General features: G+C 39.6%; 2 protein-coding genes across 22 annotated transcripts in view; both read left to right on the forward strand.

Moving 5' to 3' along the window:
- Nucleotides 1-42557, forward strand: part of Mbs (Myosin binding subunit) — a 414505-nt gene extending 371948 nt beyond the window's left edge. For 14 of the 18 annotated variants that reach the window (XM_071665288.1, XM_071665284.1, XM_071665281.1 and 11 more), the window contains 5 exons: nt 30220-30345; nt 30965-31072; nt 36303-36392; nt 38242-38370; nt 39182-42557. In XM_071665288.1, coding sequence (XP_071521389.1) covers nt 30220-30345; nt 30965-31072; nt 36303-36392; nt 38242-38370 — 453 coding nt within the window. In that variant the 3' untranslated portion in view covers nt 39182-42557. The remainder of the gene's footprint in view (nt 1-30219; nt 30346-30964; nt 31073-36302; nt 36393-38241; nt 38371-39181) is intronic. The other 4 variants (XM_071665283.1, XM_071665305.1, XM_071665339.1 and 1 more) reach the window with 1 other exon arrangement.
- Nucleotides 42558-54751: 12194 nt separating this feature from the next.
- On the forward strand, nt 54752-118959 carry LOC139750682 (transcriptional adapter 2B-like). Of its 4 annotated transcripts, none has more exons than XM_071665370.1 (6): nt 54752-54947; nt 60915-61012; nt 74678-74737; nt 88670-88811; nt 98387-98604; nt 112545-118959. In XM_071665370.1, exons 1-6 carry the CDS (start codon nt 54923-54925, stop codon nt 112695-112697), a joined length of 696 nt encoding a protein of 231 aa, XP_071521471.1. In that variant the 5' UTR covers nt 54752-54922; the 3' UTR covers nt 112698-118959. The 4 variants fall into 4 exon arrangements, with proteins under 4 accessions (XP_071521471.1, XP_071521465.1, XP_071521482.1 ...); XM_071665364.1 differs by having other exon boundaries at nt 54759-54947; nt 88655-88811; XM_071665381.1 differs by lacking the exon at nt 54752-54947 and adding an exon at nt 60703-60809.
- Nucleotides 118960-135757: the final 16798 nt, after the last annotated feature.

Consider the following 135757-nt stretch of genomic DNA (forward strand, 5'->3'; position numbering starts at 1 on the left):
AAAATTAAGCGCTTAATTACATACTTAATATTAATTATAATTATATTAATATGCTAATTACTTGACTAATTACACGAATTTTAAGGTTTTAACCACAGATTCCTATTCAGCAGACTTAAAAGCATCTATGCTGAAAATTTCAGGAAAATCTATTTTTTCCAAAAAAAAAAATCAAAATCCTAGGTTATATCCTTGGAAAATATTTTGCTCAGATTTTAAACTTCAGATTTTAATGAAAATCTGGGAATATGTGGTATTCTATATGGTGATTAAAGATATCGAATCAAAAGACTGCATTTCGTAAAATTAAGCGCTTAATTACATACTTAATTTTAATTGTAATTACATTAATATGCTAATTACTTGAGTAATTACACGAATTTTAAGGTTTTAACCACAGATTCTTATTCAGCAGACGTAAAAGCATCTATGCTGAAAATTTCAGGAAAATCTATTTTTTCCAAAAAAAAATCAAGAAAAATCCAAGGCTCAGATTTTCCTCAGATTTTCAACTTCTTCAGATTTTAATGAAAATCTGGGAATATGTGGTATTCTATATGGTGATTAAGGATATCGAATCAAAAGACTGCATTTCGTAAAATTAAGAGCTTAATTACATACTTAATTTTAATTGTAATTACATTAATATGCTAATTACTTGAGTAATTACACGAATTTTAAGGTTTTCACCACAGATTCTTATTCAGCAGACGTAAAAGCATCTATGCTGAAATTTTCAGTAAGATCCATGTTTTCAAAAAAATCAAGAAAAATCCAAGGCTATATCCTGGGATAAGATTTTTTCCAAAAAAATCAAGAAATATCCAAGGCTATAGCCTTGCAAAATATTTTGCTCAGATTTTCAACCTCAAATTTTGATGAAAATCTGGGTATAAGTCGTAGTCTATGAGGTGATTAAGTATATCGAGTGAAAACACTGCATTTCGAAAAATTAAGCGTTTAATTACATACTTAATATTAATTATAATTCTATTAATACTCTTATTACTCGAGTAATTACACAAATTATTAGGTTTTGACCACAGATTCTTATTCAGCAGACGTAAAAGCATCTATGCTTAAATTTTCAGAAAAATCTATGTTTTCAAAACAATCAAGAAAATCTAAAGCTATAGCCTTGGATGATATTTTCCTCAGATTTTCAACTTCAGATTTTAACGAAAATCTTGGAATATGTGATATTCTATAGGGTGATTAAGGATATCGACTGAAAAGACTATTTCAGAAAATTAAGCGCTTAATTACCTACTTAATATTAATTATAATTATATTAATATGCTAAGTACTTGACTAATTACACGAATTTTAAGGTTTTGACCACAGATTCTTATTCAGCAGACGTAAAAGCATCTATGCTGAAAATTTCAGGAAAATCTATTTTTTCAAAAAAAATCAAGAAAAATCCAAGGCTATAGCTGAATATTTTCTCAGATTTGCAACTTCTTCAGATTTTAATGAAAATCTGGGAATATGTGGTATTCTATATGGTGATTAAGGATATCGACTGAAAAGACTGCATTTCGTAAAATTAAGCGCTTAATTACATACATAATATTAATTGTAATTACATTGATATGCTAATTACTTGACTAATTACACGAATTTTAAGGTTTTAACCACAGATTCTTATTCAGCAGACGTGAAAGCATCTATGCTTAAAATTTCAGGAAAATCTATTTTTTCAAAAAAATCAAGAAAAATCCAAGGCTATAGCCTTGGATAATATTTTGCTCAGATTTTCAACTTCTTCAGATTTTAATGAAAATCTGGGAATATGTGGTATTCTATATGGTGATTAAGGATATCGAATCAAAAGACTGCATTTCGTAAAATTAAGCGCTTAATTACATACTTAATATTAATTGTAATTACATTAATATGCTAATTACTTGAGTAATTACACGAATTTTAAGGTTTTAACCACAGATTCTTATTCAGCAGACGTAAAAGCATCTATGCTGAAAATTTCAGGAAAATCTATTTTTTCAAAAAAATCAAGAAAAATCCAAGGCTATAGCCTTGGAAAATATTTTGCTCAGATTTTCAACTTCTTCAGATTTTAATGAAAATCTGGGAATATATGGTATTCTGTATGGTGATTAAGGATATCGAATCAAAAGACTGCATTTCGTAAAATTAAGAGCTTAATTACATACTTAATTTAATTGTAATTACATTAATATGCTAATTAATTACACGAATTTTACGGTTTTCACCACAGATTCTTATTCAGGAGACGTAAGAGCATCTATGCTGAAATTTTCAGTAAGATCCATGTTTTCAAAAAATCAAGAAAAATCCAAGGCTATATCCTTGGAAAATATTTTCCTCAGATTTTCAACTTCAGATTTTAATGAAAATCTGGGAATATGTGGTATTCTATATGGTGATTTAGGATATCGACTGAAAAGACTGCATTTCGTAAAATTAAGCGCTTAATTACATACTTAATATTAATTGTAATTACATTGATATGCTAATTACTTGACTAATTACACGAATTTTAAGGTTTTAACCACAGATTCTTATTCAGCAGACGTGAAAGCATCTATGCTTAAAATTTCAGGAAAATCTATTTTTTCAAAAAAATCAAGAAAAATCCAAGGCTATAGCCTTGGATAATATTTTGCTCAGATTTTCAACTTCTTCAGATTTTAATGAAAATCTTGGAATATGTGGTATTCTATATGGTGATTAAGGATATTGACTGAAAAGACTGTATTTCAGAAAATTAAGCGCTGAATTACATACTTAATATTAATTATAATTATATTAATATGCTAATTACTTGACTAATTACACGAATTTTAAGGTCTTAACCACAGATTCCTATTCAGCAGACTTAAAAGCATCTATGCTGAAAATTTAAGGAAAATCTATTTTTTCCAAAAAAAAGAAATCAAGAAAAATCCTAGGCTATATCCTTGGAAAATGTTTTGCTCAGATTTTAAACTTCAGATTTTAATGAGAATCTGGGAATACGTGGTATTCTATATGGTGATTAAGGATATCGCATCAAAAGACTGCATTTCGTAAAATTAAGCGCTTAATTACATACTTAATTTTAATTGTAATTACATTAATATGCTAATTACTTGAGTAATTACACGAATTTTAAGGTTTTAACCACAGATTCTTATTCAGCAAACGTAAAAGCATCTATGCTGAAAATTTCAGGAAAATCTTTTTCCAAAAAAAATCAAGAAAAATCCAAGGCTATATCCTTGGAAAATATTTTCCTCAGATTTTCAACTTCAGATTTTCATGAAAATCTGGGAATATGTGGTATTCTATATGGTGATTGAGGATATCGAATCAAAAGACTGCATTTCGTAAAATTAAGCGCTTAATTACATACTTAATTTTAATTGTAATTACTTTAATATGCTAATTACTTGAGTAATTACACGAATTTTAAGGTTTTAACCACAGATTCTTATTCAGCAGACGTAAAAGCATCTATGCTTATAATTTTAGGAAAATCTATTTTTTCCAAAAAATCATGAAAAATCCAAGGCTTTGGAAAATATTTTTTACTCAGATTTTCAACTTCTTCAGATTTTAATGAAAATCTGGGAATGTATGGTATTCTGTATGGTGATTAAGGGTATCGAATCAAAAGACTGCATTTCGTAAAATTAAGAGCTTAATTACATACTTAATTTTAATTGTAATTACATTAATATGCTAATTACTTGAGTAATTACACGAATTTTACGGTTTTCACCACAGATTCTTATTCAGCAGACGTAAAAGCATCTATGCTGAAATTTTCAGTAAGATCCATGTTTTCAAAAAATCAAGAAAAATCCAAGGCTATATCCTTGGAAAATATTTTCCTCAGATTTTCAACTTCTTCAGATTTTAATGAAAATCTGGGAATATGTGGTATTCTATATGGTGATTAAGGATATCGAGTCAAAAGACTGCATTTCGTAAAATTAAGCGCTTAATTACATACTTAATTTTAATTGTAATTATATTAATATGCTAATTACTTGAGTAATTACACGAATTTTAAGGTTTTAACCACAGATTCTTATTCAGCAGACGTAAAAGCATCTATGCTGATAATTTCAGGAAAATCTATTTTTTCAAAAAAATCATGAAAAATCCAAGGCTATAGCCTGGGAAAATATTTTGCTCAGATTTTCAACTTCTTCAGATTTTAATGAAAATCTGGGAATATATGGTATTCTGTATGGTGATTAAGGATATCGAATCAAAAGACTGCATTTCGTAAAATTAAGAGCTTAATTACATACTTAATTTTAATTGTAATTACATTAATATGCTAATTACTTGAGTAATTACACGAATTTTATGGTTTTCACCACAGATTCTTATTCAGCAGACGTAAAAGCATCTATGCTGAAAATTTCAGTAAGATCCATGTTTTCAAAAAAATCAAGAAAAATCCAAGGCTATACCCTGGGATAATATTTTTTCAAAAAAAAAAAATCAAGAAATATCCAAGGCTTTAGCCTTGGAAAATATTTTGCTCAGGTTTTGAACTTCTTCAGATTTTAATGAAAATATTGGAATATGTGGTATTCTATATGGTGATTAAGGATATCGAGTCAAAAGACTGCATTCCGTAAAATTAACCGCTTAATTACATAATTATTATTAATTGTAATTACATTAATATGCTAATTACTTGGCTAATTACACGAATTTTAAGGTTTTCACCACAGATTCTTATTCAGCCGACGTAAAAGCATCTATGCTGAAATTTTCAGTAAGATCCATGTTTTCAAAAAAATCAAGAAAAGTCCAAGGCTATATCCTGGGATGATATTTTTTCCAAAAAAATCAAGAAATATCCAAGGCTATAGCCTTGAAAAATATTTTGTTCAGATTTTCAACCTCAAATTTTGATGAAAATCTAGGTATAAGTGGTATTCTATAAGGTGATTAAGTATATCGAGTCAAAGCACTGCATTTCGAAAAATTAAGCGTTTAATTACATACTTAATATTAATTATAATTCTATTAATACTCTTATTACTCGAGTAATTACACAAATTATTAGGTTTTGACCACAGATTCTTATTCAGCAGACGTAAAAGCATCTATGCTTAAATTTTCAGGAAAATCTATGTTTTCAAAACAATCAAGAAAATCTAAAGCTATAGCCTTGGATGATATTTTCCTCAGATTTTCAACTTCAGATTTTAACGAAAATCTTGGAATATGTGATATTCTATAGGGTGATTAAGGATATCGACTGAAAAGACTATTTCAGAAAATTAAGCGCTTAATTACCTACTTAATATTAATTATAATTATATTAATATGCTAAGTACTTGACTAATTACACGAATTTTAATGTTTTGACCACAGATTCTTATTCAGCAGAGGTAAAAGGATCTATGCTGAAAATTTCAGGAAAATCTATTTTTTCAAAAAAAAATCAAGAAAAATCCAAGGCAAAATATTTTCTCATATTTGCAACTTCTTCAGATTTTAATGAAAATCTGGGAATATGTGGTATTCTATATGGTGATTAAGGATATCGACTGAAAAGACTGCATTTCGTAAAATTAAGCGCTTAATTACATACTTAATATTAATTGTAATTACATTGATATGCTAATTACTTGACTAATTACACGAATTTTAAGGTTTTAACCACAGATTCTTATTCAGCAGACGTGAAAGCATCTATGCTTAAAATTTCAGGAAAATCTATTTTTTCAAAAAAAAATCCAAGGCTATATATATATATATATATATATATATATATATATATATAAGCCTTGGATAATATTTTGCTCAGATTTTCAACTTCTTCAGATTTTAATGAAAATCTGGGAATATGTGGTATTCTATATGGTGATTAAGGATATCGAGTCAAAAGACTGCATTTCGTAAAATTAAGCGCTTAATTACATAATTATTATTAATTGTAATTACATTAATATGCTAATTACTTGGCTAATTACACGAATTTTAAGATTTTCACCACATATTCTTATTCAGCAGACGTAAAAGCATCTATGCTGAAATTTTCAGTAAGATCCATGTTTTCAAAAAAAATCAAGAAAAATCCAAGGCTATATCCTGGGATAAGATTTTTTCCAAAAAATCAAGAAATATCCAAGGCTATAGCCTTGCAAAATATTTTGCTCAGATTTTCAACCTCAAATTTAGATGAAAATCTAGGTATAAGTGGTATTCTATGAGGTGATTAAGTATATCGAGTGAAAACACTGCATTTCGAAAAATTAAGCGTTTAATTACATACTTAATATTAATTATAATTCCATTGATACGCTTATTACTTGAGTAATTACACGAATTATAAGGTTTTGACCATAGATTCTTATTCAGCAGACGTAAAAGCATCTATGCTTAAACTTTCAGGGAAATCTATGTTTTCAAAACAATCAAGAAAATCTAAGGCTATAGGCTTGGATAATATTTTGATCAGATTTTAACGAAAATCTTGAAATATGTGGTATTCTATATGGTGATTAAGGATATTGACTGAAAAGACTGTATTTCAGAAAATTAAGCGCTTAATTACATACTTAATATTAATTATAATTATATTAATATGCTAATTACTTGACTAATTACACGAATTTTAAGGTTTAACCACAGATTCCTATTCAGCAGACTTAAAAGCATATATGCTGACAATTTCAGGAAAATCTATTTTTTCCAAAAAGAATAAAATCAAGAAAAATCCAAGGCTATATCCTTGGAAAATGTTTTGCTCAGATTTTAAACTTCAGATTTTAATGAGAATCTGGGAATACGTGGTATTCTATATGGTGATTAAGGATATCGCATCAAAAGACTGCATTTCGTAAAATTAAGCGCTTAATTACATACTTAATTTTAATTGTAATTACATTAATATGCTAATTACTTGAGTAATTACACGAATTTTAAGGTTTTAACCGCAGATTCTTATTCAGCAGACGTAAAAGCGTTTATGCTGAAAATTTCAGGAAAATCTTTTTTCCAAAAAAAATCAAGAAAAATCCAAGGCTATAGCCTTGGAAAATATTTTGCTCAGATTTTCAACTTCTTCAGATTTTAATGAAAATCGGGGAATATGTGGTATTCTATATGGTGATTGAGGATATCGAATCAAAAGACTGCATTTCGTAAAATTAAGCGCTTAATTACATACTTAATTTTAATTAATTACTTTAATATGCTAATTACTTGAGTAATTACACGAATTTTAAGGTTTTAACCACAGATTCTTATTCAGCAGACGTAAAAGCATCTATGCTGATAATTTTAGGAAAATCTATTTTTTCCAAAAAATCATGAAAAATATTTTACTCAGATTTTCAACTTCTTCAGATTTTAATGAAAATCTGGGAATGTATGGTATTCTGTATGGTGATTAAGGATATCGAATCAAAAGACTGCATTTCGTAAAATTAAGAGCTTAATTACATACTTAATTTTAATTGTAATTACATTAATATGCTAATTACTTGAGTAATTACACGAATTTTACGGTTTTCACCACAGATTCTTATTCAGCAGACGTAAAAGCATCTATGCTGAAATTTTCAGTAAGATCCATGTTTTCAAAAAATCAAGAAAAATCCAAGGCTATATCCTTGGAAAATATTTTCCTCAGGTTTTGAACTTCTTCAGATTTTAATGGAAATATTGGAATATGTGGTATTCTATATGGTGATTAAGGATATCGAGTCAAAAGACTGCATTCCGTAAAATTAAGCGCTTAATTACATAATTATTATTAATTGTAATTACATTATTATGCTAATTACTTGGCTAATCACACGAATTTTAAAGTTTTCACTACAGATTCTTATTCAGCCGACGTAAAAGCATCTATGCTGAAATTTTCAGTAAGATCCATGTTCTCAAAAAAATCAAGAAAAGTCCAAGGCTATATCCTGGGATAATATTTTTTCCAAAAAAATCAAGAAATATCCAGGGCTATAGCCTTGCAAAACATTTTGTTCAGATTTTCAACCTCAAATTTTGATGAAAATCTAGGTATAAGTGGTATTCTATAAGGTGATTAAGTATATCGAGTCAAAGCACTGCATTTCGAAAAATTAAGCGTTTAATTACATACTTAATGTTAATTATAATTCTATTAATACGCTTATTACTCGAGTAATTACACAAATTATTAGGTTTTGACCACAGATTCTTATTCAGCAGACGTAAAAGCATCTATGCTTAAATTTTCAGGAAAATCTATGTTTTCAAAACAATCAAGAAAATCTAAAGCTATAGCCTTGGATAATATTTTCCTCAGATTTTCATCTTTAGATTTTAACGAAAATGTTGGAATATGTGATATTCTATATGGTGATTAAGGATATCGACTGAAAAGACTATTTCAGAAAATTAAGCGCTTAATTACATACTTAATATTAATTATAATTATATTAATATGCTAAGTACTGGACTAATTACACGAATTTTAATGTTTTGACCACAGATTCTTATTCAGCAGAGGAAAAGGATCTATGCTGAAAATTTCAGGAAAATCTATTTTTTCAAAAAAAAAATCAAGAAAAATCCAAGGCAAAATATTTTCTCTTATTTGCAACTTCTTCAGATTTTAATGAAAATCTGGGAATATGTGGTATTCTATATGGTGATTAAGGATATTGAGTCAAAAGACTGCATTTCGTAAAATTAAGCGCTTAATTACATACTTAATATTAATTGTAATTACATTGATATGCTAATTACTCGACTAATTACACGAGTTTGAAGGTTTTCACCACAGATTTTTATTCAATAGACGTAAAACCATCTATGCTTAAATTTTCAGGAAAATCTTTTTCAAAACAATCAAGAAAATATAAGGCCATAGCCTTGGATAATATTTTGCTCAGATTTGCAACTTCTTCAGATTTTAATGAAAATCTGGGAATATGTGGTATTCTATATGGTGATTAAGGATATCGAGTCAAAAGACTGCATTTCGTAAAATTAAGCGCTTAATTACATACTTGATATTAATTGTAATTACATTAATATGCTAATTACTTGACTAATTACACGAATTTGAATATTTTCACCACAGATACTTATTCAGCAGACATAAAGGCATCTATGCTAAAATTTTCAGGAAAATCTGTGTTTTCAAAACAATCATATAGCCTTGGATAATATTTTCCTCAGATTTTCAACTTCTTCAGATTTTAACGAAAAAAATTGGAATATGTGGTATTCTATATGGTGATTAAGGATGTCGACTGAAAAGACTGCATTTCGGAAAATTAAGCGCTTAATTACCTACTTAATATTAATTAGAATTATATTAATATGCTAATTACTTGACTAATTACACGAATTTTAATGTTTTGACCACAAATTGTTATTCAGCAGAGGTAAAAGGATCTGTGCTGAAAATTTCAGAAAAATTTATTTTTTCAAAAAAATCAAGAAAAATCCTTGCAAAATATTTTGCTCAGATTGGCAACTTCTTCAGATTTTAATGAAAATCTGGGAATATGTGGTATTCTATATGGTGATTAAGGATATCGAGTCAAAAGACTGCATTTCGTAAAATTAAGCGCTTAATTACATACTTAATATTAATTGTAATTACATTAATATGCTAATTACTTGACTAATTACACGAATTTCAAGATTTTCACCACAGATTCTTATTCAGCAGACATAAAAGCATCTATGCTTAAATTTTCAGGAAAATCTATGTTTTCAAAACAATCATATAGCCTTGGATAATATTTTCCTCAGATTTTCAACTTCTTCAGATTTTAACAAAAATCTTGGAATATGTGGTATTCTATATGGTGATTAAGGATATCGAGTCAAAAGACTGCATTTCGTAAAATTAAGCGCTTAATTACATAATTATCATTAATTGTAATTACATTGATATGCTAATTACTTGGCTAATTACACGAATTTTAAGATTTTCCTTGGAAAATATTTTCTCAGATTTTCAACTTCTTCAGATTTTAATGAAAATCTGGGAATATATGGTATTCTGTATGGTGATTAAGGATATCGAATCAAAAGACTGCATTTCGTAAAATTAAGAGCTTAATTACATACTTAATTTTAATTGTAATTACATTAATATGCTAATTACTTGAGTAATTACACGAATTTTATGGTTTTCACCACAGATTCTTATTCAGCAGACGTAAAAGCATCTATGCTGAAAATTTCAGTAAGATCCATGTTTTCAAAAAAATCAAGAAAAATCCAAGGCTATACCCTGGGATAATATTTTTTCAAAAAAAAAAATCAAGAAATATCCAAGGCTTTAGCCTTGCAAAATATTTTGCTCAGGTTTTCAACTTCTTCAGATTTTAATGAAAATCTTGAAATATGTGGCATTCTATATAGTGATTAAGGACATCGACTCAAAAGACTGCATTCCGTAAAATTAAGCGCTTAATTACATAATTATTATTAATTGTAATTACATTATTATGCTAATTACTTGGCTAATCACACGAATTTTAAAGTTTTCACTACAGATTCTTATTCAGCCGACGTTAAAGCATCTATGCTGAAATTTTCAGTGAGATCCATGTTTTCAAAAAAATCAAGAAAAGTCTAAGGTTATATCCTGGGATAATATTTTTTCCAAAAAAATCAAGAAATATCCAAGGCTATAGCCTTGAAAAATATTTTGTTCACATTTTCAACCTCAAATTTTGATGAAAATCTAGGTATAAGTGGTATTCTATAAGGTGATTAAGTATATCGAGTCAAAGCACTGCATTTCGAAAAATTAAGCGTTTAATTACATACTTAATATTAATTATAATTCTATTAATACGCTTATTACTCGAGTAATTACACAAATTATTAGCTTTTGACCACAGATTCTTATTCAGCAGACGTAAAAGCATCTATGCTTAAATTTTCAGGAAAATCTATGTTTTCAAAACAATCAAGAAAATCTAAAGCTATAGCCTTGGATAATATTTTGCTCAGATTTGCAACTTCTTCAGATTTTAATGAAAATCTTGGAATATGTGGTATTCTATATGGTGATTAAGGATATCGAGTCAAAAGATTGCATTTCGTAAAATTAAGCGTTTAATTACATACTTAATATTAATTATAATTCTATTAATACGCTTATTACTCGAGTAATTACACAAATTATTAGGTTTTGACCACAGATTCTTATTCAGCAGACGTAAAAGCATCTATGCTTAAATTTTCAGGAAAATCTATGTTTTCAAAACAATCAAGAAAATCTAAAGCTATAGCCTTGGATAATATTTTCCTCAGATTTTCAACTTCAGATTTTAACGAAAATCTTGGAATATGTGATATTCTATAGGGTGATTAAGGATATCGAGTGAAAAGACTATTTCAGAAAATTAAGCGCTTAATTACATACTTAATATTAATTATAATTATATTAATATGCTAAGTACTTGACTAATTACACGAATTTTAATGTTTTGACAACAGATTCTTATTCAGCAGAGGTAAAAGGATCTATGCTGAAAAATTCAGGAAAATCTATTTTTTCAAAAAAAATCAAGAAAAATCCAAGGCTATAGCATTGCAAAATATTTTCTCATATTTGCAACTTCTTCAGATTTTAATGAAAATCTGGGAATATGTGGTATTCTATATGGTGATTAAGGATATTGAGTCAAAAGACTGCATTTCTTAAAATTAAGCGCTTAATTACATACTTAATATTAATTGTAATTATATTGATATGCTAATTACTCGACTAATTACACTAATTTGAAGGTTTTCACCACAGATTCTTATTCAATAGACGTAAAAGCATCTATGCTTAAATTTTCAGGAAAATCTATGTTTTCAAAACAATCAAGAAAATCTAAGGCTATAGCCTAGGATAATATTTTGCTCAGATTTTCAACTTCTTCAGATTTTAATGAAAATCTTTGAATATGTGGTATTCTATATGGTGATTAAGGATATCGACTGAAAAGACTTCATTTCGCAAAATGAAGCCCTTAATTACATACTTAATATTAATTAGAATTATATTAATATGCTAATTACTTGACTAATTACACGAATTTTAATGTTTTGACCACAAATTCTTATTCAGCAGAGGTAAAAGGATCTATGCTGAAAATTTCAGGAAAATCTATTTTTTCAAAAAAATCAAGAAAAATCCAAGGCTATTAATAATGCATTGGATAATATTTTGCTCATATTTGCAACTTCTTCAGATTTTAATGAAAATCTGGGAATATGTGGTATTCTATATGGTGATAAAGGATATCGAGTCAAAAGACTGCATTTCGTAAAATTAAGCGCTTAATTACATAATATTAATTGTAATTACATTAATATGCTAATTACTTGACTAATTACACGAATTTGAAGATTTTCACCGCATATTCTTATTCAGCAGACATAAAAGCATCTATGCTTAAATTTTCAGGAAAATCTATGTTTTCAAAACAATCATATAGCCTTGGATAATGTTTTCCTCAGATTTTCAACTTCTTCAGATTTTTACGAAAATCTTGGAATATGTGGTTTTCTATATGGTGGTTAAGGATATCGACTGAAAAGACTGCATTTCGTAAAATTAAGCGCTTAATTACATACTTGATATTAATTATAATTACATTAATATGCTAATTACTTGACTAATTACACGAATTTTAAGGTTTTAATCACAGATTCTTATTCAGCAGACGTGAAAGCATCAATGCTTAAAATTTCAGGAAAATCTATGTTTTCAAAAAAATCAAGAAAAATCCTAGGCTATAGCCTGGGATAATATTTTGCTCAGATTTTCAACTTCAGATTTTAATAAAAATCTGGGAATATGTGGTATTCTATATGGTGATTAAGGATATCGAATCAAAAGACTGCATTTCGTAAAATTAAGCGCTTAATTACATACATAATATTAATTGTAATTACATAAATCATCTAATTACTTGGCTAATTACACGAATTTTAAGATTTTCACCACATATTCTTATTCAGCAGACGTAAAAGCATCTATGCTGAAATTTTCAGTAAGATCCATGTTTTCAAAAAAAATCAATAAAAATCCAAGGCTATATCCTGGGATAATATTTTTTTCCAAAAAATCAAGAAATATCCAAGGCTATAGCCTTGCAAAATATTTTGCTCAGATTTTCAACCTCAAATTTTGATGAAAATCTGGGTATAAGTGGTATTCTATAAGGTGATTAAGTATATCCAGTCAAAACACTGCATTTCGAAAAATTAAGCGTTTAATTACATACTTAATATTAATCATAATTCTATTGATACGCTTATTACTCGAGTAATTACACGAATTATAACGTTTTGACCACAGATTCTTATTCAGCAGACGTAAAAGCATCTGTGCTTAGAATTTCAGGGAAATCTATGTTTTCAAAACAATCAAGAAAATCTAAGGCTATAGCCTTGGATAATATTTTGATCAGATTTTCAATTTCTTCAGATTTTAACGAAAATCTTGGAATATATGGTATTCTATATGGTGATTAAGGATATCGACTGAAAAGACTGCATTTCGTAAAATTAAGCGCTTAATTACATACTTAATATTAATTTTAATTACATTGATATGCTAATTAATCGACTAATTACACGAATTTGAAGGTTTTCACTACAGATTCTTATTCAATAGACGTAAAAGCATCTATGCTTAAATTTTCAGGAAAATCTATGTTTTCAAAACAATCAAGAAAATCTAAGGCTATAGTCTTGGATAATATTTTGCTCAGATTTTCAACTTCTTCAGATTTTAACGACAATCTTGGAATATGTTGTAGTCTATATGGTGATTAAGGATATCGACTGAAAAAAACTGCATTTCGGAAAATGAAGCGCTTAATTACATACTTAATATTAATTAGAATTATATTAATATGCTAATTACTTGACTAATTACACGAATTTTAATGTTTTGACCACAGATTCTTATTCAGCAGACGTAAAAGCATCTGTGCTTAAAATTTGAGGTAAAAGGATCTATGCTCAAAATTTCAGGAAAATCTATTTTTTCAAAAAAATCAAGAAAAATCCAAGGCTATAGCCTTTCAAAATATTTTGTTCACATTTGCAACTGCTTCAGATTTTAATGAAAATCTGGGAATATATGCTATTCTATATGGTGATTAAGGATATCGACTGAAAAGACTGCATTTCGTAAAATTAAGCGCTTAATTACATAGTTGATATTAATTATAATTATATTAATTTTCAGGAAAATCTATTTTTTCAAAATTTTCAGGAAAATCTGTTTTCAAAAAATCAATATTATGCTCAGATTTTCAACTTCAGATTTTAATGAAAATCTTGGAATATGTGGTGTTCTATATGGTGATTAAGGATATCGAGTCACAAGACTGCATTTCGTAAAATTAAGCGCGCAATTACATAATTATAATATTAATATGCTAATTACTCGACTAATTACACGAATTTTGACCACAGATAAGATCTTATTCAGCAGACGTAAAAGCATCTATGGTTTTTTTTATGGAAATTCGAGGTCAACACCTTTTAGTAGTATGTTAACAGCAAATGCTTTGTGGCTGGCAGAGTTGTAAGGAGATGAAAGCATGGAGACATATTTTTGTAAGCAATGATGCCTCATGGAATAGTGAACCAGAGGTATAGATCAAGCTAGTTAGATGTGTATTTCCTAGTGCTTCGTAAAGTTGTGTGAAAGACAGTAAAGGAATGACAGTGGTTAGTACTTTTTTTTTTTTTTCTTCAGCGCTACCATCATTGTTGGGGTGACGTCATGTATGTGCTTCGTACCAAACCATAGGGATGAGGAGGGACGTGACCAATGGTTGTCTTGGAGTTTTCTTGCTCAACATGGATACTGTGTGTGTGTGTGTGTGTGTGTGTGTGTGGTGGTCTTACGTAAGTAGGAAAGGTCGATGAAAAGAATATGGCTAATGATGGATGACCAGAGTCTCGTCATCCATGACATCAAACACGTCCCCAGCGTAGACTTTCATGGCTTTAATTTCGCTCCCGAATTTGCCTGATATTTTTTTCATAGCCGTTCCTTTAGATATGATGTATTTGTGACTTTGAATATATTTATTAGCATAGTGATATTGCTGTGGCTGGATAGTGAATTATGAAACTGATATTTTTGTTTTGTGATCAGTTAGTCTCGGTGCATTAAAGTGCTTCTTTCGCACAAGTACTTCACAGTGTTTTCAGCATCGGTGTTGTCATATACTAATCGTATATAGCACAGTAACGTAGGGCAGGACTGCACGGGGGATGGGTGTGTCCTCTCCAGCAGAAGTTGTCGTCGTAATCAGTTAGTTGTGCCCGCCGCTCCACTACACTTCTTGTTGAGAAGCGTCGTGGTTTGGTAAGCTAACCAGCGAGAACGAACGGTAAGGCCCCATGTTACATAAGCTGGGAGTGAAGACTGGAGGTTGGAAATGTTAGATAAGGCTTGTGACGCCAGATTGGCACTGTCAGGGAGTGTGTGTGTGTGTGTGTGTGTGTATGTGTGACCTTGACCAACCTTGAGGGAGCCTGCTGCTACTGGTGATGGTGGCGTTGACGGCGATGGCGCTGGTGATGGTGGCGTTGACGGCGGTGGTGATGATGGGCTGTGTGGATCGTCCGAGCAACAGCCGCTAGACCCAGCAACTCCACGTTTTAACTGGTGCAGGCCGGCCTCACGCGGCTCCTGGGGTGGTAAGGGATTTCACCCGAGTGACCACACTTTGGTGTGTCACCCAGGATGACTGTTCAGCCCGGTCTTAAAAGTTGATCACGGGAGTCATTATTATATCATCGTGCCGTACATTGATCACCATGGCCTGAGGGAAACTGCCTTTATTCGTTGACTGAACCGGGCACATTTTTACCGACTTGAGCGTCGTGCATTTCCAGAGTGTTACTTTCGTGGAGATAATCCTGTTGCCAGGTAATGCAGTGTGTGTCATCAGGGACGCGTGGATAGCGTCATGATGATCAAGGATGTCATTACCAATGGAGCAGACAAAATGCGGACGGTGAGGCTGTCAGTTTGACGCAGGAGGAGCTGGTGTGCGGAGGGAGGTTCGGGCCCCTGGCCCGGCAGGGGATTGTCGCAAGACCTCATTATTTTAATCATGACTGCTTCCTCCTGAACTCCCCAGGGCTCTGATCCTCCTCGCCGTGAACACTTTAGCTCTTGTACTCTTGTTTACATGGTTGTTACTATTCCTCTGACCTCTCCTGTGTTGTTACCTGCTCACCTTCCTTGCTCGTTTTCCTTTCATCTTTTTTTTTTTCGTTTCGCCCGCCTGCCACATTGTGTCGGCAGCCGTGATGATATACAGCTTCCCCTGGCAGAGTGTGGTGGAGGTGAGTGTCAGGACGTCCATCATGTGTGTGGGAGGGGCTGGCGTCAGGCACATGTGGCCGGTGGTAGGGTGGTGTGTGGTGGGGTACCACCATATAGGGGTGAGGCATGTCTACGGAGCCTGGCCCTCGGGGGGTAGCAGGAGGCTTCATGCCTCCCTCCCTCACTCCTATATAACCCTTCCCCTTCCCCCACCACCATCGCTTCTACCGACCGTCAAGCTCTTCCCTCACAACACACTGCCAGTAAATCCATCCCTACGTCTCCCACTGTAGACACTCCTTGTAAGTCTCTTTCTTTGCACATCATTTGCAGACTCCTACAGTGACGTAACTCCACATTTAAGTACAGTGTGCCCGCCTTAAGTTAGATTATAACCCTGTCTGGGTTCTGGTCCTAGTAGTGGGAGTTAGTCTGTGGACGAGAGCGTCTCTTGGTATATGAGTCAGTGTAAGAGCAGAACCTTCTCGTATATCACTCATTGTAGATGTTGTGTTGTTCATCAGTGTTTGTAGGTGTTTCTTGGGATGACTGAGGACCATGGCGACTGTGGCGTGCGTAGTAGAATAGTTAGAATAGTCATGACGCTGGCGTACTTTAGCATCGTCGATGAATATTACGATGGTAGTGTGTGTGTGTGTGTGTGTGTGTGTGTGTGTGTGTGTGTGTGTGTGTAGTGAGCTGCAAGAAGCAGGTGATGATGTGTAAGGCGTTGTGTATTATGGAGGAGGCCCTACCAATAGAGAGCTGTTAACGGCCATTGTTTCGTGTGACCTTTGTGGTGGTGGTGGTGGTGGTGGTGCAGGGTAGAAATGATGACGGGAGGGACGGTGGAGTGGAGCGGGACAGGTGTGTTTAGAGAAGAGGAGACCTTACCTGGCCTCAGATACAGTGAAAGTTCTATACTGCGGTAGGGTTGGCCGGGCACATAGGCTCACGCAGGTGGCCCACTGACTCCACTGCACGGGGATGGTGGCAGTGACGCCCTAGTGCTGACGGGTTGTAAGATACGTCACGTCAGGACAAGTGGCGACTGGAGGTGTGGGTGGAGTGGCAGGTGTTCTTGGGGGAGCCAGAACAGTAACGGCAGCATGTGCATGTGCTGGACGGGCCAACCTGCTGCTGCTGCTGCTGACACGGAGTGTGGAATGAGACGGTGATGATAAGAGATGGTTATGGGACATGTTGGACGCGTGGTAGGCTGCTGGTGGTGATGGTGGTGTACTACGGAGGGAGGGAGGGAGGCTGATCAGCAGCTGCTGCAAGCACAACCACCCCTCACCACACTCACACTCCCCCTCCCCGACCTCTCACACACCACGTTTGCACATTGAACAGTGTGCAGACATTCCTCACTTCCTACTTCCGTTTCTCTCTCCACACATCGCCACTTGTCGGTTGCTGTAGCAAGGAGTTTTGTAAGTGAAATGACTCAACCATCTGATCATTATCATTGTAAGACAGGAGCTCGCTGCCTCTTACATGGAACAGTATTGGTTGTAGAAGTTGTGGTCTTGGCTGTTGTCGTACAAGTTATGGTAGTGGCTCAGGGTAGAGGAAGGAACTATGGTGGCGGCTGTTGTTGTAGAGGTCATGGTCGTAGCTCATGTTGGAGGAACTCTGGTGGTGGCACATGTTGGAGAAACTCTGGTGGTGGATGTTGTTGTAGAAATCATGGTCGTGGCTCATGTTGGAGGAACTCTGGTGGTGGCTGTTGTATAAGTCATGGTCGTGGCACATGTTGGAGAAACTGTGGTGGTGGATGTTGTTGTAGAGGTCATGGTCATGGCTCGTGTTGAAGTAACTCTGGTGGTAGATGTTGTTGTAGTAATCATGGTCGTGGCTCATATTGGAGAAACTCAGGTGGTGGCTGTTGTATAAGTCTTGGTGGTGGCACATGTTGGGAAAACTATGATGGTGGATGTTGTTGGAGAACTCATGATCGTAGCTCATGTAGGAGGAACTCTGGTGGTGGCTGTTGTTGGGGAGGTCATGGTCACTGCTGGTGTAGGAGGTTTGTATGAGAGATGAAGGAGGTTCCTTGTGGGGTGGTAATTACAGGCCGCTCGTGTTGTGACTGTGTGTGTGTGTGTGTGTTGGGACGTGATGGAACAGACGGCTGCTGGTGATGGTGTTATTCACTCTACCCCTCCAGCATGACTTAACAGGAACACCACCTGGCCTGATCCACTGTTCCTAAGCCCCAGTACAGTTACCCAGCCTGCTTGTCGTTATTAACCTCTGGGGGTATAACGGTAACGCCCTTAAGCACCGCGCTTTGCTTGTGAGGTCTTGATCTTTGAATTCTCACAAGGGGGTAACCCCTTGTCGTAGACGGGTGTCGGCAGTACGGCAGTTTGGATTAGATTTTGTGATCTGTCAGTTTACTGCCGGGGAGGAGAGTGACGGGCGGGCTGGGTCAGGATCTAGCGGCATGGGCCGGCCGTAATGCTCGTCAGCCACTCCAGTTGTACTGGGGTGAGGGAGGGTGGTGGTCCGGCAGGCCCGGCAGTAGCAGGCCCAGGGACAACAATAAGGGGACAGCTGGGCCAGGGACTGAAGGCTCGGGTGGAATGGGAGGGCCAGGGACTGTAGCGGGACCCACCGCTGGGGTGGGAGACTTGGGGAGAGAGGGAGGGGGGGGGCACCGTGGGCTTGGGGGAGGGTGGGAGAGGGACGGTGGGGGGGGGGGGGGATCGTAGGACTCGTCGACCCGCGGCTCGCCAGTGTCAGTAGAGGACGGCGGTGCGCTGCGCTGCGCTCTGGTACTTACCGTTCCATCACACTTACCGTTACTCTCCAGCACCTACTTGCCAGTATCTCATTCCACCAACATACAGCCCAGGCCAGATGTACTGTGACAACAAGTGCTCGTAATTGCTCAACACGTGTCTGCCATTCAGACGACCCCTTATTGCCTGTGTTCCCGCTGACATAAGCCTTTTGACATCGCCTGAAAGTACCTTGTGTTTTGCTGTGCACGTTTCCTCTTGGTGTGATATATCTCTCGAGGCTGTAGAACACACACACACACCACCTATATTGTGTCACGATATCGTGGATCATATGGAAGTGGTGTTCAGTGGTGGCGGTGGTGAGCACGACGCCTAGCAGCAGCACTTGGTGGTGAGGCCGAGTGTGGTTGTTAGCAGCAAGTGTGAGCAGGAGAAAGCTCGGGTGGTGGTGGTGGTGGTGGTGAGCGGTGGCGCCAACCAAGGACCAAAGCTGTGGGTCCCAGGCCCCTGACTGCAGCTACTGCTACAGTCTGCCACAACACCTGTAATACACACCTGTTGCGTACGCAGCTGCTACACTCGACTGTTGACGACACCTGTTGTAGTCAACCTTCCCGGCTGCTGGTATGCCCTCTGTGTCGCTAGTTGACCAAGCCGCTGCGTGTGTGTAGTGACACATTGGCGAGTGTAGTTGTGTATGGGGAGTGACGCTGACACAGGTGGGCACCCAGGTTTGATGATTACACCGACCCAGGGTCGCTGGTGAGCACGGTGGAGCCACACACGTATCGACACCCCCTAAGCCACCATGACACGACGGGACCTCAAAAAGGTAAAGTGCCACATGGTGACAGGATCGAACGAGTTGCTGTTGTCATAAGCAGTAAGTAACCTTACCTGGGTGGAGGCATGCGTGTGACTGTGGTTTGAATGGAAGGGATACATAGGCCTGGCAACCTCCTCAACACGACTTTGGGTGGCTTGGCCTTTGACCTGACCCCGTAATGGTCAGGTCGGGGGTCAAGGCCACCTTACCAAAGGGTCGAACCGTCGTGCCCGAGGGGCTAATACCACCTCTCTTTTTTTTTTTTTTTTATGTTGGAGGCTCCAGTCACGGACAAAATTCCACATCAAGGCTGGGTCTTGATTGAATTAGAGAGAGAATTATGAAACGGAAAAAGGGAAAAGCAGTGGAAAGTATTTACGAATTTTTGAGGACGTGAAAGACCTGTCTTGAAGTGTGCCAGGTCAAGAGGTATTGAGGAAGACATGAGAAGGTAGAGAGGTAAAGCATCGACGTGTAGAAGTGACTTCTTTGGAGAGGCTTCATATTTACTACCTGTCTGTCGTAATTTCTGAATCATACTAGTGATTGGTTAACGTGTCTTGGGCTGTGGTACTTAAAGTGTTTGTGACTGTGATAAAAAGTTTGGGCTGTGGTACTTGGCCTGTGGTACTACGAGTGTTGTGACGGTGATAAAAAGTTTGACCTGTGGTGGACGTTGGCTGCTGTGCTTGTGGTTGGTGTTGAACCCGTTACCCCCACCGGTGTGACGAGACGCCCGTCACACTGGCTCTTTATCCTGACGTGTTGTTGTTGTTGCACCTCCACATTTCGTCGTCAGAATGTACTTGATCTCGGCCCTCGCTATCATAATCAGTTCACCTCTTGTGGTTTGGCACTGATGGTGCTCAGAGCTTGATGTGTGCTGGTGTAACGTGTGTATTGAAGTGGCAGCGAGAGGGTGTTTGACGGGGTTGGCGGTGGTGATGACTGGGGGCCAACGTTGGTGTGGTGTCCACACACACACACTGCCACTGGTCGCCTCCTCAGTGGGAGCTCGGTGGCCGGGCAGGGGGGGCCGCCTCCTCTAACGTTAATAATGGCTTATCTTAACGTTAGTGCTACTAACACCATCTCTAACTCATATGACAGGCACAGACGTCTCTCTCTCTCTCTCTCTCTCTCTCTCTCTCTCTCTCTCTCTCTCTCTCTCTCTCTCTCTCTCTCTCGAGCACTGTCTGTGGCTTTTTTTTGCGTGTGTACGTTGTATTTGCTTGAGTACGAGTTTTTTTTTGTTTGTATAAGTAAATATCGATGACTATATGTATATGTGTATATCGGTGTACAAATGTATGTGGATAAATACGTCGTTGTATGGATGTATATGTAGGTATACATCGGTGTACAGATTGTATAATACATCGGTGTACATGTCTATGTATACATCTGGTGTACAGATCTCTGTGTGTGTGTACATCGGTGTACAAATGTGTATTTTTTTTTTCCGGGTATAATTTGTAGGTGTACGACTCTTGGATGTGATGGGCTGGTCTCTGACCTCACCCTCAAAGGTCAGACCGTCGTGCTCAGTGGACACAGCGTCGTGTTTTGGGGTCGTACCGTCGTGCTCAGTGGACGCAGCGTCGTGCTCGGGGGTCGCACCGCCGTGCTCAAGGGTTTCAAGTCGATGGTGGAAGCAGTTTCATGAGCATACTTGTGTCGCATGGTTGGCTGACTGTGGGAAGTTGTCATGAGAGAGTGGATGTGATAGAGGCGACAAGAATCTGTGGCTGGCGAGTGGGTAGTCCTCCAGCACCTGTCGTTAGTCTGGTCGGTCACGCGGGTGGGTCGTCCTCCAACATCTGTCGTTAGTCTGGTCGGTCACGCGGGTGGGTCGTCCTCCAGCACCTGTCGTTAGACTGGTCGGTCACGTGGATGGTTAGTCCTCCAGCACCTGTCGTTAGTCTGGTCGGTCACGCGGGTGGGTCGTCCTCCAGCACCTGTCGTTAGTCTGGTCGGTCACACGGGTGGGTAGTCCTCCAGCACCTGTCGTTAGTCTGGTCGGTCACGCGGGTGGGTCGTCCTCCAACATCTGTCGTTAGTCTGGTCGGTCACGTGGATGGGTAGTCCTCCACACCTGTCGTTTGTCTGGTCAGTCACGTGGATGGGCAGTCCTCCAGCACCTGTCGTTAGACTGGTCGGTCACGTGGATGGGTAGTCCTCCAGCACCTGTCGTTAGTCTGGTCGGTCACGCGGGTGGGTAGTCCTCCACACCTGTCGTTAGTCTGGTCGGTCACGTGGATGGGTAGTCCTCCAGCACCTGTCGTTAGTCTGGTCGGTCACGCGGGTGGGTCGTCCTCCAGCATCTGTCGTTAGTCTGGTCGGTCACGTGGATGGGTAGTCCTCCAGCATCTGTCGTTAGTCTGGTCGGTCACGTGGATGGGTAGTCCTCCAGCATCTGTCGTTAGTCTGGTCGGTCACGCGGGTGGGTAGTCCTCCACACTTGTCGTTTGTCTGGTCAGTCACGTGGATGGGCAGTCCTCCAGCACCTGTCGTTAGACTGGTCGGTCACGTGGATGGGTAGTCCTCCAGCACCTGTCGTTAGTCTGGTCGGTCACGCGGGTGGGTCGTCCTCCAGCACCTGTCGTTAGTCTGGTCGGTCACGCGGGTGGGTAGTCCTCCAGCACCTGTCGTTAGTCTGGTCGGTCACGCGGGTGGGTCGTCCTCCAGCACCTGTCGTTAGACTGGTCGGTCACGTGGATGGTTAGTCCTCCAGCACCTGTCGTTAGTCTGGTCGGTCACGCGGGTGGGTCGTCCTCCAGCACCTGTCGTTAGTCTGGTCGGTCACACGGGTGGGTAGTCCTCCAGCACCTGTCGTTAGTCTGGTCGGTCACGCGGGTGGGTAGTCCTCTAGCACCTGTCGTTAGTCTGGTCGGTCACGTGGATGGGTAGTCCTCCAGCACCTGTCGTTAGTCTGGTCGGTCACGTGGGAAGACCACCGGAAGCAGCTGAGCCTCCAGATAAGCGTTTGGTCAGGTCTTTCTCCTGTGGTGGATCTTTCCCGGTGAGTGTGTCTTGGTAGGTGGCTGGTAGATAATCTGGGCAGCACAGTAGTATATATTTTGAATGTTTTCTTTGAGAAGCTGTTGCAGGAATAGTATATACGATAGGCAGGCTTGAGGTTCAGTGTTGATTATGGCAAACATGAATTTGACTCTTTTTTTTTCGCAAGGGCTGCTGATGTGTTGGTCGCTCTTACCCATCCTGTAGGGGTGGCGCAGAGGAGGAGACGGTGCACACGAAAGGTCCTGGGACCGGTTACGTGGTTTGGGCAACACTGTCAGTTATTCGGCAGCAGCTTAGTTTGTTGGTGTCCAGGATGGAGAGAGAGAGAGAGAGAGAGAGAGAGAGAGAGAGAGAGAGAGAGAGAGAGAGAGAGAGAGAGAGAGAGTATTGAGGAGAAAGGAAGGATTGAGTTATGGGGTTAGGACATACAGGTGTAGCCTGGCCGATGTTGTGGTGGTTTTTCATAGAGGTGAGGAGGTTCTGTTAGTGGCGGGTGAGTCTGTCGCGGTCCGTGTGTGACAATATACACAAGTGGATGTGACCATCTTCATTGTAGTGGCGGGGCTGTTGCGCCACACGCTCCACAACCCTGGCGCAAGCCCAGCCCTTCCAGAAGGCTCCCTCGCTCTCTTTGCTGTCCTCGTAGTGCGTATGACTCAGTGTCAAGGTTGCTGTATGTGCAGTTTAGGCGTATTTACTGTAAAGTCTGAAAACAATACGTGTATTTTCACCGTACGATATTTGCTGTAAATTCTATAAACAATACGTGTATTTAAACCGTACGATAGTTTGTGCTCCTGCTGGTGGTGTTGACGACCTGGCTTCCTTCACTTCCTTGAGCACGACGATACGACCTATTGCTATTGGTAGGACGTGACCCCATGACCTGACCAAGGGTAGCGTGCTCAGGGATCATACCATCGTCCTCAGGGAGTTACACATTTTCCTTTGGCCACGCTCTGTATTCTTGATATTAAGCTGTGAGGAGTTGCTAGTCAACGAAAATATTTGATACGAATGTATTGTCGTAAATGCCATTGTAATTGTCCCCTTCCCTTCTCATACGGGAGGAAAACTCCCTTAGGTCCTTGTGCTCACCTGTCGTATGTCCGTTTTTTGCTATATATTAACACTTACATCCGACTATACTGTGTTACGACCCTATGTGAATCTTATCTGACAGTTCGTATTCATATTTAGCGAGATAGTTGCTTCATAACCAGACACATGCCGTAGCACAAGACAGATCATGGAAGGGAGGGACTGGCAGCGTTGACCACAGTTGGTTGTGTGCGGAGGTTGGACAGTGTGGTGGTGTAGGGCAGGTGGGCGGGTGGTGAGTGAGGGAAGCCGCGGCCTAAATATAATGGTGATGCCGGTAGTGTAGCGGTAACAACAGAGGCCAGCATTACCATACCTACCTCACGGAGCCTACCTCCACGCCCTGCTAACCCCCCACTCACTCTCGCCAGCATTCGCTGCTGGACCCACATAGTTGCTTCACTCTGTTTCCATGAGTTCTTACTTCACTCAGCATTGCCTCCTAATATTCTCCTCACTTTTCTCAATATTGCTCCATTGTTCTCCTCTTTTCATATTACCCCAATATTCTCCTCACTCGGTATTACTCCCAATATTCTCAACCCTCGATATTATCCGTTCTTCTCGTTCAATATTATCCCAGTATTCTCCGCACTCGGTATTACCCCCAGTATTGTCATCGCTCGGCAATATCCCTATTCTTCTTGCTCAGTATTACCCCAGTATTCTCCTCATTTAGCATTGCCCGCAGTATTCTTTTTGCAGTATTGTTCCCAAATATTTTCCTGATAGTTTGCCCTCAGTATTATCCTGATTCAGTCGTGGCCTTAGTCTGTTCCCCATGAACGGTACCAACGTTATCTTCAAAGATATGTGACCCAGTTTTTCTCCGTCATGATCTCCGTCAGTACACATAATTGCAGCAATTATAGCTGTAGGGTAACGCACAGGAAACTGACTTGCCCATCTCTGCCTGCATGTATGTATGTCTTTGTGCCTCCGCAGTTGTCGGCTAGCTGTGCTCCGGCAAGACTCTCTCTCTCTCTCTCTCTCTCTCTCTCTCTCTCTCTCTCTCTCTCTCTCTCAGCTGGTGCTGGCGTCATCTTCCTCGTCAATGAATTTATAGTTAGGTTTAGTGTTATGTGACTCAGCGCGGACGGCGCAGTAGGCACACTCGGACCAGAGCTCTTCTTGGCGTGCATTGGTAAAATGTCGGTCGGGCCTTCCGCACTATGTGAGGGTTGATGGTGGTGGTGGAGGGGAGGTTAGGCGTAGGTGGGTGGCGATGCAAGGAAGGGGCCTCGAGTGGCTGTAGCGGTGAGTCAGGACGCGCGTCATGATGCTCATTTTGATTCCCTGAACTCGACGGTATGATGGCTGTAGGGGGCATCATCCCCTCCCTAGGTGACCTACTGATGTTAAGGGACGTAGAGAGAGAGAGAGAGAGAGAGAGAGAGAGAGAGAGAGAGAGAGAGAGAGAGAGAGTGCATTTGCGTATTTCTCCCATATTTACTGAATGGGATGGGGGTTTCTACACTCGTAGAGTCTGATTGTGTATGTATTTACAAATTTGTAATTACCCATATGTGTTCTACACTCTTACGTTCTTAGGGCCCGATGTATGATGAACTATTTGAACTGAATGGATGGTTGTATGATCGCGGATCCTTATTTCTTGAACCTTCTTTTCAGTAATTCAACTTTTAAACTCGGTGCTGTCCCGCAATTACTGCTTCGTCATTCAGTGTATTCCATTCATCCACCACCCTTATACTGCAAGAATATTTCCTATATCTTGAACAGGTTTTCTTCCTTAATTTCTTGGTATGTCCCTGGTTGTTCAAAGTTTCAAACCCAACTTCTTTTCAAACCCTGTTCACAGTTTACGTCACCAGTCTGGTTTAAAAACTCAAAAGGTGTGTGTGTGTGTGTGTGTGTGTGTGTGTGTGTGCTGGGAGGGGGGGGGGTCGAATGGTTGGGTATCATGTTCTCAAGGCCACGCTCTTCATGCCGCTGGGTGCTTGAAGAGCCTCATGTGTTATTCTCGCCATGACCACATAAATTAATTGTACTAATGGTCGTCTCGCCATGTCCTCTCCTCGAGTTAGGTGGCATTACCCCTTCCCCGGACGGCCATGGGACGATGTGGGTAAGGTCAGTGTTAGTAAGATATAGATATTTGCCCTGGTACCAAGTGGGTACTCAGTTTACGGCATCCTTCGATTGTGCTTCGATGCGATGGAGAAATGTAATCGTTCCCAACTATGGATAGACGGGCCAGTCGAAGTTGCGGAGAGTAAGGATAGGGTTGTTTACACATAACAGCCCTAACTGGAATGCCAGGAGCCTATGATGGTTAGGATAGTCGCGGTGGGGAGGGTGTCATGCGGATGGAGGTTATAGTACGCTACTCAAAGCCGTATTCATTCAGCCTACGATATCAGACCTACAGCTGTACACTGACGCAAGCAGGACGCTACGATATCCGACCTACTACTACACACACGCCAGCAGGACGCTGCCATATGGCGACCTGCAGCTATACACTGACGCAAGCAGAACGCTACCTTATGACGAGCTACAGCTCTCCACTGACGCAAGAAGGACGCTACCATATGGCGACCTACAGCTGTACAGTGACGCAAACAATGCTACGATATGGCGACCTACAGCTGTACAGAGACGCAAGCAGGACGCTACGATATGGCGACCTACAGCTGTACAGAGACGCAAGCAGGACGCTACGATATGGCGACCTACAGCTGTACACTGACGCAGGCAGGACGCAACCATATGGCGACCTACAGCAGTACACTGACGCAAGCAGAACGCTTCAACATGGAAACCTACAGCTGCACGTACACTGACGCAAGCAGGACACCGGTTATCTGTTTGGATATACATTTCTCATCAATTTTATTCCTGTAGCATTCGAACGCTATTATTAAAGATTACTGCCTTCACAGTTATGCGTGAAGGTAGTGTTTCTAGACAAGTGTCGGTGTATTGAGTTGCGATGTGAGTGTAGCGCTGAAGGTATGAGGTGCTGTTGTTTTAAATGTAACTGTATCACTGCAAAAGAAGACTGGCGAAGGTAAGGTGACCAGGAAGCCGTCTCACACACACACCTGACCCTCTTGACTTGATGATATGTGGTTAAACATTCCACTGGCTTTATTTTGAGTGATTGTGCATCCTTCTTGCTGAGTGGTCGTACATCTTCCTCACGTGATGGTGGTTTAGTAAGAAGAGTGCTGTGGTGATGAGGGTAGTAGTCCCGCCATTTCCGTATTACTATATATATATATATATATATATATATATATATATATATATATATATATATATATATATATATATATATACCCTCTGAGTACGGTGACCACAGCTGTCGCCTGCTTACTTCCTGCTGCCCTCTTACCTGGTACCTTTCTATAATTTTACTCGTGCCTTGCATTACCTGGTAACCTTATTCTCTCACTGTGACTTGTCTCAGTCAGTCAGTCATATGGTGAAAGTAATTATGGTTTGTCGGAACCATTCTTGAGATGTTGCCAGTCATTATAACTTGTCATTCATAGAGCGTTGCCAGTCAGTATGAATTACCGGTAGTTCTTAAGGTGTTGCCAGTCTGAATGACTTACCAATCATTCTTATGTGTTAAATGAAATCATTATTAAGTAGTATCCACCAGAATAACCTTGTCCACACACACACAATGTAAGGAGAGGAAGGTCAGATGTCAGGACACAATTAGTGCCCACCTGCACTCCACGGGGATTAAGCCCCGCCTCACTTCTTTCTACCTTTGTGCTTTTAAGGACTTCAAAGGACTTCACCCCCCCCCCTGTGTATCTCCCCCCCACTCTGTCTGAGGATGTAATAAACGAAAGTACTCATCGTTATCATTTTCTCTTTCCAGTGGTGATTGTTGCATTCTTATGTTGAACGCCAATATGACTTGCCAAAATAATTCATATGTTGTTGACAATTGTTCTGTTTTGTTAAGCACTTATGTTTTTTGTAAACTCTCTCTCTCTCTCTCTCTCTCTCTCTCTCTCTCTCTCTCTCTCTCTCTATATATATATATATATATATATATATATATATATATATATATATATATATATATATATATGATGGAAGAAGCTAAACATTCGGAACAGGTAGAACCAAATTCAAACAAGTTGTAGTAAAATGTCCATAAGAGATTAGACGGAATGCAACGATAAGTCACAAAGAATGAACTAATAACAGCGATGACCCCAGCCAGAAACACGATTAATGTAGTGTCATACAGACCACACCCACAAAAAAAAAATAGATGACAAGAATAATTTTATCAAAAGTTGAAAACTTGTCAATACGGCCCACCACTGTGCCACACACGGCTTTTAGATGGCTGTTTTGTTGTCCAACATTGTTGTGAAAGATTTGAAATGATTAAGAAACATAAGTGATAACCAGAGAGAGAGATAAAAGTGAAAGCTTTGTAATACGATGCTGTGTTTGTGGTTGGCTTGTGCTTGGAGTGTGTATGAGGTTGCTGTGTTCTGCCAGGTTTACTCCTATTACACAATTAAAATTATCATCACAGTCAGTGCTGTGATATATGAAACCACTTCAGTCATACTGTTTTGGGTGTTTTTCATTGTAGGCTCTTTAACATCTTGACAGCTACAGTCAGCAACAGGATCAGATGCACAGAGAAGTTTGAGAGTGCACTGAAAAGTACCTACAATATGTACCAAACAAACCAGGCTGTGGGGGCTGTGTAGGCTTTAGGGCTGAGGCTTCCAACAGCTTGGTCAACCAATAACCCAATCCAACATCCTGGGCTCATCCTAGGCTGTGATGGTAAAATACCCCCAAAGAGTTCATTTGGTATTCACCTGGATTAATTTTCAGAAATATTTCAAATGTTTAATGGTACTGTACTAGATACAGCTGATTCATGCAACGTATTGCATTATATATATTGGCACTGGAAAAGTATTTATTTTATTGTGGTAATTCTACAAGTGAAACAAATGCCATCATCATCAGGGGGTTTGTTTGTGATTGAAAACAGTGAGTTTTTTAAAAGTGAGACCTTAAGTTTACCAATTGAAACTTTCTCCTTATGTAGTTTGTGAGTGAATTTAAGAATCACTTTTCAGAAATATGATCAAGTAGAATGGAAAAAAAAATAGTGTGTGCAAGAATCCTACACAAAGGATTACTCATCCAGAATTGTATACATGTGAAACCCAGGGGCATGTAAGTCTGGGTAGGTTAAAAATATGAACAGTAATGAAGGATGATTTGCTTGTGATGTTGGAAGTAGGAAGATGGATAGGATAAAGATGTGATGTTAAGATAACATTAGAAAAATGCGTTGTTGAAGGCCTTTTAGATGGTATGGTCGTGCAGAAAGCACAGTTGGTGATAGACTGGTCAAGAAAGTCGCACAGTAGAAGGTACAAGGAGGACAGGTATCTCTGGGAATGATGAATAGATGTAGAGAGAAATATGATCAGGGTTAGGGCTTCTGACGATAGCAAAAGGGTTGGAGATCAAATGAATTGTAAGCACTTTTGTGTATGAAAGTGGTATGAATGGAAACCTGGTCTCAGTTGATGAAAAAACTTGGTATGTATAGTGAAAAGGTAAGAAACTTATATAAAAAAGTATGGAAGTTTATGATCCACTTAAAAACACTGTACAGTATATGGGTTCTTGTAATAAAAAAATCTTTGGAGGCTATGTGTACTTGATCCACACCAGTGAATTTGGAATGATGGTAATAGATACAATTTGACAGAATGCATTGTAGGTGATGGTTTGCTTAGGGAGATACATTGCAGTGTAATTGAAGATACAGATTAAAGAAGTAGACTGCAAATAGAGATTTATTAAGAAAGTTTACTTAAGCAAGCAGTGGTTATAAAGAAGATGCAGAGTAAATGTTTTGAATCTGGTACAGCTGAAATATTTCATCTGAATGTGGTCTTTTTAGTTTCACAAGATTAATCGGCATAGTGTGTACCTTGAAAAGTAAGCAGCATGAGTTAATTGAGAGACTTTTCACACTTTATCCCCTACATGTAAATAGAATCATACTCAAGGATGATAGGTGGAAAGATTGATAAAAAATTAACAGTATTTTGTATGATGTATAGTTATTTTGAGAAACAGTACATTTTGAAAAATTTCCCTAATTAGTATTCATTCTTTGGTTTAGTAGATGTTCCTTGCAAAAGTTGTCATAAGTTTTCTTTCTTTGACAGTCTGTGAATGAGCATGGAGAAGCAGCAAAAGGCTCAACCACATCACTTGGATCAGCTATCAATAGTCGTCCATCATCCCGGTCATCATCAGTTGGACCTGAGAATGGTGACCTTGATTACAAAAGGGTGAGATTTTTTTCATTCTAGATATATTGTTTGAAGAATGAATGATATTTGGTAACAGATTAGTAAAGCAGTTGTTTTCATTAATATTGATTATAATTTTCATTGCAAGAAAAATATCTTACAACAGTGAAAGCCTATACTCAGGTTATTTGCACTTCATAGATTTCCTCTTTATCACCTTTCTGCATTCTTATTGAATACATATCTAGAATTATAAAGCATTGGCAGTGACAGAATGTTTATTGAATCAGTCACTTTCACATGACACAGTGTTACCATCTTGTATTGTGAAAATTATTCCATCTACTCTGTATAAATGTTATGTAGTTTAGTTTGTAATATATGTGGCCTTGTTAACATTAAGTGTAGGAAAAATTGTATAAACCTTGTTTTGCCATTTACCATCATGTTTTTGGCAGTTATTTCTGAAGTAAAACTAGATAGTATGTACATCTTTGAGGTGTGTGACTAATTGTATTGTTTGAATGCACCATTAACCAGAGAGGAACTTTCTTTATTAATATTTTTATAACATTAGAATTGCACTGTGAATTATTAATACTTCTAGCTCTATAAAACTGATCCATGTATTTATGATGAGCTTTTGCTGTATTCACAGCTATATGAGGAACAGCTTGAAGAAAACATCAGAATTCATGAACGGCTTCGAGGCACAGAGACTGAACTTCGACAAGCTAGGGAAGCTGTTGATATTAACAACAAAAAAGTAAGTTGCTTTATATTAGTAACAGGGAAATTGTATATATATGTATACCTATCCCAGGTCCAATTTCCATGAATGAATACTGGTGCTACCTTGGACCTTTCTAAAGGCTCTCACATTCCAAGGCTGCACTTTATCCAGTGTTAGGTAAATATTAGATACTATTCAGTGGGCCCCTTAGAGTGAGAAGTTTTTTATGAGACTTTACTCTCAAAGATACAGCCTCACCAAGGGTGACTTTTCACTCGATGTGATCTCAAGCAAGTGCGAGTCCAGTACCACCAAGGGAGACTGTCAGATTTCTAAACATAGGTCTGCTTAGGTTTAAATCTTGGAAAGGACAGTCAGTTCACAGCCAGCCCAGTCATTCACTCTCCTCATGACCTAAACTGTGATGCACCATGTTTTTTTTTCATACTTGATTGCCTGCATCAGGAAGGTAGCACCAGGAAACAGACTAAGAAAGGCCACATCTGCTTGCATCCATTCTCGAGCTCTCATATGTAATGCACCAAAACCATTTCTCCCTATCCACAACCAGGCCACATAGATGCTTCACATGTCCTGGTTCAGTCCATCGACAGCACATCAACCCCTGTATAACACATTGTTCCAGTTCACTGTCTGTGCATGCCTTCACCTTCCTGCATGTTCAGGCCCCGATTGCTCAAAATCTTTTTCACTCTATCCATCCATCTCCAGTTTGTTCTTCTCATTCTCCTTTTTGGCAACATTTCCTCACTCATTCTCTGTATATGTCCAATCCATTTGAGCACACCCTTCTCAGCTTTCTTATCCACACTCTTTTTATTACCACCCCCCTTTCTTACTGTTAGTTACTTATTCAATCAAACCAACCTCACCACATAATGTCCTCAAGTGTTAAATTTTCAACACACCCTTCATCATCTGCACAGTCTTATCTATAGTCCATGCCTTGCATCCATATAATAATATTGGGACTCTTATACCTTCAAACATACCCATTGTTGCCCTTCCACATAATGATCTATCTTTCCACACATTCTTCAGTGCTCTTAGTACGTTTGCCCCACACCCTCCCTATTGCTGTTCTATTTCTGTGATCCCATTCGCTACATGTCCACTCCCAGGTATCTTAAACACTTTACTTCCTCCAGTTTTTCTCCATTTAGACTTACACCCCAACTAACCTGTCCCTCAAGTCTGCTAAACTTATTAACCTTGCTCTTGTATACATTTACTGTCAACTTCTTCCTTTCACACACACTTCCAAGCTCAGTCATCAGCTTCTGCAGTTTCACACTGGAATCTGCCACCATTGCTGCATCATCAGCAAGCCACTGACTCATTTCCTAGGCCCTCTCATCCCTTATAGTCTGCATAGTTGCTCCCTATTTCCAGGACTCACATTTACCTCCCTCACTATCCCATCCATAAACAAATTAACAGCCATGGTGGCATCACACTACCCTGCTGTAGACCATCAACTTTGAACCATTCTCTCTTTTCTCTTCCTACTCATACACATGCCTTACTTCCTCCCACAATCATACGCATGGCTTACACCCTTCCGCAAGGCATCTCTGTCAACCATATCCTATGCTTTCTCCAGACCCATAAATGCCTCAAAGAATCCATCCATTTCTGTAAGTATTTCTCAACCACACCCTTCAAAGCAAACATGTGATCCTTAAATCCTTTATCACTTCTGAAACCACATTGTTCCTCCCCAATCTGATGTTTTGTACTTGTTTTTACTGTCAATCACTATCTTCTCTTACACCTTACCGGGTACACTAAAAAAAACTCATACCTCCATTGTTTGAACACCCACCATTATCCTCCTTGCCTTTATACATTGGCACTATACATGCATTCTGCCAATCCACAGGCACTTCACCAGAATCCTTACATACATTGAAAATCCTAAGTAACCGATCAACAACACAGTCACCTTCTTGAAAAATTCAACAGAAGTACCATCTGTTCCAGCCGCCTCACCGCTTTTGCCACCTCTTCCCTCTTCACCAAACCTTTCTCCATGACTGTCTCACTTCACATACCACCCTGACCCAAACACCTTACAAAACATCATCTTACTCTCCCTAAAGTTTACTGATACTCACTCGTACATAGTCATACTTGCCTTTATCCATTCACAGCTCCTTCCCACCCAACAGAGAACAGCATCGCCATGCCCACTTGCATGGCTGAGCGAAATAAAGCTCAGGGTTAAAAGGCAAGACTGGTTTTAGAATGGCTTAGAGTAAAGGCAAGGGTTGATGTGATTGAAAAATCTAAGGCAGAGGTACCACTGCTTCTGAAGCAGGAGTGGTGGGATTGTGTAAATGAGTGTAAAGAAGTGAGTTCCATACTGTTATAGATAAAAATGAAAATGGACTGAGACATAGGTGTGTAGTAGTGGATATTTACTTGGCCATGAAAAGAAAGATCATGAGAGACTGTCAATAGTTTCATTGCAAGACACTGTTTAATAGTGATGGACGATTTAAATAGAAAAGTGGGTAATGTGGCAGTCAGGGTTATGATTGGAGGGTTTAGGGGAATCAGTAAGGTGAGCAGATTGTGGAGTTTTGTGCTGATAAAGGGCTAGTGATTCAGAATACCTTTTTTAAAAAGTGTGACATTCATAAACCTACATATATAAGTAGGAAAGATAGTATGCAGGCATTGTTGGATTACATACTATTTGTAATGTAAAAGAGACACTCTTGGGTGTGCATGTGCTGACGGGTAGTTGATGGAGATATCTGATGGCGGCGAGGGTGAAGATCTTTTGAGGTTTTTGGAAAGGAAATTAAATGGTTGAGAAGTGGGAGGTGAAAGTGAGTGAGCTTGTAAAATAAACTTGTCCTAGAAAAAATACCAGGGAAGGTTGAATAGAATAGCAAAATGTAAGAGTACACAAAGATTGGGGAGTAGGTGTGGATTGAATGATATTTAGGGAAGCAGTGTTAGCATGTGCAAGAGAAGTGTGTGGCATTCGCTTGTTGGGAGGTGGACAGGTGAGAAAGTTAGTGAATGGTGGGATGATGGAGTGAAGTTACCAGTGGAAGACAAGATAGAGGTATATGGGTGGTACTTACAGAGAAGGAGTTAAGTTCAAGTGATTGAGAGATGTACAAGAGAGAGCAGTAGGAGCAAGAAGAAGGTACAGGGATTGATAAAAGAGGGCAAGTGAGAGTTGGGGTAAGAGAGTATCAGGAAACTTGAGGGAGAATAAGATGTTTTGGAAGGTTAATTGTGTGAAAAAACATGAGAACAAATGGGAACACCAGTGAAATGGGCAACTAGGGAAGTGGGAACAAGTAATAAGGAGTTGGAGTTAGTGTTTTGAAGGATTGTTAAATGTATTCAGTGATAAGGTGACAGATGTAGTGTTTGAGTTGGTGAGGTATGTGAAGTGTGAGAGTCATGGAAAGTGGTTTGGTAAAGAAAGAGGAGCTGGTGATAGCCTTTCTAAAGATGAAATGTGGCAAGATGCTTGGGATGGATGGTATCTTAATTTAAATTCTTAAAAAGGGGATGACTGAGTCGTTGGCTGGTTATTTAAGACTTTCATTGTATGTATGGAAGATAGTAAGTTGTCTGAGGATTGACAGAATGCATGTATATTGTCACTGTATAAAGGCAAAGGGGATAAAGGTGAATATTCAAACTATTTTTGGTGAGTTTACCTGGAAAGGTGTATCATCATCTATACTTGGCAAATCCTAGAAGATAAGGTCTCCAACTTATATGTGGAAATTACCTCCTACTGGAATGACAGGCATGAAAGACTAAAATACTACCTCTGAATTCCAAAAGTGTGATATGCATAAAAAGAGAAAATGCCTTAGATATTTGGACCCCAGTACTTTTCAACACCATGCCTGCAGTCATTAAAAGCACCCTGTGATGCTTTTTGGATTAGTTTTAAAGTGCCTTGGACAAGTGTTTACAAAGAGTACCAGACCAGCCAAGCTGTGGGTAGGTGAGCCTGCGGGCTGCAGCCCAAAGACTTCACCAATTATGCAGTCATGTCAAAAATCTTCTCACATCAAAGGGGTCTCTCATTCCTTGTTACTGGAGGTAGCACAGTCTTGGAGCTGCAGGACTTCCTAGAAAGAGGTCTTAGGTAACACCTTCAGCAAACTACATCATGAGGGTACTGAAATATATATATTCAGACAACCTCACAATCACATCATAACACCAATAGTAACAACAAACATACAGCATTACATTACAAAATTGGAACAGTGGCTTACTAAGAAAAGATTGTCTACATCTCCACTCTTTTTGCCCCAGACAGACACAAATCCAGCTCAGACCCTTCAGTTACCTTTAATGGAGAATCACTCCCAGTGATAAAATTACCAACGATTATAGGCATCACATTCGACACACACATCAACAACATCAACACAAAAGCAACTCGGAAATTAATCACCCCCAGGAAAATAACTAGCACCAGAAGTGAACAAAAAAAATCCCTTAACTTACTTTAAAGAATCATCCACGTCACCTTATGCCTCGCCTACCTGATGTTCCGTCTTTTCAAAATCAAACATAACAAAGATGCAAACTATACAAAATAGTGCATTCAAAACTATCACTTGCTGTCAAGTATCCACAAAAAGAGAAACTAGTGTGGAAGCTCATGTTGAAAGTAGCAGTGTCATGCAAAGAAGAAAATTAGAGGTACAATGAGAATTCAGGTGCATAATAAAATTTTAAGCATAGTGTGTGCATGAATTACTTTTCCATGGAAGTAAAGTAAAAGGTAAAAGGAGGAATGATAGATTGCAAAAGGGATGGTTGTATGTAATGGGGGAATTGATCTGGGTTAGAGATTTTACATGTGAAGATTGTGGAAGAATAATGAGGGATTGGATGCTGTGGAAGCATTTTATGAGTGGAAATGGCATGAATGAAGACACTGGACTCATTTGATGAATCATCTTGGCATTTAAAGAGAAAAGTAAGAAGCACTCTGTAAGATCATGTTTTGCAATATGTTGGGCATGGATTAAGGATGTGTGTGTGTGTTGCTCAAAAGCTATATGTACCTGATCCATCCAAGTATTTTGGGAAGAGTAATGGTAATAGATACATGAATAAATAGATCAGATAGAATTAAAGAAAGCATTTACCTTATAGTGTATATTGTGATTTACAAAAATGAAGTGGAATATTGTATGTGCTAGTGTTAAGAATTTTCAGTGACTTATGAATACTTTTTCATCAGTGTAATACACGCCTTGCAATGGCCGAAGCAGATAAACGGGAGAAGCGAGCTCTTGAACGCAAACTGTCGGAGATGGAGGAGGAATTGAAGGTAGGAGGAATATTTTTGTCATTATAACAGTAAAGTATTTCAAAAGCATTAGACCCAAAGAAATTGGTACTGATTTGAGTTATCATTGTTAAGAGCATATTATAATATTAAGCTTGAGATTACACCTTTACGTGATATGTAAAGCTAATCCCTGCCTTAGTCCATTAGCTTTACATTTTTATGAGCTGCCACTCTGTATACTGTATTGAGGTTTTTACGAAGATGTAAGTCAGCATTTTTGGAATCTTTCTTTTTGCACATTTCTTGACATGGTATGTAATGAAAAGTCAACCTTATATATGAAGAATTGAGGTGTCCTGAGTACCCACTCCCTCCTTGAGGGATGGTGCATGCTCTGCATATCTTGCAATGTTTGCTTTTCTCTTGATACCTCTTTCTCATTTAGGACTAAGGAATTTAAGTTGAGGAAATAGAAATAGAGAGGGATCAAGTTAATTCTTGATGCAAGAGTGATAAAGGTTTTACTAAATCTAATTGATAGTCATTATGTCATTTAAGTTGCGTTAACTGATTCATTTTTATAATCTAGAATCTTGAGATTATGGATTTGATTAGTGATAAGCATCTGATTAAGAACAGGAATATTCATAGTAGGAATTGGAATAATAAAGATTGGATCATTGAATTGTGAATAACATTTGATTAATCTCTGATTTTAATTAGAGAACCTGGACTGGAGAATTGCACTTAATTATCAGTCATCAGCATTATGCACAAGGAATGTTATAGCAGCTTGATTTTTTTTGTCTGATTTAGATTTTTATATGAAATGGTCAAGGTAAAAACCATGGATTAGGCTTGTTTCTGTGCATATACAGGTTTGTTCTTGACACCAACTTACTAAAGTTGGAAAAGCATTTTGTTCTGTTCGGTTTCTCATGTATAATTGTGCCTCATAATTTTGAAAAAGAGACAGCATTCTGTATCAGGCAAGTGATAAAACAAGTACCAGTTATGCTGTGGAAAAAGTGAATAATTGTTTATAAGTAGTTTAATTTTTAATAGCCAGACAGACCAGATTTCTCTCATTTAAGTGCATTAATATTCTTAACTTGAATTTTTCATGATATTGCAAGTATAACCCATTTGTATATATTACTTGTACTAAGAGGTAGACAGAAGGCTGGGACACTTTTTTTTATATATATGCTGTATATATCAAGGATGCATTCACACTTTTGCAGTTTTCCTTTTTTCATGGTTCTGGCTAGTTTGGTAACCAATTTGTTATTTAGAGGTGAAGCATTAAGCATTAACTATTCCATTGTTTGTGGCTAGATGAGCAAAAACATGCATAAGTTATGTTTTGTATTCACAGTGATATGCATAGCCGTCACTGCTTCTCAGACTTGCATGGATTGAAATTGTGACTTTTAATTAAGTTACCACCTTGATATTTTTTATTATCATTAGATGATATAAAAATAAAATTCTTTAGTATTGTGCAAGATGTATGGGGTCTTGTGTATTTTCAGTCCCTGAGAAGTCTTGATTATGTAGTAGTTTATTCATTTATTTTTATATATTTTGATTTAAGCAGAGCATGAATATTGAATGAATTACACTGAAGCTTTAGGGATAATTTGGCTCTTTGCTAACAACTGCAGATTAATGGTGCTGAATATGAACCATTGCTTTTGCATGTGGGATACAGTATTTAATCGCCATCAGTCTCAAACACTGAAACATTCCTAATAGACAGGCTAGACCATTAAAGTTTTGAAAACTTGATATTAAAGCATGGCACTTCTCAACTAATGATATTATTAACCATCATTTGGAGCTCTATTCCAACTTCTAGTCTGAACTATAACTTCCTTTCTTACAGCAATTGCAAAAACTTAAGGCTGAAAATGAAAAATTGAAGGCTGAAAACCGAGCCTTGACTCGGGTCGTGTCCAAATTGACTAATTCAGCCACAGCGGGCATTGGTAACTTGGCCAACTTGAGCAAATAGGTAAACAAAGGGTAGAAGTGGGCTGTCTGCCACTAGTGTGACTGACTGTGTGGCATCACCCAGCATGACCACACTGCCTGCGCATGAAGACTATCGCAGTGTTTTGCCATTTCCCTTGCTCGGGCCATGGGACCCTCATTATGTTTTGAGTGGCAGATTTATGAAATTAGTGTGAAATGTATTTTGTTGCTTAATATTAGTTAACTCACACTTCATAAAATGCCTTGAAGCCTGATAAACAATAATTTCCAGATTATAATGTGTAAATTGTGTAATGTCACAATGTTCATTAACTTTTCATCATTTGTGTTACTATATAATCACTATCCAGTAATACATGTTATACTTTGCACATACATTTTTACTATCGGTCTTAGGTCATGAATGTGAAGCATCAGCTGATTTTTGAGCCATATATTTATTTTTTAAACTTTAAAACGGAATTTCCTCTTTTTTTTTATTAGGATTTCTTAGTTGCATGGGTTTTTATAGTACTGTTGGGATTTTGCGGTTATTTGATAACTTTTATTTCTGCATGCATTATGTAGTACATACTGAAGTAGTTTTTATTTTTATTTTTTCATTTACTTTGCTAAAGTTTTGATTTTGTCATGAATTGCAGGTTTAGTTTTGTGTATATTTGTAGCTGCAGGTGTGGCTGTAACTTTTTGTAGCTGGTGTAATGTACTTTTATTTCTGTTTTAGGACATGATATATTAAGAATTTCTAAGTAATGGCATTCGCAATCAGTATATTGGTAACACTAAATGTACTTCAGAACTATGACCTCATCCCGTTACACTTTTTCCAGTTGTTGGAACAGTTGAAGCAGGAGAATCAGCGGTTGAAAGATGAAAATGGGGCACTCATCCGTGTGATCAGCAAGCTCTCCAAGTAATGAAAACCTCATCTTCTGATTATGCTGCTGATGTTTCTACAGTTGTTGTGGATTTCTGATTGGGATCCTGCAATCTGTTACCTAATCACTATATGCTCCATGGAAACCCTGCAAGTTGTTATGGGAGATTTGCAAGTTGTTAGGAGTCTCCTAAGTGTAGTAGGAGTTTTGTAAACTATTTTGAAGTCATGTTAGCTGTTATGAAAGCTGACTTACTACCCTGGGCATATTGTTAGGTCTACTTTGGGGGGACCTTATGCTGCCTTTTCTATTGGCTGCATTGCCCAAATAATTTTTGTCTGTGTAGGCTCAGTATTTATGGTGTAGGTGTTTGTACTGTGCCTCATAAATTGGCCATTTTTTAGTCTCAAAGCTTGGTGAAACAATGTTAATCTGGTAATCATTTTCCCAAAAATGGTACTGCATACCAAGTACTTAAGTAAGACATTAAAGCATTAAAGATAATGCTTTATTTACAGTACCCCTACATGAATATTTAATGGATTAAGTGCTATGGAAGAATGAGGTACAGATTAAATAAAGTTTCACCTGATCATAGTTGCTCCTGAAGATAGTGATAGCCAGGGAGAATTTAGAGAGTGTATACCTTCATTTATGCCTTGTGGATGCTGGCTCAGACAAACTGGCTGAGTATCTCACTTCTGGGCTCAGGCATGAGAGAGTTGATAGTAATAAGTTCAGTCATTGAGCCAGTGAAAGGGTTCCATCAAAGCATTTTCCTACTCATAAGTCCTATTAAAGTTTATTTAAAGGCTCAGACTCACTGATCATGTCAAAGACAATCTCCTTGTCCTTTCAGTTGAGGACCAGTATCCCAGCATACTAGACAAGCTTCAAGTCTGACTAGTGTGGAAAGAATCCCAATGACACACTCGGCCAGTGGCTCCACCTTTCCCCAAAGCCTAGTTAAATTAAAGTTCACATATATTTGTGTGTTTTGCTCCTGTTGTCTAAGCTTTGCATTTTCCACAAACGTTTAATGTTCTCTCTTCTTTTGTAATTACAAGTATAGTATTGTTGCAACATACCAGTAGCCATTGAGTGGCTGAAAGGATGAACCTCTGCTGTCAAGACCCAATTCATCAATGGCCAAGGCCAGTTCTGCTTTGTTCTTTGTCCTTTATTCAGTATTTGCCTGTACAGTGTACGTGCTGGATGTGTGGAGAAGCATCTGTACACTAGTTTGTGGTGTAGAAGGAGAATTCTGATCATCTATACTTTGTTGAATTACAGATGTATATAAAATTTCCACTCATTGTTATCAGTAGGTATTAGGTCTAACTTTACCTTCAGGTTATATATCTTGTTATTAAACCTGCTGATAAAGTGACTATGAGTGATGGTTATGAATTCTATCAGAAACTCGAAAGAACAACTCTAAAAGGCACAGAAATTCACTTAGTGCTTGAGTAGGTGATGTACTGGAATTAAATCTGTAGAATAAATATCTCAAAAGGGTTAATCAGAAAGTTAAGATTGAATGGTGTTTTACTGCCTTACAATACCAAGTCAGTATATCAGCCAGTAGTCCTGAGGTTTTGCCAGTATCCTCATACACCATGTGCTTCCACAGTTAGTATTCATTTTGATGTACATTGATGAAAACATACATTGCATTTCTTTGATGATCATTTTTCATTCTTATAACATCATGAATCATTTTACATCTCGTTACAGCAATTCCCCTCTTGACTAAATTGATTCTGAGTCAACATTCATTGAAGGTGTTCATGCATAGCAGTCTGGTAAAACCCCTTAGGCTTGGCTTGATTAACTTTAACAAGGTTCGTATATTTTATTTTACTTTATTTATTTTTAAGTATACATTGTTTCAGTGTTTGTATTGACATCGGAGAATGAGTGAAATTGAAGCCTATCTAGTGCATTACTTCCAAGTTTTATTCCAGCTGTGATTTGAAATTTATGTACTAAATCACTCCTCCAATTTTACACGTTTGTATTATAAATATTAATGAAGCGCATATAGAGTGTAATTATCAGAGAATGAATGTACCATAATGGTTGTTGGTGATTTGGTGAAATGAAAGAATGATCAACAGTTGTTCAATATGTATTGTAGGAAGTTTGTTTCCCATTCAGAGTGGGAAGGCATAACCTCATTAAAATGTAACCTAAGCATTAAAGCTCTGAAGCTGTAAAGGGAATAAATTTTTTTTTGCTAGAGGACTTAGATTAATTGCTCCAAACAGTCATGGAAGATAATTTAATGGTGCTTCTAGATTAGGTTGCATTATGATTAGGTTCCAGACATCACTGAATGGGTCTCACCTTGGTACTGTCTGAGATTTACAATACACAAGACTAGAGATCTGCATTGTGCCTTAACCAACTATGGAATTTCTTTGCACCTGTGGTTCTCCTCATTCAGTTGAGCTGATAATTATTATGGGTGTAATCCTGTTAAATGTAAAACTTAGATTCTACCAAGTTTCTTATTGTGATCTCTTTTCACTCAGTAGAAAAAGAGCCTAATGGAGTTTGAGTAAAACTTCATATTACGCGTACCATCTTACTGTGACTGCCCAATGAGATTCTGTGCCTTTGTTGATAGATTGAACATCAGCTCATTTGACTCTGCAAAGACTTGCCTTTGTATGCGCTGTTGTAATCTAGAAAATGTAAAATAGCTTGCTGTATACATGCCTATGTTGTAAAGCAAAAACTGTAAACTGACATGAAGTTGGTTTAATAAAAAAATATTAAAACTTTTATGATGTTAATTACTATCTCTTCAGAACTATGCTATGATTTCTACACTTTTCAAGGATTATTGGCAGTATTGTCATACCCCAGTGGGTTTAGAATCCTATGATTATGTGGCAGAAATTTTTGTGGTATGATTATGAAGTGAGATTTTGTAGAAGAGCCTAGTCAAAGACAGATTACCTTTGTAGGCTTAATGTGTATCACACATAAGTTGCTTCAGTTACATAAAATGTACTGAATTTCTCCTTTGAATTACTTACACTTTCAGTACAGATCATAGAAGTTATTTGCCAGAATATGTCTTTTTCATGACAGTGCATAAATTATGTCAAGTGCCTTTCTCTTGTAATTACTGTCTGTGAAGGAACAGTGATTTAATTTCTAAGTTATTGTTCTATAGGTCATTATGAACCATTTGTAATATTATCATGCATTGGTCTTGCCACATTGTCTGTAATTATCTGCAATAGATGGTAGTCATTTTTCTGAAATCTTACAAATTATAGCAAATATTTAAGAAATAAAGATATTTTATAGTTATTATATGCTTTTCAGTTACTACATTAAAGAAGGTGCAAACCTTGGAATATATGAATATGCCGTGAAAATATCTCAAGGCTTATGACTTATTTTTGCTTGAAAAACATGTAAAATATATCCACATCACTTATATCAAGTGACCCAAACAGATGATTTAAAAGAAAATAAAAAAGCAGATTGTCAGATGGGTTTAAATTTGCGAATCCTCCAGATAATATGTACACAAGGTGAGTGATACTTCCAAATGGATATTTGTGTGCTAAGTTTTGTGCCTCAATTTCAAAGCTGCCTACTGAGTCTGGGTGGTTGTTAAGGTGGTAGTGCATTATAAATTATCCTCATAGACAGTCAGTGTCCAGCCAAGCCTCTCAACACATTCCTGTGAGTTATCAAGGAAGGAAACTGAGCATGTGTGTGAGCAGGAAAAGAAGAGGGTGAGTGGTTCCTGCTGAAGGGGTGTTTGATGCCACCATGGCTGTCTGCTTTGTTTGTGGAAGGTGAGGGAGGTAAATGCAAGGATCTTGGAGAGAGATGTTGTGCTTTGGCTTGGGGGGGCCAGGGAGGTGAGTCAGTAGTTTGCTTATGACACAGAGTTGGTATTTGTGTAAGATTCAAATGAGAATCTACAGAAGTTACGTGTCCAAGTTTAGAAGTATGTGTGAAAGGAGAAAAATGAAAGTAAATGTTAATAAAAGTGAGGTTAAATTTAGCTGTGAAGAGTGACATTAATTGCATTGAGTTTTTAGATATGGAGTAAATGAAGCCATGGAAACTGAAGAGAACCACAAGGTGGGTATAGGAGCTCTCTAGACAACTTCTCCTTGTCACACATAACAGTTCATTCTTTGTAAAATGGTAGGAACATTAGAAGTAGGAGGTAAGGGCTGAAGTAGTGGTAGGTTGGAACATTAGACAGGAACATTTGGTAGTATTAGTCAGTGCTAGATATTAGGTAGGAGCCTCTGCAAATGCTGTGTTAGAATTGCCCTCTGCCAACAGCTAGTTAAGGATGAAGCACTAAAGGCAAAGAAGGAGCACTGAAGTTCACTCATTATGGAGACTCGTTCTACTCCCATGGCAACCCCCTTGAGGGAGATTCAGAAAGGAAGTAGCAGAGATCCAGATAGATAGATCCCGTGCAAAGAGAGGTCACGGTCTTTAAGGGCATAGATATGTATGATGGTATAGTAGTCCTGGCCATTTTGTAAGAAAGTAGACATGGCCTATGACGAAAAAGTAAAGACATTGGCTCTGTTGGATATGAAAAAGGACAATATGGATGATCAAATAAAAAACAATAGGGAAAGAGAGAGATGTAGTAGAGAGGGGTATGTACGAAAGAGATGAAATGGTTTGTACATATAGAGATGATGACTAAGAAGGCATATATGTCAGAAGTGGATAGCGCAAGAAAAAGGGGAACCAAGGAATAGTGGAAGGATGAAGTGAAAGTGGCTTTGAAGGCTCTGGGCCTGAACATGCAGGGGGTGTGAAGCTTACAAGGAACAAAGTGAATTAGAGTGAAGAAGTGTTCAAATGACAATGGGCTGAAAAAGGTCACTTGAAATGATTGGGGAAAACCATGTAGAGGTTTGTGGGGCTTTATCTTGGATAGCAGGCCACGGTTTTAGTGCATTATGCATAACAGATAGAGAGTGAATGTGAGCAAATGAGGCCATCTCACTAATACAGGAAATGGTGAACATGTTAGAAAAAGAATACATTTTGAAAAGCTTGCTATCTCAGTACTGAAAGGGAAACCTAAATCAAATGTTAAAAGGGTTCAACTGTAAGGTAAGTACCAGGATGTACTGCCATAGCCCAGCCATTATCCAAGAATCAAGAGAGAGATCTCAGGCCTTGGTGCTGCTTTCCAAACTCCATGACTATTCCCTCCCATTACCCTCACTCTCTCTACTCCCTCTCCCTATACCTACTCCCCACATTTTATTCTTATGATAATCCAGTCAGTTTTCTTGTTTTTATATTGACATTTGAAGTTTTTCCATTCTTCATACTATATTGCTATGCCTTACAACAACACATTCAGACAACCTGATCTCAAAGTGATTATTCCTTTAACACTTTCATTGTGCAAGGTTTTTGTTGTATGAATTCCCGGCATTCAAAATGAAAATCCACAAAAGAAAAAAATTTCCCTACAGACTATTTCTATCATACATCATTGAAGAAAATACTCCAAAAAATAGTATACTTTCCTTTACATTGGTGTTAGAGGGTGTTAATTTAAAGTATGCATCACTTGCTGGTGGCAGAGATTGTCATTATTCATGCAAGTACAATATATATTGAAGTCACATTTGGTGAGGCTGTATCATTGGGAGTACAGTCCCATGAAAGAATTTATATAAAAGGAGTCCACATTTCCCTGCTACTGGAAGTGATGCAGCATTAGGCTGCAGGAGCCTCTTGAAAGATATCTCTTATATTCGTCCTATGATGAATTTTTAAAAAAATATAATTTTCTTCCACATACACCTTGATAAATATTTTATTTTTCTATCCATCTACCTTTCTATATTTCTGACACCTGTCCCTATTGGAACTCCCTCAAAGGAATGGCCACAGCAATATCTCCATAACTAGTGAACTCCAGTGCCACTTCTTAGCCTTTAGTGCCTCACCCTTAACAGGCCACTGGCAGAGGGCAAATACAGCACAAGAGTTGGCTGAGGCTCATACCTAATGTTCTTACTGACTACTTTTATCTAATGCTCTTCCAACTACTTCTACCTAATATTTCTACCTAATGCTCCTGCCTAAATCTTCCTACCTACTATATCCATCTATTGTTCCTACCATTTTGCCAAAAGGCAGGGCTAACACATATTGCTCACTGCAGGAATATCTAGAGGTATGAAGAATGAGCTATGTGAGTCGGTTTCTACAAAGCGTGATTTCACATCCGGTACATGTCATTTACATATTTTATATATGCATTATTTGAACATTATTTACACAAACAAAATACTCCACATAATTGAACCAATATGAATAATAATACAAGAGAAATTGTTTCTATTACTGAAAAACTGACTGCTAAATAATTACTCTGTATTTTTTCGCTTCCTGCTGAGATAACACGGGTACACTTTCTTTGACGATTTTTGGGTGAACCGCATGATTTCTCTTTTACAGCTGTGTTGTTAGGTTGCTAAAGATATTTAATAAGATGTGAAATCGTACATCACCTGGGAATTAATACAAGGATGAAAAGCTTTAGGCCACACTTATAGTGCAGTGCACTGAACTACATCAAGCCACAAAAGTAGCATGGTGCTATTAGAGGGTTAAATTAACTTGAACCTCTGTATACCATCCCTGTCCAGTGTGGAGAATATACCTTTACAGTAACTCTGAATGGGGTCTCTTAAAAAAAAAAAAATTATATTAAAGGCTCCAGTTACGAACAAAAGTCCACATCAAGGTCTAGCCTTAACTGAAATATAGAGAGAATTATGAAATGGAAAAAGAAAAGGGAAAGTATTTGAAATTATTTGAAAAAGTGAAAACCTATCTTTTGAAATGTGCCAGGTTACAGTTACATACTGGGAAAGACATGAGAAGGTAGAGTTCCAAAGCTTCAATGTGTAGGGAAAAAAGCAGGTATCAAAATAGCCCACCTTTGACTTTTATATAATCCTTATTATCATGTGACTGCACATTCTCAAAATTTTGAATTTTTGCTCTAAAGACGATATGGATGTGGAAAGGGAGCTTTGGTTTCAGTGCATTTACACATGACAGAGATGAGAGTGAATGAATGTGGCCTTTGTTGTCTTTTCCTAGCACTACCTCGCTAACATGGGAGACAGCGACAAAGTATAATATATATATATATATATATTTTTCCCTGGGGATAGGGGAGAAAGAATACTTCCCACGTATTCCCTGCGTGTCGTAGAAGGCGACTAAAAGGGGAGGGAGCTGGGGGCTGGAAATCCTCCCCTCTCAATTTTTTTTAATTTTCCAAAAGAAGGAACAGAGAAGGGGGCCAGGTGAGGATATTCCCTTTATGGCCCAGTCCTCTGTTCTTAACGCTACCTCGCTAACACGGGAAATGGCGAATATTTTGAAAAAAAAATATATATATATATATATATATATATATATATATATATATATATATATATATAACATACAAACCTCCAACAGCCAGGATCGAACCCAGGACTACTGTGCCACAGGCAGAAATGCTACGGCAAGGCTATGGGCCTGGCTAATAGGAAATAACTTCGAATACTATATACTCAAATACCCTTTGTCTCATGTTGGTGAGCAGTGGGGTCTACACTGGTCATTTCTCAACAGGCGCACATAGCCAGCAGATAGCATTTTACCGAGCCTAACTGTACAATGTGGAGGTATATGAATATGAACAAAGTGCATAGGAACACGCACCTTCATAGAATATACAAACCTGCAACAGCCAGGATCAAACCCGGGACCCCTGTGCCACAGGCAGGAATGCTATCGCTATGCTATGGGCCTGGCTAATAGAAAACAACTATTGTAATACTATGTACTCGAATTCCCATTCGTCTCTTTCTCGCCACACATTCTTCAGTGTTCCCAGAACCTTCACCCCCTCACCCACCCTATGACTAATTTCTGCTTCCATAATTCCATACGATGTCATGTCCACTCCTAGGTATTTAAAACACTTCACTTCATCCAAGTTTTCTCCATTCAAACTCACACTTCAACTAACCAGTCCCTCAACCCTGCTGAACCTAATAACCTTGATTTTATTCACATTTACTTCCTTCTTTCACACACTCTTCCAAACTCAGTTCCAACTTCTGCAGTTTCTCACCCGAATCTGCCACCAGTGCTGTATCATCAGCAAACAACCTGACTCACCTACACCCTCTCATCCCCCACAGACTGCATACTCGCCCCTCTCTCCAATGCTCTCACATTTACCTCCCTCGCCATCCCATCCATAAACAAATTAAACAATCGTGGTGACGTGAAACTATCCTGCAGCAGACCAACCTTCACTTGGATTCATCCACTCCTCTCATCCTACTCGTGCACCCTTAATAAAAACTTCCCACTGCTTTTAGAAGTTTTCCCCAACACCGTATATTCTTAAGACCTCCCACAAGGCATCTCTATCAATCCTGTTTTATGGTTTCTCCAGAACCATTAATGTCACAAACTTGGGACGAGCAGTGTGTTTTCAGAAGTGGTATAAATTGCGTGGAACAGGTGTTCGCATCAAAGAACATGTGCATGAGAAGTACATAGACAGATGGATTTGTCTGTGGCATAAACTTTCCAGCAACTGAATTCAAATAACATCGTATTCGTTTTTTGTAATATTGAAAATTTTGTAATATTTGACTGTTACGGAAAGTTAAGTTTTCATAGGTTCTGTTGGTTTCTTAAAATGTTTCCCTTGCCTTTACCCAACTATTTGTATCCCTTGCCTTTACCCATTTCCAAGATCATTATAGTAGTCCCAGCATAATCTTATTCTGCTGTCGTATTTCCAAGATCATTACAACCCCATTATCGTAATCGTATCGTACCATCAGTTGTAAATTTCAAATCATCACCTCCGGCCTTAAATCATCTCTGGTAAGATAAGTCCATTGATATGCATTTCTTCTAAACTCATATGTTATTTCTAAAGTACCCCTTAAATTGGTACTTGTCGTTTTATCAAATGATAAGTTATTCTTAGTAAAATATGGTCGTTCGTCTTATACTAAACTGTACAAAAGACATATTTGGTTTCATGATAATTTCGCATACTAGTGATTTAAATGAACATGGACATAACGGCAATACATTCTCTGATATAAAATATAATGTTACATACCACATGATTTATGCTTTTAATTATTATCTTATTGAGTTCACAATCCCCTTAACCTCCTTCCGTGAACAAATCCTAGATACACAGTTAACGAATTCATTTCGGCCACACTTTTATTATGAGCCTAATCCCCATTAAACTGACCACATTTCTGGAGTTAATAATTGGTAACACAGTTCAGGAAAAAGAAGTGAATTACTGAAATCCTATTTTGCGCTTCATTCATCATACTATATACCACTTTCTGATGCTGTTTATTTATACATCTCCAGTCTATATTACATGTAACTTCCTTGTGGGTATTTTGTAATCATGGTTATAAAAAAAAGCGTCAGGAATTTGAGCGAAAAAATTCTCACAACATATATTACGTCAATGATAAAGCTCAAATGCCACCCACCAGCCTTAATACGTCGCACCGCCCGGGACTCGACTAACAACTCGAGTTGACACTGTCGTAGTAGGAAAAAATTCTTATTACAATTTTCTATTCATCTCTGATAGGAAAATATTTTTAGCAAATTTATTCGAAAGAGGTACAAGTTTTACGGAAATACGTAGTAAGTGAATAAGAATGAAAGTATGTCAAGAGCAATTTGAAGAGACTCTTCCTAAATTAATCAAACACGTTTCATATTCTTTCGTCAGCCATGATAGTATTGCACCTTATTTTTATGTAATAAGTGTCAATGTATGTGACAGTTCATATGATGGTTGTCAGTGGACAACGGGTTTCTAAGTCAATCTTACACATGCTTCTGTAATTTCAGTATACATCCATGTTAAAAGTTAGGGTAGATGAAAACGAAAGATATCATAAGCTAGCAGTGGCCTACGTCAGCTGAATGTTACCCTCCTTTTTTATGTTAGCTGAGACGGCACGGGAGCTGAGGCCCTAATCAAGGCCATCCCATTAACGCTCTCTCTCTCTCTCTTTATATATATATATATATATATATATATATATATATATATATATATATATATATATATATATATATATATATATATTCCTGAGTCCACGGGAAGATAAAACACGAAAAGTTCCCAAGTGCAGTTTCGTGTACTAATCACATCATCAGGGGAGATACAAGAAAAGAAATATTAGTCAGTTGATATACAACGAAGAGACGTAGCTAGGGCGCCATTTGGTAAACAATATATATATATATATATATATATATATATATATATATATATATATATATATATATATATATATATCGTAGCGTGAGCAGGTACCCATATAACCTACCAAACCCTAAAGGTAGATGAAGGGCTGGGTTGAGAGCAGACCGACTGCTGCAATCAGGATTCGACCCTGTACGGCCCATGAATTCACTACACTACGAAAGCTCATTATAATATTCATTGGTATTTACAAATATATGCGTTACGACGGCAAGACTTCCATGCAACCATATACTTATTAATTCTCAATAAAGGGGACATTCATGCTCATTTTACCCAAATGCGGGACATATTAGCGTCGCATAAATTCATTCTTAGTTACAGTTGTCTGTTGTTTTCCAGTATAAGCGCATCTGTTGTATTGCTTTGCACGTCGGCAACACTAAGTAACACCCAGGGCACGCATTCATGAACACGTTGGGCGATTAGCACGAAGCAACTACCCAATCGTCAAACCATATCTCTCAGCGATCTATAACGACGCTCACGGGAGTGATTGCAACTAGGTGTCTACTGTTTGCGCCGCTGTTCAGTTACTCCTTGAATAGTGAAGTGTTAATATAGGAGACCCTTCTGTCCCACAGCAAACTTGGTCTAGGCAACAACAGTGAGGTATTAGTGGAATTACTGTATTTTTAAAGGAGTTCTTTAGGTCTAGATCAGACATTTGTCCAGTTATATCAAATATGTTTCCGAGTCAGCGGCGCGGAGAACCATCACGAGGCCTTGGAGCATACTCTTCCCCCCAGCAGCAGCAGCAGCCCCCTTCCCCTTTGAAAGGGAAAGGGGTCCTGTTCCTAAGCTTTTTTAAAAGCTTGCTAAAAAAAAGAAAGAGGATCCTATAGAAAAAAACAAGCTCATAGTGCATTAAGTAACGCGGAGGAAGTCAGTACCAGGGTTTCCCACCACAGAATAAACAGGAGCCCACAGGTCCGGGCTCCGCACGATGACGCCATCTCCATGGGCCGGTTTTATGTTAAGGCTAACTCGTTGGATTTTGATCTTGAACAGAAAATTCTAACTCCACTCGCTCGTATACAGTGCCATGTATGTATGCATTATATGTCAGACAGAATGATGACTGGATTGTTTTTAAGGCCTATTGTCTACACACACACACACACACACACACACACACATATTTATATATATATATATATATATATATATATATATATATATATATATATATATATATATATATATATATATATATATAACATACAAACCTCCAACAGCCAGGATCGAACCTGGGACACCTTTGCAACAGGCGGGAGCAATGATGCAATGATCATAGCCTAGCGGTAACGCTCCCACCTGTTGCACAGGGGTCCCAGGTTCGATCCTGACTGTCGGAGGTTTGTATGTTCTATGAAGATGCGCGTTCACATGCACTTTGTTCGTATATATATATATATATATATATGATAACGCTTTACTTTTGCGTGCCGAGGTTACCAAGCCAGTCCTACGCTTGCCAGGCCGGTATGCAAATCATTAAACCACGAGGCACTATAAGCTCTCCATTTCATACCAATCGATGGTTCATGAGATTTCTCGTCACAACTCGTTATCTGAGAGCTTAATACCGGCCTGCCATGCGATAGGACTGGGTTCCAATCCTCTGCGCTCAAAGGGAAATTGTTATCATGTAACATATGTCCAGTACATGTTACATATAAATTTTACCGTAGTGTTGGAGGTTAGAATTGACGCTACTTGAGATCCATGTGGACGGGGCCTTTCTCTAACTCACGGGTTACTAGATGTGACGGGGGATCTCAAAGATCGTTTGTAAGTCAATATGAGAGCTTTTGCTTTTCGTGATCCAGTGGTTAGCACACTGGCCTACCATTTAGTAGAACGTAGGTTCGAATCCTCCACCCATAAAGGTAAATCGTTATCGTCTATTTCATGTTTAGTACATGATATATGTATGTGTGTATATGTATGTGTGTGTTTCTTGTTTACTGTTTCCTACGGCGGTTGAGTAGTGCCAAGAACAGGCAGAGAACAGCTTCATTCGCTTTCATCCATTCTCTAGCTATCACGTGCAATGCACCGAAACCACAGCCTCCTATCCACAACCAAGCCCCAAAGACCCTTCACATGGTTTACCCCAGACGCTCCACATGCCCCGGTTTACCACTTCGACGCCTGTCATCGTTCCAGTTCACCCAATCCCGTGCATGCCTTTCATCCTCCTGCATTTTCAGCCACGATCACTCAAAATCTTTTCCACTCCATCTTTCAGTCTCCAATTTGGTCTTCCTTTTCATGTCCTTTCCACTTCTGACACATATATCCTCATCGCCAACCTTTCCTCACTCATTCTCTCCATATGCCCAAACCATTTCAACGCACCTTCAGCTCTTACAACCACACTCTTTTTATTATGCTACATCTCTCTTACTCTTTTATTACTTTCTCGATCAAACTCCCTCACACTACACATCACTTCCAACACATCCACCTACCTCCGCACATCATCTATACCCCAAGCCTCGTAACAATGTACTGTTGTTGGAATTACTGTATCTTCAACATACAAATTTTGGCCTTCCCGGATAACGACTCCCCTTTCTACACTATCTTCACTGCACTCAAAGCCTCGTTCCCTCACCCACCCTGTAACTTACTTCCGCTAAAATGGTTCCATGGGCTGCCATGTCCACCGACAGGTACCTAAAACACTTCACTTCTTCCATTTTTTATCCATTTCAAACTCACATCCCTACTAACCTGTCCCATGCTTTTATTCACATTTCCTCTCATCTTCTCCCTTTCACACACTCTCTTCCGAACTTAGTCACAAACTATTGTAGTTTCTCACTCGAATCTGCCACCAGTGCTGTGTCCTTAGCAAACAAATGACTCACTTCCCAGGCCCTCCCTCACGCTCTACATACTGCATACTCGCCCCTATTTCCAAAACCATTGCATTTACCTCCCTCACCACCCAATCCATACACAAATTAAACTGTCCCAGTGACATCACACACCCTTGCCGCAGACCAATCGTCACCTGGAACCACCCACTCACCTCTCTTCCAACTCCTACACATACCTTATACTTTTGATAAAAACTCACTGTTCCTAGAAGCCTTTCCCTACTGTACCTGTATTGCCTAAAGGCATCTGACGCTACCACATGGGAGACTGATTAAGAAAGAGTTAAGGAGGAAACTTCTAAGATGGATAGATTATCTGAATGGGAGAGAACAAAGGACGCATATCAAAGGAGCCCTTTCCAGATGGGGTGAGCTGACCAACGGAGTGCCACAGGGTTCGGTTCTAGGACCATTACTCTTCTTGATCTGTTATATTAATGACGTGCTTGAAGGTATGGAATCTTACCTGTTTGCAGATGATGCAAAGGTTGTGAGGGAAGTGAAAAGCGAAAAGAATTGCATCAGCTTATAAGGAGACCTAAACAGACTCTAAAGTGGGTCTTAAATGAAATTCAACACGAGCAAATGTAAAGTAATGAGGATGGAAGAGACCGGAAGACGGCCTCAATATGATTATTACCTGGCAGGAAATAACCTTCAGGATTCTGTGTGTGAGGTACTTGCCAGTAAACATCATCTCAGAACTGTCACCAGAGTCCTATATTTGGAGCAAAATTGGGAAGTTAACTAAGTAGACAATCTGTCTACTGGCAAATATCAGAATAGCTTTCAAGTACATGGATAAGGAAATATTTAGCAACTATTTATATTTTACACAAGGCCATGATTAGAATATGCTTCTCAGGTTTGGTCACCACACCTAAAAGAGCACAGAGGAATCGTAGAGAAGGTCCAGAGGAGGGTAACAATGATGGTTATAGAAATGGGAGAGTTACGCTACAGGGAAACACGGAAGGTTATAACTTAGCAACCTTGGAAGAGAGAAGACCGAGGGGCGACCTGATCACAACCTTTGTATTTACAAAGGTCGACGAAATGAACAATGAACAGTTCATTGAGGGATGTAGGGAGAGAACAACCAAGAGGACATAACATAAACTTAAGCAAGAAAGTTGTAAATAAAGACGGAAAGAAATACTTTTATAATATACGAGTGGTGGATGAGTGGAAGAGACTGACTGATGACATTGTTAATGAAGACAGCATACACAAATTCAAGAGGAGGTGTGATTACTAGTAAAGTGTTCAAGAGATGGGGGCCCACGAGTGTAAAACTCTCATCCCCTCCCCTCCTCCCCCGTACAATACAGAAAGGTAATTACATCTAATATAGACGTGCTATGTACAAAAAGCAGTGACAGAAAGTTTCCCCCTCTCTCTGTTTGATGTTTGAACAATTATTCATTATTGGAGAGACGCCCCGCTCTTAACTCTGGAAAATCTAATCATTTTAGTTTTTGTGTTGCATCACGTCAGAGACAGAGGCAGCATTTGCCAACATGTCCTCATGACGGTGAGGAGTGTCCGTTAACCATGACTGTGAGCGGAGCGAGAGCCTTCCGTGCATCAGGTCTTTGTGCTCCACCAGCCGTGGTCCCCGGAGTGGACAAACGACTGTTGCCCCGCCCACTAGTTTGCTGCTCTACATCGAGGGGGGGGGGGCTCATCAGTTATAAGACTAACTCAGCTATCAATTGACTGAATAAAAAAATTCATTCACTGCAAGCTTTATGAGCTGTTTCCTTAATCAGAACAGAAAATTGAGACACCCGGCATAAGTCTTTTTATTTGTTTACGTTGATCCAGCCAAGCTACGGATTCGATGGTCAAACTACTTGTTATTATGATCCTTACCTACCTGCTGCCAGCCCACACCCAGGTCGGCAGCCAGTCCTCCCCTCACCTCCCTAACAGTAAGACATGAGACGACCACAGGTTAGCGAGTGTGTTATATATTTATTTCTCGTACGTGTGGCGTAGTGAGGGTAAATTAAAAGACAACGATAACGTTGTGTCATTATAAAAAGCACTCGTTGAGAGCTCCGTGACTGGGATCAAGTGGAAATTGAAAATGCAAGTGATCTATCCTCAAGAAGAAGAAAAAAAGGAAATCAAATAGTGTAACAAGTAAGTGAAATACAGAATGGCAGAGAAAGAAACAATGCAACGTCATATGTTATTCATCTGCCACGGTGAGTATTCGTGATTTGAAACTGTGGAAAAAAAAGAATGATTTTATAGGTTTAAACATTTGTCAGGAACAAGTCGAACCTCTGCAGCGAATTGTATCTGGTGAACTGCATGATGAAAACATTGTTGCGTAGACTGATGGTAACTGGCATAAGTACAATATAGCCTTTGGAAACACTTAAACCTGAATATAGAGTGCGTTCCTGGACTGGAAACTCATGACTGATGATTGCATATCGGGTGGAGGAAGGTAAGTAATGTATTTACTTATTCACCAACTCATTGACTGGGGTTTCATCTGGGAGACAGTCCTGATTTTTGAGCTCATTGTCCTGCTGTCACCTGGAAATTTGAAGGCGCGCGGAAATTTCCAGCAATAAGATGATGAATTCAAAAGTCCTTCTTTATCATAACAACTACATATAAGTTATGCAACTGCATGGAACTTTTGCTGCTGTTATGCAAGTATCGGTAAATATCAAGGGTACGGTGCGGTTTTAATTATGAATAATATATTGGTTGAATATGGCAAAGTCACACTATTGCCAAGTTCTGCTCTCGTGTAATACTCTTCATTTTCATATATCAACTACCAAGTACGTAAGCTCATAACCATATCATAATGGGTGTAATTAAAGTTTATTGAAATAGTTCATTAACTTTACTCAAAAAAAATCATTAGCCATGCCCAGTGACATATTGCACCATACATAGTCATATCATAGTGATAAATCATGGGAGTGCTAAGAATCTCCGGGTTTCTGGCAACGTATCTCCAACCCTACCCATATTCCCGACCGCTGTGACCACTCATAAATTGGTTTGATCTTTTTTTTATTTTGAACTACCAAAGCCTTGAAGTCTGACAGTTTAGGCCGATTTTTCTAATGTGAAAAACTTACCAATCTGAGGAAAAGCACGTTCACGAGAATTAGGTCGGGGGACACACAATATCCATTGAAGTATATCTAACATGCGCTGATTTCTGGTATTTTTCTTCGAAATGAATGAATAATTTTACCCAGCGTTAGTCATTTGATATTTCTGAAGCAGTCCACTCTTATACTTCCCCACAGTCTTCAATGAAATTTCATTTCCTTTTGGGCTTTTTGCAATCAGGGTAGAAAATATTAAGAATTTGAAAGTGAAAAAAATAACTCCATCTGATAGTCACCCTGGCTCACCTCAGTGATAAGGGTTAAAGTGATAAGGGATAAAGGACAATTCCAAGTCAACAACACAGTTCACAGCACTTAAAAGATAAATCTCACGATTTCATGCCTAGAATCATTTGAAATAAATCACGTACTAGATGAAGTTCAAGGCAATTATATAATGTACATTATACTGACGAGTATAATTGAAAGGTATGGAGTAATAAGTGGGAAAACTGCAGTAGTAACGATATCGACTATTAATTCAAAGCATCTTCCTAAACCCGAACTAATTAAGAGTGGTCAGAACGGTCACCTTTCTTAGGGATGGAATGTATCAACGCATGCTTCCAAAGAGTAGGAAAAGTTTTGGTTTTTAAACAAAAATGGAACAGACGAGCAAGCACAGAGACACACTTCTTCACACTCTTTCAGTACACGTGGATGAATGCCATTAGGATTGTAAGACTTGCTTCTTGTTCATAAGGACTTGCAATTTTTAGGCGTTTTTTTTTTTTTTTCTCTCTCATCAGGTCATGTTTTGTGGGAGAAGGGAGCTAGGGGTGGGATACAGAGAACATAATGGTTACTGTACGTGAATTATGATGCTATCCAAATCCAGCATGCTGCTTACTATAAGGCTATATGCAGCATTAACTTGTCCTGTTTTTCTCCTTCAGTTTAAGAGTGATGGGCCCCGCAGCTCGTTTGGTGCTCGAGGCCCCGGATTAGTTAAACTAGACCCTAATTTCAAGGATTATGTTTACTGGGTTTGAAATTTTCCAAAAGATGCAGCTTTTTGAACACCATCATCAGTCACTGTTTACCTAACAAGCTTCAATTTTTATCTTTTTAGTTTATTCTTTCCGTGTTTTGCTGGCACGCTTATCCCACTATCGGTTTCAAAATATACACCATGGATTTCTATGCTCAGACACGCAATGGGTTCTTTTTTGTTGTTGTTTACTTTCTAGAAAGATGACACTATAACTACCTTGCCTTTTTACCTTGTTGGTTGGATATATCCGTATATCCCATTTGGACTAACCTTGATATCCCATTAACATCCTTGGGTGATATCCTTTGAGACCTGGTAATTTCTAGTTACAGTTGTAACGATAAGACGCCACCCCAGACATCTGTATTTAAAACAGTGCGTCCTGTATCCTCCTCAGTTCATGCAATAGCAGAGACTGCTGACTAGAGTCTCCATCTCTGCTTTTTCTTCGGATGTACAGGTCATGATCTCTCACTCATCCTGGTCAATGTGGTTCTTTATTGATTTTGGTATACCTTTTTTTCGTTGTAGTCATCTCATTTACAAGTAACCAAAGTAACTTGGGATTTGTTTTTGACTAGTTTGGCCATTTCCCTTCCGTTATTCCTCAGAATTTTCCTCGAACAAGCCCCAACTTTGTTTCTTGCATGGATTTTAAAGTTTTCTTCTGACCGAGTCTCCGTGTATCTTTCCCAACTTCTGACCTTTATCCTAACTACTATATACAATTTCTACGGCTGTACGGCACGTTGTTTCCTGCCTGCCCTGTTAATGAGTTCACTGATAGGGATCCATCTGTTTTTAACAATACTGATGATATTCCATTGTTTGTCAGCGTTTAGACTACACTGGAAGAATTCTGCATCCCAGTCGATTCCTAAATGTCTTTTCATAATTTCATAATCAAATCTATCCATAGTTCTTTTTCTGTAGTGGTTACTAAATAACTATATTTTTAAGGATAATTACATTTAGATTTCAAGGAACGTAGAATATTTTGTTATTATTTCAACCCTTCCTACTACACACACACACACACACAAACAGAAATATACAATAGCCATACCTCTTGAAATACAGTAGTTCAAGATGACGTTAAAGAAAGGCATAGTGCCAAGTGAGTGGGAAAGGGCAAACGTCATGCCAGTCTAAAATCTTCAAGATTCAGCATGTGCTAAGAAGGAATTGGGAGTCAGTATCAACCCTGTTTTCCGTAATCGGTCGCCAGAGTCCCAAATTGGGCGGTAAGTAAAGGACGCAAACTGTGTTCTGGCAAATATCAAGTATATGGATCAGGAAATATTCAGCAAGCTGTTCATATCCTACACGAGGCCAAAACTAGAATATACTTCTCAATTTTGGTCACCTTACCTGAAGATATATACATTGAGGAGGAGGACAATAAAATTGGAAACAATTAAAGAGAGCTAAGGTGCAGGGAAAGGCTAAAAGACTATATATATGCTCACTTTGAAGGAGAGGAGTCAGGGGTGACCTGATCAAAATCTTTAGTTTCTAAACAAGTTTTCGAAATGTGGATAGCCAACAACAGTTCGAGAGACATATGGATAGTGCAACTAGAGTCCATAACCTGAAATCAAGCAAGAAACTCCTTAAAAGATGTAGAGAAGTACTTTAACAGTTTAGTAGTGATGGATGAATGGATAAAATGAATGAGGACATGATTTATGCAAACAGCATACATAAATCTAAAAAAGTTGTAGGATAGTAGATACTGTTCAAGATATGGAGCCACACAAGCGTAATTTACACACACACATACACACACAAAATACATTGAATCACTATGCACTGTACAATTAATTACTGGGGCTTCCCAAACTTCTGCATGCATTTAGAATAATCAATGTGCTTGATTCTCTTTAGTTGCGCTAGGTTTATTCACATGTGCTCCAGAGAATTTGACCGGAATTATGCACGGTATTAGTGATGCTGAACTAACAGAGTATTTGTGATGCTGAAGTGTATTAAAATTAACCTCACTTTCTGCATAAGCGCTGCCCACGGGGAAAGTATTTCTAATTTTGGTTGATATAACGTCCTTACCTGATGAACTGCCGGCATACAGAGGAGCAAACTGCACTGGCATTATTGGGACAAGACTCCAGTCCATCTGTTGTTTGCTGAACTACCGTTTGCGCTGGATTAAATCTAGTCTGATGGACTAAGATAGGAGCTCCAGAGGTTCACAACATTTGCCATCGACACATTTCACAGTTTGGAGAAAGTGCAGAAATTCAAGACACGGAGTGAAAACCACGCACAGTCCTCTTCAGTTAATCTCCGTAACTGTACCGTTGGCCATCAAAACTGTTGAACAACAGGGACAAATTCTTTTTCTTTCTAGATTATCATCTGCTAAGTATACATATGCTGTCCAATATGTGGCAATTCAATCTCAGAACTTAAAAATCATGTAAATCTATAAAGAATGAGAAATGGAATGATAAGATATTAGGAAAATATGAATTTATCTTTGGAGTAATTAAAAAAAAAAAATATAGAGAAGCGTGGGTGGGATTATTATACATTGATGGGTGTAGATGAAGTTCTACGGTGAAACAATGATACGAAACAGTTATCCTGATAGATACTGTACAATGAAATTGGAAAAAGCTTGGTTTTTAAGGTGACCGTCACAGATATTTTTCTTTCACTACATGTGTACCAGTGCAACACGCTTCACTTACACTGTGAAAGCAGGATACAGTACAGAAAAATTTAATCAAATGGTCATATCTTTGCCTCCTTTTCCACTTGTAGTCCTCAGTGGTTGTGCCTAATTACCACCACCTACCAATAGTGACTATGATGCAGTACCAGCTTTGAATGTGCTCTTCACAAATGGGAAAGAGAGTGTGTTATGAATATAGGTGTGTTTACTTTGGGAATCAAATCTGTTAGAGATTTAGAAAATAAGGGAAAAAAAAATGTTACATTCTTGTGAGAATTTGTGCATGTTGGATTAGTCAGGAATGAACTGGGTGAGGAAAGGGCAAAAGATGGATGATAGGAGAAATAAGACTCACTTTTGTGTCTAAGAATATGAGACAATTAAACTTATATTGTCAAAAGGGAAGTTAGATAGAAGGAGTCATTGTTTAGAGAAGATGCTAAAGAATTCGATTGAAGTATCAAGTGGTGTGATGAAATACACAGAAGTACAAGGAATCATACATATGGAAAGAATGGGCATGAGAATATTATTGTCGACAGATTAATACTTACACAAAAGTGGATATGAATTAGGAATATGGGACTAATTACAGCGTCAAATTATTGGATGATGATTACGTATGCGAAGCATGTTTTTTGAAATTGGTCATATTGTAATACAGGCACCTCACGGTATTCACTCTATTGAGAATAGATTAGTTAGTTGAATTTTATTAGGTGAGCAGTCCTAGTATATATGCCTTTAGGAATGTTATTGCTTGTAGAATCTAGATAAAGTCGCCCACCTGAGTTCCTAATGCCCTAGACCTCTAATTGGATCATTAAGATAAGCCATCTGTCCTACATTTGACCCAGTGACACTGAAAGCAAGAAGTCAATCCTAATGAGTATCAAGCTCTAAAGCCTTCTGCACCCTCTCATACAGGTAAGCCAGTGACTTTTAAAGGGAGAATGAGAAAGAGCGAGAGAGAGAACGTTGGTAAAGAGCAGATAAGGGGGGAAAACTGGAATTGGGAGTGACAACCCCTCTTTTGACATACGTTGTTATTCCCCTCAGATTTCAGTCTGTAGGTAAATAGTTATGTCGGGAGTAAGTACACTGCGAGGCAACGTGACATACCTCGATGGTACAGCAAATGGTAAGTGAATGTGTTGAAAGTAAATCTATGAACACTAAATTTGTTGCCAGTGAAGCAAACGTCAGTGGCCACCCTAGTGACCCACCCTAATTTCGTACGTCAGGCAGTGTGGTTTGTTCTAGCATCAAGTCAGCTCTCGTACAGTAAGGACATTTCTAGCTATATTTCTCCAGAACCATATGTTCATCTTAACTATTCATTGTGCTTATTAGAGTGGCTTGTATATAAGATAGGGAGGAGTCGTTTTGACAATTAGTTTAGTGGATAAACTACCAAAATAAGCGTATATTAGTCTTTTGGCACTTTGTGTGACGTCATCAGCGTACTCGGAGGCAAAATGGCGGGTGAGAGACATTCCTCTAGTGTTCTGAGATGAGTGAGTGGATTTCGTGCGATTTAAAAAATTTCCGTTGCTCTGCGAATGCCTGATGGTGTATTACATATTGCAGATACGTTTGCGAAGTACCACTGCAACTATTGTGAGGAGGATGTCAACGGACTGAGGGTTCGGTGTTTGGAGTGCGAGGATTTCGATCTTTGTTTACAGGTGAGGGTCACGTGACAAGGCGCGTCCTAAGGCGCGGGGTTTAAATTGGGGTAACATTTACCCTCACCTAACCCATAATTTTATCTGTAAGGCATGTTGACCGACTTTTAAGGAGTCTAAAGACTTTCTCCTGCACCCCTGTTCCGGTTGTCCTTGGGTGTTGCCGATGTGCTGGGAGGAGGAGGAGGGGCTGTCTCCCTCCCTCTTCTGCTGTTTGGACAATATTGCTTTAATCAGAATATATGTTATGCATTGATGTATATCGTTCTCTGAACTGTTAGTTTTGATAGTTAAGTTAGATTGAGCTGAATATGTTATTACCTAGTGTTCAAGAAGCAGTTTGTTATTGTAGAAAAAATTTATAATCATTATTGTTACTATGGTTGTAGTGGCACAGTCATGATCTCTACTTTCAAAGGTAACACTGTGGTGAACCATATTGGCAATTTTGGCAATTATTTCAATGTTGATTTAGAGTGTGAAAGCAGATGTAGTTTTAAGGATAATCGCATGTAGGTTTATCAGAATCAGCATTTTGATATGAAACCTTTACTGATATTCTCTCATTTTTGGTAATTGTCCAGGTAAACAATGAATTTCTATTAACTTTGAATGTTTTGTGGTTTTTGTTCTGCATTGCTAGTGTTGCATGATATGGCACATTAAATTTTTGTTGAAAAATATGTAGGTGATAAGAATAAGGTTTAGTAAGCAAAGTATGGGGTTAATTACTGTAAATGTAGTTATTTTGATTCTGCAGTATTAGCAGTACATATGAAAATCTTATCTTGGAGCCGAAATGATTGTAGAAATATTTTGTTTTTATACTTTTCTTTTCGTTTCCCCCATTTGTGAGATAGCCTTAGGAATAGATGAAGAAAAGGCTCTCGCATTCATTCTTTAGCTTCTTTAGCTGTCTCGTGTTATGCACCAAAACAACAGCCCCCTGTACACAACCAGGCTGCACATACCTTTCCACTGTTTCCTCCATGTGCTGCATATGCCTTAGTTTTGTCCCTTGAAAGTGCATTGAAATGTACAAGAATATGATTTGTTTACTTTTGGGGATTGCATAGTCATGTAGTTTGTCAGTTTGTTGACATACAGCACCATCTTGATGGTGTTCAATTATTATTCTGACTAGTATATTTTGACAGTAATATTAAAAGAAAGTGTTGCTCAGCAAAACATAATGCTCCAAGTTATGCTGTGCATCTGTTATTATATTTTACATTAGTGCTGTAGAAGATAACTGATATTGAAAGCTAATTGCAGTGGATAGCTGATCAAGACGCTTACCTAATTTTCTTCAGGCACTGGTTAGTTTGCCAACGTATTGGCACCAGTGGGACAGATGGTATTATCCTGGCATTACTCTTTTCCTTGATTTCCTTGTCATTGATATTTCAAAGGTTGGCCGTAGTAAAACATAGCATTGGACTTTCCATTGTGCATTTGGGAAGGAGGGTGGAGTCACTCAAAGAATGTCTAACCAGCTCTGTCTTTCAACTTTGGGCACCCATTGGTCTTTTATCATTAGTGTTGTAGTCTGCTCTCTCCAAAGAGCTTATAAAACAAACTAGCATCAGTATATTAAGTACACTCCATTACCTAAGACATTCAAATACCATGAATGATTTCCTGTAACACACAAATAATAACATGCCCAGTTTATGTAAACCATAAATGATATTCTCTAGGTATTGGTACATCCCTTTCTTTAAAATCTACAAACATTTGCCCCACAAAATAACAAAATGTATCTCCTTTAAATGATAATGTAAAAAAAAATTAGAAAAACATAAATCCTAACTGATAAATCAGAGGGAAGACATCTTTTCCTAATTTAAGCTACCTGAGTTGTCTTTGCAAAACATCATCAAGTTGTCTTGGCTTCTTCAGCGTTCATTCCCGGAATGTTTGCTGCAAGCCCCTTGGTTGCAGTGGCTGTGGTCTTACATCTTCCTCTTCTGCAATACTCAGTTGACTCGTACTGGTATTTTTACTGGAGGTAGCATTTCATTTCCAACACATCCACCCTCCTCCGCACAACCCTATCTATAGCCCCTGCCATGCAACCACATAACATTGTTGGAGCCACTATTCCTTCAAACATACCCATTTTTGCTCTATGGGATAATGCTCTCGCCTTCCACACATTGTTCAACGATCCCAAAACCTTCCCCCCTCCCCCACCCTGTGACTCACCTCCGCTTCCATGGTTCCATCTGCTGCTAGGTCCATTCCCAGATATCTAGAACACTTCACTTCCTCCAGTTTTTCTCCATTCAAACTTACCTCCCAGTTAACTTCTCCCTCAATCCTGCTGAACCTAATAACCCTGCTTTATTCACATTTACCCTCAGCTTTCTTCTTTCACACACTATACCAAACTCAGTCACCAACTTTTGCAGTTTCTCACCCGAATCAGCATCAGCGCTATATCATCAGCGAACGACAACTGACTCTTTTCCCAAGCCCTCTCATCCACAACAGACTGCATACTTGCCCCTCTTCCCAAAACTCTTGCATTCACTTCCCTAACCACCCCATCCATAAACAAATTAAACAACCATGGAGACATCATGCACCCCTGCCACAAACCGACTTTCACTGGGAACAGTCACTTTCCTCTCTTCCTACTCGTACACATGCCTTACATCTTTGGTAAAGACTTTTCATTGTTTCTAGCAGCTTACCTCCCACGCCATATACCCTTAATACCTTCCACAAGGAGACAGATGAGTGTTTTGGGAGGTGCTGAGTTTGTGGGTGATGTAGCAGTTTAGGTCATTAACTAGTGAGGTATAGTGATGAGTGGTTTGACTGCAAGAGTGGGTGATGTGGCAGTTGAGGGCATAACTAGAGGGCATGGGGTACCTGGTTTTGTGAATAAAGAGGGTGAACAGTTTGTGGAGCTGTATGCTGAAAAAGGATCAGTGAGTGATTTAACCTCAAGAGTGGGTGATGTGGCAGTTGAAGGCATAACTAGGGGACATGGGATACCTGGTTTAGTGAGTAGAAATGGTGAACAGTTTGTGGAGCTGTGTGCTGAAAAAGGATTGGTGCTCGGGAATACCTGCATTATAAAGGACATACTTAAGTATACATGGATGAGAAGGGAAGATGGTAAGGAGACATTATTGGATATTGTATTAAATTAATGGAGAGTCTCTTGGATTTGATATGCTGAAAGAGGCAGCTTGTTGGATGTCTGATCATTTTTTGGTGGAGGTGAGGATGTAGGTTTGTTGATGCTTTAGGAAAAGAGGAATGATAGAGGTGAGAATAAGGTTGTGAAAGTGAATGAGCCTGGAAAAGAGGCTTGCTACAAGATATAAAAAAGAGACATTAAGTGTAGAATGGCAAAAAGAGATTAAATGAAGCTAGGGGAGTGGATGAGGAATGAGAAGTGTTTAGGGAGGTACTACTTACATGTATGAGAGAATTTTTGGCATGCAGAAGATTTGAGGTGAATAGGTGAAAAATGGTATTGTTTTGTGGGATGAAGTTGCTTATGAAATAGAAAAGAAAGATGTATGGGTGTTATTTTTAGGGAATGGTTGCAAGTGACTTGATGTAAGAAGACATCAGAAGGTCAGGAGGAAGGTGTAGGAGCTGAAAAAGAGGGCTAATGAGAGTTGTGGTAGGAAGGTATCAGCAAACTTCAGGGATGGAGGTTACTAGTGAGAGAAAATATAGAGAACAGATGGGAACATCAGTGAAGGGGGTAAATGATGGAAGTGGTAACTGGCAAAAATGAGGTGGAGAGGAATGGAATGAGTATTTTGAGAGACTTAAATGTGTTTAATGATAGGATGGCAGATGTAGTATATTTGATCATGGAGGTGTGTGAAGATAGAGTCATGGAAGATGATTTGATGAAAAGAGAAGAGGCAGTGAATGCCTTGTGTAAGATGAAGTGCAGCGAAGCAGCTGTAGTGAATGGTATTACAATTGAATTTTGTAAGGAAGAGGGTGATTGTGCTTCTGCTTGGTTAGTTGTAATTTTCATTGTATGTGTGGCTCATGGTGAGGTGCCTAAGGATTGACAGAATGCTTGTATAGTGCCATTCTATAAGGGCAATGGGGACAGAGGTATAAATATGTTAATGTTCCTTGTAAGTTGTATGGGAAATTGGTGATCAAGAGGGTGATGGCATTCACAGATTTTCAGATTGTGGAGGAACAGTGTGACTTTAGGAGTGGTAGAGGATGTTTGGATCAGGAGCTTGTTTTGAAGAATTGAAACAGAAGAATTTGTATGTGGTGTTTATGGATCTGGAGAAAGCATATGGTAGGAGTGATAGACATGATCTGTGGAAGGTGTTGTGAATATATGGTATGGGAGAGTAAATGTTTTTATAGAGAGTAAGGTGTGTGTGTATGTGTGTGAGTAGGGAGAAAGGAGGGTGAGTGGTTCCATGTGAAACTGGGTCTATGAGAGGAATGTGTAAAGTCACCAAGGCTGTTTAATATGTTAGTGGATGAATTGCTGAGGGAGGTGAATGGAAGGGTCTTGGAAAGAGGAGCAGATATGTAGTGTATTGGGAAGTGAGTCAGTTGTTGTTTATTGATGATACAGTACTGGTGACAGATTTGAGTGAAAAACTGCTGAAACTTGTGTCTGAGTCTGGGAGAGTCTGTGAAAGAAAAGAGTTGAGAGTAGATGTGAATGAGAAAAGGTTATTAGGTTTAGCAGTGAAGAGGGACAGGGTATATGGAGTGTGAGTTTGAATGGAAAGTTTATGATACCTGGAAGTGGATATGGCAACAAGTGGAACCATGAGGGCTGAAATGAGTCATAGGGTGGGTGAGGGGGTGAGGGTCTTAGGCTCATTGAAGAGTGTGTGGAAGAAGTCTCTGTCTTTAAGTGCAAATGGTACTTTTGATGATATAGTAGTCCTATAGGAGCTGTATGGATGCAAAGCATGGGCCTCAGACAAAAAAGTAAATAAAAGGGTAGGAGTGGTGAATATGAAATGTTTGAGGACAGTATGTGGTGTAAGTAGGATTGATCAAATACATGTGAGGGATAGAACGTATTGGAGCAATGACATATACAGGAGACAAGATGCTGTCAGTGGGTTGAACCAGGGCATGTGAAATGGTCAGGAGAAACCATGGAAAAGTCTGCAGGGCTAGTTGTGGGTAGTACTCTTTGGTTTCAGCATATTGTGCATGACAGCTATAGGGTGGATGAGTGAATGACGATTTCTTTGTCTTCCTTTATAACCTCACTGACATGGGATATGGTGAATATGTATGAAAAATAAATGTTAGCAACTGCCTATGTTGTCAGAAGAGATATGGGGAGGATAAGTGAAGACTAACTGACTCATGGCATCTGTTTCAGAGGTGGAGGAGCTATGGGGAGTACTTACCTACTTATGAGTATCTACATTGAGATTTTGTTAGAAGGGTAGGGCTAGCAGATGGTGCTCACTATATTTCTTGCTCGTTAGATAATGCTGTTTCTCTTAGTGGCCTCTCCTTTAGTATAATCATCAACTCAAGGTTTATCCAAGACTGATTTCAGCCTCAAGTTTCATTTTTTGAATGTTTCTATAATCACTTCACTCATATATCTTAATTCTTTTGGAATTTTTGAAGGACATTTGTGCATTTTCACCAGATTATATGTATTATGTTTCCAGAAATAACACCTGATTTGATATTTGTATATCTTTCCTGCTGAGAGGCTTTCAGATTTAAGACATTTTTGTATGCCTTTTGTTTATGGCTAGGCTTATTTAATCATGCATCACTCTCTTCTCTTTTTCCTGATGCACAGTTCTTTCAACCTCTCATAATAGTTCATGTGCTCCGTTCCTTCATTTTTTGTCTGAATTGTTTCTATATTCTTTTTAACATGTGATGATACAACATGACACTATTCTTTTCTACCTATTATCAGTTTTCAGTTGCTTGTTATAAAAGTTTTTAGTATTACACTGACCATTATTTTGCTTGAAAGCATAGTCTTATTAATATGTTCCCCTGTTCATTTACTATATTTACAGACACTGTCATCTTTACCTGTCAGGCCTTTTGATACACTGGTAATCATTCCATGACTAAATTGTTCAAATTTCTATTAATCATTAAGTTTCATTAGGTTCTCATCGGCCTATTTGTATGTAATTTTCAGGTCTCTAGTTTTTCTTGTTTTCATCATTACCCACAGTTTTATTTCTATGTCATCTGCAAAACACCTGGCTATGCTCTCTCTCATATCTCTGTATATCTGAAATCATGATTACAAAGAGTTTTGCTCATATTACAGTTCTTTGTGGCACATTCTGGAGATGATCTTCATGGACATGGTTTCATTTGCTGCAACCCTGAATTTTCTTTTGGTTGAAAAGTACTTTAATTCACATTCCTATTTTTTTTTGTAGATGTTTTGTCTTGCCACTTTTTGCAATTGTCATCTTTATTGTACTTTTCCAAATGCTTTTGCAAAATTCAGGAAAAGTGTCCATTCTCTTTCATCAACTTAAAGTTTTATAGATGTTATTATTGTCCATTTGTTAGATATTCGGGAGGGTGTGTGATACACATGGGATAGAATGAAGTGGATTAACTTCATGCATAGGTGGTGATGTGCTGTCCACTAGGACATATTGAGCTGTCAAGATAAGCACTAGAATAGCATTTGGGGCATGGCTTTGGATGGTACGCTTTGGTTTTTGGAACAGTATATGTTATTATTAGAGAGTGGATGTGTATTGTTGAGGCAGAAGTTTGTTTGTTCCTGATACTACTATTCCAGGGCAGGAAGCTAGTGGGGCATAAATGAAAATATATTGAAGGGACTAGTGCAGGAAATTGAGGAAAGGTATAGATATTTGATATGGATGGTATTTGTCATTTTTATAGAATTTTTTTTAATGTATTTACTTTTTACTGTTAGTATAAGTTTCTGCTTCCATGCACCTGTTGTGGGATTTTGGAGTTATGTTTTTACCAATCCTAAAAACATGCATGCTGACAGAGAATAGGGACAAGTAAGTCCTTGGTGAAATTTGTGTTATTCTATTGTTAAGATTAAACTGTTATAGCTTTTTACTTTTGTTCATAGCCAATATGCAGCATTATTTTATCTGTTGGTGATTAGTTTTACAAAGAATTAAAGTTTGGGACATCAGGCATGTTGATGTCATATAGATTTGGCCAAATCCAACCAGAATTTTAGAATTTATTTTTCAGGTCTAGTTTTGTTTTGAAGTTACTCTTTATGTATGCATGTTTGTTTTATATACAGGTATCTCTTGATATACACCATTTTTAGAACATACATGGTCCATTAACACTTTTTTTTATATAAAATTGGGCTTATGTTTAGAATTACATGATTGTCATTGGGCAGGCAGTGCAGTGGTGTGGAGTTGCCAGCATGTGGTTGCCCCATGTGGTTGGGGTATGCATCTTCTTGCCATACAGTCCTCAATGCATGGATGCAGTCTGTAGTCACAGTATTTTGTGTTGCAGTATACTGTATTTTGCATATGTTTTGTCCCTTGCATCATGCTGCCAAAGCTAAATCTTTTAAGTTCTCCTGGTGGTGCTAAAGAAGCATAAGGCCATCACCAATGCAGATGTGGTTAAATGTTATGTGAGAGGTGAATGAACATCTGATATTAAGTGTGCCCTTGGACCTAATTGTGTAAGAGAGATGTGTGGTAATAAAAAGAGTGTGGTTGAGAGAGCAGAAGAAGGTGTATTGAAATGTTTTGGTCATATGGAGAGAATGAGTGAGGAAAGGTTGACAAAAGAGGATATATGTATCAGAGGTGGAGGGAATGAGAAGTGGGAGACCAAATTGGAGGTGGAAGGATGGAGTGAAAATGATTTTGAGCGATCGGGGCCTGAAAATACAGGAGGGTGAAAGGCGTGCAAGGAATAGAGTGAATTAGAACGATGTGGTATACCGGGGTCGACGTCCTGTCAGTGGATTAAACCAGGGCATGGAAAGTTCTGTGGGGCCTGGATGTGGAAAGGGAGCTGTGGTTCTGGTGCATTACACATGACAGTTAGAGACTGAGTGTGAACGAATGTGGCCTTTGTTGTCCTTTCCTAGTGCTACCTTGCAGGCTCATGGGGGGATGGGGGTGTCATTTCATGTGTGGCGGAGTGGCGACAGGATTGAATAAAGGCAGCAAGTGTGAATTATGTACATTTGTATATATGTATATGTCTGTTTATGTATATGTATGTATACGTTGAAATGTATAGGTATGTATATATGTGTGTGTGGGCGTTTATGTATATACATGTGTATGTGGGTGGGTTGGACCATTCATTCGTCTGTTTCCATGTGCTACTTCGCTAACACAGGAGACAGTGACAAAGTATAATAGAAAAGAATAACTTCCAGAATATTTGTAATAGTGCAAAGAAGTTCAAGGAGAGTACCGAGAGTGATGGATTAATCAGTGCATGTAAGACTTCATATTCCCTGAGTTTGATTATGGAGAGAATAGAACATATGGTGAGCACATAGATTGAACATCAAACTCATGAATATGTTCCTGTTAGAATAATTTTGATACTAGCAAAGGCCTCATATATATATATATATATATATATATATTTTTTTTTTATTATACTTTGTCGCTGTCTCCCACGTTTGCGAGGTAGCGCAAGGAAACAGACAAAAGAAATGGCCCAACCCCCCCCATACACATGTATATACATACGTCCACACACGCAAATATACATACCTACACAGCTTTCCATGGTTTACCCCAGACGCTTCACATGCCTTGCTTCAATCCACTGACAGCACGTCAACCCCGGTATACCACATCGCTCCAATTCACTCTATTCCTTGCCATCCTTTCACCCTCCTGCATGTTCAGGCCCCGATCACACAAAATCTTTTTCACTCCATCTTTCCACCTCCAATTTGGTCTCCCTCTTCTCCTTGTTCCCTCCACCTCCGACACATATATCCTCTTGGTCAATCTTTCCTCACTCATCCTCTCCATGTGCCCAAACCACTTCAAAACACCCTCTTCTGCTCTCTCAACCACGCTCTTTTTATTTCCACACATCTCTCTTACCCTTACGTTACTCACTCGATCAAACCACCTCACACCACACATTGTCCTCAAACATCTCATTTCCAGCACATCCATCCTCCTGCGCACAACTCTATCCATAGCCCACGCCTCGCAACCATACAACATTGTTGGAACCACTATTCCTTCAAACATACCCATTTTTGCTTTCCGAGATAATGTTCTCGACTTCCACACATTCTTCAAGGCCCCCAGGATTTTCGCCCCCTCCCCCACCCTATGATCCACTTCCGCTTCCATGGTTCCATCCGCTGCCAGATCCACTCCCAGATATCTAAAACACTTCACTTCCTCCAATTTTTCTCCATATATATATATATATATATATATATATGGACTATGTTAATTGATAGGTGCACAAAAGAGAGACTTTTGGATGTTAATGTGCTGAGAGGTGCAACTGGAGGGATGTCTGATCATTATCTTGTGGAGGCGAAGGTGAAGATTTGTAGAGGTTTTCAGAAAAGAAGAGAGAATGTTGGGGTGAAGAGAGTGGTGAGATTAAGTGAGCTTGGGAAGGAAGCTTGTGTGAGGAAGTACCAGGAGAGACTGAGTACAGAATGGAAAAAGGTGAGAACAAAGGACGTAAGGAGAGTGGGGGAGGAATGGGATGTATTTAGGGAAGCAGTGATAGCTTGCGCAAAAGATGTTTGTGGCATGAAAAGTGTGGGAGGTGGGCAGATTAGAAAGGGTAGTGAGTGGTGGGATGAAGTAAGATTATTAGTGAAAGAGAAGAGAGAGGCATTTGGATTATTTTTGCAGGGAAATAATGCAGATGACTGGGAGATATATAAAAGAAAAAGGCAGGAGGTGAAAAAGAGGGCAAATGAGAGTTGGGGTGAGAGAGTATCTTTAAATTTTAGGAGAATAAAAAGATGTTTTGGGAGGAGGTAGATAAAGTGCGTAAGACTAGGGAACAAATGGGAACATCGGTGAAGGGGGCTAATGGGGAGGTGATAACAAGCAGTGGTGATGTAAGAAGGAGATGGAGTGAGTATTTTGAAGTTGTGTTGAATGTGTTTGACAATAGAGTGGCAGATATAGGGTGTTTTGGTCGAGGTGGTGTGCAAAGTGAGAGGGTTAGGGAGAATGATTTGAGTGGCAGATATAGGGTGTTTTGGTCGAGGTGGTGTGCAAAGTGAGAGGGTTAGGGAGAATGATTTGGTAAACAGAGAAAAGGTAGTAAAAGCTTTGTGGAAGGTGAAAGCTGGCAAGGCAGTGGCTTTGGATGGTATTGCAGTGGAATTTTTTAAAAAAGGGGGTGACTGTGTTGTTGACTGGTTGGTAAGGTTATTTAATGTATATATGACTCATGGTGAGGTGCCTGAGGATTGGCAGAATGCATGCATAGTGCCATTGTGCAAAGGCAAAGGCGATAAAGGTGAGTGCTCAAATTACAGAGGTATAAGTTTGTTGAGTATTCCTGGGAAATTATGTGGGAGGGTATTGATTGAGAGGGTGAAGGCATGTACAGAGCATCAGATTGGGGAAGAGCAGTGTGGTTTCAGAAATGGTAGAGGATGTGTGGATCAGGTGTTTGCTTTGAAGAATGTACGAGAGAAATACTTAGAAAAGCAAATGGATTTGTATGTAGCGTTTATGGATCTGGAGAAGGCATATGATAGAGTTGATAGAAATGCTATGTGGAAGGTATTAAGAATATATGGTGTGAGAGGCAAGTTGTTAGAAGCATTGAAAAGTTTTTATTGAGGATGTAAGGCATGTGTATGAGTAGGAAGAGAGGAAAGTGATTGCTTCTCAGTGAATGCCTATTTGTGACAGGGGTGCGTGATGTCTCCATGGTTGTTTAATTTGTTTATGGATGGGGTTGTTAGGGAGGTGAATGCAAGAGCTTTGGAAAGAGGGGCAAGTATGGAGTCTGTTGTGGATGAGAGAGCTTGGGAAGTGAGTCAGTTGTTGTTTGCTGATGATACAACACTGGTGGCTGATTTGGATGAGAAACTGCAGAAGCTGGTGACTGAGTTTGGTAAAGTGTGCGAAAGAAGAAAGCTGAAAGTAAATGTGAATAAGAGCAAGGTCATTAGGTACAGTAGGGTTGAGAGACAAGTCAATTGGGAGGTAAGTTTGAATGGAGAAAAACTGGAGGAAGTGAAGTGTTTTAGATACCTGGGAGTGGATTTGGCAGTGGATGGAACCATGGAAATGGTAGTGAATCATAGGGTGGGGGAGGGGGTGAAAGTTCTGGGAGTGTTGAAAATGTGTGGAAATCGAGAACATAATCTTGGAAAGCAATAATGGGTATGTTTGAAGGAATAGTGGTTCCAACAATGTTATATGGTTGCGAGATGTGGGCTATAGATAGAGTTGTGCGGAGGAGGATGGATGTGCTAGAAATGAGATGTTTGAGGACAATATGTGGTGTGAGGTGGTTTGACCGAGTAAGTAATGAAAGGGTTAGAGAGATGCATGGTAATAAAAAGAGTGTGGTTGAGAGAGCAGAAGAGGGTGTTTTGAAATGGTTTGGTCACCTGGAGAGAATGAGTGAGGAAAGATTGACAAAGAGGATATATGTGTCGGAGGTGGAGTTAACAAGGAGAAGTGGGAGACCAAATTGGAGGTGGAAAGATGGAGTGAAAAAGATTTTGTGTGATCGGGGCCTGAACATGCAGGAGGGTGAAAGGCGTGCAAGGAATAGAGTGAATTGGAACGATGTGGTATACCGGGGTCGACGTGCTGTCAGTGGATTGAACCAGGGCATGTGAAGCATCTGGGGTAAACCATGGAAAGGTTTGTGGGGCCTGGATGTGGAAAGGGAGCTGTGGTTTCGGTACATTATACATAATAGCTAGAGACTGAGTGTGAACGAGTGTGGCCTTTGTTGTTCTTTCCTATGAGTGTGAACGAATGTGGCCTTTGTTGTCCTTTCCTAGCGCTACCTCACGCCCATGCGGGGGGACGGGGTTGTCATTTCATGTGTGACGGGGTGCCAACAGGAATGAATAAGGGCAGACAGTATGAATTATGTACATGTGTATATATGTATATGTCTGTGTGTGTATATATATGTATAAGTTGAGATGTATAGGTATGTATATGTGCGTGTGTAGTTGTGTATGTATATATATGTGTATGTGGGTGGGTTGGGCCATTCTTTTGTCTGTTTCTTTGTGTTACCTTGCTAACGTGGGAGACAGCGACAAAGTATAATAAATATATCTTGTTGGCTCGCAAAATTTAAGAAAAAATCAAGATGACTGGTGAGGTTGTTTCTGCTGATGATGTTGCTGCAAAAAATATGCCAGGAACCCTCGAGGTCAATTTTGAAGGTAGTTATTCTCCAAAGTAGAGTTTTGATATGGATGACACTGGATTGTTTAAGAAGAGAATGTCTTTGAGAATGTGCATTTCCCATGAAGATAAGGCTGCACCAGGATTCAAAGCTGCCAAGGATTGCCTCACGCTGCTTGTGAGGGGCAATGCCAAAGGTAATTGCAAGCTTAAACAATTAATGGTCTATCATTTGGAGAATCCCTGGACTCTTATGGTCTACATGAAGCAATCATTGCCTGTCTATTATTATTTTAATCTGAACAGATGAATAGCAGGTTTTCTTTGATAATTTCACTGCATAGCTTTATGTAGTGCTGAAGGAATATTGTGTGAAGGATAACATATAGGTTTCAAGGTTGTCCTTATTGCCCCCAGTTTGTTCGTGGAGTTGGGGGTTTTGATTTCAACATCATTGTATCAAGAGCAGATGCACACATTGTGGAAATAGGGAAAAAGTGAGCTTTGATGAGGTTGAGGAGGGTGATGTGAAGAAGTTGCTAAGATTGGATATGGAAGAGCTCTTGAATGAAGATCTTCATCTGGAGAAGCAATGCCAGGAAGTGGTGGTAGCAGAAGGGGAGGTCAAGTAAGAGTGTTCTCTTTATCAAGAAGTTAGCTGAACTTCACATTTCACTACATTGACCTTACTCTTTCTGTGTTTGATAAGGATGACATGAACACAGAATGCATTTCAGAGGTGACTTGAAATGTCCTTGCTGACATCAGGTGCTATAAATATATTTATTATGATAAAGCAATGAAGGCTAAATAGAAATCACTAGATTTTATTGAAGAAAAAGGACACTCGTTAGGAAGACCAGCTATCGACAGCCTATGATATGAGAGCTGAACCCCCTTTTCCATCACCACTACCTTTGCCAAATATGTTATTTGATCCAGATGAACCCCTTTCTAGGAACACTGACATTTACCACAAATAATTGTGGGACAGCGTTAGATATTTTCTGCTTTTATTTACTAGAATTCTATGCAAAGTATGTGTATTTATCTTTCCTGTTATATGTATACATTAGGTTTTCACTATTTACATTGTTTGATTTACATCTTTTTGGCTTACTTGACCATTTTTAAGAACATAATTATTGAATAAATCAAGTGATGCCCGGCTAAGTATTGAATGTTTTTGTAATAATTTAAATGTGATCGTAATGGTGTTACAAGATCATACATGGGATATGTTTAGGACCTATTAGATATGATAAGTGCTTTTAGAAATTTTGCATTGTAATTTTATATAATTCTAATAAATGTTATTTTTTGCTTTCAGTGTTTTTCTTGTGGTGCTGAGATTGGCAAACACAGAAGAAATCACAGTTATCAATTTATGGTAAGGTTCTGAAGTTTAGTTAGCTTTCTGTGTAATACCCTTTTTGTTACAGATTTTTTTCCTCAGTCAATGAGCTCCTTTACATACTTTCTTAAAGTTCACAATTCTTCATTTCCTGGAATCATTAACAGTGTATAGAAAAAGCTCTCAAAAATGGCTGAATATGTAGACATGTAAAAACTATATATTTCAAGTTTGATGATATTTCATAATTTATGTATACTGTAGTATACAGAAATTACATACCAACCCTAGTTATGTAAATTAATGTTTTTATCATATATTTGATTTTTTGCTCTAATTTATGATGTTTAAAACATGTTTCATGTCCCTTATTCTTTAGCCATGAATAATTACATTGCCATTTACAAATGCCTTATTGTTCATTTGCATTTAAAGACTTTGAATGGTCTTGAGAAATAAGGTTTATATGTCAACATAACTACATATACATGTCATTTTGTTTTTGTGATTAATGTTGATATTGAAATTTTGTAGTTCCTCCTTCAATTTTTGCTAATTGTGTGGTGCCTGGTATGATCTTGTGCCAGATCTTAAATACTGTTGTGGTGCAAAATATTATGTGAGGCTTTTTACTGAGCCTTAATTGTCACTGGTCAGGAAACAGAGTGCAATTTGTGTTTTAGGTTCACCATATGCTTGCATGTCGTATTTTTATTACTGGGTATATATTTTTCATGCATGCTACCTACAGATATACCCAGCAGATTTCCTTTGTATGAAAAATTTACACTCATATTATTAGATATTTTATTTTGCACAAGCCATTACCAGGATGTTACAAGTTATAAGTTTGAATGTTTTCCATTGTTTGAAGATTTCTATTGTAGATTGTAATTATGATCATATTCTTCACAAGCTTGTTTCTTTCATCCTGATTTTTGTGTTGTGCATTTGCATAACTTGTATTCATATAGAGTTTGCTAATAATTAAATGCTGCAATGTATCCCCTTGCTGTTATCCTTGGTGGCAGAGTGCATGCTAGATATACATGTGGCTCATCATTTTCTTTTTACTAAGTTTCCTTTCTGTTCTTGATCAGTTTTCTTGCTCTCTGTTGATATGTAAAGCCTGGTAAGGTAAAGATCTTTTTACACTGAAACACATCTGTTATTTTTTTACCATTATTTACACTCCAACCTTGATATGGGGAAATTGGTCTTTTATTTTGCAAGTTATGCAAGATAAGTAGATCTTTGTGAGATTTGTGCTGTGTGGTTGTAAGGGTCTTTTCCTAGGCTTTTGTCTACATATTTCTTGTGAGTGTTTGTGGTTCATCAGTCTGACAGTACTTTTGAAAATATGCCATTTGCTATATGCATTAAGTTGAATATTATGACATGAGAATAACAGTAGAGAAGTTAAAGTATCCCATAGGTGCTTCTTCAGAAGCTCATGAAATGTAAGTATTAAGCCTGACCAGAAATGAGAAGGAAGTTAATGTTTCAAGTTAACCCTCTTAACCCTTTAAGCACTGGCCAAGAAAAAAAAAAGGATTTTCCCCAGGAAGAGGGAAATTAGCATAATCTTAATTACTTCTTAACTGTCACCATTTCCCACACACCTAGGTAGCTTCATTTGCAGATAATCAGCGGCCTCATTGGGTAACATGGACTCTATCTGTCGTGTATGATGTACTGAAATTATAGCTTCCTTAACCGTGGTCAAGCTCCCACAGACCATCCCATTAATTCCCCTGATTGCTTCATATTCCCTGGATCAGTCCTTTGACTGGATGTTGCATCCTCCATACCATAATGTTCTTCTTTATTCTATCTCATGCATGCCACTCTCCCTCTTTAATGTTCAGGCCCTGAAACCTCAAAGCCTTTTTCACTCAATTCTTCCATCTTCTCATATTACAATATGAGCCATGTAAAGCAGCCACAGCCACTTAAACCCAGCATATTACACATATAAACCTTAGCTCAGTGCTAAGGCATTTGAATCTTTGTGCACTGCTGCCATGTAAACCCAGTGTGTGCCCAGAACATAATGTGTCTTTCTCTTTGGGTAGTACTTAGTCTCTACCAGTCATGTTTTTCTATGGGTAAATGAGATTTTGCTGCAGACTGGTTAATGTTGCAGATGATATATGACATGTTCATGTACCTTTAGAAAGTATGGACCTATTTAGAAATGCGTAGGGAGAAGGGAAAGTTACATGTAGATGTCCTCTCTTTCCTGGAGTGTATGTGACCACTTCCTGCCATAGATATCAGTGGGTAAATGAGAAGCTTCAGGCTTTCTCTGCAGGCTAGTTGTGAATTAAAGTAAAATCTTGTATTAACATAAGCCCTTAGAAAGCACTGTCCTGTAGAAATATGAATAGGAAGTTTGAGAAAGTACTGTGTGGAAAAGAACGTGGAAAATGGGTATGTTTGAAGGAATAATAGTTCCAACAATATGATATGGTTGTGGGGCATGGGCTCTATATAAACGGTTGTATGGAGGAGGGCAGATGTGTTGGAAATGAAATGTTTGGGGGCAATATTTGGTGTGAGGTGGTTTGATTGGGTAATTAATGAAAGGGTAAGAGAGATGTGTGGAAATAAAAAGAGTGTGGTTGAGAGGGCAGAAGAGGGTGTGTTGAAATGGTTTGGACATATGGAGAGAATGAGTGAGGGGAGACTGACAAAGAGGATATATGCGTCAGAAGTGGAGGGAACAAGGAGAAGTGGGAAACCACATTGGAGGTGGAAGGATGGAGTGAAAAAGATTTTGAGCGATCAGGGCCTGAACATACAGGAGGGTGAGAGGGATGCAAGGAATAAAGTGAATTGGAACGATGTGGTATACCAGGGTCGATGTGCTGTCAGTGGCCTGAACCAGGGTATGTGAAGCTTTTGGGGTAAACCATGGAAAGGTCTGTGGGGGCGTGGATGTGGATAGGAAGGTGTGGTTTAGATGCATTACACATGACAGCTAGAGACTGACTGTGAACAAATGTGGCCTCTTTTGTCAATTTTCCATGTGCTACCTCGCTGAAAGAGAGGGCAATGATGCTGTTTTCTGTGGGGTGGGATAGTGCCAGGAATGGATGAAGGCAAGAAAGTATGAATATGTAAATATATATATATGTATATGTCTGTGTATGTGTATGTATATATATATAAGTATGTGTGTATATGTTGATATGAGCATAAGGGAGAAAAAATACTTCCATGTATTCCCTGCTTGTCGTAGAAGGCAACTAAAGGGGGCGGGAGCAGGCGGCTGGAAAACCCCCTCCTTGTATTTATATTTCTAAAAAGAGAAACAGAAGAAGGAGTCAAGTGGGGAGTGCTCGTCCACCTCGAAGGCTCAGATTGGGGTGTTTAAATGTGTGTGGATGTAACCAAGATGATAAGAAAGGAGAGATAGGGAGTATGTTTGAGGAAAGAGACCTGGATGTTCTGGCTCTTTGAGTGAAATGAAGCTCGAGGATAAAGGGGAAGAGTGGTTTAGGAAAGTCTTCGGAGTAAAGTCAGAAGTTGGTGAGAGGACAAGGGCTGAGGAGGGAGAAGTAATACTCCTGAAGCTGGAGTATTGGGAGTACATGATAGAGTGTAAGAAAGTAAATTCTAGATTGTTGTGGGTAGAACTGAAAGTGGATGGAGAGAGATGTGTAATTATTGGTGTCTATGCCCCTGGTCATGAGAAGAAATGAGAGGCAAGTGTTTTGGGAGCAGCTGAGTGAGTGTATTAACAGCTTTGATGCATGAGACCAGGTTATAGTGATGGGTGACTTAAATGCAAAGGTGAGTAATGTGGCAGTTTAGGGTATATTTGGTGTACATGAGGTGTTCAGTGTTGTAAATGGAAATGGTGAAGAGCTTGTGGATTTGCATGCTGAAAAATGACTGATGATTGGGAATACCTGCTTTAAAAAGAGATATTCATAAGTATATGTATGCGAGTAGGAGAGATGGTCAAGGGGTGTTAATTGACAGGTGTGTAAAAGAGAGACTTGGATGTTAATGTGCTGAGAGGGGCAGCTGGAGGGATGTTTGATCACTGTCTTGTGGAGGCGAAGGTGAAGATTTGTAGAGGTTTTTCAGAAAAGAAGAGTGAATATGGGGGAGAATTGTGTGAGGAAGTATCAGGAGAGATTGATTGTAGAATGGCAAAAGGTGAGAGCAAATGACTTGAGTGGTGTGGGTGAGGAATGTGATGTATTTAGGGAAGCAGTGATGGCTTGCACAAAAGATGCATGTGGCATGAGAAAGGTGGGAGATGAGCAGATTAGAAAGGGTAGTGAGTGGTGGGATGAAGTAAGGTTGTTAGTGAAAGAGAAAAGAGAGGTCTTTGGATGATGCTTGCAGGGAAGTTGCAGATGACTGGGAAATGTATAAAAGAAAGGGGCAAGAGATCAAGAGAAAGGTGCAAGAGTTGAAAAAGAGGTCAAATGAAAGTTGGGGTGAGAGAGTATCATTGAATTTTAGGGAGAATAAAAATATGTTTTAGAAGGAGGTAAATAACATGCGTAAGACAAGAGAACAAATGGGAACATCGGTGAAGGGGGCAAGTGGGGAAGTGACAACAGGTAGTGATGAAATGAAAAGGAGATGGAGTGTGTATTTTGAAGGTTTGGTGAATGTATTTGATGATAGAGTGGCAGATATAGGGTGCTTTGGTTGGGGTGGTGTGTGAAGTGAGAGGGTCAGGGATAATGGTTTGGTGGAGAGAATAGGTAGTGAAAGCTTTGCAGGAGATGAAATCTAGCAAGGTGGTAGTTTGGGATGGTATCACAGTGGAATTTATTAAAAAAGGGGGTGTTTCACATGGTTCAGTTACTAGAGCTGTATCATCGGGGAACAACAACTGACTCACTTCCCAGGCCCTATCATCCACAACAGAGTGCATACTTGCCCCTCTCTCCAAAACTGTTGCAGTTACCTCCCTAACCACTCCATCCATAAACAAATTAAACAACCATGGGGACATCACACACCCCTGCCACAAACTGCATTCGCTGGGAACCAATCACTCTCCTCTCTTCCTACTTGTACATATGCCTTACATCCTTGGTAAAAACTTTTCACTGCTTCTAGCAACTTACCTTCCACACCATATACTCTTAAAACCTTCCACAAAGCATCTCTATCAACCCTGTCATATGCCTTCTCCAGATCCATAAATGAATCCATCTGTTTTTCTAAGTATTTCTCACATACATTCTTCAAAGCAAACACCTGATCCACACATCATCTACCACTTCTGAAACCACACTGCTCTTCCCCATTCTGATGCTCTGTATATGCCTTTACCCTCTCAATCAATACCCTCCCATATATTTTCCCAGGAGTACTCAACAAACTTATGCCTCAGTAGTTTGAACACTCACCATAATCCCCTTTGTCTTTGTACAATGGCACAATGCATGCATTCCACCAATCCTCAGGCACTTCACCATGGTCCATACATACATTGAATATCCCTTCCTGACACTATCCCGCATCACAGGAAACAGCATCACTACCACCTGCTTCTGCGATGTAGTGCCAGGAAAACAGAGAAAAAAAAGGGCACCCTCGTTCACACTCAGTTTCTGTCTCAGTTTGTGTCTGTCATGTGTAATGCATAGAAACTACAGCTCCCTATCCACATCTAGGTCCCACAGACCTTTCCCTGGTTTACTCCAGACATTTCACATGGCCTGGTTCAGTCCATTGACAACATGTCTACCCCAGTATACCACATTGTTCCAATTCACTATTCCTTGCCTGCTTCTCACCCTCCTCTATGCTCAGGCCCCGATCACTCAAAATCCTTTTCACGTCATCCTTCCACCTCCAGTTTGGTTGCTTTTCCTTGTTCCCGCCACCTCTGACTCATATATTCTCTTTGTCAGTCTTTCCTCACTCATTCTCTCCATATGTCCAAACAATTTCAACAGACCCTCTCTGCTCTCTCAACCAATCTCTTTTTAATTTCCATGCACCTCTCTTACCCTTTCATTACTTTATCAAACCACCTCACACCACACATTGTCCTCAAGCATTTCATTTCCCTCACATCCACCCTTCTCCATGTAACCCTATCCATAACCCATGCCTCGCAACCATATAACATTTTTAGAACTACTATTCCTTCAAACATGCCCATTTTTGCTCTCTGAGATAACATTCTCTCCTTCCACACATTCTTCATCACTCCCAGAACCTTTACTCCTTTCTTGACCCTGTGACTCACTTCCGCTTCCATGGTCCCACTAGATGCTGAGTCCACTCTCAGATATCTAAAACACTTCACCTCCTCCAATTTTTCTCCATTCAAACTCGCATCCCAATTAACTTTTTTCTCAACACTTCTAAACCAATAACCTTGCTCTTATTCACATTTACTCTAAACTTTCTCATTTCACACTCTTTTCCAAACTCAGTCACTGACTGACTTTTGCAGTTTCTCACTTGAATCAGCCACCAGAGCTGTATCATCGGTGAACAGTAACTGACTCACTTCCTGGACTCTCTTCTCCCAATAGACTGCATACTCACCCCTCTTTCCAAAACTATTGCATTTACTTCCCTAACCACCCCGTTCATGAACAAATTAAACAACCATGGGGATATTTCTTTTTTTTATGTTGAAGGCTCCAGGCAAGGACAAAAGTCCCCATCAAGGACGGGCCGTAATCAAATTATAGAGAGAATTATGAAATGAAAAATAATTAATGGAAAGTTTTTATGAATTTTCAAGAAAGGGAAAAACTTGTCTTGAAATCTGCTAGGTTATAGTCATTTGGAAAGACATGAGGGGGTAGAGAGTTTCAGAGCATCGATGTGTAGGGAAAGAAGCAGGTATCAATGCAGCCCACCCTTGAGTTGCTGATGGCCACACAATAATCATGTGACATAGCAGCTTACCAAGTATTGTGTGGTCTAGCTAGTGGTGTGGGCACACAAGCAGCCAGCTCTCGGGAGCAAAAACCAAAGTAATATCTAAAGAAGGGGGTAAGTGAACCAACATTGTGGCGTAGAAGTTTGGAAGTTATCCTAGGACTGTGTGTAAGGTGGATTGCTTTTGACTTGACTCTGTCAAGTAAAGATGCATTGCTAGAACCACTCCAAATGTGAGAGCAGTACTCCATACAAGGATGAATCAATCCCTTGTATAAATGGAGCAACTGTTCAGAAGAGAAGAAGTTTTGGCATCTGGACAGGACACCCAGTTTCATAGAGGGAAACTTAGCTATTCCTGTAATGTGGGGTTTCCAAGAAGAGTCAGTTACAGTAATGCCAAATATGTTCATTGAGTCAAGAGTTGGAATTACAGAACCGTCAAAGGAGAGATGAGTTGTGAGAAGTTTATCGATAGAAAGATAGGAAGAAACTGGGTCTTGGAGTCATTAAACTTAAAAAGATTTTGTCTACCTTACTGAGATATTCTGTCCAAGTCTTGAGTTTATTGAGGAAGCTGTGTTAAGGTGAGATGCAGATTGAGTGAGAGAAGAGGGAGCAGAATTGAAGGATGTGGATGAAAGAAGTGTTGCGTCATCAATGTATGAGTGCCTAGGATTATTTGTGCAGGAGAGGAAATCATTGAAAAAAAGTGTAGGGGACAGGACAGAACCTTGAATGACACTGCTGTTGATGGAGAAAATGGGGGAGGCTGATCCATCAACAACCACAGAGAGGAAGCTAGATTTCAAGGAGCAAATCGAGGGAGGGGAGCTTAGAGATGAGACCCTGATGCCACACCCTGTCAGAAGTCGTAGATATGTCATGGGCAGCTACACTTGACTCCCCAAATTCTTTAAGGGATGATGACCAGCTGTTAGTGAGATAGGAATGAATATCACTCGTGGATCTCTCCTTACGAAAGCCATACTTTTGATCTGAGAGAAGATTTGTGATTTTTGAGGTATTTGAGGATATGGGAGTTGAGGAGGGATTCAAAGACTGAAAATGGTAGATGTGAAAGCAATAGGGTGATAGTTAGAGGGGTCAGAATGATCACCCTTCTTAGGGATGGGATGTATCAGTGCATACTTCTAAGGAGAATGAAAAGTTTTGGTTTCTAAGCAGAAGCAGAACAGATGAGCAAGCACAGGTGCAAGTTCAGAGGCACACTCTTTCAGTACACAGGGATCGATACCATCAGGACCATAAGCCTTGCTTGTGTTCAGAGAAAGTAGCACTTTTTGGACAGTCCGAAAAGAGATTACAGGAATGGGCATAGGACTAGTGAGAGGAGCATCAGGGGGTGAAGGAATGTGAGAGTCATCCAAGGTGGAGTTAGAGGAGAAATTGGAACCAAAGAGAGGTTCTTGTATGGGAGAGACAGCTATAGTACTGTCATAGTGGAAAATTGAAGGGGAGGTAGAGCAACAGATGTTATTAGAGATGCCCTTAGCTAAAGACCAAAAAGACCTATCACTGGATGATGAGGAGAGGTTATCGCTCATCCTTCGAATATAGGAATACTTCGCCTCACAGATAATGTGCTTGCAGTGATTAGCTACCTTGCTAATGTGGGAAATGGCAATCAGGTATAAGATATATATATATATATATATATATATATATATATATATATATATATATATATGTATATGTGCGTGTGTGGACGTGTATGTATATACATGTGTATGTGGGTGGGTTGGGCTATTCTTATGTCTATTTCCTTGTGCTACCTCGCTAACATGGGAGACAGCAACAAAGTATGATAAATTATGTATACCAACTGACTGTAATATTTCTCTCTTGTGTCTCCCTTGATGATGTGATTATTACACGAAAATGCACTTTGGAACTTATCGTGTTTCATTTTCCCCATGGACTCATGGGAATATATATATATTATCCCTGGGGATAGGGGATTAAGAATACTTCCCACGTATTCCCTGCGTGTCGTAGAAGGCGACTAAAAGGGGAGGGAGCGGGGGGGCTGGAAATCCTCCCCTCTCGTTTTTTTTTCTTTTTTTTTTAATTTTCCAAAAGAAGGAACAGAGGGGGCCAGGTGAGGATATTCCAAAAAAGGCCCAGTCCTCAGTTCTTAACGCTACCTCGCTAACGCGGGAAATGACGAATAGTTTAAAAGAAAAGAAAGAAATATATATATATATATATATATATATATATATATATATATATATATATATATATATATATATATATATATATATTTTTTTTTTTTTTTTGCTGTCTCCCGCGTTTGCGAGGTAGCGCAAGGAAACAGACGAAAGAAATGGCCCAACCCACCCCCATACACATGAATATACATACGTCCACACACGCAAATATACATACCTACACAGCTTTCCATGGTTTACCCCAGACCCATCACATGCCCTGATTCAATCCACTGACAGCATGTCAACCCCGGTATACCACATCGATCCAATTCACTCTATTCCTTGCCCTCCTTTCACCCTCCTGCATGTTCAGGCCAAGATTACACAAAATCTTTTTCACTCCATCTTTCCACCTCCAATTTGGTCTCCCACTTCTCCTCGTTGCCTCCACCTCCGACACATATATCCTCTTGGTCAATCTTTCCTCACTCATTCTCTCCATGTGCCCAAACCATTTCAAAACACCCTCTTCTGCTCTCTCAACCACACTCTTTTTATTTCCACACATCTCTCTTACCCTTACGTTACTTACTCGATCAAACCACCTCACACCACACATTGTCCTCAAACATCTCATTTCCAGCACATCCATCCTCCTGCGCACAACTCTATCCATAGCCCACGCCTCGCAACCATACAATATTGTTGGAACCACTATTCCTTCAAACATACCCATTTTTGCTTTCCGAGATAATGTTCTCGACTTCCACACATTCTTCAAGGCTCCCAGGATTTTCGCCCCCTCCCCCACCCTATGATCCACTTCCGCTTCCATGGTTCCATCCACTGCCAGATCCACTCCCAGATATCTAAAACACTTTACTTCCTCCAGTTTTTCTCCATTCAAACTTACCTCCCAATTGACTTGACCCTCAACCTACTGTACCTAATAACCTTGCTCTTATTCACATTTACTCTTAACTTTCTTCTTTCACACACTTTACCAATCTCAGTCACCAGCTTCTGCAGTTTCTCACATGAATCAGCCACCAGCGCTGTATCATCAGCGAACAACAACTGACTCACTTCCCAAGCTCTCTCATCCCCAACAGACTGCATACTTGCCCCTCTTTCCAAAACTCTTGCATTCACCTCCCTAACAACCCCATCCATAAACAAATTAAACAACAATGGAGACATCACACACCCCTGCTGCAAACCTACATTCACTGAGAACCAATCACTTTCCTCTCTTCCTACACGTACACATGCCTTACATCCTCGATATGTATATGTATGTCTGTGTATATGTTGATATGTATATGTGTGTGAATGGTCGTTTATGTTTGTGTATGTGTATGTGAGTGATGGGCCGTTCTTTGTCTATTTCTTGGTGCTATCTCGCTGGTGCAGGAAACGGCGATCAAGTATAAGAGAATAATGAATAGATATTATTCAAGAATTGGATGTTCTTTTCTTTAACTTACAGTTGCTTATTTATTATCCAGTTGGATATAATACATTTTATTAAATGATGTTGGCTCTGTCATTTAACTAGATTACTGCATTAAGGTTGACTATTTTTTCTTCTTGAGTGCGTGTAGATGTTTATGTAATTATTTATGTAACCCCAGAACTCCTTTCCTGGGGCTTCTGCAGCATCAAGGATGTGCATCATTTGGGAGCAGGATAAGGTGGGCTCTTTTGAGTTGGGAAGATTCTGGACATTGCTGTACCTATTTTCAACCACTGATGGTGATGCAGCTTCACTGAATATGACTTCATGCTTTCAGTATTATCATGTGCTGATAGAGTCAGGGAAGATTGATGTTTATCTTGCTGTACCCGTTTTCATCCACTGATGGTGATGCAGCCTCATTGAATATGACTTCATGTTTTCAGTCTTATTATGTACTGATAGAGTCAGGGAAGATTGATGTTTATCAATATATATATATATATATATATATATATATATATATATATATATATATAGGTTAGTGGTTGCAAGTCCAGTAGATCAACAGGCATAGTGCTTGCCTCCACCAGAAACATAAGCTTAAGAGGAGTGTGGTTGTAGGGTTAAGGGGAGCCCTCTGAGTGACTATGTTTTTTGAACTGTAATACGTATTTTGTTCTAATTCAGAATTTTCTTTGGCTGAATTCAAAAGCTAGTTGTGTGTGGGTGTTGTAATAATTTTCTTTTAACCCTTTGGATGCCTGTTTTGTTTCAAGACCAGTTCCCTGAAAATATGTCATTTTACCATGAAAGAATGAGATTGCTCATGTGACTATTTCATAAATTTTTCTGAGTGAAAAGTTACTAAATATCTATACTTAGCACTGAAATTGGTTGAAGCCAATGTATTGTGGTGAAGAATATGATTTTTATAAAACAACAATGAAAAATATTCATAATTAGATTATGCAATAAATTATGTAGTAATTGACCCTCTTAATTCTAATAATGCCGAATATATTTAGAAGCATAACCCATCCATTTTTATTACCAATACAGTATCAGCATTCTAGTACTGTACTTAACTGCAGAAAGAGAAACATTATTTGCATGAAGAGAAAACAAATTTCTTGAAGTGAAAGATATTAGAAAAAAAGCACCAGTATGACAGCACTGTTGGATGTAAAAATATTGAAAAAAAAAAAAGCATCAGTATGGCAGCATTGTTGGTAGGGATGTCTGGCATCAGTGCTGTGTTCTATCTCACATGCATATATGGTGGAACCTTCAATGTACAGTGTTACTGATCACAGCAATAGTGGAAAAATATTTTTTGTTACTGTGAAGAAAAGTCAAACACTGCATATAACATTGTTGAAATTTCATTTAACTGCAGCTGAACAAGTTTCCAAAGAGTTAGGCCATTTTTATTTATCAGAAAATGTTGATCCATGCAAGAATCCACCAAATGGTTCTACCACTTGTCTCTGAAGCTCATTTATGTAATTTCAGATATGGGTCAGTCGTATTCAAAGTAACTTTTCTGGCATTCACCACATCATATTTAAGAAAATTCACATGATTGCTATTGCTGTAATTCTGTTGTCTTTTGAGAGGCTTTACTAAGTAGTCATTAGTGATGATGTTGTACCAGTATGGTTCCAGTGGATATGATAAGTCACATTTTGATTGATTTTCTTTTTTCAACATATCTTTCATGATAGTTTAAGGCAAGTAAATTCCTGTGTGTGTAGATTTATTAGATTCCCTTTTTTGAAGATAATTCAGGCTTTTAGATTATCATGTGTAGATGAATTAATAAACACCAGGTATATAGAAACAATTATGATGTGAAAAGAAATAAAGTACTATGAAGAAAGATAGTTATGTGATCATGGATATCCAGACTTGAATACCCCCCTTTAGTACACAATTTATATACATAATGTTTGGGAGTTAGCGTGATGGAAAATCATCCTTCAGCATGGTTGATTCTTTTTAACCTAGAGGTAGGAGCCAGGTTTTTGCATGGTTAATTTTGTAGCTAAAGATAAGGAACAGAGTTGTTTATAAGGTTCTCTTTGAGTTGACATCAGTTAGATTAAAACACTGGGCATAGTTGGTTTCATGGTGGTTATTATATACTTATATCATTAAGGTATCCTTTGCACTGCTGTACATATAGGTAGCACTATCATCAGTGATGAATTGTTTTAAAGTACCCTTGACACTGCAGTATCCTTAAACTGTACCTTGTATTCTTAAACTGTACCTTGTATTTGAAAAGTGTTTTTGATACGAGTCATAAGGCAGGGAGCAATTTTGGTTAATAAGTCATTTTTCATTTTGCGCAAATAAGTATTTTCTCCTCATTCACAGCTTTTTGGCGATTTCTGAATATTTATGAAGTACATCATGGATAATAGGCTTAGAGGTTTGCAGAAAGACGAGTTGCGGTGTTAAAGGTACTGTATGTATAGACTTAAGAGCCTTAAGCTTATTTAGTTGTGGCTTTTGCTTTCAATTCATTTTATAATTTCAATTTGTTTTAGAATGTGCCACAACAAAAAGAGTACTTATATGTAAGTCTTTACTTTATTCAGTGGTTGTGTGAGGGATGTACTCTATAGACAGCTCAGAGGTAGATGACGATGATGCAGGTAACCTTGGGGATATTCATGATTATAATGATTTTCATGATTATTGAGATCAGATGCGACTGTTCATCATGGACAATTATTTGAAATTTACAGGAAATCCCATTAGTGCTTTTATGATCATGTGCTGTTGTCAAGATTAAAAGATTTGCCCATTATAGGTCATCTTACTGAAAACAAAAAATGTAATTGATGGAGTTCATGTAACTGAACATTTGTTACAAGTTTTGTAGATATATTAATATATGTGCAAAGCATCTTCTGAAAAAGACCCTTGGTTAATATGAAACATGCAGGCTGTTAAAAGATTACATTGATAAAGGACTGTGGCATGTGAAATCAGAATTTATTATCATTCTCCAAGTACTATAGTACTTTAGTTAAATGAAAAGTAGATATGAGATGTGAAAAGCACAATTCTTTACTCTTATTAAGAACTGTACATCTCTCTTTGTCTCTTGCTCCATCTTTGGGTGTTATGAATAATGAATTATCCTCAAGATTATCGAAGAAATTTTCTTGTTTGCTTTTGTCTATGAGATGGAAATGAAAAAATGTTTCTTTATATGATATAAAAGAAGATAATTGAACTAAGGAGAATATTTTGAGAAAATGGGAAAAATGAATGCATTTTATCGTGGTATATAAAGAATATCTGTAAGAAGCAAGAGTTGTGTGATGTTTTCCATTCAATAACTGCTGCCCCTGCTGCTGCACTCTGCCTACCTATGCCCCCCTCACTAATGGGTCACTGTCTCTCTCTGGGCCCACTCTCTCACAGGCCGGTGTTTTCCAGGATACAGGAAACTTTAGCATTTTCCCTGGTCAAGGCCATTGGACTGCCCGAGAAGAAGTTAGATTATTGGACGCAATAGAACAGTATGGATATGGGAATTGGGAAGACATTGCACGCCACATTGAGACTCGAACGCCAGAAGGTAAGCTGTGCCCCATTTAGATGTGTATGCTAAGAAAAGCTATTTAAATTTTGTAAGAACTCCACTGGTATATCTCTGCATACTACAAGAAATGAATAAAGGGCAGGAGGATGGGGCAGGGGGAACTCCCACACACACACACACACACACACACACACACACACACACACAAACTTGTATTATCTTTTTCCTAAAACAGTAGCTGAAGAAAGAGCTAAAGGAGGAATTATCTTTGAAGGCTTGGGTTGTGGATCTCAATGTGCATTGAGGTAATTAGGATGAGAAGAAGAGAGAGATAGGTGCTATGTTCATGAGAATCCTGGATGTTCTAGTTGTAAGTGAAACTAAGTTGTTGATAAAGGGGATATAATGGTTTTGGAACATTTACAGGGCAGAAGTGAAGTAGCTGGTAGCACTTATGTTGAAGGGGGAGCTGTGGGACTGTATTAAGATGATGATGGTGGTGTTTAATATTGTAAAGAAGTGCTTCAAGATTGATGTGGTTTGCAATGAAAGTAGATAACAGTAAGTGGGAGGCTTTTACTGATAAGGCAAATGGTAGTAAGAGGAGAGAAGACTAAAATAGTGCTTTTTAGGAGTTGATGGATTATGTTGGTGGTTTTAATGCAAAGGAAATTTTATTGCTAGGGATCTGAGTGCTAGAGTGTGTGATGTAGTAATTGAGGGTATACCTGAAGATATTGGGCCCCTTTTGCAACTGAAAATGGGAGAGAGTTTGTTATGTGCTGAGAGAGGAATAATGATGAGAAATACTTGGTTTAACCGATTTCACTCGTCATATGACAATATCAGTAGCAGGCACCAGGAACTATCATGTGAGCCCTAATATTTTTGGGCCCAATTTAAGTCCCTTCACCAATACTTTGGTCATTGAAATGCCTTTGACAAAGAGTACAACACTGGAAGGAATTCTGGAGTTGAAGTACATATATTCATAAATGTAAATGTATGCAGCTATATATAAATATGTGAATAGTGACCATAACTACACCACTCTCTGGAAGCAATTCTGAATTTGAAATACACATATCATAAATGTAAATGTATATTAATATATGTAAATGTGTGAATAGTAGCCATAGATAGTGATAAGTGTCATTCAGTGAATTTGTGTCTCATGGCTCACCCCCTCTTACCTCCCCCTCATCCTCTCTTCCTCCATCACCCCAGCACTACTGTAGTGGGTACTTGTATGTTTACCTCACCACTGTACCAAGCATACAAGTTCTGTTAGCTCACTTTTTGCCTATATTTCCTAATTTTACATGTATTTCTTTCATAAATAGTAATGTGTCACTGTTAAGTGTTTGTTGTAAGGCTTGCCCCCAATTGCCTCCACCCTTCTTCACCTTTGTTCCAACATGTGCCTCTACTGAGGGATATGTGTGTAAGTTTGAGCACTATACCATGGCCATATAATTTATGTAAATTCACTATTTTTTGCATATGCCTTACTTTTACATGACTTTCTTTTTATGATTGGAACATGGAATTTGAAGACCTAATTTTAAAAGAATTATTCATGATTGAACAGTGGCAAGTAACCTAGCATTTAAGTGTTAAAAAGTTGCATGCATAAGTATTTGCATAGATAAGTATTTGTGGGTTAGTGGGCTTAGGGGTCTGTGAGGGGAGTGGGGAGGAATGGCATGTATTTAGGGAAGCACTGATAGCTTGCGCAAAAGATGCATATGGCATGAGAAAGGTGGGAGGTGTGCAGATTAGAAAGGGTAGTGAGTGGTGGGATGAAGAAGCAAGATTGTTAGTGAAAGAAGAGAGAGGTGTTTGGACAGTTTTTGCAAGGAAGTAGTGCAAAATCCTGGGAGATGTATAAAAGAAAGCAGCAGTAGTTCAAGAGAAAGGTGCAATTGGTGAAAAAGAGGGCAAATGAGAGTTAGGGTGAGAGAGTATCATTAAATTTTAGGGAGAATAAAAAGATGTTTTGGAAGGAGGTAATTAACGTGCACAAGACAAGAGAACAAATGAGAACATTGGTGAAGGGGGCAACTGGGGAGGTAATAACTAGTAGTGATGAAGTGAGGAGATGGAGTGAGTATTTTGAAGGTTTGTTGAATGTTTTTGATGATAGAGTGGCAGATGTATGGTGTTTTTGTCGGGTTGGTGTGCGAAGTGAGATGGTCAAGGAGAATGGTTTAGTAAACAGAGAAGAGGTAGTGAAAGCTTTCTGGAAGCAGGAAGCTGGCAAGGTAGTGGGTTTGGATGGTATTGCAGTGAAATTTATTAAAAAAAGGGGTGACTGTGTTGTTGATTGGTTGTTAAGGATACTCACTGTATGTATGGTTTATGGTGAAGTGCCTGAGGAGTGGCAGAATGCAGGCATAGTGCCTTTGTACAAATGCAAAGGAGATAAAGGTGAGTGCTCAAATTATAGATGCATAAGTTTGTTGAGTATTCCTGGGAAATTCTGTGGGAGGGTATTGATTGAGAGGGTAAAGGCATGTGCAGAGCATCAGATTGGGGAAGGGCAATGTGGTTTCAGAAGTGGTAGAGGATGTGTGGCTCAGGTGTTTGCTTTGAAGAATGTATGTGAGAAGAACTTAGAAAAGCAGATGGACTTGTATGTAGTATTTATGGATCTGGAGAAGGCATATGATAGGGTTGACAGAGATGCTTTATGGAAGGTCTTAAGAGTATATGGTGTGGGAGGTAAGTTGCTTGAAGCAGTGAAAAGTTTTTATCAAGGATGTAAGGCATGTGTACGAGTAGGAAGAGAGGAAAGTAATTGGTTCCCTATGAATGTCGGTTTGCGGCAGGGGTGATTGATGTCTCCATAGTTGTTTAACTTGTTTATGGATGAGGTGGTTAGGGAGGAAAATGCAAGAGTTTTGGTGAGAGGAGTGAGTATGCAGTCTGTTGTGGATGAGAGGGCTTGGGAAGTGAGTCAGTTGTTGTTCGCTGATGATACAGCGCTGGTGGCTGTATGGGGTGAGAAACTGTAGAGGTTGGTGACTGAGTTTGGTAAAGTGTGGGAAAGGAGAAAGTTGAGAGTAAATGTGAATAAGAGCAAGGTTATTAAGTTCAGTAGGGTTAAGGGGCAAGTTGATTGGGAGGTAAGTTTGAATGGAGAAAAACTGGAGGAAGTGAAGTGTTTTAGATATCTGGGAGTGGACTTAGCAGTGGATGGAACCAAGGAAGCGGAAGTGAGTCAGGGTGGGGGAGGGGGCGAAGGTTCTGGGAGCGTTGAAGAATGTGTGGAAAGCGAGAACGTTATCTCAGAGAGCAAAAATGGTTATGTTTGAAGGAATAGTGGTTCCAAAAATGCTATATGGTTGCGAGGCATGGGCTATAGATAGGTTTGTGTGTAGGAGGGTAGATGTGTTGGAATTGAAATGTTTGAGGACAATATGTGGTGTGAGGTGGTTTGATCGAGTAAGTAATGAAAGGGTAAGAGGGATGTGTGGTAGTAAAAAGGGTGTGGTTGAGAGAGCAGAAGAGGGTGTGTTGAACTGGTTTGGTCGTATGGAGAGAATGAGTGAGGAAAGAGTTACAAAGAGGATATATGTGTCAGAGGTGGAGGGAACGAGAAGTGGGAGACTATATTGGAGGTGGAAGGATGGAGTGAAAAAGATTTTGTGTGATCGGGGCGTGAAGATGCAGGAGTGTGAGAGGTGTGCAAGGGATAGAGTGAATTGGAGCAATGTGGTATAAAGGGGTTGACATGCTGTCAATGGATTGAAACAGGGCATGTGAAGTGTCTGGGGTAAACCATAAAAAGGTCTGTGGGGCCTGGTTGTGGAAAGGGAGCTGTGGTTTTGGTGCATTACACATGACAGCTAGAGACTGAGTGTGATTGAATATGGCCTTTTTGTCTTTTCCTGGCGCTATGTCGCTAGAGGGGGGGATGCTGTTACTGGTGTGGTGGGGTGGCAATAGGAATGGATAAAGGCAGCAAGTATGAATATGTACATTTTTTATATGTTGGAAAGGATCACAATTTTGTGTGTGATCAAGTATATTCGCATGAGTCTACGGGGAAAATGAAACACAATAAGTTACCAAGTGCACTTTCATGTAATCACATCATCAGGGGAGATACAAGAAAGAAATATAAGTCATTTGATATACAGTGAAGAGACGTAGCTAGGACACCATTTGGTGAATGATTGTCCTTGGATATGCAATTGTTTACCAAATGGCATCCTAGCTATGTCTCTTTGTTGTATATCAACCAATATTTCTTTCTTGTATAATAAAATAATAAATAAAATCTCCCCTGATGATGTGATTATTACACGAAAGTGCACTTGGGAGCTTATCGCGTTTCATTTTCCTCGTGGACTCACAGGAATGTGTGTATATATATATATTTTTTTTTTTGCTTTGTCGCTGTCTCCCGCGTTTGCGAGGTAGCGCAAGGAAACAGACGAAAGAAATGGCCCAACCCACCCCCATACACATGTATATACATACGTCCACACACGCAAATATACATACCTACACAGCTTTCCATGGTTTACCCCAGACGCTTCGCATGCCCTGACACAATCCACTGACAGCACGTCAACCCCGGTATACCACATCGATCCAATTCACTCTATTCCTTGCCCTCCTTTCACCCTCCTGCATGTTCAGGCCCCGATCACACAAAATCTTTTTCACTCCATCCTTCCACCTCCAATTTGGTCTCCCACTTCTCCTCATTCCCTCCACCTCTGACACATATTTCCTCTTGGTCAATCTTTGTATATATATATATATATATATATATATATATATATATATATATATATATATATATATATATATATATATATATATATATTTTTTTTTTTTTTTTTTTTTTTATACTTTGTCGCTGTCTCCCGCGTTTGCGAGGTAGCGCAAGGAAACAGACGAAAGAAATGGCCCAACCCCCCCCCCCCATACACATGTACATACACACGTCCACACACGCAAATATACATACCTACACAGCTTTCCATGGTTTACCCCAGACGCTTCACATGCCTTGCTTCAATCCACTGACAGCACGTCAACCCCTGTATACCACATGACTCCAATTCACTCTATTTCTTGCCCTCCTTTCACCCTCCTGCATGTTCAGGCCCCGATCACACAAAATCTTTTTCACTCCATCTTTCCACCTCCAATTTGGTCTCCCTCTTCTCCTCGTTCCCACCACCTCCGACACATATATCCTCTTGGTCAATCTCTCCTCACTCATTCTCTCCATGTGCCCAAACCATTTCAAAACACCCTCTTCTGCTCTCTCAACCACGCTCTTTTTATTTCCACACATCTCTCTTACCCTTACGTTACTTACTCGATCAAACCACCTCACACCACACATTGTCCTCAAACATCTCATTTCCAGCACATCCATCCTCCTGCGCACATCTCTATCCATAGCCCACGCCTCGCAACCATACAACATTGTTGGAACCACTATTCCCTCAAACATACCCATTTTTGCTTTCCGAGATAGTGTTCTCGACTTCCACACATTTTTCAAGGCTCCCAAAATTTTCGCCCCCTCCCCCACCCTATGATCCACTTCCGCTTCCATGGTTCCATCCGCTGACAGATCCACTCCCAGATATCTAAAACACTTCACTTCCTCCAGTTTTTCTCCATTCAAACTCACCTCCCAATTGACTTGACCCTCACCCCTACTGTACCTAATAACCTTGCTCTTATTCACATTTACTCTCAACTTTCTTCTTCCACACACTTTACCAAACTCAGTCACCAGCTTCTGCAGTTTCTCACATGAATCAGCCACCAGCGCTGTATCATCAGCGAACAACAACTGACTCACTTCCCAAGCTCTCTCATCCCCAACAGACTTCATACTTGCCCCTCTTTCCAAAACTCTTGCATTTACCTCCCTAACAACCCCATCCATAAACAAATTAAACAACCATGGAGACATCACACACCCCTGCCGCAAACCTACATTCACTGAGAACCAATCACTTTCCTCTCTTCCTACACGTATACATGCCTTACATCCTCGATAAAAACTTTTCACTGCTTCTAACACCTTGCCTCCCACACCATATATTCTTAATACCTTCCACAGAGCATCTCTATCAACTCTATCATATGCCTTCTCCAGATCCATAAATGCTACATACAAATCCATTTGCTTTTCTAAGTATTTCTCACATACATTCTTCAAAGCAAACACCTGATCCACACATCCTCTACCACTTCTGAAACCACACTGCTCTTCCCCAACCTGATGCTCTGTACATGCCTTCACCCTCTCAATCAATACCCTCCCATATAATTTTGGAAGGAGGCAAATAACGTGCATAAGACTAAAGAACAAATGGGTGCATCGGTGAAGGTAGCTGGTGAGGAAGTGATTAAAGATAGTGAAGGAGTGAGGAGATGGAGTGAGTATTTTGAAGGTTTGTTGAATTTGATGATAGAGTGGCAGATATAGGGTGTTTGGGTCGGGTAATGTACGAAGTGAAAGGGTCAGGGAGAATTATTTGGTGAAAAGAGAAGAGGTAGTGAAAGCTTTGCGGAAGATGATATCGGGCAAGGCAGCGGGTTTGGATGGTGTTGCAGTGGAATTTATTAAAAAAGGTGGTGACTGTGTTGTTGATTGGTTGGTAAGGATGTTCAGTGTATTTATGGATCATGGTGAAGTGCCGAAGGATTGCTGGAATGCACGGATAGTGCTATTGTACAAAGGCAAAAGGGATAAAGGCAAATGTTCAAACTACAGAGGCATAAGTTTGTTGAGTGTTCCTGGGAAGTTGTATGGGAGGGTATTGATTGAGAAGGTGAAGGCATGTACAGAGCATCTGATTGGGGAAAGGTCTGTGGGGCCTGGATGTGGAAAAGGAGCTGTGGTTTCAGTGCATTACACATGATGGCTAGAGACTGAGTGTGAATGAATGTGGCCTTTTTTGTCTTTTCCTAGCACTACCTCGTGCGTACGCAGGGGAGGAGGGTGCCATTTCATGTGTGGCAGAGAGGTGGCGGGAGTGGATGAAGGCAGCATGTATGAATATGTACATGTGTATATATGTATATGTCTGTGTATGTATTTTATTTTTTTTTTATTATACTTTGTCGCTGTCTCCCGCGTTTGCGAGGTAGCGCAAGAAAACAGACGAAAGAAATGCCCCCCCCCATACACATGTATGTACACACGTCCACACACGCAAATATACATACCTACACAGCTTTCCATGGTTTACCCCAGACGCTTCACATGCCTTGATTCAATCCACTGACAGCACGTCAACCCCGGTATACCACATCGCTCCAATTCACTCTATTCCTTGCCCTCCTTTCACCCTCCTGCATGTTCAGGCCCCGATCACACAAAATCTTTTTCACTCCATCTTTCCACCTCCAATTTGGTCTCCCTCTTCTCCTCGTTCCCTCCACCTCCGACACATATATCCTCTTGGTCAATCTTTCCTCACTCATTCTCTCCATGTGCCCAAACCACTTCAAAACACCCTCTTCTGCTCTCTCAACCACGCTCTTTTTATTTCCACACATCTCTCTTACCCTTACGTTACTCACTCGATCAAACCACCTCACACCACACATTGTCCTCAAACATCTCATTTCCAGCACATCCATCCTCCTGCGCACAACTCTATCCATAGCATGCCTCGCAACCATACAACATTGTTGGAACCACTATTCCTTCAAACATACCCATTTTTGCTTTCCGAGATAATGTTCTCGACTTCCACACATTCTTCAAGGCCCCCAGAATTTTCGCCCCCTCCCCCACCCTATGATCCACTTCCGCTTCCATGGTTCCATCCGCTGCCAGATCCACTCCCAGATATCTAAAACACTTCACTTCCTCCAGTTTTTCTCCATTCAAACTCACCTCCCAAATGACTTGACCCTCAACCCTACTGTACCTAATAACCTTGCTCTTATTCACATTTACTCTTAACTTTCTTCTTCCACACACTTTACCAAACTCAGTCACCAGCTTCTGCAGTTTCTCACATGAATCAGCCACCAGCGCTGTATCATCAGCGAACAACAACTGACTCACTTCTCAAGCTCTCTCATCCCCAACAGACTTCATACTTGCCCCTCTTTCCAAAACTCTTGCATTTACCTCCTTAACAACCCCATCCATAAACAAATTAAACAACCATGGAGACATCACACACCCTGCCGCAAACCTACATTCACTGAGAACCAATCACTTTCCTCTCTTCCTACACGTATACATGCCTTACATCCTCGATAAAAACTTTTCACTGCTTCTAACAACTTTCCTCCCACACCATATATTCTTAATACCTTCCACAGAGCATCTCTATCAACTCTATCATATGCCTTCTCCAGATCCATAAATGCTACTTACAAATCCATTTGCTTTTCTAAGTATTTCTCACATACATTCTTCAAAGCAAACACCTGATCCACACATCCTCTACCACTTCTGAAACCACACTGCTCTTCCCCAATCTGATACTCTGTACATGCCTTCACCCTCTCAATCAATACCCTCCCATATAATTTACCAGGAATACTCAACAACTTATACCTCTGTAATTTGAGCACTCACTCTTATCCCCTTTGCCTTTGTACAATGGCACTTTACCATGAATCATACATACATTAAATAACCTTACCAATCAGTCAATACAGTCACCCCCTTTATATATATATATATATATATATATATATATATATATATATATATATATATATATATATATATATATATATTGGAAGGGATCACAATTTTGCGCGTGATCAAGATATTCCTATGAGTCCACGGGGAAAATGAAACATGATAAGTTCCCAAGTGCACTTTCGTGTAATAATCATATCATCAGGGGAGACACAGGAGAGAAATATAAGTCAGTTGATATACATCGAAGAGATGAAACTAGGACGCCATTTAGTAAAAATGTGATTGACAATCACATGTTTATCAAATGGCATCCTAGGTTTGTCTCTTCAATGTATATCAGCTGACTTATATTTCTCTCGTGTCTCCCCTGTTGATGTGATTATTACATGAAATTGCACTCGGGAACTTATCATGTTTCATTTTCCCCATGGACTCATAGGAATATATATATATATTATCCCTGGGGTTAGGGGAGAAAGAATACTTCCCACGTAGAAGGCGACTAAAAAGGGAGGGAGCAGGGGGCTGGAAATCCTCCCCTCCAGCTTTTACTTTTCCAAAAGAAGGAACAGAGAAGGGGGCCAAGTGAGGATATTTTCCTCTTAGGCTCAGTCCTCTGTTCTTCATGCTGCCTTGCTAATGTGGGAAATGGCAAATATGCATGAAAAAAAAGAATTGCTGTTGTTGTTGTTATTGTTATAAAACCCTGGGACCACTTTCACTGAAGGGGCTCCTGTATCTTTAAGGCTGTACCACTTCTAGTAGCAGGGAAATGATGGATTTCCTTGGAGTGAGAATTATCTTAATGAGACTGTAGTCCTCCTTGTCAACATATGATTACATAGCCTCACTGAAAGTGACTTTTCAGCTGGTGGAGTCTGATCACAGCATTTATGTCATTGAAACACACCACTTTCATACATACACAATAGAATCATGAATTTGTTTTCTACAGATGCAAGAAATAAGTATATCAGCAGTTACATAGAGGGAAGCATTGGTCGAGCCTCTTGGAAACCAGCCCTGGAAAGATTGAAGTTGCCAATAGAACATACAACTGCAGACACAGGACCCTTATCACCTACGTTAGGGTCATCCCTGCCCACGCAACCATTGTCCTCTGAAGAAAACACAATCCTAGGATACATGCCACACAGAGATGACTTTGAAAGGGTTAGTTCTTATTGATTGTATAGAACCAGAAAGTTTTAATGTAACAGTTAAATTTTCTTCGGATTTTCCCCAGTGAACGTGTGTAAGTACCATGCTTGATTTTTTTTTTTTTTTTATACTTTGTCGCTGTCTCCCGCGTTTGCGAGGTAGCGCAAGGAAACAGACGAAAGAAATGGCCCAACCCACCCCCATACACATGTATATACATACGTCCACACACGCAAATATACATACCTACACAGCTTTCCATGGTTTACCCCAGACGCTTCACATGCCTTGATTCAATCCACTGACAGCACGTCAACCCCGGTATACCACATCGCTCCAATTCACTCTATTCCTTGCCCTCCTTTCACCCTCCTGCATGTTCAGGCCCCGATCACACAAAATCTTTTTCACTCCATCTTTCCACCTCCAATTTGGTCTCCCTCTTCTCCTGGCTCCCTCCACCTCCGACACATATATCCTCTTGGTCAATCTTTCCTCACTCATCCTCTCCATGTGCCCAAACCATTTCAAAACACCCTCTTCTGCTCTCTCAACCATGCTCTTTTTATTTCCACACATCTCTCTTACCCTTACGTTACTCACTCGATCAAACCACCTCACACCACACATTGTCCTCAAACATCTCATTTCCAGCACATCCATCCTCCTGTGCACAACTCTATCCATAGCCCACGCCTCGCAACCATACAACATTGTTGGAACCACTATTCCTTCAAACATACCCATTTTTGCTTTCCGAGATAATGTTCTCGACTTCCACACATTCTTCAAGGCCCCCAGAATTTTCGCCCCCTCCCCCACCCTATGATCCACTTCCGCTTCCATGGTTCCATCCGCTGCCAGATCCACTCCCAGATATCTAAAACACTTCACTTCCTCCAGTTTTTCTCCATTCAAACTCACATCCCAATTGACTTGACCCTCAACCCTACTGTACCTAATAACCTTGCTCTTATTCACATTTACTCTTAACTTTCTTCTTCCACACACTTTACCAAACTCAGTCACCAGCTTCTGCAGTTTCCTACATGAATCAGCCACCAGCGCTGTATCATCAGCGAACAACAACTGACTCACTTCCCAAGCTCTCTCATCCCCAACAGACTTCATACTTGCCCCTCTTTCCAAAACTCTTGCATTTACCTCCTTAACAACCCCATCCATAAACAAATTAAACAACCATGGAGACATCACACACCCCTGCCGCAAACCTACATTCACTGAGAACCAATCACTTTCCTCTCTTCCTACACGTACACATGCCTTACATCCTCGATAAAAACTTTTCACTGCTTCTAACAACTTTCCTCCCACACCATATATTCTTAATACCTTAATACCTTAATACCATGCTTGATGCCTTTGTATAATCAGGTGGCTGCACTGAAAACTAATCATACCAAACTGGATCAGTTTGAACAGAGTGAATAGATTATTTTAAAGAACTGATAAGAAATAGTTAAAAAAATTGTGTCTTTGGTTACAGTAGGATTATTGGTGGGGAGAGAGCAGAATAGTAACATGGGAGAGGAAGATATTACTAAAAAGGAAGTGACAAGAGCAATAGTTTTCCAAAAGAATGGAAAAGTTGGGAATACAGATGGGTTGGTGAGCAAGAAAGTGAAATGTGACTGTGAAAGTACTGTGAAAATACTGTTGAGTGGATGTAGAGAATGTCTTTTGATTTATGGAATGTGGTTGCATACGTGATGAGTAGGCACGGAAAATGATTTTATCATAGTATGAAGGTAAAGAGGATAAAGTGAGTCTGAGTTTTGTCTAAATGTGTGTAACTATTACAGCTACTCCCAGTATTCATGGAGTGGATTATGTACATATAGCCTCTGAAGATCATCATATTCATCCTCAAACCTGCTGTGTGCTAAATGAAATCATATGTGAATACATCTTACCTTTTGTTGTGCACACTAAGTTGATATGCCATGTGAGACCAACTTCTACAGCTCCATACATAAAATGCCTCCATTTCAGCTAGTCCCTAATTATTTCTGTAGCATATTCACCTGAATATCTGCCTTGATCAATTATCTTACATATTTTAAGAATTACAGAAGAGCAAGTCCTCTAAGCTTAGTTAGCAAGATTAATGATAAGATATTGATTGATCAGATTTAAAGGATTAGTAAACCTCTTGTGGGTGAAGAGTAGAACTAGTATTACATAAAGGGAAAACCAGAACTTTGCTTGTGGATTAGTATCTCTTTGGGAGTTTCAAACCCCAGATGATGTTATGGTATATATAAATGCTGCTTAGAGTAAAGACAGGTATGAATGAGTGACTAGAAATGAACATGGGAGTCTATCATGATTGTGTTATGTCGCCATTTTTAAGCCAACCATCATTAGCCTTCAATTTTCACGTCAATAGTTCTTTAGGAAAGGCATTTGATTTATTCAGCAAGGTAAAGGACCCACAACAAATACTACATTCATGTTAAGAGCTTGCAAAAAATTTGACATGTTTAGGAGAGTTGTTTGAAAAATTTTACTAAAAAACAATTTTATGATTGTACCAATTGACATGTCAATAGGTCTTTAGCAAAGGCATTTGATTTATTCAGCAAGGTATGTACCAATTGACATGTCAATAGGTCTTTAGCAAAGGCATTTGATTTATTCAGCAAGGTAAGGAACCCACAACAAATACTACATTCATGTTAAGTGCTTGCAAAAAATTTGACATTATGTTTAGGAGAGTTGTTTGAAAAATTTTACTAAAAAACAATTTTATGATTGTACCAAGCTGGTACTCCTCTCCTGCCAGTGATGTTATACTGTCTTTCTCTCCACTGCACAATTACCTGCCGAGGTCAGTCTCTCTTAGTTGTAATTTAGTAAGGTAGCAGACCTCAGGTTACAGGTGAACGTTCGTGAATAAGTATGCCTGCTACCCATGCTGGTTAGTCTACCACTTTTTCAGTGTTTAGACCTACTGCATTATTTTTTTGCAGGATATGTTTGTTTTTCTTGATCAGTGACAGTCACTTATAAGGAAATATGGTTTATTGATTATTGATTGTAGGTGTTTGATAGTTTTTTTCACAGATACAGTAAATGCTTCAGCTTATTCATTTAGGTGAAGTATTATCTGAATGGAACAAATGATGGCATCATTTGCACATTTCCTCTCTCAACTCATCATTTATGGTGCACTGAGTCCAACACCTCCCATCCATGGCTAGGTCTCACAGGATTTTTCATGGTTTCCCCTTGAGAGCTTCACATTCCCTATTGCAGCATGATGACAGCATGCTTCCTCCATATTCATAATCCCTTCGGTTCATTCTGTCTCATGCATGCCTTTAAACTTGCTGAATGTTCAGGCTCTCATACGCAGAAACCTATTTCACTCTATCCATCCATCTTGTTTGTCTCCTTCCCCTTGCTTTCTCCTCATGTGACTTGTACACCCCATTCTTACACCGTCATTGTAAGCTCACCCAATATGCCTCAGACCATGTGTCATCCTCAGGCATTTCATTTTTACACACAACCTGCCTCTTCATTTATATAACTTTCAAGATTAAAGCTGTATCCAGATGACACTGTTTAGACAACTATACCCTCAAACATAACATTTTTTGGCTTTGTTAGACTGATCTGTTCTTTTGTATGCACTCAAGACCTTAGCCCCTCTCCTGCTGACCCTATATCTCATTTTTACTTCAAAGGCTCCCTCTGTTGCCATGTCCACACCTTGGTACCTAAAACACTTCACTTATTCAAGACCTCCCTATTTGAACCAACTTGTCTTACCTCGCTGCTGCACTGCTATACCTTCCTTTTGTTCACATCCCCCTTCTTCCTTCTTTCACAAAGTTCCTCAGACTTGGCCACAAGATTTCAGAGTTTATCTCTGGAGTGTTCTGCTAGAGCCATGTTGTTTGCAAATAATGACTTGCTCATCTTCTGGATCCCCCCACATCAAGCATACTGTATACCTAACCTGTGTTTCAAGACCCTTGCATTTACTTCCCTCATCACTCTTCCCATACAGACATTTAACAGCTATGATGACATTATTCATCCTTAATGTAGACCCACTTTCACCTGGAACCACATATCCTCTTTCCTTCCTACTTGCATACACATCCTACTTTAGATAAAAATTCTTCATTCTGCATAGATTTCCTTGCACACTATAAATTCATAACACCTTCCAGAAGGCTTTTCAATCAACCTTATCACGCTTTCTCCAGGTTTATAAATGCCATATACAAGTTTTTTGTTTCTTTAAGTATATCTCACATTTTTCAAAGCGAACTCCTGATCCTCACTTTAATTCAAACATTTACTTTTATTCACCGTACCTTAATGGAATGGAACTATCCAGGGATTCCATCAGTCGTCAGACACCTCACTATGATCGATACATACATTGAAAATCCTAACAAACATATCAACAATAGTCACCCTCTCTTAAGTACCATCCATACCAGCTGCCTTACCACATTTCATCTTATGCAAGATTTTCACAACCTCTTTTCTTTTCACCAAACCACTTGACATGACTCTCTCAGTTTGTGTAGCTCTTTAACCTAAACACCAAGCATCTGTCACCCTATCATCAAACACATTAAACAGGCTTACAAAATACTAACTCCATCTCCTCTTCATTTCATATCTACTAGTTACCACCACTATTTGTTCATATGTTTTTCTCATACTCACAATCTCCCAAAATATTTTCTTTTCCTCTGAATTTTGCTGTTACTTGGTATCCCCCAACTCTCATTTTCCCTCTTTTTCAGCCCCTGCACTTTTTTCTTGACCTCCTGCCACTTTCTTGTAAATCTAGTCACTTGCTCTCCTTCCTTGTGAGTAATGCATGAGATGCATGTAGCATGCAAAAGTTGGGAGGTAGGTAGATTGGAAAGGGTAGTGTGTGATGGTATGAAGAAGTAAATTTGCTCATGAAAAAGAAAGGACAGGCTTCTGGTGGTACTTACAGGTGAAGAGTACAGATGATTGGGAGGTGTATAAGAGAAAATGGCAGGAGGTCAATAGGAGGATGCAGTGGTTGAAAAAGAGGGCAAAGGGATGAGCAAATATTGGTGAACTTAGGGAGAATAAGGTGATTTGGAAGGAGGTTGATAATGTGTGGCTAAAAGAGAACAAATGAGAACATCAGTGAAGTGGTAACAGGGTGGTGTGAGGAGGAGAAGGAGTGAGTATTTTTATAGACTGTTAAATGTGTTGTCGATAGGAGAGATGTAGGGTGTTTGGGTCAGGGTGGTATGCAAAGTGAGAAAGTCAAGGAGAATGGTTTGGGGAAGAGAGAAGAGCTGATGAAAGTCTTATGCAAGATGAAATGTGGCAAGGAGACTGGGGTGGATGGTATTGCAGGAAGAGGGTGACTGTTTTAATGACTGGTTAGTTAGGATTTTTGGTGTACATAGTGATCATGGTGAGGTGCTTAAGGATTGGTGAAATGCAATTATAGTGCCAGTGTATAAAGGCTAGTGGGATAAAGGTGAGCATTTAAACTGCAGAGTTATAAGTTTTTTAAGTGTACTTGGTAGGTCATATTGAAGGGTAGTGATTGAAAGGGTTCATGCATGTAGAGAGCATCAGATTGGGGAGTAACAATGTGGTTTCAGAAGTGATAGAGGATTCATGGATATGGAAAAAGTATGTGACAGGGTTGATAGTGATGCCTTGTGGAAGGTCTTAAGAGGGTTGATAGTGGTGCCTTGTTGAAGGTCTTAAGAGGGTTGATAGTGGTGCCTTGTTGAAGGTCTTAAGAGGGTTGATAGTGATGCCTTGTGGAAGGTCTTAAGAGGGTTGGTAGTGGTGCCTTGTGGAAGGTCTTAAGAGGGTTGATAGTAGTGCCTTGTGGAAGGTCTTAAGAGGGTTGATAGTGATGCCTTGTGGAAGGTCTTAAGAATATATGATGTGGGAGGAAAGCTGTTAAAAGCAGTGAGAGAAGCTTTTATCAAGAATATAAGGCGTATATATATGAGGAGGAAGAGAGGAGAGTGATTGGCTCTGGAGTGAATGCTGGTTTGTGGCAGGAGTTTGTCATGTTACCATGGCTGTTTGATTTTTTTTTATGGTGAGGGACATAGATGCAAGATTCTTGGAGAGAGGGGTGATTATGCAGTCTATAGGAGATGAGAGCCTGGGAAGTGAGTCAGTTGTTGTTTGCTGATGATACAGCTCAGGTGACAGATTTAAGTGAAAAACTGCAGAAATTGATGGCTGAGTTTGGAAGTATGTATGAAAGGAGGAGGATGATGAGAGTAAATGTGAATAAAAGCAGGGTTGTTAGGTTTGACAGGGTTAAGGGACAGGTAAGTTGAGGTGTGCATTTGAAAGTAAAGACATTGGAGAAAGTGAAGTGATTCAGGTACCTGGGAGTGGGCATGTGGACATGTCATTGAATGGACCATGGAAGTGTAAGTGAGTCACAGGGTGGGTGAGGGGAGGAAAGTTCTGGGCGTGTTGAAGAATGTGTGGAAAGACGCATCATTATCTGGGAGGGCAAAAATGAAAATATTTGAAGGTACAGTAGTTCCAGCAATATTATTTGGATGTGAGGCATGGGCTATAGATGAGGATTTGCAGAAAAGGATGGATGTATTGGATGATTTATGGTGTAAGTTGGTTTAATTGAGTACATAATAAAAGGATAAGAGAGATGTGTGGTAATAAAAAGAAAGTGGTTCAAAGACATGAAGAAGGTGTGCAGAAGTCGTTTGGACGTGTGGAGAGATTGAGTGAGGAAAGAGTAACATAGAGAATTTATGTATGTCAGAAGTTTAAGGAACAAGGAGAAATGGGAGACCAAATTGAAGATTGAAAGGAGGGAATGAAAAAGATTTCGAGTGATCAGTGCCAGAAGATGCAGGTGAAAGGCATGCACAGGATTGATTGAATTGGAATGATGTGCTGTCAGTGGACCAAACCAGGGCATGTGAAATGGCTGGGGTAAACCATGGAAGTGAGTAATTTTTTGAGATTCACAATTGTACTGTAAACCACTTTCAAGAATCCCTGGTGGAAGTGCTTGTCTTGCTCCTTCGAATATGCTCCCATGTTCTCCTTGAACTTATCAAGATGAGTGTCAAGGATATAGACTTTGAGGGACGTCCTGCAGCCCATTTTGCCGTAGTTTTTCACCGTAGTCTCAACCAGCTCCACATAGTTTTCGGCCTTGCGATTGCCCAGGAAGCCCCGAACCACTTCAACAAAGCTATACCAAACTGCTTTCTCCTTTCTAGTGAACTTCTTGGGGAAATCCTTGCACTCCAGGATCTTCTATGTGTGTGGGCCGATGAAGACATTGGCTTTGACCTTTGCCTCATACTGCTTAGGGAAGGAAGTCTTGACTACAGGCTCCTTATCAAGAGCTATGACAGATTGTTTCATGAGGCCTAATTTTATGTGCAGTAGTTGCATTAACTCCTTCCGGGGGTCATCCAGCAGCTTTCACTTGAAGTTGTTCATCCCCACAGAGAATTCAATCCGCCGTGGCCAGTCCTGCCTTTGGTAGTGCACCATAGTATCCTTGCTGTCCCTAAGGCATAGATAGTAGGGAAACTTGGTAAAATTGCCTTGGAGATCCATCAGGAATGCCACCATTTTGAAGTCTATGATGATCTCTCAGCTGTACTTAATATGCTTCAAGGCATCTAGCAAGGTCTTGACACTATTGTATTCTTTAAGGTGCACCGAATGAGCTGGAGAAGAGACTGGTACTTGTTCCCATTATGGAGCAGCACAGCTTTGAGGCTCCTGGATGAGTTATCATTAAAGAGGCGAATGCAATTGCCTCGAACAGACTGGTTACAGTGTGGCAGGAGCAGAGCCCACCCATCCAATTTCTACCAGATCAGCTGCAACACTTTACAACTGCAAGTCATTCCCAACCCACACCATGTGCACTGTTGTATGCACTAGTAATTTTTTGTTTAAAATCATCTCCCCCACTTTCTGTTCTATCATTCTCCCTCCATTTTTGTTCTTCTTGTTCTCTTGTTCTCATCTTTACATCATCATCACCCCCGCATGGCTCTCTCTACTTATCACATGTGTTAGGGGTAGAAAAGAAAAATGAAAAACTGCTTAATATTAGTAATCATCAGTTGAGAGTACTGCTGGGATACATAATTATGGTTTGAAAGAACCCCCTGATAATGATGACATTAATGACACAGTTGGCTAAAGGACTGTCAAGCTTATCGTAATCACTCACTGTCCTGCAAGCTAAGGAAAGGCTGTTGACATTGTCACTCTTAATGCCAAAATATAATGACATGGATGAATGTGATGTTTGAGGAAAGAAACCTGGATGTTTTGGCTCAGAGTGAAATGAAGCTCAAGGGTAAAGGAAAAGAGTGACTTGGGAAAGTCTTGGGAGTAAAGTCAGGGGTTGGTGAGAGGACAAGAGCTAATGAAGGAGTAACGTTACTCCTGAAGCAGTTGTGGGAGTATGTGGTATAGTGTAAGAAGGTAAATTCTGGATTGATGTTGGTAAAACTAAAAGTGGATGGAGAGAGATGGGTGATTATTGGTGCCTATGCACCTGGTCATGAGAGAGAAGACCTCGAGAGGCAGGTGTTTTGGGAGTAGCTGAGTGAGTGTTAGCAGCTTTGATGCATGAGACTGGGTTATAGTGATAAATGATTTAAATGTGAAGGTGAATAATGTGGCAGTTGAGGGTATAATCGGTGTACATGGGGTGTTTAGTGTTGTAAATGGAAATGGTGAAGAGCATGTGGATTTGTGTTCTGAAAAAGGACTGATGATTGGGAATACCTGGTTTAAAAAGAGAGATATATGCAAGTATACATATGTGAGCAGGAGAGATGGTCAAAGGGCATTATTGGATTTTGTTGATTGATAGGCATGTAAAAGAGAGACTTTTGGATGTTAATGTGCTGAGAGGGCCACCTGGAGGGATGTCTGATCACTATCTTGTGGAGTCGAAGGTGAAGATTTGTAGAGGTTTCCAGAAGAGAAGAGAGAAGGTTGAAGGAAAAAGAGTGGTGAGAGTAAGTGAGCTTGGAAAGGAGATTTGTGTGAGGAATTACCAGGAGAGATTGAGTGTAGAGTGGCAAAAGGTGAGAGCAAATGACGTGAGGGAAGTGGGTGAGAAATGGGATGTATATAGGGAAGCAGTGATGGCTTGTGCAAAAGATGTGTATGGCATGAGAAAGTGAGAGGTGGGCAGATTAGAAAGGGTAGTGAGTGATGGGACGTAGAAGTAAGGTTGTTAGTGAAAGAGAAGAGAGAGGCGTTTGTACAGTACATGCAAGGAAGTAGTGCAAATGACTGGGAGATGTAAAAAAGAAAGCAGTAAGAGGTCAAGAGAAAGGTGCAAGAGGTGAAAAGAGGGCAAAAGAGAGTTGGGGTGAGAGAGAATTGATAGATTTTAGGGAGAACAAAAAGATTTTTAATCCATGGAGATGAGGGAGAAAGAATACTTCCCATGTATTCCCTGCATGTCATAGAAGATGACTAAAATGGGAGGGGGTGAGAGGCTGGAAATCTTCCTCTCCTGTTTTTTACTTTTCAAAAAAGGGAACAGAGAAGGGGGCCAAGTGAGGATATCCCCTCTAAAGCCCAATTCTCTGTTCTTAACACTACCACGTTAATGTGGGAAATGGTGACTATGTGTTAAAAAAGATGTTTTGGAAGGAGCTAAATAAAGTGCATAAGACAAGAGAACAAATGGGAACATCAGTGAAGGGGGCAAATGGGGAGGTAATAACAAGAAATCATGAAGTGAGAAGGAGAAAGAGTGAGTATTTTGAAGGTATGTTGAATGTGTTTGATGATAGAGTGGCAGATATAGGGTGTTTTGGTTGGGGTGGTGTGCGAAGTGAGTGGGTTAGGGAGAATGGTTTGGTGAACAGAGAAGAGGTAGTGAAAGCTTTGTGTAAGATAAAAGCCTGCAAGGCAATGGGTTTGGATGGTATTGCAGTGGAATTTATTAAAAGAGGAGGTGACTGTGTTCTTGACTGGTTGGTAAGGATATTCAATGTATGTATGGATTGGCAGAATGGCATAGTGCCATTGTACAAAGGCAAAAGGGATAAAGGTGATTGTTCAAACTATTGAGGCATAAGTTTGTTGAGTATTCCTGGGAATTATTTGGTAGGATATTGATTGAGAGGGTAAAGGCATGTGCAGAGCATTAGATTATGGAGGAGCATTGTGATTTCAGAAGTGGTGGAGGGTGTGTGGATCAGGTGTTTGCTTTGAAGAGTGTATGTGAGAAATACTTAGAAAAATGGATTTGTATGTAGTATTTATGGATCTGGAGAAGGCATATGATAGGGTTGACAGAGATGCTTTGCAGAAGGTTTTAAGAGTATATGGTGTGGGAGGTAAGTTGCTAGAAGCAGTGAAAAGCTTTTACCAAGGATGTAAGACATGTGTACAAGTAGGAAGAGAGGAGAGTGATTTGTTTCCAGTGAATGTTGGTTTGCGGGAGGGGTTTATGATGTCCCCATGGTTGTTTGATTTGTTAATGGATGAGGTGGTTAGGGAGGTAAATGCAAGAGTTTTGGAGGGAGGGGCAAGTATGCATTTGGTTGTGGATGAGAGGGCCTGGGAAGTGAGTCAGTTGTTGTTTGTTGATAAAACAGCTCTGACAGCTGATTCGGGTGAGAACTGAGTTTGGAAAAGTGTGTGAAAGGAGAAGTTGAGAATGATTAGTGTGTGAAAGGAGAAAGTTTAAAGTGAATGTGAATAAGAGCAAGTTCATTAGGTTCAGTAGGGTTGAGGATCAAGTTATTTGGGATATAAGATTTATTGGAGAAAAAATTGGAGGAAGTGGAGTGTTTTAGATATTTGGGAATGGACTTAGCAGTGGATGGAACCATGGAAGTGGAAGTTAGTCATGGTGGGGGAGGAGGTGAAGGTTCTGGGAGTGATGACGAATGTGTGGAAGGAGAGGACGTATCTCGTGGAGCAAAACTGGGTATGTTTGAAGGAATAGTAGTTCCAACAATGTTACATGGTTTTGAGGTATGAGCTATACATAGGATTGTATGGAGGAGGGTGGATGTGCTTGAAATGAAATGTTTGAGGACAATATGTGGTGTGAGGTGGTTCGATAGAGTAGGTAATGTAAGGGTAAGAGAGATGTGTGGAAATTAAAAGTGTGTGGTTGAGAGAGCAGAAGAGGGTGTGCTGAAATGGTTTGGACATATGGAGAGAATGAGTGAGGAAAGATTGACAAAGAGGACATACGTGTCAGAAGTGGAGGGAACAAGAAGCGGGAGAGCACATGGAAGGATGGAATGAAAACGATTTTGAGCGATTGGGGCCTGAACATACAGGAGGGTGAGAGGCGTGCATGGAATAGAGTGAATTGGAATGATATGATATACCAGGGTTGATGTGCTGTCAATGGACTGACCAGGGCATGTGAAATGTCTAGGGTAAAGTATGGAAAGGTCTGTGGTGCCTGGATGTGGATAGGGAGCTGTGGTTTTGGTGCATTATACGTGACAGCTACAGACTTAAGTGAGAACGAATGTGGCCTTTTTTGTCTGTTTTCTTGGCGCTACCTTGCTGAAGCAGGGGGTAGTGATGCTGTTTCCTGTGGGGCAGGGTAGTGCCGGGAATGGATGAAGGCAAGCATGTATGAATATGTCGGTGTATGTATGTTTTAGATATCTGGGAGTGGATCTGGCAGCGGATGGAACCATGGAAGCGGAAGTGAATCATAGGGTGGGGGAGGGGGCGAAAATCCTGGGGGCCTTGAAGAATGTGTGGAAGTCGAGAACATTATCTCGGAAAGCAAAAATGGGTATGTTTGAAGGAATAGTGGTTCCAACAATGTTGTATGGTTGCGAGGCGTGGGCTATGGATAGAGTGGTGCGCAGGAGGATGGATGTGCTGGAAATGAGATGTTTGAGGACAATGTGTGGTGTGAGGTGGTTTGATCGAGTAAGTAACGTAAGGGTAAGAGAGATGTGTGGAAATAAAAAGAGCATGGTTGAGAGAGCAGAAGAGGGTGTTTTGAAATGGTTTGGGCACATGGAGAGAATGAGTGAGGAAAGATTGACCAAGAGGATATATGTGTCGGAGGTGGAGGGAACGAGGAGAAGAGGGAGACCAAATTGGAGGTGGAAAGATGGAGTGAAAAAGATTTTGTGTGATCGGGGCCTGAACATGCAGGAGGGTGAAAGGAGGGCAAGGAATAGAGTGAATTGGAGCGATGTGGTATACCGGGGTTGACGTGCTGTCAGTGGATTGAATCAGGGCATGTGAAGCGTCTGGGGTAAACCATGGAAAGCTGTGTAGGTATGTATATTTGCGTGTGTGGACGTATGTATATACATGTGTATGGGGTTGGGTTGGGCCATTTCTTTCATCTGTTTCCTTGCGCTACCTCGCAAACGCGGGAGACAGCGACAAAGCAAAAAAAAAAAAAAAAAGAAAATGTATGTATATGTCTTTGTATTTGTCAGAGGTGGAGGGAAAGAGGAGAATTGGGAGACCAAATTGGAGATGGAAGGTTGGAGTGAAAAAGATTTTGAGCGATGGCCTGAACATGCAGGAGGGTGAATGGTGTACAAGGAATAGAGTGAAGTGGAACGATGTGGTATACTGGGGTCGACATGCTGTCAGTGGATTGAACCAGGGCATGTGAAACATCTGGGGTTAACCATGGAAAGTTTTGTGTGTCCTGGATGTGGAAAGGGATCTGTGGTTTCGGTGCATTACACCTGACAGCTAGAGACTCTGTGAACGAGTGTGGTCTTTGTTGTCTTTTCTTAGTGCCACCTCGTGCGCACGTGGGGTGAGGGGGGTGCCATTTCATGTGTGGCGGGGTGTTGATGGGAATGGATGAGGGCAGCAAGTATGAATATGTACATGTGTATATATGTATATGTCTGTGTATGTATGTGTATGTATGCATTGAAATGTATAGGAATATATATGTGCATATGTGGGTGTGTATGTATATACATGTGTCTGTGGGTGGGTTAGGCCTTTCTTTCATCTGTTTCCTTGCACTGCATCACTAATGCGAGAGACCAACAAAGTATAATAAATGAAAAATAAATGTGTATGTATATGTATGTATATGTGTTTATATTCATATGTATATGTATGTATATGTGCATGTATGGGCGTTTATGTATATATATGTGCATATGAACGGATGGGCTATTCTTCGTCTGTTTCCTGGCGCTACCTCGCTGATGCGAGAAGCAGCGATTAAGTATGATAAGTAAATATAGATTTATTTTTAGTTGAGATATCTTACTTGCAACAGTTGACATATGTCAAAATTTGGATGGCATTTGCCATTTTCTAGACCTATCTGTATGTCTTCATCTCTGACCAAACCCTGTTTGTCATCAAGATATCAAACAGAATCTCTCTCATGTGTGTGGGGTAACTCCTTGGAGAAAAGATTTTTCAACCTTCAGTACTTGAATCTTTGAATTGTTGGTCCTTCCCCTTTTTAGAGGGTTTGGTAGCTTTACAGTAGTTGATATTATATGAGATTAGATGGTCCCTCCCCTTTTCAGAAGTTTGGTGGTCCTGCAAGAATTGATTGCTAATTGATGGTTTGGTTGACTTACAGTGTCTGTGGTACTTAGTGTAGAGGTAAATTAGGATGGACTACATGCAAATTTTATTGGTTAGGCAGTTTTCTTTTTATGTCATTGAGGAAAATTATATAAGCAGCAGTTAAGAGAATGGTCCATTCAGACAAGGAAATCAGGAAATAAACTTTTGCTTCAGAGAATGTTACCCTTAGATTGTCATAGATTAATTTGCGGCAGTCTCAAGAGATGTAGGATTTTTTATTAGCTGACCAGAAAACCATGCATTTTTATTGTGACATAAAGAGATCAGAGAGATAATGTGAAACACACAGCATTGAGTGTTTTCATGGAATATTTGTTTCTCATGTTTAACACTATTTCTCTTTTCAGGAGTGGGACAATGATGCAGAAGCGACTATAGCACCTCTCTTCATTCACCCAGTTGATGATGAAGACATTGACATGGCCCTCAAACTTGCTCAGGTTATTAATATATTTATAAATGTAAATTATATCAAATCTCTCATTTGTAAAAGCAGATGATATACTCAATCCTACAAAGTTGATTGTTCTGTGAAAGATTTTCTTCAGTGCTTGTTCTTGTTACTTTGTTGAATTCATCACATTATCTCCCTTTTTGCATATGTACTTTCTTACTCGTATCTTTTGAGTAACACTTGATCACCACTGTGCCTGCTCAGCCCAATTTACTCATCTCATGCATGCCTTTCACCTTCCTTCATGTTCAGGCTGTGATCACCCAAAATCTTTTTCACTCCATCCTCCTATCTCCAGTTTGATCTCCCCCTTCTTGTTCTCTCCACTTCTGACATGCATATCCTCTTTGTCAGCCTTTCCTCACTCATTCTTTTCATGTGACCATACCATATCAGCATATCCTTTTCATCTTTCTCAACCACACTCTTTTTATTATGACATCTCCCTTACTAATTCAATCATACCACCTCAAGCCACATATTGTCCTCAGACATTTCATTATAACACATCAACCTTCCTCCACACATCCTCATCTGTTGCCAGTGCCTCACATCCATGTGATATTGCTGGGACTACTATGCCTTCAGACGTCCCCAATTTTGCTCTTCCAGATAATGTTCTCTCTTTCCACACATTCTTTAATGCTCCCAGAACCTTTGCCCCCTCATTTGCCTTATGAGTTACATCTTCCTCCATGGTTCCACTTGTTGCCATGTCCTTTTCCAGGTACCTAAAAGACTTCACTCCCTCCAATTTTTCTCCATTCAGACTCACACCCAGTCTAACTTGTCCCTCAACCTTATTAAACCTAATAACCTTGCTTTTCTTTACATATACTCTCGACTTCCTCTTTCACACACTCATCCTGCAGTTTCTCACTCGAATCTGCCACCAGTGATCAGTCTTCGGTAAACAATAACTGACTCACTTCCCCGGCCCTCTCATTCCAAATAGACTGCATATAGTCACCCATTTCTCCAAGACTCTCGCATTTACCTTTCTCACCATCACATTCATACACTGATTAAACAGCCATGGTGACATCACACACCCCTGCTGCACACCAACCTACACATAGAACCTTTCACTATCCTCTCTTCCTGCTTGTACGCATGCCTTACACTCCTGATAAAAACTTCTCTGCTTCTAGCAGCTTTCCTCCCACACCATATATTCTTAAGACTTACAGAAAGGCATCTCTGTCAACCCTATCATATGCTTTCTCCAGATCCATACATGCCACATTCCAATCAGTCTGTTTATTTAACTTCTTCACACCCAGTCTTTAAAACAAACAACTGTTCCAAACGTCCTTTACCACTTCTGAAACCACACTGTTGCTACCCAGTCTGATGCTCTGTTCACACCTTCACCTTCTCACTTGCTATATATCTGTCTATCTATCTGTCTATCTATATCTATCTATTTATATATCTATCTATCTATCTATCTGTCTATCTATCTATCTATCTATCTATCCATCTATCTGTACCTCTGATGCCTGCTCTTTTCTGGAACTCCCTTAAGGGGTTGGCTACAGCAATAGAGTCTCCATAACTAGTGAACTCTAGTGCTGCATCTTAGCCTTTAGTCCTCACCCTTAACAGCCCACTGGCAGAAGGCAAGTCCAGCACACTGCATGCAGAGGCTCCCACCTAATGTTCTTTTTGACTACTACTACTACCTAATGCTCCTGCCTAATGTTCCTACTACTACATCTACCTAATATTTCTACCTAATGCTCCTTCCTAAATGTTCCTTCCTACTACCTTTATCTATTGCTCATACTATTTTGCCAAAAGGTAGGGCTAGGATATAGCACTCATCACAGGAAAATGTAGAGTTATGATGAATGTGCTGTTTGAGTTAAGTTTTGTCAAGTGTTATGTGTGACACAGAGAGATTGATGTTTGTGGGCAGAATGTCAGTAGTCCACATGTGGGTGAGGCAGAAAGAAAAGACTGCTACCTGGGTCAGAGAAGTGCAGCTTGACGTCCATTGAAGTGCTCGCTTACTACGCAGCTGTCACTAACCCTCATGATACCCAGGCGGATAGTACTGGTAGTATACCTCCTGGTCATGGACTGCCTTCTAACTACTACCTACTACTCACTACTCTCACAGACAGCTTAGCAGGGACACTCATTGGATTTATATACTTCTGTAGTTTGAGAACTTACCTTTATTCCCCTTGCCTACAGTGGCACTATTTATGCATTCTGCCAATCCTGAGGCACCTCATTATGATACATACATACATTGAAAATCCCAACTAACCATTCAGCAACACAGTCCTCCCCTTTCTTATGAAATTCAGTTGCAGTGTCATCCACTTCAATGCCTTACCACTTTCCATCTTATTTAAAGCTTTTGCCACCCATCTTTCTTCACCAAACCACTCTTGATAACTCTCACTTCCCATACCACCCTTACTCAAACACCCTACATCTACCACCCTATCATCAAACTCATTAAACATTCCTTCAAAATAATTACTCCTCCTCCTCCTCACTTCATCACTGCCTGTTACCACTTCCTCCCGTGCCCCCTTTATCGATGTTCTCATTTGGTTTCTTGTTTTTCTCATTATTAATCCCCTTCCAAAATATCTTATTCTCCCTCAAGTTTACTGATACTCACTCATCCTAACTCTCATTTTCCCTCTTTTCTAACCCTTGTACCTTCCTCTTTACCTCCTGCTGCTTTTTCTTATACATCTCCAAGTTGCTTACACTCCTTTCCTTATGTACCACTCAAGTGCCTCTTTTTTCTCTTTCACTAACAATTTTACTTCTCCATCCCATCACTTACTACCCTTTCTAATCTTCTCACCTCCCTCCTTTCACATCCCAGCACTGCTTTCCTAAACATTTCCCAGTCCTCATCCACTCCCTTAGCTTTATTTGCTTTCACCTTTTGCTATTCTCCACTCAATCTTTCCTGATATTTCTTCACACAAGTCACTTTTCCATGCTCACTTGCTTTCACCACTCACATCTCACCAGTAATATTTCTCTTTTCCAGAAAAAAGCTCTAGAAATCTTCACCCTTGCTCCACAAGGTAGTAATCGGACATCCCTCTCAGCACATTTACATCTAAAAATATCTCTTTCACATGCCTATCAATTATTATGTAATTCAGTAATGCCCACAGACCATCATTCATGTGCACATACATGTACCTATATAAGTCCCTTTTAAACTAGGTATTCCCAGTTACCAGTCTTTTTTCAGCATATAGTTCCACAAGCTTTTCACCATTTCCATTTTTTTCATACTTGATCACTTTTCCCATGTCAGCGAAGTAGTGCCAGGAACAGATGAAGACAGGCCACTTCCGCTCACATCCATTCTCTAACTGTCACATGTAATGCATCAAAACCACAGCTCTGTATCCACTACCAGGACCAAAAGACCTTCCAGGGTTTACCCTGGATGCTCTGGTTCAGCACATTGACCCCAGCATACCGCATTCTAATTTGCTCTATCCTGTGCACTCCTTTCACCCTCTTGCATGTTCAGGTCCCAAATGCTGAGAATCTTTTTCACTCCATCTTTCCATTTCCAATTTCTTCTCTGTCTCTTTTTTCCTTCTGCTTCTAACACATATATCCTCTTCGTCACTTTCCTCACTCATTCTTTCCATATGCTGAAACCATTTTGGCACACCCTTTTTCTACACTCTCAACCACACTTTTTATATCCACATATCTATTTTACCTTTTATTACTAACTTGATCAAACGATCTCACACCTCATATCATCCTCAAACGTTTCATTTCCAACACATCCAGCCTCCTCTGCACATCTTTATCTATAGCCTATTCCTCACAGTAATGATATTTTTGGGACTACTGTTTCTTCAGACATACCTGTTTTTGCCTTCCCAGATAACATTCTCTCTTTTCCACACATTTTCAAGCACTTTCAGAACCTTTACCCCCCTTCCCCACCCTATGACTCACTTTTGCTTCCATTTTTCCATTCACTGCCATGTCCACTTCTAAACACTTTTTTCTCCAATTTTCTCCATTCAAACTCGCACCACAACTACCCTGTCCCTTAACCCTACTAAACCTAATATCCTTGCTTTTATTCAAATTCACTCAATTTTCTCCATTTACACTCTCAAACTCAGTCACCAACTTCGTAGTTCATCACTCTAATCCACCACTAGTAATTTATCAACAGCAAACAATAACAGACTCGCTTCCCAGGCCCTCTAATCTCCCACAGACTGCATACTCGCCCCTTTCTCCAAGACTCATATTTACCTCCCTCAACACCCCATCCATAAACAAATTGAACAATCATGGTGACATCTCATCACCCTGCTGCAGACCATCCTTTTCTAGGAACCATATACTCTTCTCGCCTTACTTGCACACATGCCATACACCCTTGATAAAAGCTTCTCTTTACTTCTAGCAGCTTACCTCCCGCAGTGAATATTCTTAAGACCATCCACAAAACATTGCTATCAACCCTATCCTATGCTTTCCCCAGATTCATAAATGCCTCATACAGATCCATCCTTTTTTGTAAGTATTTTTCACACATTCTGTGTATTGTAGAAGGCAACTAAAGTGGGTTGGAGCTGGTGCTAGAAACCCCCTTCTTCTTGTATATCAGTTTCTAAAAGATAGAATAATGGAGGGGGTGGTTTTAGAGGTATTTATTTATTTCTTATTTTGCTTTGTCGCTGTCTCCCGCGTTTGCGAGGTAGCGCAAGGAAACAAACGAAAGAAATGGCCCAACCCACCCCCATGCACAATGTATACACACACACATCCACACACGCAAATATACATACCTATACATCTCAATGTACACATATATATACATACACAGACACATACATATATACCCATGCACACAATTCACACTGTCTGCCCCCATTCACTCCCATCGCCACCTCGCCACACATGGAATACCTTCCCCCTCCCCCCTCGTGGGCGAGGTAGCACTAGGAAAAGACAACAAAGGCCCCATTTGTTCACACTCAGTCTCTAAGCTGCCACGCAATAATGCCCGAAACCACAGCTCCCTTTCCACATCCAGGCCCCACACAACTTTCCATGGTTTACCCCAGATGCTTCACATGCCCTGATTCAATCCACTGACAGCACGTCAACCCCGGTATACCACATCGATCCAATTCACTCTATTCCTTGCCCTCCTTTCACCCTCCTGCATGTTCAGGCCCCGATTACACAAAATCTTTTTCACTCCGTCTTTCCACCTCCAATTTGGTCTCCCACTTCTCCTCGTTCCCTCCACCTCCGACTCATATATCCTCTTGGTCAATCTTTCCTCACTCATTCTCTCCATGTGCCCAAACCATTTCAAAACACCCTTTTCTGCTCTCTCAACCGTGCTCTTTTTATTTCCACACATCTCTCTTACCCTTACATTACTTACTCGATCAAACCACCTCACACCACACATTGTCCTCAAACATCTCATTTCCAGCACATCCACCCTCCTGCACACAACTCTATCCATAGCCCACGCCTCGCAACCATACAACATTGTTGGAACCACTATTCCTTCAAACATACCCATTTTTGCTTTCCGAGATAATGTTCTCGACTTCCACACATTCTTCAAGGCTCCCAGGATTTTCGCCCCCTCCCCCACCCTTGATTCACTTCTGCTTCCATGGTTCCATCCGCTGCCAGATCCACTCCCAGATATCTAAAACACTTTACTTCCTCCAGTTTTTCTCCATTCAAACTTACCACCCAATTGACTTGACCCTCAACCCTACTGTACCTAATAACCTTGCTCTTATTCACATTTACTCTTAACTTTCTTCTTTCACACACTTTACCAAACTCAGCCACCAGCTTCTGCAGTTTCTCACATGAATCAGCCACCAGCGCTGTATCATCAGCGAACAACAACTGACTCACTTCCCAAGCTCTCTCATTCACAACAGACTTCATTTTTGCCCCTCTTTCCAAAACTCCTGCATTCACCTCCCTAACAACCCCATCCATAAACAAATTAAACAACCATGGAGACATCACACACCCCTGCCGCAAACCTACATTCACTGAGAACCAATCACTTTCCTCTCTTCCTACACGTACACATGCCTTACATCCTCGATAAAAACTTTTCACTGCTTCTAACAACTTGCCTCCCACACCATATATTCCTAATACCTTCCACAGAGCATCTCTATCAACTCTATCATATGCCTTCTCCAGATCCATAAATGCTACATACAAATCCATTTGCTTTTCTAAGTATTTCTCACATACATTCTTCAAAGCAAACACCTGATCCACACATCCTCTACCACTTCTGAAACCACACTGCTCTTCCCCAATCTGATGCTCTGTACATGCCTTCACCCTCTCAATCAATACCCTCCCATATAATTTACCAGGAATACTCAACAAACTTATACCTCTGTAATTTGAGCACTCACTCTTATCCTGTTTGCCTTTGTATAGTGGCACTATGCAAGCATTCCGCCAATCCTCAGGCACCTCACCATCAGTCATACATACATTAAATAACCTTACCAACCAGTCAACAATAGTCACCCCCTTTTTTAACAAATTCCACTGCAATACCATCCAAACCTGCTGCCTTGCCGGCTTTCATCTTCCGCAAAGCTTTTACTACCTCTTCTCTGTTTACCAAATCATTTTCCCTAACCCTCTCACTTTGCACACCACCTCGACCAAAACACCCTATATCTGCCACTCTATCATCAAACACATTGAACAAACCTTCAAAATACTCACTCCATCTCCTCACATCACCACTACTTGTTATCACCTCCCCATTTGCGCCCTTCACTGAAGTTCCTATTTGCTCCCTTGTCTTACGCACTTTATTTACCTCCTTCCAGAACATCTTTTTATTCTCCCTAAAATTTAATGATTCTCACCCCAACTCTCATTTGCCCTCTTTTTCACCTCTTGCACCTTTCTCTTGACCTCCTGTCTCTTTCTTTTATACATTTCCCACTCAACTGCATTTTTTCCCAGCAAAAATCATCCAAATGCCTCTCTCTTGTCTTTCACTAATAATCTTACTTCTTCATCCCACCACTCACTACCCTTTCTAATCAACCCACCTCCCACTCTTCTCATGCCATAAGCATCTTTTGCGCAATCCATCACTGATTCCCTAAATACATCCCATTCCTCCCTCACTCCCCTTACTTCCATTGTTCTCACCTTTTTCCATTCTGTACTCAGTCTCTCCTGGTACTTCCTCACACAAGTCTCCTTCCCAAGCTCACTTACTCTCACCACCCTCTTCACCCCAACATTCACTCTTCTTTTCTGAAAACCCATACAAATCTTCACCTTAGCCTCCACAAGATATTGATCAGACATCCCCCCAGTTGCACCTCTCAGCACATTAACATCCAAAAGTCTCTCTTTCACGCGCCTGTCAGTTAACACGTAATCCAATAACGCTCTCTGGCCATCTCTCCTACTTACATATGTGTACTTATGTATTTTTTTTTTTTTTTTTCATACGATTCGCCATTTCCCGCATTTGCGAGGTAGCGTTAAGAACAGAGGACTGGGCCTTAGAGGGAAAATCCTCACCTGGCTCCCTTCTCTGTTCCTTCTTTTGGAAAATTAAAAAAAAACGAGAGGGGAGGATTTCCAGCCACCCGCTCCCTCCCCTTTTAGTTGCCTTCTACGACACGCAGGGAATACGTGGGAAGTATTCTTTCTCCCCTATCTCCCCTATCTCGCATTTTTTAGAGGTAAATGCAAGAATTTTGGAGAGAGAGAGAGGAGAGTATGCAGTCTGTTGGGGATGAGAGGGCCTAGCAAGTGAGTTAATTGTTGTTTGCCGATGATGCAGCACTGGTGGCTGATTTGAGTGAGAAACTGCAGAAGTTGCTGACAATTTGGAAAAGTGTGTGAAAGGAGAAAGTTGAGATTACATGTGAATAAGAACAAGGTTATTAGGTTCAGCATGGTTGAAGGACAAGTTAGTTGAGATATAAGTTTGAATGGAGAAAAATTGTAGGGGTTGAAGTGTTTTAGATGTCTGGGAGTGGACTTAGCAGCGAATGGAACCATAGAAGCAGAAGTGAGTCATAGGGTGGGGGAGGGGGCAAAGGTTGTGGGAGTGATGAAGAATGTCTGGAAAGAGAGATCATTATTTCTGAGAGAAAAAATGGATATGTTCTAAGTATTAGTAGTTCCAACAATATTTTAAGGTTATGAGGCATAGGCTTTAGATATGGTTGTGTGGAGGAGGGTGGATGTGTTAGAAATAAAATGTTTGAGGACAAAATGTGATGTGAGGTGGTTTGATTGTGTAAGATATTAAAGTGTAAGAGAGATGTGTATGTGGTTGAGAGTGTGGTTGAGAGAGCAGAAGAGGTTGTCTAGACATATGGAGAGAATAAGTAAGGAAAGGTTGACAAAGAGGATATGTGTCAGAGGTGGCAGGAACAAGGAAAAGCAGGATACCAAATTGGAGGTGGAAGATATTTATTTATTTATTTATTTTGCTTTGTCGCTGTCTCCTGCGTTAGCGAGGTAGCGCAAGGAAACAGACGAAAGAATGGCCCAACCCACCCACATACACATGTATATACATACACGTCCACACACACAAATATACATACCTATACATCTCAACGTATACATATATATACACACACAGACATGTACATATATACACATGTACATAATTCATACTGTCTGCCTTTATTAATTCCCATCGCCACCCCGCCACACATGAAATAACAACCCCCTCCCCCCTCATGTGCATGAGGTAGCGCTAGGAAAAGACAACAAAGGCCACATTCGTTCACACTCAGTCTCTAGCTGTCATGTGTAATGCACCGAAACCACAGCTCCCTTTCCACATTCAGGCCCCACAAAACTTTCCATTGTTTACACCAGATGCTTAACATGTCCTGGTTCAATCCATTGACAGCACGTCGACCCCAGTATACCACATCATTCCAATTCACTCTGTTCCTTGCACGCCTTTCACCTTCCTGCATGTTCAGAACCCGATCGCTCAAAATCCTTTTCACTCCATCCTTCCACCTCCAATTTGGTCTCCCACCTCTCCTTGTTCCCTCCACCTCTGGCACACATGTCCTCTTTGTCAATCTTTTCTCACTCATTCTCTCCATGTGACCAAACCATTTCAATACACCTTCTGCTCTCTCAACCACACTCTTTTTATTACCACACACCTCTCTTACCCTTTCATTACTTACTCAATCAAACCACCTCACACCACATATTGTCCTCAAACATCTTATTTCCAACTCATCCACCCTCCTCTGCACAACCCTATCTATAGCTCATGCCTCGCAACCATATAACATTGTTGGAACCACTATTCCTTCAAATAATACTGTTCTCGCATTTCACACATTCTTCAATGCTCCCAGAACTTTCGCCCCCTCCCCTACCCTATGACTCACTTCCGCTTCCACGGTTCCATCTGCTGCCAAATCCACCTCCAGATATCTAAAAAGCTTTACTTCCTCCAGTTTTTTACCATTCAAACTTACCTCCCAATTGACTTGTCCCTCAACCCTACTGTACCTAATAACCTTGGTCTTATTCATATTTCCTTTCGGCTTTCTTCTTTCACACACTTTACCAAACTCAGTCACCAGTTTCTGCAGCTTCTCACCCGAATCAGCCACCAGTGCTTTATCAGCAGCGAACAACAACTGACTCACTTCCCAAGCCCTCTCAATCACAACAGACTGCATACTCACCCCTCTCTCCAAAACTTCTTCTCATTCCCAGGTGCATAGGCACCTATAATCACCCATCTCTCTCCATCCACTTTCAGTTTTACCCATATCAATCTACAGTTTACTTTCTTACACTCCATTACATACTCCCACCACTCCTGTTTCAGAAGTAGTGCTACTCCTTCCCTTGCTCTTGTCCTCTCACCAACCCCTGACTTTACTTCCAAAACATTCCCAAGCCACTCTTCCCCTTTACCCTTGAGCTTCGTTTCACTCAGAGCCTAAACATCCAGGTTCCTTTCCTCAAACAGACTACCTATCTCTCCTTTTTTCTCATCTTGGTTACATCCACGCACATGTAGACACCCCAATCTGAGCCTTTAAGGAGGATGAGCACTCCCCACGTGACTCCTTCTTCTGTTTCCCCTTTTAGAAAGTTGAAATACAAGGAGAGGAGGGTTTCTAGCCCCCCCTCTCCTGTCCCCTTTAGTCGCCTTCTACGACACATGAGGAATGCGTGGAAGTATTCTTTCTCTCCTATCCTCAGAGATAAAACATCTTTCTAGTCTCCATAAAATTTAATGATACTTTCTCACCTCAACTCTTAGTTTGCCCTCTTTTCACCTCTTGCACCTTTCTCTTAACCTGCTCTTTCTTTTATGCATCTCCCAGTCATTTCCTTGCAAAAATCGTCCAAATGCCTCTCTCTTCTCTTTTACTAATAATCTTACTTCTTCATCCCACCACTCGCTACCCTTTCTGATCTGTCCACCTCCCACGCCTCTCATGCCACAAGCGTCTTTTGTGCAAGCCATCACTGCTTTCGTAAATACATTCCATTCCTCCCCCACTCCCCTTATGTCCTTTGCTCTCACCTTTTTCCACTCTGCACTCAGTCTTTCCTGGTACTTCCTCACACAAGTCTCCTTCCCAAGCTCACTTACTCTCACCACTCTCTTCACCCCAACATTCTCTCTTCTTTTTTGAAAACACCTCTACAAATCTTCATCTTCGCCTCCACAAGGTTAAGATCAGACATCCCTCCAGTTGCACCTCTCAGCACAATAACATCCAAAAGTCTATCTTTCATGCATCTATAATTAACACGTAATCCAATAATGCTCTCTGGCCATCTCTCCTACTCACATACATATATTTTTGTATATCTCTTTTTAAACCAGGTATTCCCAGTCACTAGTCCTTTCTCAGCACACAAATCTAGAAGCTCTTCACCATTTCCATTTACAGCACTGAACACCCCATGTACACCAATTATTCCCTCAACTGCCACTTTACTCACCTTTGCATTCAAATCACCCATCACTATATCCCAGTCTTGTGCATCAAAACAACTGACACACTCACTCAGTTGCTCCCAAAACACTTGCCTCTCATGATCTTTCTTCTCATGACCGGGTGCATAGGCACCAATAATCACCCATCTCTCTCCATACACTTTCAGTTTTACCCATATCAATCTAGAGTTTACTTTCTTACACTCTATCACATACTCCTACAACTCCTGTTTCAGGAATAGTGTTGTTCCTAAATTTGCTCTTGTCCTCTCACCAACCTCTGACTTTACTCCCAAAACATTCCCAAACCACTCTTCCCCTTTACCTTTGAGCTTCGTTTCACTCAGAGCCAAAACATCCAGGTTCCTTTCCTCAACCATACTACTCATCTCTCCTTTTTTCTCATCTTGGTTACATCCACACACATTTAGACACCCCAATCTGGGCCTTCGAGGAGGATGAGCACTCCCTCTGTGACTCCTTCTTCTGTTTCCCCTTTTAGAAAGTTAAAATACAATGAGGGGATGGTTTCTAGGCCCCCACTCCCGTCCCCTTTAGTTGCCCTCTATGCGGGGAATGCATGGGAAGTATTCTTTCTCCCCTATCCCCAGGGATAGGGGATATTTATTATACTTTGTCTCTGTCTCCTGCGTCAGTGAGGTAGTGCCAGGTTACAGACGAAGAAAGGCCCATCCACTCTTATAAACATATTATAAACATATACCTACGTAAACACCCATACATGCACATATGCATACATATACATACACAGACATATACATATATACACATGTATATATTCATACTTGCTTGCCTTCATCCATACTTGGCGATACCTTGCCCCACAGGAAACAACATCGCTGCCCCTTGCTTCAGCAAGGTAGCACCAGGAAAACAGACAAAAAGGCCTCACTAATTCCCACTCAGTCTCTAGCTGTTATGTGTGATGCACCAAAACCACAGCTCCTTATCCACATCCAGGCCCTACAGACCTTTCCATGGTTTACCTCAGACATTTCCCATGCCCTGGTTTAGTCCATTGACAACACATCGATCCTGGTATACCACATCATTCCACTTCGCTCTATTCCTTGCACACCTCTCACCTTCCTGTATGTTCAGGCTCCAATTACTCAAAATATTTTTCATTGCATCCTTCCACCTCCAATTTTGTCTCACATTTCTCCTTGCTCCCTTCATGTCTGACATATATCCTCTTTGTCAGTTCCTCATTCATTCTCTCCATATGCCCAAACCATTTCAACACACCCTCTTCTGCTCTCTCAATCACACTCATTTTATTTTACACATCTCTCTTACCCCTTTCATTACTTTCTCGATCAAACCATCTCACACCACATACTGTCCTCAAACATTTTATTTCCAAAACATCCACCCTCCTCCATACAACCCTATCTGTAGCCCATGCCTCCCAACCATATAATATTGTTGAAACTACTATTCCTTGAAACATACTCATTTTTGCTCTCTGAATTAATGTTCTTTCCTTCCATACATTCTTCAGTGCTTCCAGAACCTTTGCCCCCTCCCCCACCCTGTGACTCACTTCTGTGTCCATGGTTCCATTTGCTGCCGGTTCCACTCCCAGATATCTAAAACACTTCTTTCAATTTTTTCCATTCAAACTTATATTCCAATTTACTTGTCCCTCAACCCTACTGACCTTAATAACCTTGCTCTTATTCACATTTACTCTCATCTTTCTCCTTTCGCATAATTTTCCAAATGTAGTCACTTATTTCTGCAGTTTCTCACTTGAATCAACCTCCAGAGCTGTATCATCAGCAAAAACAATTGACTCACTTCCCAGTCCCTTTCATCCCCAACAGAGTGCATACTCTTGCATTTATTTCCCTAACCACCCCATTCATAAACAAATTAAACAACCATGGGGGACATCACACACCCCTGCTATAGACCATCCTTCACTGAGAACCAATCACTCCTCTCTTCCTATTTGTACACATGCCTTACATCCTTGGTAAAAACTTTCCACTGCTTCTAGCAGCTTTCCTCCCACACCATATGCTCTTAAAACCTTCCACAAAGCATTTCAACCAACCCTATCATATGCCTTCTCCAGATCCATAAATGCCACATACAAATCCATCTGTTTTTCTAAGTATTTCTCACACACGTTCTTCAAAGCAAACACCTGATTCACACATCCTATACCACTTCTGAAACCACATTGCTCCTCCCCAGTCTGGTGCTCTGTACATGCCTTCAACCTCTCAATCAATACCCCCTCATACAGTTTCCCAGGAATACTCAAGAAACTTATTCCTCGGTAGTTTGAACACTTACCTTTATCCTCTTTGCCTTTGTACCCTGGCACTATGCATGCATTCTGCTAATCCTCAGGCACTTCACCATGATCCATACATACATTGATTGTCCTTACCAACCAGTGAACAACAGTTACCCCTTTTCTTAATATTTTCTACTGCAATACCATCCAAACCTGTTGCCCTTCCAGATTTCATCTTCTACAAAGCTTTCATTACTTTTTCTTTCTTAACCAAACCATTCTCCCTGATCTTCTCACTTTGCATACCACCCTGACCAAAACACCCTATGTCTGCCACTCTATCATCAAGCACATTTAATATTCCATCAAAATACCCACTTCACCTCCTCCTCACTCCATCACTGCTTGTTATAACTTCCCCCCTTGCTCCCTTCACCGATTCTTCCATTTGTTTTCTTGTTTTGCGCACGTTATTTACCTCCTTGTAAAACGTCATTTTATTCTCCCTAAAGTTCAATGATACTCTCTCACCCCAACTCTCATTTGCCCTCTTTTTCAACTCTTGCACCTTGCTCTTGACCTCCTGCTGCTTTCTTTTATACATCTCAAAGTCATTTGCACTCCTTCCTTCTAAGTATCATCCAAATGCCTCTCTTTTCTCTTTCATTAACAGTTTTACTTCTTCATCCCACTGCTTACTACCTTTTCTAATCTACCCACCTCTCTCCTTTCTCATGTCACATGCATCTTTTGCACATGCTGTCGCTACTTCCCTAAATACATCCCATTCCCTACCCACTCCCCTCACATCATTTGCTCTCACTTTTTGCCATTCTACGCTCATTCTTTCTTGGCACTTCCTCACACAACTGTATAATAATGGATGGGACTTTCTTCGTTTGTTTCTTGGTGGTACCTTGCTAATTGAGAAGTGGTGATAAAGTGTGTGAAAGAAGAAAGTTGAGAGTAAATGTGAATAAGAGCAAGGTTATTAGGTACAGTAGGGTTGAGGGTCAAGTCAATTCGGAGGTAAGTTTGAATGGAGAAAAACTGGAGGAAGTGAAGTGTTTTAGATATCTGGCAGTGGATTTGGCAGCGGATGGAACCATGGAAGCGGAAGTGAATCATAGGGTGGGGGAGGGGGCGAAAATTCTGGGAACCTTGAAGAATGTGTGGAAGTCGAGAACATTATCTCGGAAAGCAAAAATGGGTATGTTTGAAGGAATAGTGGTTCCAACAATGTTGTATGGTTGCGAGGCATGGGCTATGGATAGAGTTGTGTGCAGGAGGGTGGATGTGCTGGAAATGAGATGTTTGAGGACAGTATGTGGTGTTAGGTGGTTTGATCGAGTAAGTAATAATAGGGTAAGAGAGATGTGTGGTAATAAAAGGAGTGTAGTTCAGAGAGCTGAAGAGGGTGTTTTGAAATGGTTTGGTCACATGGAGAGAATGAGTTACAAAAGATTGACAATCAGGATATATGTATTAGAGGTGGTGGGAACGAGGAGAAGTGGGAGACCAAATTGGAGGTGGAAAGATGGAGTGAAAAAGATTTTGAGTGATCTTGGCCTGAACATGCAGGAGGATGAAAGGCGTGCAAGGAATAGAGTGAATTGGAACGATGTGGTATACCGGGTTCGACTTGCTGTCAGTGGATTGAACCAGGGCATGTGAAGCATCTGGGGTAAACCATGGAAAGTTCTGTGGGGCCTGGATGTGGACAGGGAGCTGTGATTTCGGTGCATTATTACATGACAGCTAGAGACTGAGTGTGAACAAATGGGGCCTTTGTTGTCTTTTCCTAGCGCTACCTCGCACACATGAGGGGGAAGGGGGTTGTTATTTCATGTGTGGCAAGGTGGCGATGGGAATGAATAAAGGCAGACTATGAATTATGTACATGTGTATATATGTGTATGTCTGCGTGTGTATATTATATGTATACGTTGAGATGTATAGGTATGTATATTTGCATGTGTGGATGTGTATGTATATACATGTGTATGTGGGTGGGTTGGGCCATTCTTTCGTCTGTTTCTTTGCGCTACCTCACTAACGTGGGAGACAGCAACAAAGCTTTCTTTCTTTCAAACTATTCGCCATTTCCCGCATTAGCGAGGTAGCGTTAAGAACAAAGGACTGGGCCTTTGAGGGAATACCCTCACCTGGCCCAATTCTCTGTTCCTTCTTTTGGAAAATTAAAAAAAAAACGAGAGGGGAGGATTTCCAGCCCCCCGCTCCCTCCCCTTTCAGTCGCCTTCTACGACACGCAGGGAATACGTGGGAAGTATTCTTTCTCCCCTATCCCCAGGGAATAAAGCAACAAAGCAAAATAAGAAAAAAAAAAAATACAAGAATAATAATGTATGCCACCCACATTGCCTAAGATGTATTGAAATAAAGTGATAGAAGTATGATAAAATAAAAGATCTCTGAACAAAACAAATGATTATTTCATATTAGTGCTCTTGCCAGATCCGTCTCTCAAACACAAATACACTTTGAATGCAAATGCTGCATAGTGAGCCAGCAACTCAATGGTTGCCAAATTGCACTCTTTTGACCAGTTAGCTGTCTTTTCTTTCTGCTTCACGTACACTTGGACTGCTGTTATTCTGTCTGCAAACATACAATTTCTCCATGTCACAAATAACACTTGACAACACTTAACTTGCACAATTTATTCTTTTCACCTCTAGATTTTTCTGTAGTGAGTGATATGCACAAGTCCTGCCTTTTGGCAAAATGGTAGGAGTAATAGATAGAAGTAGTAGGTAGGGGCATTAGACAGGAGTATTAGCTAGAAGTAGTTGGTTGAAACATTAGGTAGACACATTAGGTAATAGTAGTTAGGAAAATTAGGTAGGAACCTCTGAAAACACTGTGCTCGAGTTGCCCTCTGCCAGTGGCCTGCCTGAGGCACTGGAGTTCACAAGTTATGGAGTTCCCAAAGGAAACAGGTGTTGGAGATATAGTTAGATAGATAGATAATTTGAAAATCTAAGTTTATGTTATGAAATGATGGAACATCATATAAGAATAGTGAAACAACCAAGAAGCAGGTGATATATTCCTCAGCTTATCTTGAGATGTAAAAGACTTGTGGCTCTTCCCACAGGAATTTAACATCTATGTGGGTAAGTGTAAGACTATATCACATGTTTCTTGATTGTTTATTTATTCATAGTTTTTATTTATTTCATAGTCTTTTATTATATTATGTCAATACTAAGAAATATTTTGTTTTGGAGGAGAGAGCATTAGTGCAAAATGATTTCGTATTTTCTTTGGCAATGAAAGTTTCGTTTTATTTTTGTCATTGTTCTACCAGCTCATATGAATGCAACTTTGGGAGCTTGGATGGCTTATGTGTTTTTATGGTATATTATGAATAATTTTAAGTGCTGATGTTTGCCCTTCTTTTATCACATTCATAGCACTCAGTTGCAACTAACCTAACATATAGGTATATACATTTTCTATTTTTAGGCTACAGCATTACTTTATTGCCATATTAGTGCTTTATTTTCATGTTCATAAGATTATGGGGATTAATTGAGTGAGTGAGCTAGTGAGTCTTATTACAGATACATTGGCGACTGAATTGAACAAAAATTGGCGGAAAAGTGCCGTGCATCTTAACTGTGCAATACTGGTTAGATGCTCGTTTTGCAGAGTGTACCTACCCATATTTACAGCTTGATAAGAAATCACGGTAGCGGAATGTATTTTATTTGAGGAATTACTGTGCTTTGTGCCCATAGATATGGCCTCTAAGCATAAAGCTAGTGATGTGAGTTGTGCTATCTCAGGGAGTGCAAGGAAAGTGAAGATCTGTAGAACAAAGTGAGTACTTATTTGATTGCCTTGAACTTAGAGGTTTTGCAGTATCTGTTAATTGGCATTTTGGTGTTAGTGAGTCAACAGCATGAACCATTAAGAGAAATGAGGCAGCCTTTTTGTGCAGCAGAGTCAGGTGCCTACTTTTTAGGAATAGAAAGGCCAGGCTCAGAGCATCGGAGATGATGTACTGCTGTCATTCTGTACAGTATTATGATAAAATCTCAATTTTATGGGTTTTAAAAACAATGAATGCTGTCCCTCTACCCATAGAAAGTACTCCATATTGAAATGTACTCAGTCTGACATTTCATGAATGAGCTAACTGATGGCACCCTCTCAAAACCAGCTGGCAACAACATTGTTGATTGTGTACATGTTCTGTTTTCATGTCATCAATAGTTGTAGCCTTATTAGCATATAAAGTGAACAGAGCTAAACAACAGTGGCCCCTAAAGAAAGTGAGAAGAAAGTGATGGAATTTAGGGAAATTATAAATAGGGAAGCAGTACGAGAATATCACTCAGTTGAAGATCGACTTCTTCAAACTTACTGCTTCTTCGGTTCCTCTTTCTGCTCATTCCTTTCCCAGTAAGAGGCTTTTGGAGCATTGCTGCTCCTCAGCACATTCCTTGAGTAGTAAGAGGCCATGGGAGCATCACTGCTCCTCAGACTCAGAATAAAGGTTAGTCTGGGTCACCACTATTGAACATGGCAATATAAACCATTTATCAGACACAACCAGTAGGTAAAGATACTTTAAATCACATTATTTTCAGCAATTTACAATCTTCATTGAATGGTACTGTATTTTTTGACCTTAAGATACATATGTTCATTGCTGTTCTATCTGTAGTATATCATCTTAAAAAAACATCTGGATTTAATGGGCAGTTGGCATTAACAGACAATCCTTTCCCCCTCTGTCCTTTGTATCAAGGTTATATATATCTTTATTTCTTTTCTGAACAGTTTATACGTCATTTCTTGTTACTTTCATAGAATAAACGTGTTTCTGAGATATGAATTGGTGATTTTTGATTTTGGAATACCCTTAATTGGACTTTAGATATGTCTCTCAAAGGTCAGTGCCCCTAACCCCCTATATCCCATAAGTCAGTTTTCCCAGCCAAAAGGTTTTCCATGAACATAACCCCTGCAGTTGGCAAGGGACGTCTGAAGTGAGGTTGTGCCAGGAACAGATGAAGAATGGCCTTTATTACTCGCATTCGCTCTTAAGTGTCATGTCTAATGCACTGAATCTAGAAGCCCCCATCTATGGCCAAACCCCACAGACTTTTCATTGGTAGTGCTGTTGTTACTGTAAAGAAGTTTTCAGTATTGATATTGTTGAATTCTTTGAGTATTTTTCAGCAGTCTGTTAATTTGTCTCTGTGGCAAATTAATCAAATGTTTTAAAGTTCTTAAAGGATTCAACATTGTCAATATTGAAATTCTTTTTTTACAGTAGTACCAGCACTACAAACGAGAGGAAGTGTATTATAGCTTAGAGGCCACTGAGTTGATGTGGACTCTGTGAAAATTTTCTTTACTGATGAAGTTATTGAAGCATGGAATAAGCTCCAAGAAAATTTTCAGAGCAACACCTGCAATACCTTAAAAATTAGCCTTGATCATCATTTGTCACTCTCTTATTGAAGAATTCATTTAACCAGTCATCATAAAGTTGTGGTATATCATGCTACCTTCTCAATTGCTGATCTCTCCCTGGCCATGCTGTGGTAACATGCCAACATTGATTAACCTGTCACCTACTTTGAGAGAGTGGATAAGAATTATTGTAATATTCTTCAGCTTCAGGAATGATATAGACTTGGTAAGTTGAGAGGCTGGAGCTCAAGTTTATCCTCACTATTGTCTTTATTATAAAAAGTGAAGGGAAGCACATTGTTAGTTTTTGGGTGTATAACATATTCATACATTCATTCTATTTTATAACTTTCTTATAAAAATTACCTTTAGGTATATTCATCCTGTAAGGTATTTTATCTAACTCTTTTCCATCTGGTGTGTTACCACAGGGAGTTGAAGGTCTATTTCTTCTTCATTTAAAGGGACTACATTTTTGCATATTTTTTTTTCAAGTCGTGTTGAGGCCAGACCACCTTGCTTGGACCTTGTCTGTGTGTTCTGAGTAACTATGTAACTTGTTATTCAATCAATCCATTCCACACCATGGATTGTCCTCATTTCATTTCAAATTCATCAAACTCTTCCATAATATTTTATGTATGAGCCATGCCTTGCATTTACACTGCACTCTTGAGACTACTATGCCATCAAACATAGCCAAAGCCATATCCTATCATTCCTCCTGCGATCCACTCTCCTTACACTATGTATTATTTTCATGCCTTATATTTCCATCACACCCACACTCTTCCTTAGATTTTATGTATAGCCTATGCCTCACATCCTTGCAGCACCATTGGATCTACTACACCATCAAACATTATCATCTTTACCCAGAGAGAGAGAGAGAGAGAGAGAGAGAGAGAGAGAGAGAGAGAGAGAGAGAGAGAGAGAGAAACCTCCTCAATGCACCCAGGACATTTGTCACCTAACCCAGCCTCAATGCATCCAAGACATTAGTCACCTAACCCAGCCTATAGCAGACTTCATCTTTCATGGTTCCATCCACTGCCATATCCAATCCCAGTTATCTAACACACTCCACTACCTCCAGGTTCACTCTGTTCAAACTCACAATCCCTGGGTAAACATAGTAACCATACTTTTATTCAGTTAACTAGTTTTTCCTCTTACACACACTCCAAAACTCAGAAACTGCATCTGCAGTTTCTCACTTAAGTTTGCCACCTGAGCCATATCATTAACAAACAGCAACTGACCCACCCATTACCTGTAACCTCCAGGCCTGCCCCTCTCTCCAAAACTCCCTCATTCACTTCCCTCATCACCCAATCCATCTACAACAATATCACCCCATTTCTTAAGGAATTTGCTTGCAGTCCCATCTATGCTAGCTGTTTTGCCACACTTCATTTTCTGCAAGACTTTCACCACCTCATTTCACCAGACCACTTACCTTGACTTTCTCACTTTGCCATGACACTCTTGCCTTACATACCTTCACATCCCAAATGCTCTGCAGCTGCAACCCTATCATCTAATGTATTCAGGAGTCCTCTAAGAGACTCGCTCCTCTTCACCTCACACTTTATTGCTGCCAGTTACCACATCCCCATCTAATGATCCCAGATTTCCCTTGTTATCCTCACCCTACCTACTTACCACATATCTATTATCTATATATCTGTCTATCTATCTATCTGTCTATCTATCTATATATCCTCCCCTCCCATTTTTTGATTTTCCAAAATGGGAACAGAGAAAGGGGCCAAGTGAGGATATTCCCTCAAAGGCTCAGTAATTTATTCTTAATGCTACCTTGATAACTAGGGAAATGATGAATAGGATGAAAAAAAATTATATAGAGAGGTGAAAAAGAGGGCAAATGAGAGTTGGGGTGAGAGAGTATCATTAGATTTTAGGGAGAATATAAAGATGTTTTGAAAGGAGGTAAATAAAGTGCGTAAGACAAGAGAACAAATGGGAACATTGGTGAACGGGCCTAATGGGGAGGTGATAACAAGTGTAGTGGTGATGTGAGAAGGAGATGGAGTGAGTATTTTGAAGGTTTGTTGGATTTGTTAGTTGATAGAGTGGCAGATATAGGGTGTTTTGGTTGAGGTGGTGTGCAAAGTGAGAGGGTTAGGGAGAATGATTTGGTAAACAGAGAAGAGGTAGTAAAAGCTTTGTGGAAGATGAAAGCTGGCAAGGCAGTGGGTTTGGATGGTATTGCAGTGGAATTTATTAAAAAAGGGGGTGACTGTGTTGTTGACTGGTTGGTAAGGATATTTAATGTATGTATGACTCATGGTGAGGTGCTTGAGGATTGGCGGAATGCATGCATAGTGCCATTGTATAAAGGCAAACGGGATAAAGGTGAGTGCTCAAATTACAGAGGTATACGTTTGTTGAGTATTCCTGGGAAATTATATGGGAGGGTATTGATTGAGAGGGTGAAGGCATGTACAGAGCGTCAGATTGGGGAAGAGCAGTGTGGTTTCAGAAGTGGTAGAGGATGTGTGGATCAGGTGTTTGCTTTGAAGAATGTATGTGAGAAATACTTAGAAAAACAGATGGATTTGTATGTAGCATTTATGGATCTGGAGAAGGCATATGACAGAGTTGATAGAGATGCTGTGTGGAAGGCATTAAGAATATATGGTGAGGGAGGCAAATTGTTAGAAGCAGTGAAAAGTTTTTATCAAGGATGTAAGGCATGTGTGTGAGTAGGAAGAGAGGAAAGTGACTGGGTCTCAGTGAATGTCGTTCTGTGGCAGGGGTGTGTGATGTCTCCATGGTTGTTTAATTTGTTTATGGATGGAGTTGTTAGGGAGGTGAATGCAAGAGTTTGGAGAGAGAGGCAAATATGCAGTCTGTTGTGGATGAGAGAGCTTGGGAAGTGAGTCAGTTGTTGTTCGCTGATGATACAGCGCTGGTGGCTGATTCATGTGAGAAACTGGAGAAGCTGGTGACTGAGTTTGGTAAAGTGTGTGAAAGAAGAAAGTTAAGAGTAAATATGAATAAGAGCAAGGTTATTAGGTACAGTAGGGTTGAGGGTCAAGTCAATGGGGAGGTAAGTTTGATTGGAGAAAAACTGGAGGAAGTAAAGTGTTTTAGATATCTGGGAGTGGATCTGGCAGCGGATGGAACCATGGAAGCGGAAGTGAATCATAGGGTGGGGAAGGGGGTGAAAATCCTGGGAGCATTGAAAAATGTGAAGAAGGCGAAAACGTTATCTCGGAAAGCAAAAATGGGTATGTTTGAAGGAATAGTGGTTCCAACAATGTTATATGGTTGCAAGGTGTGGGCTATGGATAGAGTTGTGCAGAGGAGGATGGATGTGTTGGAAATGAGATGTTTGAAGACAATATGTGGTGTGAGGCGGTTTGATTGAGTAAGTAATGAATGGGTAAGAGAGATGTGTGGTATTAAAAAGAGTGTTGTTGAGAGAGCAGAAGAGGGTGTTTTGAAATGGTTTGGTCACATGGAGAGAATGAGTGAGGAAAGATTGACAAAGAGGATATATGTGTCAGAGGTGGTGGGAACGAGAAGTGGGAGACCAAATTGGAGGTGGAAAGATGGATTGAAAAAGATTTTGAGTGATATATATATATATAAGAGTGAGTGCTCAAATTACAGAGGTATAAGTTTGTTGAGTATTCCTGGTAAATTATATGGGAGGGTATTGATTGAGAGGGTGAAGGCATGTACAGAGCATCAGATTGGGGAAGAGCAGTGTGGTTTCAGAAGTGGTAGAGGATGTGTGGATCAGGTGTTTGCTTTGGAGAATGTATGTGAGAAATACTTAGAAAAGCAAATGGATTTGTATGTAGCATTTATGGATCTGGAGAAGGCATATGATAGAGTTGATAGAGATGCTCTGTGGAAGGTATTAGGAATATATGGTGTGGGAGGCAAGTTGTTAGAAGCAGTGAAAAGTTTTTATCGAGGATGTAAGGCATGTGTACGTGTAGGAAGAGAGGAAAGTGATTGGTTCTCAGTGAATGTAGGTTTGCGGCAGGGGTGTGTGATGTCTCCATGGTTGTTTAATTTGTTTATGGATGGGTTTGTTGGGGGGGTGAATGCAAGAGTTTTGGAAAGAGGGGCAAGTATGAAGTCTTTTGTGGATGAGAGAGCTTGGGAAGTGAGTCAGTTGTTGTTCGCTGATGATACAGCGCTGGTGGCTGATTCATGTGAGAAACTGCAGAAGCTGGTGACTGAGTTTGGTAAAGTGTGTGAAAAAAGAAAGTTAAGAGTAAATGTGAATAAGAGCAAGGTTATTAGGTACAGTAGGGTAGAGGGTCAAGTCAATTGGGAGGTAAGTTTGAATGGAGAAAAACTGGAGGAAGTGAAGTGTTTTAGATAT

Source organism: Panulirus ornatus, chromosome 1 (genome assembly GCF_036320965.1).
Source record: "Panulirus ornatus isolate Po-2019 chromosome 1, ASM3632096v1, whole genome shotgun sequence".
Classification (NCBI taxonomy): domain Eukaryota; kingdom Metazoa; phylum Arthropoda; class Malacostraca; order Decapoda; family Palinuridae; genus Panulirus; species Panulirus ornatus.

What these genes read in the sequence shown, in the direction of transcription:
- LOC139750682 (XM_071665364.1), top strand. Translation starts at nt 54,923, where the DNA reads ATGATTGCATATCGGGTGGAGGAAG. An exon ending in TGCATATCGGGTGGAGGAAG is followed by an intron (nt 54,948 to 60,914) that starts GTAAGTAATGTA and finishes TACATATTGCAG; the next exon opens with ATACGTTTGCGAAGTACCAC. An exon ending in TGAGACTCGAACGCCAGAAG is followed by an intron (nt 88,812 to 98,386) that starts GTAAGCTGTGCC and finishes TGTTTTCTACAG; the next exon opens with ATGCAAGAAATAAGTATATC.